Here is a 139,561-nt window from a genome sequence, read left to right as displayed (position 1 = left end):
AGTGGGTTATTACTAAAAGGAGGTCTATTGGCTGTCTCTCTCAGACCAAAGACCCCTAATGGAAGTGGGGTCTTGGTTCACATACCCTTCCAACTGTAGGAGGGATATCATATAGCAATCAAATCTAATTACTTAACAACATTTAAATCTAATTGGTTGACATGATTGGAGGTAGGTTATAGTAAAATGAAGTTCAGGAATACTGACTCAAGTCACTCAACTCAGAGAGAAAGAATGTAAGACCCCTCACCCAAAATACTTTCCATATAGGTGTGGCTGTATAGGTCAAAGTACTTCATATTATCTAGACAAAAGAATCTGTCTCCACCCAAGGCTCCTTGTAAGCTTGGCTTGGTCTTTACCTAGATGAAGAGATTTGATGGAATAGAGATTCCAGGAGAACTTGCCTTTTTGGAGTGGGGAGAAGAAAGGACTAAGAAAGAAGGGGAGATCTCTGGGTCCCCTAAGATATTGATTATTAATAATTATTTCTCACAAAATCAAATAACAGAGACAGAGGAAAAATAGACAAAAAATGAGTAATCCAAGAAAATCAATAACATTATGAAAAGAAAGTTAACCAACTTGAAATAGAGAATCAAAAACTTAGGGAAGAAAATAATTCCTTGAAAACTAGAATTGGGCAAGGGTAGGCTATAGAACAAAATTTTAAAAATAAATAATAGAAGAAAATGCAAAATATCTTAGCAGGAAAACAACTGATTTGGACAACAGATCTAGAAGAAAAAGATGTAAAAGTCAGACTGCTTGAAAATATTATTAAAAAAGAATCTTGATATGATATTACAAGAAATTATCAAGAAAAATTGCCCTGAAATTCTAGAACAAGAAAGCAAAGCAAAAATAGAAAAAAAAATCCACTGATCACCATCTAAAAGAGATCGCAGGACAAAAACTTAAAAGAATATCATAGCCAAGTTTCAAAGTTCTCAGTTTAATGAGAAAATATTGCAAGCAAAAAGAAAAAAAAATTTAAATATGGAGCTACAGTAAGGATTACACAAGTCTTAGGAACTACTATGTTGATGAACCATAGGTCTTGGAATAATATATTTTGTAGAGCAAAAGAGTTGGGGTTACAACCAATGTAAATTACTCAGGAAAGTTAAGTACAATCCTGAATATTCAGATATTTGTGACAAAAACAGCAGAACTTAAGGGAAAACTTGACATATAAGATCCATCTTATAAGACAAACATTAAAGATCCATTTGAAGGGGCTCAACAAAGTCAAATTAACTTCTTATATGCAAAAATGTTATCAGCATTCTTATGACTGTCAGAATCATTAGGATAGGTTGAAGGAAAGGCTTGACCTGGGCTATGTATAATGGGTTGTATAAGGGCCAAATTTAATATGGGAGAATTAATTGGGGTAAGGAAGGAGATTAACAGCCTCTTTCAGAAAAATAAAACAGGCTTTATTGATAGGAACAAATTTAAAACACAAGTAAGGTTAATAAAAATAGGGACAAAGGAAAAAGGAATAAGAGAAGGAAAATTATACGACCTGCAATCACCACCCCCCCCCTCAGCAGTTCCCAAAGAGCAAACAGCTGTGTCCCGTCTCTCTCCCTCACACCAGAATGAATCTCTCTTCCCTTCTCCTTCCCAGAAAACCCCCCTCCCAACAGGAAACCAGGCCATCTGCACTCAACCCCAAGCTAATTGGCTGGCAGCCCTGATTGACAGAATTAACAGATGGCTATAGAACTGCCAGCTTTCCCAACTTCCAGACGTTGAAGGTCACCTGACTGCCCTCACCAGGCTTTCGAGTCACAGTAATTTAGCCAGGCCCATGTAGGTGTCGGCGCATGGGGATGACATGAGCTGCAGCGCCATGGCGACAGCCAGTGAGTGGAGCACCATGCCAGCATGGAGGCGGAGCCTGAAGCCAGCTGGGCCACTCTGGGGCTTCTAATTTTAGCCAAAGATGGGGTCATAGAAACCTCAAATCAATTCTTTACAGTTGATTCTAAAAAATAAAACTTTGTAAGGAGAGATAAAAAGGAGTAATTATCTCATACAAATGGGGCATAAAAGGAAAAATTGATACAGAAGAAAATAGTGTTGGGGAGGACAGGTAGTGCTGGAACTGTCCTCTCATCAGGAATGGGTTAAAGAGGGAAAAACATATATATCTAGAAGGGTATAAAAGTCTTCTAAAGTCAGAAAGAAATTATTGGGCAAGGTGATAGGGTGGGGAGAGAGGATGAGGGAGGGACTTACAGGGCTGGGTAAGTTAAAGAATGAGAGGGCAAGATAGTGGGTAAAAGTAAAGTAGAGGAATGAGGAGGGATAGGAATAGGATGAGAAGGATAGTGAGTAAAAATAGGAAAGAGGAAAGTACACAAGTAATTATAGCTTAGAATGATAATGGAATGAATTTTCCCCTAAAATGGAAAAGGTAGTGGCTTAAAATTTTGAATTCAACAATATGTTGCTTTCAGGAAACACTTTAAAAATGAGTGATACACACAAAGATAAAATAAAGGGCAGAAGTCAAATTTATTATTTAAAAAAACAGATAGTAATCATAATCTCAGACCAAGTTAAAGCTAAAATAGACTTAATCAAAAAAGAAAAATAGGAAAACTACACTATTTGTCAGAAATATTATTCAATATTGTTTTAGACCACTTAAAATAATTAGACAGTATAAAATACCTGAGTGTACCTGCCAAAATAGAAACTATATGAACACAAACATAAAATACTTTTTATACAAATAAAGTCAGAGTTAAATGATTGATGTAATATTATAGCAAATTGAAGTAATAGTGTTCATGGGTAGGTAAAGTCAGTGTAATAAAAAATAATAATTTAACCCGATTAACCTATGTATTCAATGCCATACCAATTAAATTACTAAAAAATTATCTTACTGAGTTAGAAAAAATAATAACAAAGTTAATTTGGAAGAACAAAAGGTCAGGAATTTCAAAGAAACCAGGGGGGAAAAGATGTAAAGGAAGTAGATTCAGTAGTATCAGACCTTAAACTGTTGTGAGAAAATAATGGGATTTGGCAGATGCCCTGGGGCCTCACCTGGAGACTGATTTGGAATTGATTGAATTGGGTGAGACTGACTAAGAGACTGACTGAGAACCTACTTAAGGTTAATTAATAAGGTGAGAGCATTGTTGAAGTGTAAAATGGATAATTTTGATTACTTTAAATTAAAGTTTTCTGGTATAAGTGAAACCAATGTAGCCAAGAATAGAAGGAATGCAGAAAATTGGGAAAAAAACTTTCATAGGTAGTTTCTTAGATAGGATGTGATTGGGTTGGAATATTGCTGTGGTATAGGAAATGATGAGCTGGTTGATTTAGAAAAACATGGAAGACTTGGCTTTATGAAGGAAGATGATATCCACCTATAGAGAAAGAGATGACAATTGAAAATAATCATGGTACATATAAATGTATATGTATATGTGTGTGTGTATGTGTATGTTTATAGATGTCTATGTCTATGTATATCCATGTTTAATTGTAACCTGCTTAAGGTTGGGGGTGGGATGAGGAAAGGGAAAAAAATTAAGTAAAAAGCACATAGCAGAAAAGAAAAAACAAAACCCTACAAAGCAAAGCTGGGTGACTTTGAAAACAATATGCGATATTTATTATATAGGTTTTCTTGAAATGGAAATGTATTTCTTTATATTGAATCCTCTCTTATGTTCTACTGTGTACATGACAATGTTCTTTTTTTCTAAGATATTTAAATCATAGAAATAATTTGATAGGACCCCTTGTTTTCCTATTTTTCTTTTAAAAAGTATTATTTACTAATTTAAAAAACTCTTTTCTTTTTAAATTGAATTCCAAATTCTCTTTCCCTCCCTCCCATCCCACCCCTAGCCACTGAAAAGACAAGAAAAATGATATCAACTATACATATGAGATAATGCAAGACATATTTCCATATTACCCAAATGGCAAAAACAAAAAAGAAAGAGACATAGAGAGCAAGAAAATTATATTTCAATTTGCATTCAGAATGTATCAATTCTCTCTCTTTCACAGTTGCTCATCATTAGCATAATCATCATTACTTTTACATAGACCCAAACACAGATGAAGAATTTACAGAGCTCAGACTAGGGAGGCAACAATAAGACTTGGCCCAAAAGCTTCCAGGTATTCGGCTTCTCTCTGAGATTCTGGAATAACACAACACTCAAAGTCTAAGAAAGTAGCCATAGGACCATCCCAGACCTTCTTTCCAGAAGTGTGACAGAGCCCAAACCTTACATCCAGGAAGTAGGCTGGGAGAATGGGCAAACAAAAAAAGAACCTCATCATAATGAACTATTATGGTGACAGGCATATTCAAGACACAAATACAAAAGAAAAGATTGAATCTGAAACACAAGCAAAGTCTCAGAGATCAATACATCTTGCATATAAACCAACTAAAATTTCTGGAAGAGATGAAGTAAAAGTTTAAAATGTTTTTTAAATGGAATAAGACTACTGGAGGAAAAATTTGGGAAAGAAAGAAGAGCTATGGAATAAAGAATTGGAAAGGGAATTAACATCTTGGCAGAAGAGGTACAAAACATTGCCCAAGCAACATACTTCCTGAAAATTAGAATGGACCACATAGAAACCTCTGAGTCCATGAGGCAACAAGAAAAATGAAAACAAAATTAAAAGGGTGAAAAAAAATAGAAGAAAACATAAGGTATCTCAGAGCAAAAATAACTGATCTGGAAAACAGATTGAGGAGAAAAAAACTTAAGTCATGGGACTATCTGAAAGTAATGACCCAAAATAGAACTCGGGCATAGTATTTCAAAGAAATCTCAAAAGAAAACTACTCAGATCTCTTAAGAAACCAGAGGGCAAAGTGGAAATAGAAAGAATCCACCAGTTACTGCCTGAAAAAAAAAACATTTTAAAATAAAAATTCTCAAAAAGAACATCATAGCCTAAATCCAAATTAAAGGAAAAATATTGCAAGAAACTAGAAAAAGTGCTTCTTTAAATATATGGAAGTCTTTCTGTCTTTGACCTAGTTAGGGTATAGGCTAGTAATGGAAATCTTTGGGTTAAAGGGTATGCATATTTTAGTCACTTTCTTAGCATAATTCCAAATTACTTTCCAGAATTCTTAGACTCCAACTTTTTTGACCCACTTTTCATAATTTTAAGATGAAGGGGGGAAAACTAGATGTTCTCAATCACAGGAACAAAAAACTACTAGTGGGGGCAGTGAGGTGGAGCAGTGGATAAAGCACCAGCCCTGGATTCAGGAGGACCTGAGTTCAAATCCAGCTTTAGACGCTTGACACTTACTAGCTGTGTGACCCTGGGCAAGTCACTTAACCCTCAAAAAAACCCAAACCCTGTCCCTGTCCAAAAAAAAAACAACAAACAAACAAAAACAAAAATCTACTAGTGTATATTAATCCCATAAATATCACCACTCCCCATAAAACACCCAAATTCTAGGGCATTATTCTGGTTAATAAATACCTGCTGAAGAAATTACAGGACTTGATGAATTGGGGCAATTAGACAGGATAGGAATGTGCTGTGGACTTTGTATTCTACAGATTAGGGGTTATCCTTGACTCTTTTGATCAGTTTGTGAACTGGGAAATAGTCACTTTAATTTGTCATTGTTGTTTAGTCATTTTTTTGGTTGTGTATGACTCTTTGTGACTCTTTTTAGGGTTTTCTTGGCAAAGATACTAGAATGGTTTGTCATTTCCCTCTCCAGCTCATTTTATAGATGATGAAACTTAGGCAAACAGAGTTAAGTGACTTGCCCAGGGTCACACAGTTTAGTTAGTATCTGAGACTGACTTTGAATTAGAAAGAGAAATCTTTTTTGCTGCTGTACCTAGGGATCATGGGACCTATCCATCTCACTTTCAGCTGAAACTTCCTATATGTATTGTCTCCCTTATTAGATTGTGAACTTCTTAAGAACAAGGACTGTCTTACTTTTCTATTTGTATCCATAGTGTTTAGCATAGCACTCATTAAATGTTTTAAAATTCATTCATTCATTTATTCTAGGGTAAAATACAAATACCTCTGTCATTTAAATCCCTTTACAATCTGCCATTATTATATCTTTCCAGACTGGTTTCACATTACTCTACCTCACATAGTCTACATTCTAGCCAGTGTAGTGATTTGGACCATTTTTTCATGAGGTTGTTGATACTGTTCTCTATATACAATATTGGATCTTCCCTCTCTGAACCACTACATAAGCTGTTCCCCATGCCAAAATTGCTTCACTTTCTCATCTCTGCTTCTTAGAATCCCTACATCCTTTTAAGACTCAGCAAGAGTGCCATCCCTTAGAAAGGCCTTTTTTTCAGTTGGGCAGAAATTAGGTGTAGACCAACATTTTATATAATATAAGATCTAAGTGAATATAAAACCTAGAGATTAAGATTCATATCATAAACAAAGTAGAGGAGTACAGGGAAGGATATATCTTTTACAACTATGAACAGGGAAAGAGTATTTAACTAAACGAGAAATAGAGGAAAGAGACCATAGGAGATAAAAGATACATTGATTACATAAAATTTAAAAGATTTTGCACAAAAATCAGTGCAACTAAAATTAAAAGGGAAACAGTTTTGAGAAATTTTTTCAGCAAATTTCTCTGATACAGGTCTGATATCCAAAATATATTGGGAATTGATGTAAATATATAAGAACGACAGCCATTCCCCAAGAGACAAATGATCAAAGGGTATGAATGGGCAATTCTCAAAAGACGAAATGTAAGTTATCAACAACCATATTTTTTAAATGGTTGAAAACACTAATAATGAGTGAAATGCAAATTTTAAAAACTCGGAAACTCTACCCAGTACCCATCAGATTGGCAAAATTTTTTTTTAAATGGAAAACGATGATTTCTTTATAGATACTGGACAAGCACACTGCCTTTTTGATAGAACTATGGATTGATTCAACCATTCTGAAAAATGAATTGGAACTATGCCTATCAATAAATTCTGCATACCACCTGACCTAGAAGAAGGTCATGTACCCCAAATAAATAAAATGAAGAGATAAAAGATTTTTATATACAAAAATATTTATAGTTGTACCTTTTGTTTTAGCAAAGAATAAGAAACATTAGATGTCATCTAATTCACCTTTTGTTTTATCGATGAGAAAACTGAGGCTCAGAGAGGTTAAGTGATTTGTCCAAGGTTATGCAAGAAATACCTTATTAGATGATCTCTTTTGTCATTTTCCTACCACTGAAATGTTGTAGACCTATCTACCACAAAACACAAAATCTTTTTTTTTGTAAAAATATTCAAACAGTACAGCAAATTAAAATAATTTTCCTCTTGGCGTAATTCTACATCATTCTAATGGTGACATTTATCAGCTCATCAGCTCTCTGGAAGTGTCATATCTTTTTCTGAGAAGATTACAGAAGTTATTTGAGCACATTACAAAGGTTACATATAGCACAGAGAAAAGGAAGGATTTAAAATTGTTAGGAGGAAGTGTGTAAACAAAGTCATCAGATTATTACACTGAATTCCATGAACTTTGCCATCTTCTTTTTTGCTTTGTTTGGAATTGTTACCGCCAGGTTGGTTCTGAAAATATCCTTCTTTCAAAGAATTACTCACCCACACGATTCAATCAAAATTTAAATAAAAAGTTTTTATTATTCAGCACACAGAGGTATGGCCAGGAGAAGAAGCCTAGACTTCAACTCCCAGGGTGGTACAGGTTTATTGCATGTTCCTTAATCAGTCAGCACTTAGAGGTATGGCTGGTTGAAAACGTTCTAAACTTCAACTCCCCAACAAAGGAGAAGATGACAATTTTATAGAGGAGAGAAAGGGGTGGGGTGAGAGACTTAAGACTGAAAAGTTACAGGAGTTTGAAAATGATGATGTTAGCTATTTGGATATATGAATAATAAAAATTCCACATTTTAACTTGAGATTATTGTCATTACCTGGTCCTAATCACATAGCAAAAACAACTGGCTCCCACCTAAACTCATGCTGTAAATTCAAGGTGCCCAGCTTTCTGGGTGTCCCTGACCTGTCTTTAGTATCTGTTTGAGAAGCCACTACCTGGTTAATCAACTACTTCTCCAAGGAAAGAGTAATCTCTAACTGACCCCAACAAGCTGATAAACTGTATTTCTCCATGGTCATAGATTCCCCCTCAGGGCCAGAGCATCCCCAACTGGACCCAGGCCTGCCAGGCTGCTACTATAGAATGAATTTCAGTTTAATTCAATTTCTGTTTTCTCTTTCAAAAATAAAATCACCTGGAAATTGGAGGCTTAGGCTTATGAAGGCAAGACATTCTATCATTAATTCTCATAAGTTGACAAGTTAACCTACCCATTTCTGTCCTCTGAGACAAGGACCATCTGTTTTTATCTCCCTACATGAAGTCAGAGGTAGATGCCAAAGGTTTGCGAAACACCTGTTTTGTACAGACTCTAATGCAATGAAGTGATGCATTGTGTATTACAATATGGTAGCTTCACTAATTATCATCTCACCTCAGCCCAGTGGGACTAGGATCATATGCTGAAAAGTGAAGGGAAGGTTTTGCAGTTGTCTGTTTTATGTGGAAATCACCAAAAAAAAAAATCATTCTGAAACAAACAAAAAAGACTTTAAAGATTAATTTATTCAAATTAGCAGTTTCCATTAATTAGGCAATTATTGATTATTGAATAATTGGTGTTATGTCCCAACATCAATTATGTGCTAGGCATGGAAGATATAAGATGAAAAAATTTTTTAAATCCCTGTTTGCAAGCTACTTACATTTTACTGAGAGGGACATATCGAAAATAAACAGAAAATAAAGAAAATACACACAAACTAAATACAAAGCAGGGAGCACACTAGCAATTAGGGAGATGATGAAAAGCTTAGTGTAAAAAATGGTAGTAGAGTAGCATCTTGAAGGAAGAGAAGGATTCTGTGAAGGAGAAGAGAAGAAAGAAAAGAAAGAAGAGGAGGAGGAGAAAACACATGGGCCTGGAGGAAAGAGGATGTCCTGGCTATATACAAGGGCATAGAACCTGAAGGAGAAATGTCTTAGGTAAGGAGCCTAGAGAAGGCCAGTCTGACTAGATTGCAGAGTGTGGGAGGGGGAGGAACAACCAGTAAGTCTAGAAAGATAGGTTGGGGCCACATTGCATAGAACTTTAAAAACTAAAGTGAGAATTCATATTTTTTCCAAAAGGCATTAGGGAGTCAGTGCAGTTGATTGAGTGGCAGGGTGACATGGTCAGATCTGTGCTTAAAAAAACCTTTGTGGCAGCAGTATTAGGATGGACTGGATGGAATACAGGTCTTGAGAAAGGGATAGTAATTAGGAGGTTGTTGCAATAATTTCGGCAAGTGGTGGTGAGGGCCTGAACTAGGGTGGTGACTGTGGAAGGAAAGAGAAAGGGTTGCATGTGAGAGATGTTGTCAAGGTAGAAATGACAACATTTGTTAACTAGACACGTGGGGTGAGGAAAAATGAAGTTACAAACCTGGGAGACTGGAGGAGTAGGGACATCCTCAACAGAAATTCACTAAAGGTGTGGTTTTGGGTATGAACTATTAAAATGATTAAAAAAAAACAGGCCCTTTCAGGGCCTGATCACTGTTTACAAAGATTATAAATGTATTTATTTAAAAAAAAAAAGAAAAGAAAGAAAAAAAAATTTTTAAATGCATTTATTACCTGAGAAGGAGCTTACAAGCTGGGATAGTATCAGTGTTATCCTCAGTTCAGAGGGGAGTGGGAAAGGATGAGGTATTTGTACTTTTTAAACAAAGGAAGGCAGGGGAATTGGGGAGAAAGGCAGGAATAGGGCAGGTCCTAGAAGGGAATGAGGCAGGGAACCCCATTCTCAAGGGAAGGGAAGATCCAGCAATTAGGAGTGAGGAATTCCAGGTATCAGAGCTATGGTCCTTTTGATACACAAATCAAAAAGCATTCTTGGTGATAAGCAGTCCTGGTAGTCAAGACTTAAGTGTAAACAATAAGTAAGATAAGGGGATGTCTCCCAAAACCATAAAACAGATGTGTCAGAGAACCCCATAATCAATAGTTAAGGGAATCTCTGAAGATAAATATGTCTCTTAAAGGCCCATAAATCACCAAATGGCTCAGGGTCTGCTTTGAGCTTAATTGACTTTAGAGTTGCTGATTTTCTAGACATGCAGCTGGGTTTACCCTAAGTTACTACAAAGGATTGTTGGTATGTCAAGCCACTCCATCTTAGCTAATATAGTCATTCTGCATACAGCTCTACTTGGTTACCTGGATAACTGGGGGGACTCAAGGAAATCAAGGTAATTAGCATATCCATTTTCACAGGAGAAAAGACAATGAGGTTCTGGTTTGGACATGTTGTGTTTGATATGTCTATGGTGCAATCGGGTTGAAATGCTCACTAAGTAACTTTTGTGGTAGGACTGGAGAGGTTGCTGATGCTGTATATATATGTAACAAGAACCACCTTTCTGCTGGGCCCACAGGGGCTGGGATGTTGAGGGTGTAGAGGGTACCTCCTACAGTGCAATTGGCATCAACTGGAGACTCAGAAGCTCTCAACCTCTTGACCTTCCTTTTCCCTCTCCATTAAGGGATCTCTCTCAGATCCATTCTCTCTCAGGCCATTCATATATGGCCTGGATTTTAACTCATTCTTAGGGAAGTCTCTAGATAGAGAAGTTAAGCTCTTTCCTCTCACTTTCTGGATCTTTATGCCTCCTCCTTGGAGCATCAGGAAAAATTACCAAAAACATTTTGGGTCTTAGGTCTGGGGTCCCTCTCCCCTTCCCCCCAGAAAGTGGGGAGTAGAAAGGTACCCAATATATAATGAAACCAGGTTTAGGACAGCTATTTTTTTTCCACACAGAAGAAAACATGCTCACTGACAAAAAAAAAACCCCTTAAAACATAAAGCTATAACTTGAAACTGCTATTATACTATTGTGGGAGATTGATACTTAAAACATCAAAACAAGAAACATTTTGTGAAACAGCTAGATAAGCATTTCCCCTTCACTTTGTCTCTCCACTGTCTGAATAATCTCCTCAAGGTTAAATAGGTGTCATCTGACAAGCCTAGCCAACAACTGTCCTCATCCTTTAGCCAGTGGTCATTTCCCCTTCATATCACATTATAGTGGGGGTAGAGGATTCCTCCTACATTGCAGCTGGCATCAGCTGGAGACCCAGAAGCTCTCAACCTCCTGACCTGATGAACTTGCTCCCAACACTGAAAATGACCATCTTGGATCACCTCTCAGTCACCTGTAGTCAGGTGAGAGGCGTAAAGTAGGAGAGACTGACAGGTCCCCACAGGCCAAGCTCAGATTTTTTTCTTCTTCTTCTTCTTTTTTTGCGGGGCAATGGGAGTTAAGTGACTTGCCCAGGGTCACACAGCTAGTAAGTGTCAAGTGTCTGAGGCTGGATTTGAACTCAGGTCCTCCTGAATCCAGGGCCGGTGCTTTATCCACTTTGCCACCTAGCTACCCCTCTTATTATTATTATTATTAACTAAAATAACAATAGCTAGCATTATATGGGGCTTTAAAGTTTGCAAAACACTTCACATATATTATCTCAGTTGATCCTAACAGCCCTATGAGAGAGATGGTATTATTGTCCACATTTTACAGAGAAGTAAACTTAGACTGAGGTGCAGCAAGGTGGATAGTGTGCCGGGCCTGGAGTCAGGAAGACTCATTTCCCTGAATTCAAATCTACCTTCAGACATTTATCAGCTTTGTGACCCTGGGAAAATCACTTAACCCTGTTTGCCTCAGTTTCCTCATCTGTACAATGAGCTGGATAAGGAAAAGGAAAACCACTTCAGTATCTCACCAAAAATAAAACCCAAATGGGGTCACAAAGGGTCAGACATGACTGAAATGATTGAATGTCAATAAACTGAAATGTTAAATGACTTGCCCAGGGTTACACATCTAGTAAGGGTCTGAGGAAGGAATAGAATCCAAGTCTTATTGACCTGAAGTCTAGAGCTTTGTCCTCAAGCATAGGCTGCCATATACCCAAAGTTCATGACTTCTGCAAAGATAGGAAAAGGGCAGTCTCTTCCCCATCCCTCATGGGACACTTAGGGAGGGCTACTTGTGATATGGTGACTGACTCAGAACTAAACCACACATGGACCTGCAAGTTGTATCTGAGGAGGGGACTCAGTATGTGCTCTATTGGATGGCTCTTATAGGCCTATCCCCATGACTGGTCCACAGCATGTAATCCCTGAAAATATAAATCTGTGAGTCATCAACACTGAAATCACAATTAAATTATAAGGGCTTATTAGGTCATCAAGAAAAACAGCATAGAAAGCCTAGAAAAGAGTGCCCAGGCACAGAATATGGAGGTGCAGCCACGCTTAAGGAGGATGCTATGGATTCTGAGTCAGCAAATAAGAGGGTGAAGGAGTGGTCAGACACGTAGGAGGAGAACCAAACAGGACAATCATCATAAAAACTCAAGGAAAAGCCAGTTTCTAAATGGTGAGAATGGTCACTAGTGTCAGATACAGCAGAGAGGTCAAGAAAAAGACTATCAGATTTGACAAGATATAGTTATACCATCTACCTCTGGACAAAGAAGTGAGGGCTGTGAGATATACATTTTCAGACACAGCCAATATGTGGATTTGTTCTGCTTGACTATGCTTATTGTCAAAAGGGAAGGGTTTTTTAAATTGGAGGAGAGACTGGAGACAAAGATGGAGGTGAGTGATAATGATGAGAGAAAGAAAAGAGGGTCACTGAAGCATTTCAAAAAGATACAAAAGAAAACACAAAATGGCCCAGACATAGGTACAAACAAGTAGCACAGTTTTAAAATGAAAGCATAGAATTAATTATTTTTTAGCAGCATAAATTGTTTGTAATGGAGATATACAGTTTCATGTACAAGCCTCTTTTTCTGTTCTTCTTTCTACATGGAAACACCCATATTAATGATTATTTCTCAAATATAGAATAACAAAAAATAAAGTGGTTAATTTTTAAAGGTAGAATTAAATGTAACACTTTTGCCTAGTCAGTTGGGGTGGTGATAAAAGGACAGTGCTGTGACCATACATGCTGCACATGTGTAAAGGATGTGACTCCCTGATTCCCTGAGAGAAAGCTGAGCTATGAAGCCATGTATCTGAGTGACCAGTGGATACCAAATGGACAAGGGATCCTAGAGGAATAAGAACTTTAAATTGGCTTTGTTCAAAATTTTGGTTTTTGTACCTGGCCTCCTACAAAAAAAAAAGAAAAGATCAGAGATAGACAGGAAAAACAAAGTGCCAGTTTATTTGTCCCAAGAACAATCAGGCATGAATCATGTGGAGATTCCTTCCAAAGAAGGAGCTTGAAGACACCTTTTTTGTGATGGTATATAAACAGGGTGTTACCAGTTTCATCAGCATGATATAAATCAACTTAAAAGCAAGCACTATGACAAGAGTATAGAAAATACAAATCAATTGAACAATTTCAATTATAACAAGAACATATGACATGCCAATCAATTTGACAGTTTAACTTAAAGGAAACACTATGATAAGATTATATGATTCAAAAAAAAAAAAAAAGAGTTTGGCAAGGACAAGGATGTCCAGATGTTTTTACAAGGGAGGGACTTACTATCATGGGGAAAGAAGTCAGCAGATAATAATCTGTATAACTTCCCTGGCTTCTGTTTGCTGTTTTGTTTGGATAAAGAGGTTCATTCACTATTTGTGATGGACTTTTGCGTAACCAGCATTTACTTGGAGGGAGTTAAAAAGGTGATATTAAGTTCTTACCTTCCTCTTGAGAGCAATCTGGGATAGCATCTTTTATTTTTAACCTATTGATATTTGAGTTATGGGGAATAGATTTCATTGTAGCCTAGTATATATCTGGGAAAAAAGGAGAGGGTAGGAATGAACACATAATTACAACATTCCTTCTGGTCCACACAAAGGGTAGAATTGTAGTCTGCCTTGCAGAAGAGTGAGCCAAATTCCATCTTGGATATCTATCCAAAACACATGTCTTTATATTTATACATATACACCTTTCACATAGACAAATACATGGGTGCATATATAGGTATGTATATACTATATGAATATATGTATGTAATACACACATGCATACATACATGTGCACACAATACACATGTGTATATATGTATATATAGATATAGATATATAGATATCTATATCTATATATATATGCACACACATACATACGTACACACACTATTACCCTTTTGGAAGCCAGAGTAGATAGAGTAGAGGACTTGGATCAATAAAACCTACCTTAGACACTTAAATAGTGGTATGAACCTAGGCAAGTGCCTCAGTTTCCTCATTTGTAAAATGGTATTCATAATAGCACTTGCCTCACAAGGTTGTTATCAGGATCAAATGAGTTAACGTAAGTAAAGCACTTTGCACACTTCAAACAGCATTTAACACCTTTAAGGATTACACCCCCCCCCCCATATGCTCCTTAAGGACAAATATTGTCTGCCTGTATCATTCCTGCTCAAAAACCTTCAGTGGCTCCCTTTGGTTTCTACGTTCGAAGGCCAATGTCTTTAAGACTTTGCACAAGCTGGTTCTATTCTACCTTACCTTTTTAGTCTTATTTCACTCTATTCTTTTTACTCACTATGCTCCTGAGAAATGGGACTATTAGTTATTCCTTCAATTTAGCATATGTGGTGAAGTGGATAAACTGCTGGGCCTGGAGTCAGAAAGACCTAAAGTTCCAATACAGCCTTAGACACATACATACTATCCTGGGCAAGCCACGCAACCCTATTTGCCTCAGTTTCCTCATCTGTAAAATGACCTAGATAAGGAAATGGCAAACTCTTCCAGTATCTTTGCCAAAAAGTGGGGTCAACAACAACAACACAGGCCATGCCCCATAGCTATAACGCATTTCTTCTTCGTTTGACTTTGAGAATCCTCTTCCTTTTAGGCTTATCTCATGGTACTACCTCCACAGTGAAGCCTCCTCTGATATCCCCACTAAAAGAGAAGAAATAAGAATTTATATAGTACCTACTTCGTGCCAGGCATTGTGCTAAGTGCTTTTTACAAATATTATCTCATTTGATTCTTACAACCACTCTTTCAGGTGGTACTGTTATTATCCCCATTTAAGGAAACTGAGGCAGAGGTCACAGGGCTAGTAAGTGGAATACTCCCTCTTCAAATTTTCCTAGAGCATTTTGTTTGGATTTCTCCTTTGTCTCTATTACACTATACCTGGCTTTATACTTATCTAAGTAGATAAGGAATCTTCTTCCATTAAAATGTAAGCTCCTGGGGCAGCTAGGTGGTTCAGTGGATAGAGCACTGGCCCTGGATTCAGGAGGACCTGAGTTCAAATCTGGCCTCAGACACATGAGACTAGCTGTGTGACCCTGGGCAAGTCACTTAACCCTCATTGCCCTACCCTACCCCCCCAAAAAAGTAAGCTCCTTAAGGGCAGGGATTTTGCCAATTGTATCTACATATCCCAGGAATGATCATTGTGCCCAGAATATAATAGGTACTTATTACATGTTTGTTGAATTAAAGGGACTTATTATTATTTTGTTGACTAAAGGTGATCCAAAATGCTAAAATTTTATACATAGCAGTCTATCTTTTTCATCTAACTTATAATCAACCTCATCAAAATGCACCACCAGTTTAATTCCTCTTAGTCTAAACCAGAATTGGCTGGTTATTAACCAAACAATAATAATTTTAAAGAATTCTAGTGACCTTTTTGTACTGTTTGAGCATTTCTTAATGCCATTGTGATATTTGCCTTTGACACTTTTTAGTCTTCAAATAGTTCTAATACAACCACTCCTTTGTGGTTTTAATTAGCTGAGTTTAAAATGTCTGGGCACTTTGACAGGAAAGTACCCTGGACCTGGTTACTTTCTGTATGTTTTCCACTTGTGAAGAAGACATTTTGCCCTTTCAGGCTTCATGCCGATCTCTCCCAAAAGGAATAGGGTCTGCCTGCCGTTTTCTATTAGTCATCCCTTAATTATGACAAATATGGTAGGATAGAGCTTTAAAATCATTTAAAATTGGGGGGCTATAATTTTTAAAGTTTCTAGTTTTCTGAGAAAAAATGATATATGGTATTGCAGTAATAGGCAACAGCCTCTATTATCTCCTTGAATTCTATGATGATATACCTAGCATAGATGACTTTTTCTTCAGCATAAAAAGCCGATCTCTAATTTGCATTTACTAGATCATCTCCTCTAGGGATTTCCCGGAATGTGACCTGGATAGATCTGTTGAGAAAAACCCTGGTTGTTCTGCTCCAGTTTCTTCTTTGCTGTGAATGCTTATTCTGAATCAGACCAGGCCAGAAACACTGAAACGATTTAGTTTTCACAGTCTATTTTAATATAACGACAAAAACATAATTAGCTCCTGCAGCCTTAAAGTAGGTCCTGTCCTATAGAAGATTGGTCTCATTTGAGTAGTTTTATTACTTATTGGGAAGCACATATACTATAAAGAAAATAGAATGTTAAGCAATATTTTACTATCAATGTATTTGACTGGTGAACCAATACAACAAAGTGAGGGTAACTAGTTATCGTTATATCTGATACAAAACTATATAATAATAGCTTTTTTGGGGGGGTTATATTGGATTGGATTTTAGAGGCTTAAAATAAAGAATTTTACATTGGATTGACCATCTTTCCTATAGATATCATTATGTCCTAGGGGCCTTGGATGGTGTCTTTATGTGGAGGAAATTAGGAAGAAGATGGCATCTCCCCATTTGGAGGATGCTATGCAGCTTCTTCCAGGGCACTTGTGATAATGTTTTGGGAAAATGAATGGAAGAAATGAATTCTAGAGCATGTGTGTGTATGTATAAATACATACATATATATATATATATATTTATATAAATTTATAACTGGTTCTGGTCAGCTAAGATTAACATCTTTGAATGATTGTAGAAGCATTCAAAAAGACCAGTTGACTAAAACTACTGTCTCTGCTTCAATGTTCACGAGGAGGCTTGGAGACCAGAAAAGGGAATGCAGCTTACAACCTTGTGAGTTCAAAAGATCAAGAGGCTCTTTGGCATCCTATGGTTCCAGAGTTTCCAGTATTGCATCAATGTCCCCATGGGATGAAGGAAGTGGAAGAGCCTCCCTCAGGATTTCAGTATTCTGGAATTCAGTCCAGGCTTGTAGCCAGCATAGCATTAAAGCTGGAGGGAACAATGAGTGACCTTCAGGAGTCACCTTTGGAAACCGAGTGGTAGTTGAGATAATGATTCATCAGTAGTGATACCACCTCTGGACATGAACTCTGTAGGAAGTGAGCTGAATTGAACCTACTCCCTCCCAGGGACAGACTGAGGTGGTGTACTGTACAGTAGACAGGCAGGTGTCACCCTTAAGGGAAGCCCTTCAGTGTCCCTAACAGGTAAAAGGGCATCTCATTTAGAATCATTTAGAATTGTTTCCATTTAAGGTGGTGCTCCCAGGGGTCATTCATTTTGGAACTATGTGGAATTTGGGAAGATATAGTAATGCATTTGGGAGTTTTCCTTTGTACTACTTTCTCTGAATTCCTATTCTACCCATGTGACATTGAGAAAGTGATTTCACAACTTGGAGCCTCAGTTTTCTGTATTTGTGAAAATGCTCAGCTAGATGACTCCAAGGTCACTTCAAGCTCTAACCTTCCATGAGTCTAAAGCCAGACTTAGAACAGTGGTATGCTGGTAAATGTTTAACAACCAACTCTCAAAAAAAAAAAAAAGATTAGGGGGAGGGAAGAAGCATTTTTATATGGCACTTATGTGTCACTAGATGTGATAAGCACTTTTACAAATGTTATCTCACTTGATCCTCATGACAACTCTGCAAGGTAGGTGCTATTATCCCCATTTTATAGTTGAAGAAACGGAGGCAGGCCTCAGTTAAATTACTTACCCAGGGTGTCACAGTTGGTAAGTGTCTGAAGTCATATTTGAACTCAGATCTTCCTAACTCTAGATCTAACCCTCTATCCCATTACCAGATGCCTCTTAAAAGAAGATGTAGGCTTGACACATTTTTTAACTTCAATTTGTATCATAAATTTTGTCTATCATTTTCTTAAGTCTAAACAATCAACACAACAATAAATCAAGCCTTGATCTGTAGTTTGCTGATTTCAGGGGTGTAAATGATCACACTGAAAATTTAACAATTGTCTCTCACAAGCCAGAGGAGCAGGCTTCCCTGGGCTAAAACATCTATTACTGAACTATTCCCCTAAGATTATGAGAGAGGGCTCTTTACTAGGAAGCAATGTGATTCAGAGGCTATCTTTACCCTCTAAATAAAATTTAGACTACCTTCACTTAAGTAAAATGGAGAGATAACCTTGATCATTCAGGCTAAAAATATGATAGTTATGGTAAAAGATAACCTTGTGCTAGAGATAAAATACCCCGAACTGAAGAATCGAGATAATCTGAATCTGGCTTTGAATTTACTTTTATATGGCTGTTCCCTTTTCTCATCTACCACTCAAATTCAAGCTCTCATCACTTCTTGCCAGAAGGAAGAGCTCCCAACTGGTTTCTCTAAATCTGGTCTCTGCTTTCCATTCCATCCTTCATACATCTATCAATTTGATATTCCCCAGGTAGAGATCTGTCCATGGCATTCTTCTGCTCAAGAACTTTCAGTAGCCACTTCTTACTTCTGGGAGAAAATACAAATTCTTGTTTGACTTTTTTTGTTGTTGTTGTTGGGTTTTTTTTGTTTTTCCTTTTTGGTGAGGCAATTGGGGTTAAGTGACTTGCCCAGGGTCACACAGCTAGTAAGTGTTAAGTGTCTGAGGCCGGATTTGAACTCAGGTACTCCTGACTCCAGGGCCGGTGCTCTATCCACTGTGCCACCTAGCTGCCCCTCTTGTTTGACTTTTAAAGCTACAACCTACTTTTCCAAAATTCTTGTACATTTCCATGTGTCACAGGTTCTATGTTCCAGCCAAACTGACCAATTTTCTATTTGCCCTACATTATATTTTATTTCCTGTCTATAGGGGGATGCTGGTAAATGATTAACAACTAGTTTTAGTTGGGGGTTAGGGGGAGGGTGGGAGGTAAAGTGACACCTTTCAAAGTTTAATCTATAATATTAGCATTGTCTCTAATACTCAAGTCTATGCAATCAACAAAACAATCAATCCAGCCCTGATTTGTACCTTTGCTGATTTCTGATGTGTAAATGCTCAGACTGAAGATTTAACAATTGGCTCCCATAAACACCTTTGAGCTGGCTCCAGCACATTCCCACTTTTCTCCTGTACCTTTGAATAGGTCATCTTCTCATGCCTGGAATGCTTTCTCTCCTCACATCCACTTCACTGACTCCCTGGTTTCCTTCTACATTCAGCACAGATATCATCTCCTGTAGTAGGTGTATCCTTACCCCTTCTGGAATTACTTTGCATTTAAATTCTGTTCATATGAACAGAATGTAAGTTCCTTGAAGGCATGAATGGTTTTTCTTTGCTTTTGTACCCCAGTATTTAACATGGCACCTGGCTCATGTTGTTCAGTAGTGTCTGACTCTTTATGACCCCAGGGACCATAGCATGCCAGGCCCTTCTATCCTGCACTATCTCTTGAAGTATGTCCAAGACCTGGCACATAGTTGGCATTTAATGTTTGCTGCAAACGAGGGCTCCGTTGTTTTGTCGATTGTCTAGATTTAAGAAAGTGGGAGACAAAGTGGTAATAGTACAGATTAAACTTAAAAGTGTGTTGTGCAATTTTTTTTCTGAGAGCCTGTTGTTTAACATTAAGCTCTGAGCACCCAACTTTGTCACTGCTTAGTTGCCTCAGTGCATGTGCTACACTAAGATACATAGTGCAGAAAGAGAGCAATTAAGCGCTAAACCTAAAGAAAGGTGGGCACAACATGGGGTGGAGTAGTTAGGGAAGGTTTAGAAGCCTCTTGTGTACCTAGCAAGGGGGTGAGCTTTATGTCAGACAGAAAAGAAGACATAACCTTATATTATAATCCTCTATGACTTAATCCTCAAGGAATTTAGGATCTATTGAGTGAAACCAAATGCACAGAAAACAAAATTAGTGGAGCCATAACTTAAGAGATTAGCTAGGCTCTTTTTTAGGAGGAGGAAATTGAGGCCCCAAAAAATAAAGTGATTTGACAATAGTTGTTTAGCTAATTAGTGACAAAGCTAGGACCACACAAATCCAGGCCCTCTGATGTTCAGTGCAAAGGTGCTTCATAACACTGAAAACCACCACCACCACCACAATAAAACAAACAATTGGAGAATGATGGTAGCTAGTGTTGAGTCAAGCACTTCAAGTGTGGGTTATAAAATATAAATGTTGGAATCATTTAGAGACAGGAAAGATGATTCTGGCCTTTGAGATTCAGAAAGAAGATTTTATAAAGGTGGAACTAGAGATGAACCTCAAAGCACAGCAGGATTTAGAGTGGAGAGAGAATGTTTCAGAAGAGAAGAGAAAAGGCAAAGGTAAGAAGCAATGCAACATGGGGGGGGCAGGCATTAAACAAATCAACTTGGCTAAAGTAGAAAGTTTATGTTGGGAAGTGGTTTGGGCTTTTTCTACAGTAGATTTTGAAACTGGTTAAAAATGGTTTGTTAATTTCCTCTCTCTCTCTCATGAATTAGATAAATCGGGGTAGTATAATCCCTGTCTTCATTGAGTTTAAAATCAATGTCAAAGTTGGGGGGGGCAGGGAGAGGCATGGGAGGGAAGGGTGGTTGTGGTGTAAAATCCACAAGTAACTAATAAAATATAAAGTACAAAGGCATCAGAAAGCTGAGCAGTTCAATTGGCCCACAATGACTAGGATTCTTACAAAATTCTGGAATTTTTAAAATGTTTAATTCAATCAACAACAACATAAAATTACTATGTGCTCCAAAGGCAAGAGAAAATAATAAGGATCCAGTTGTAGATTTCATTAGGAATTCCTGAATGCCACTTACTTGTTGCTTTAAAGTCACCGAGATGAAGGGACTTCCACATGTTCGCACAATCAGCAAATACTAGAAATGAAGTTTGAACTCAAGTCTTCTGGCTCCAAGCCCAGGCCTCTACCTATTTCATCATTTGGTCTCTTAAGATGCATGCACATAAATAAATGCAAGGTCATTTGAGAAACAATTAAGTACCTATACCTGGGTAGATCAGGTGGAAAAAAGTAAAACATGATATTCAGTTTTGATTTTAAAAGGATTTATGTGGATTATCTCTCCAATGCTTATCCATCCTGTATAGCTCTTGTTCATCAAGAAAACCCATCCTTCCACTCTTACCACACAACCAGCCCACCTTTTTTGATCACACAGTTCTTTGATGACATGCTTTAACTTTATAAAGCAAGACTAGAGAGAATTTAATGGCTCCTGTTTCTATTTGTTTGACACCACTGCATTAGGCAACTGTCTGAGACTACGAGTTGCTGAGAAGGTGGCTACCTGCATTGGTAGAGGAACTTTTTTCTCATCTGGAAGTTCTTTTTATCAGTGGAATCACAGTCTCAGTGATTTCAGCTACAGTCCTCAGTGGTCATCCTTAAATATACAGATTATTGTTGTTGAGTCCTTTTTCTGTCCACCTCTTCATGACTCCTTTGGGGGTCTTCTTGGCAAAGCTACCAGAATGATTTGCCATTTCCTTCTCTAGCTCATTTTACAGATGAGGAAACAGAGGCAAACAGAATGATTAAGTGACTTGCCCAGGGTCACTACAGCTAGTGGCTCAGGCCAAATTTGAACTCAGGAAGATGAATCTTCCTGCCTCCAAGCCCAGCACTCTATCCACCTCATCCCCTAGCTGTCTAGTAGATGTTCTACTTACTAAAATCCACTTCAGTAGCTCTAAATCTTTGTATAGTTGAGGCAGTTAGGTGGTGAGCTGACAGATAGAGAGCTGACCATGAAAGCCTAAGTTCAAATCTTGCCTCTCTCAACAAGTATGCATTTTTTCAGTCTTAATAGTATTTTTTTTCTAGTTACAAGTAAAGATAGTTTTCAATATTTGTTTTTTTAAGGTTTTGAGTTCCACATTTTTCTTTCTCCCTGCCTTCCTTCCCCCCCTCCACAAGATAGCAACCAATCTGATATAAGTTACATATGTACAATCACGTTAAACATATTTTCACCTTAGTCTTCCACAAGTAGGTATTTAAGCATTTAACTATGTGTTGGCCCCTAAAAGTAAAGATACAAAGAAAAGCAAAAACAGGCCCTGACCTCAAGAAGCTTACCTTCTAATGGTGGAATCTACATTAAGATAATTACAAATAACAGGTACACTATCGATGGAAGGTAATCTTGGAGGGAAAGTAATGGGGAAGGGGTGTTGTGTGACCTTGGGCAAGTCACTTGACCTTGCAGCCTCCGTTTCTTCTGTAAAATTAGGGGATTTGGGGCAGCTAGGTGGTGCAGCGAATGAAGCACCGGCCCTCGATTCAGGAAGACCTGAGAGCAAATCCGACCTCAGACACTTGACACTTACTAGCTGTGTGATCCCGGGCAAGTCACTTAACCCTCGTTGTCCCGCAAAAAAAATTTGAAAAAATTTTTTTTAATGAGGGGATTGGCTTCCAACTCTAAATCTATGATCTTAGGTCTTCTCATTTGGAGTTCCTGTCTCTATATCTGTAATTTCCAATTTTAATTGCCTGACACTAGAAAACATCTGGAGAGCTTCCCTTTTTTTAATCATTCCCCTCTTCAAATAGTAGCCACGTCTGCAAGGATGCAGGCGCTAAGCGAGGGCAGCAGCGCCACCTGCAGTTCGCTCGGAAAATGTCAGTCACGCTCCAGGTCTGAGCTCGAGCAGTTCAAATAGCCGTATTGGACAGATGCTTTGGTTCTGCGGTTTCAGAAGCGCTGTGTGTGACGTCTTCTAGTAAAGGGCGCCCCCAGCCGGGAGGCGTAGGAAGGTTTCCATGACTTGTAAAGGACGTGGGGTTGAGCGGGGCGGAGCTGGATGGAGCGGAAGCTCCCCTGGGGGAGGGGCGTCCTGTTTTCCGGGAGGCGGGGCCTGTCCTGTGCGTTCGGCCGAGAGATCCGCGTGCGCCGCGCCGGGGCTGGCGGAGCTGCTGGGTTCTTTCGTCTGGGCCCCGGAATACGACTCTCGGGTCAGTAAGGGGCTGATGGAACAGTCTGGGAACGGGGGCGAGCTGGGGCTGCTTGCGTGAACTTGTGCTCCGGTAGGCTTCCCCCCTCCCCCAGCCCCGCATGGAGCTGTCACGCCCACGCCGCGGCTGCGGTCCTGGGGTTTGAAGCTTGAATGGTCCCTACAGATGCGACATTTTACACAGGAGGAAACTGAGGCTCGTCCAGTCTTCCTACCCCTAGGAAACCCAGGCCAGCATGGCAGACTCCCCAAATCTGTTGCCGCGAACCCTTTTATGTAGCTTTACGCGTAGGTTTTTTGAGTGCAAAAGCACCAAGGGTGTCCGAAACTTATTCCACTCCGACATACCCTCCCTCCGCGCCCCCACCCCCACCCCAACACAGACCGCCAGGACCCATTGTAAACCTAGGCTGAGGACACCTTCACGCCATATTTGTAGATGAGGCAACCTTTAACCCTCATGATGTCATCAGTAGAGTTGCCTAGGCAACTTGCTTTGTTGATATTTATTATCCCTGTTAAATTTAGCCCCATTGAATTCAGAGTAAGGATGGGGTTGCTTTGAGCCTTGTTTCAAGGAAGCACTTCTTAGTATAAATTGATTGATGTAGGATAAACATGTGGGTTCTAGGTTTTTGGATTTCATAGAATTCTAATGTGTGGCAAGGGATCCTTTCTGACCCCCTTAGCCCAGTCCCCTTTTTTACATATGAGGAACTGAGGGGCTGCCGATGTTGTAATTTCTCCAAAGCATAAGCAACCGGAATAGGACAGAACCTCCCGTGATTTTTTATTTCTAATTCAACTTTCCAATACACCACCGCAGAAGCCCAGCGAATTCTAGGACCTGTCAGTTCTCTTCTCTGAGTTCGTAATCTATACAAAAGTATATACTTTAAGATTCTACAACCTGATAGTTTGGGTACAACTCTGGATGAACATGAAGATATTTTTTTTGCATGGATGTTTGCAAGAATGTTTATATGGGCAAGGAAGGAAATGGAGTTTGTCATATTTAAATATTAATTTATTTTTTCAGGAATTGCCACTTTGTTGAACTGACTGGAGTCCAGTGTACATAGAAAGTGGAGCATTAAGATTGTCTTGTTTTTGGATGATCAAAACAAGCACCAGGTAGGTACTCTTTAAACTCTAATTTCTTATAAAAACTAACAAAAAATTTTATTAAGAGCTTACTATGTGCCAAGCACTGTCCTAAGTGTTGAGGATATAAAGAAAACTAAAAGACAGTCCCGGAAAGAGCTCACATCCTGAGGGAGACAAATGGAAACAACTATATACATGTAAGGTGGTATATATAGTGTAAATTGGAGGTCATCTCAAAGGGAATGAAAAGTCAATGTGAAGTCTGAATAGAGCATACAATAAAGAGGTAGTGTGAGACTAAAGAAATTCTATTATAATGCTTTTTGTTTTTACATCACATTTCTGGAAATACTCAACAGCCCTTTCCAAGAATTCAGCCTCCCTTCCTTCAAATCAAACAATTATTAAATGACCTTGTTTGATGAATTTTGGATGCTAACAGCATTCTACCCTAGTGTGGCTGCCCAACCCTCTTTACTGAGGAGTTAGACATATTTGGGGTAAGAGATGGAATGATCGGTCTAGTGTCAGCTAAAGCAGAAAAGGCAAGAATGCAAACGTTTCCTTACTAGTATTAGGTAGTCAATTGCCTTTTTGTAATGTTATACAAAGTGTTACCTTCTAAATACAACTTTAGGAAATGGTCAGAAGTAGATTACTTCTAGAAGTTTGGACTTGGTACTCCAAACACATAAAAGATATTAAATTCGTCTTCAGTTTTAAACTGGGACAGCTTAGAATCCTCTTTTGTGCTTTCTTAGGCAATGGGGAAGAACAAAGGGAAAGGACAGAAGACCAAGAATGTATTTCATATTGCCAGCAAGAATTTGAAGGTTAAAAATAAAGCAAAACCAGTCACCACAAATCTTAAGAAGGTGAGTGTTAAAGAAGTAAATATAATTTTGCTTACTGTCCTCTTTTCATTAAGTACAAGGACATATGAGAGTTTTTTTAAAAACCCGACACATATTTCTTAAACCAATAGGAATTTCTCAATCTTAAGTACAAACTAAACAAAACCAAAAACCCGGGCAGCTAGGTGGCACAGTGGATGGAGCACCAGCCCTGGATTCAGGAGTACCTGAGTTCAAATCCGGCCTCAGACACTTAACACTTACTAGCTGTGTGACCCTGGGCAAGTCACTTAACCCCAATTGCCCTGCAAAAAAAAAGGCAAACAAAAACAAAAACCCAAACTAGATTAAAAAAAATTAGCAGACAAATTGCATCTTAACAGCATATGTGGCATGCCATCTCCATACTCTCCTATCTCTTCAATGAAAGGAGGAAAGTTCATTTTTAAAAATCTGTTCTCCAGACCAAGATTGGTTCTTATAATTTACAGCATTGTTTTGTCTTATTGTTCTCATAACTGTGTTAATTCTTCCTGATTGCTTTCTTAACTGTGTTGGTTCATATAAATTTTTCTGACATCAATTAGCAGCAAAATTTGTTTAGCCATTCCCCAATAGATGGAAATTCACTTTTTACATTTATTTGCTCCAATATTGACATTATGTATTACCTTGAATATTCAGTTATGTAAGAGCTTTCTGTCTTTGACCTTCTTGAAAAATGTCCGATCTTTTAAAGATGGGAGGAACAGGATAATATTCTACAAACTTAAGTGTTCTTGTTAAGCAAATTCTTTTAATGTACAAACCATTATACATATCTGTATGTAGCTACAGGTAGTTTCAGTTTCTAGTGTAACTTTTGCAGATAAATAACACCTTTCTTTTTGCTTAGACTTCTCCTTTTCAAGCTAAACAACCCTAACCAGCCCTATTTACTATTGCATTCTTTACAGTTAACGTCTCCCCCAGTTCCCCCCACCATGAACTTGGCATTATTCAGGAGGCAATTAGTCAATATTTATTAAGTGCCTAGTATTTGCCAGGTACTGTGCTAAGCTTAGGTGAGGATTTAAAAAAAAAAAATTGTTTTAAAAGTCACTGCTTTTGAGGTGTTTACTGTCTTTTCCTAGCAATTGTGCCAGTAAGTTAACTAATCTTAGCAGCTGTAGGGAAGCTTTGAAGTCAGGTAGTTCTTTGAGTATTGTGTGAAACTCATTGCTTTATACATAAGATGAACTCAACCACTTTATGAAGTTTTTTCTTTGAAAAAAGTTATTTTGATGGTTTTTGTTGACTAAAGGATGTGCTTTCACTTCTTTGTAACAGCTAACACTAAAAGGACCAGAATTTAAAGAATTAAGGACCAAGCTGCATTTTTTTATCCCTAAGGCAAAGAAAATAGAGATAGGATGAAAACTTAGTAAAAATTATAATAAAATTTTTGCATCAATTGATAGCCTGTTCCTTCTAATGTATTATAATGTTAATGCAAACCAATACGTTGGCCTTCCTTTTCCTTCTCCCGACCCCTGAACATCCTTTAATGCAGGAAATATGCCAAAATATTACTAAAAATAGTGTTTAGGGTAGGAAGAAATGGAGTTCTTTTTAAAGAGGAAAAACCTATTTGGCCAGCTTTATACTTACAAACCAAAGGGCAGAATAGAATGACTAATTCCTTCACTTACACAGGTTGCTTTTGTTAAAAATATGCAGACGTTTGAGTTCATAGTACCTTTGGTATGAGTTTTTTTTATTGTTTTAGTTCTTTCCTACCTTTGCTTAAGTAAACTTTTAGGTGAAGTGCTAATAATATACTTTAGATTTGGGTTCTGGCATCAAATCTTATTTTCTTTTCTTTAAAAGATTAACATTATGAATGAAGAAAAACGTAGAACTGCAAATAAGACATTGATAGATATCCAAAAAGAGCTTGCACAGTTCTCAAAAAGGCTTTCACTTGAACCGCTGACAGATCACCTGGTAAGTTTGACAATAACATTAATTTCCATTATGCATCAGAAATTTGAGTTAAATTCCAGGTATTTTTTCATTCTAAATCTGTAAAGCTGTAATATAAACAGACTTTGGTACTTAACTATTTATCATGTTTAAAACATATGATTGATCAAAGGATATTTGGTTCTAAACATACTTTCAAAGCAATGTCTAGAGGTTAAAAAAAAAACTAAATTAGATTGAGTGAGAAATACATACAAAAGTAAATTGTCTGACATTAATTTAACATTTTTTTCCTCTTAGATTTCTCAGCGCTCTGAACGTGAAACAATTACTGTGGAGGATGCTACAAGATTAATGGCTCAGTTGTAATATATATTGGAAGTATTTGGATTCTAAAAAATGGACCAACAAAACTCGTGTTTGTACAATTTTATTTTTTAAAAAAATCTTGTTAATGTACAGGTATTGGCACATTTTAATTGAGACTACATAGAGAGAGCTTTCCTAAAATCTAGGAAAGTAGAATGTCAAGAAGTCAACAAAATGTGAAAAACTTAAAGTGCTAAAACAGAAGGCACTTCACAAAATTCGTTCACTGAAACAATTCATGTGTCAGCTTATATCCTTCATTTTGCAAATAAATGGCAGTGAAAAACTGATTGGACTAGAAGGACAGAAAGAAAAAATATGGACACAGCTGGTGGCAGTAATGGTCTAAAATGATATTTTAAGTAATAAGAAACCCAGGTCATTTATTTTGTAATGACCTATAAAGGCTGTTTAGCATTAACTTGTGCCCCACACAGGGTAGAAATAAGAGGTCTTAGGATGATGCTGATGATATAATTACCCACCCTCACCCCTTTTCCCACCAATAATAATTCTGTGACTGTAATTTTGTTCTCAAAAAAAGAACCAAACCAAAAAACTTGCGAAGTCACTTTTTGCCCTGAAGAGATCAAAGCCCTTTTGTTCTTTTGGGTAGTTTTGTGAAGTAAATAATTAAACAAAAGGAAAAATACTCCCAGAGTCAGTGAACTAAAAAAGCTGTTACATTCATTATTTTTAAATACTTAGGTTATGAAGAAGTCTAAAATGTTATAGAGTTAGAGGTAGATAACAGGCCAAATAGTTCTCATGGAATCTAATAATTTAGTATCTGTACATCAAAGAGATCACACACTCCTTCATTCTCATCAAGGTTAAAGTTGTAGTCATCAGCAGGGGTTGGAGAGAGCCGTAATAGGGGAAACACTGCAAGAGAACACATTCAGATTTAAGGGGAACAAGAATTTCAGGATAAGTGAGGGCAAAATGGGAATATATCAGAAACAATATAGATGTAACGAAACCTATTTTTTATTTCATGGGCATGAATTACTTTTAAAGCAATACCCTGCTTCCCATCATCTTCCCCCAATTAACCCCGATGTGTATTTGCACTTGTGTTGTTCTTTTATGACTTTAAGCACATGTTTTTACTAAACCAGATATCTGAGTGATACATTAGTTCATATGGGTATCAGTTACTAACTTGATATTTCACCATCTACTCCTAGCCTAGGTAGATATTAACCAGGTGCTCAAGTGTGTAAGTAGCAGTGTGACTGCTGCTGAAAAGGATAATTGTTGAACTAGTGACCAGAGTCCCAAAGCCTGGACTATGATTTCACTGTTCTCAGCATGGCTAATAGAAGGGCATTAGTGTGAAATGTATACACACATCCATAGAGAGGCAGCATGGTACCATGAAGTGTTCTGCCTCTCGAGTCCAGAACCCAAGGTCAAATTCCACCTCTACCAGCTGCCTGCCCTTGAGCAGGTCAACTCTGGGTCTCGGTTACTTCTTTTGTAACATGAGTTTATACTAGAGGGCCTCTAAAGTCCCTTCTAGCTCTAAATCTCTGATCCTGGGAAGTTTGCCACCTTTTAAGTACAGAAAGAAAATTAGAATGAGCAGAAATGATCTGCAAATACTACTGCAAATCACATAGAATACAACACAAAAATGCCTTTAACTTTTGTCCCAGGCTTTTAATCATTTGGTACTGGGGTTCAGAATAAAGGAAAAATGTAAAATGTTTCACTGAATAATCAGAAATGCTACACTAACAATATCAAAAGGCAAATGTGTTTCACTTTGTTAAAAAGGAAATAAAATTCTAGGAAGTAAAGTGATATAATAGTACTTTGCATTTACAGAGGCAGTGGGACTTAGTGAACAGAGGACTAGTCTTGGGAATCAGGAAAAGGTGGGTTGACTCTTGCCTCTGACATTGGCTATGTGACTCTGGACAAGTCATTTTAACTTTCAGGCCTTTAATAACTAAGAATTTAAGTTGCAGAAAAGGTAATCTGCATCGACAAAGGCAGTTTCCTGATCCAGAAGAAGTTATAGTCAGAGGTTCAGTCCCTATCTTACATTTGCATAGTGATTTATGATTTTGAAGTATTTTATTCTACAGCAAAGGGTTGGTTGAACGTTAGAAGGATTTAAAATTAGGGGGAAGCTAGGTGGTGAAGTGGATAGAGCACCAGCCCTGGATTCAGGAGTTACCTGAGTTCAAATCCGGCCTCAGACACTTGACACTTACTAGCTGTGTGACCCTGGACAAGTCACTTAACCCCCATTGCCCCGCAAAAAAAAAAAAAGTATTTAATCTTGGAAAACTATTTTGATGTTCTCTCCCTTAACTTCTAGTGGGGCATTTTATTTCAACAGGAAAATGAAAGTAGAGAAAACTCAAATCTGGCAATGTGCCTCTAAAGTAAGCTTAGGAAGGAATTACTGACTCATTTGTTTCAGATTACCTGTTGATGTCATTGACTCATGCTACTGCTATTCTTTATACCTCCAACTCTTCAGGATTGAAAATAAGGTTACACACATGGCCAGCAAATTAGAATTTGGTTAACAAATGTGTGAAATATCCCTCACAGAATAACAATCACTCTTCCCTGATAACTGCATCCATTATTCTTGCCATGTCTGAATATATATAAATTAAAGTCCTCACACACTTCTCACTTTAATGCAACATTTACATGATAGGCACAAGTTAAACATTAAGGGTTAATAATTCACAGAATTTTTAGAATAGTTCACTTCTGTAGATCAGTGTGAAGATAGACAATAGTTATAAGTTTAGGCAACTTACCATCTGAAGACATTAATTCATCAATGATATCACCACTAATAGATCCTATCAAACAAAAACATGATGAAGATTTTTTTAAAAAATTATACTTCAGGTCACTTTGTTGTAGTTCACTTAGTATCTAAAGACATCGAGAAATGGCTATTGATAACTAAATAACAGGTAGCCAAATCAACATTCCATTATCATGCAAGGTTCAAATACTTGAACTTTGAGAAGAGAAAATCTCTTGCTAACTCTGGCTTTAATAAAATTTTTTTGAGCTGGGAATGATGGTATATGCCTACAATTCATGCTTCTGGGATGAAGTTAGGTGCATCACTGGAGCTTGGAAGTTACAGTGGGCTAAGCTAATCAGCTTGGGTGAGTACACTAAGTCTTGTACCAATATGATATTACAAGGATTTGGGGGAGGGGGTAGGAGCAAACCAGACCAGCTTGGAAACAGCAGGTCAAAGCTTTTAGGCCCAAAAGTGGTTACTAACTTCTGGCCTAGGTAAGACAGACCCAGAGATTAGGCTCAGAAGAAAAACTTTTAAACAATGCAAGAATGTTTTATTATGTGTGGTGTTATGTTGTAGAGATTCCATTGCCCAAAATTCACTTGAATTTTGTTTCCTAGTTTTATAATACATATTTCAAAGGAAAACCTATGCCATAGATATTCACATTTAAATATCTGTAGGGAGAAATCTTATTTTAGGAAAACAACAGTTTGAAGGATGATTGAAATTAGGGTTCTAGATGAAACAGAATAGGTATACATACTAGTTACTGGCTGGCAAACTAGTAGGTGAATACTTCATTTTCTGTGAACTTAGTTGGTACTTTCAGTTCTTACTAAAATTATATTCAATTCTACTTCACTTAAAATCCAGATGAATCACATAAGTAATACTAACCAAAGCAAAATAAAGGCACTAGAGAGTTAAAACATGCATTAAAACTAGTAAAGGTCAAGTTATATCCATCCCTCACTTCATACATCTTAACACAGTTGACTATAAGGTATATTTCAGTGATGCAAATGCCTCTTCCCCATGACATCCATGACATCTCCATGGAACTCAGAAGACTAAACTGAAAATGAAGTAAAGGATTATAAAGTATTGGCTAGTTCTACTTTTGGAGGTATGTAAATAAACATAATTTCATTTAAAACCCTAGTTTATTGTATTTTCCTGACTTGTTAGGAGGATCTCTCACCTTCAGATAGTAAAGACAAATTTTCTTCCATTCCTGGGAATCTCCCCGAAACACTTCTAGAACTCTGTAAGCCAAGCTAAATGGAGTAGGAGCCACATCTAATAAAGTTAACTTACAATATCATACTAAAGCAAATATCGCTAGTCTGAAAATTTGACTAGGTAACAAGTTTACCTAGAATAAGGCATATTTGCATTGAAATACATAAAGACACCAGAAGAAAAATCAAAATAGAATACTAATTCTCATAGGAATCCAAATTTAGAACTGGAAGAGAGATTAGGTGACTTGTCCATGATTACACAGGTAGTATCAGAGGTTTGGAGCCCTGGTCCTTTAACTCTTAAGTCCACTGTTCTTTCCATTATATCACACTGCTCATATCAGTTAGCTAAACAGCAAAATAGTATTGTATTAGATGGAGGGATGGACATTCCCAGCAGTGCCCTAAATTTGAGACTGCTCTTGAAGTTCATTTTTCATTCCCCTATAGTAACTAGAACAATGGTAACAATGAGTAGAAAGTTAGTGGTCTGGAATTTGTTTCCTGTTCCATCACCATCTCCCTGGGGAAACCTTGAAACAAAGTATGGGTTCTTTTAAGACAAGTTCCTACAGTTCTGCAGGTAGGTTGTCGAGCTGGCACTGCAAATTGTATAAAGGCCTAGGGAATAAGGAAAAAAGTGCTCTAAACCAGAAACTGCAAGGTTATGATCCTTTTTTTAGAGATAAATCAAGAAAGTGCTATTTTCCCCCCTAAGATTTGGGATTTGATTTGAATAGGTAAGAGGGAGAGAGGACATAGCACAATACACTCCTCATCTACTTTATAAAGGGACTCTTGTAACTCATCCAAAGCATCAAATTCATTAATAACAATAACAGACCATAGGGAATTCAATATTTTTTGAGTATTGAATACTATTCAAATAGTGGCATTTTTTTCTATTCTAAAATAATAGCAATGATTCTGCTATTCAGGAACTAATTAGATCTGGTTTATAGATTTCCACCATCTTTCCCCCCTTTTCCTTCATTTCCTTGTCTGCCAACAAGCTTGGTAGTAGTATTCCTTATACAATAGTATCCCCTTTATTGCTTTTAACCATTCCCTCTAGAAGGTAGCCTGGGAAGTAAGAGGAGATTAAATTCAAACAGCAAGCAGCAACACTCTTAGTTCTAGCAAAACTTTTGTTTGGTGGGGATAGAGGCTAAGAAACTAAAATAAACTACATGTTTCAATCATGGATTCTCTTTCCCATATTATAAAATTAAAGAACTGGCTACTCCTTTCTCCAGTTTAAACACAAGGATAAGGGGAAAAAAGATAACAGGGTGGATGTCTTAGCTCCAGGTTCATTTATCTTTGCTATGTCAAATGAGTTTGGTTTAAGAATACAGTTAACATTCAAGAGAGGTAAGGAGGGAGATTCTTTTGAGTTAGTGGATGACTGTTACATCTATTGTAAGACTGACATACAGAACTGAGTCTGGAAGGCTGGAATGGGGTGGTGATAGAGTTGTACTACTTTAGTCTTTACAGAGTAGAAAAAAAAACTGGGTTAGACAATTATTGTTCTTCTCACATCTGGCCAAGGTTTACTACCACTGACTAAACTGTAAAGTACTAGACATCTATAAACCTGTCTCTAAATTAAAATCTCCTAAAAGTTCCTTAAGTTGTTTTGAGGTTACAAAGACTTGTTTTTAGGAGCTGAGATTAAGGAAGATGCTACAAGTTCTCATGGAATTTGCCAATAAACCTTTAGCCTCCTGGAGGTTAAAAGGGAAATGGGAAGGGAGAATTAACCCAACTCATAATTTCATCTATCAGCTTTTATTTGAGCAAGCCCCAACTCTATCTATAGCCATGACTTTCCTCATAAACACTAAACCTGTATTTCTAACTATATTTCTGTTGGATGCCAATGTTACCTCAAATTTAAAATGTCTAAAACTGGGGAAATTACCTTTTCCTGGAAAAACTGTCTCCATTTCCTGAATTCCCTTTCCCTCATTATTCTCTCCCAGTCAACTACTCTTGAAACTTTGGAATCACCTTTGACTTCTCTCTCACCAACCTCTCCCTCTCCAAGGTCACTCAAATAATTCCTTTCCTCTCTAGTCCCATTACTATTGGAGAAAGGTGAAGAACCCCAATTGTAAGAATTGCTTTTCTATTTCTCTATGGAGTTTGAGAATATAAAAAACGTAAACTCAGGAAGGGAAGAATAACTTGGGCAACAATCACCTTTCTTTAATCTCTACAGTAGCTATGTAAAGTCTAAGGTATTGTATGATTGCTTACAGGTAAACTTTATTTGTTCTCTACTTGGATGAAGCATATTTCCTCCCTGAAATGGGGCTTAGGATAAATCAGAAGTTTCTCCAGTGAGAAGCAAAACCAAAGATGCCTAGATTACAGGACTGATAAGTCAAGGAATCAAGGAACTATTTAAGTATTGATTGACAAACTAGATATCAGGATAGACATACCTAAGAAGTAAAGGGAGATAAAATTCTATAGCAGGAAAGCCAATTAGGTGTGGTTACTACCTGAGGGAGCCAGGAGACAGAGATAACCCCAAAGGTCAGGACCATCATTTCAAAAAAATCCCTCTGGGACTCAGGAATATGATAAGCATCCAGGCCTTCCCCCACACCCAAAAGGAACTTTCCACTTTCAAGTGGACACCCCATCTATCCTCTATAAAAGTTTTTGCCTTCTTTCTGTTCTGGCAGAAGAATGTTTCTTAGCTCTCCTCCCATTCAGGTGATGTCTTTGACTTCCCTCCAGTTAACCTACCGTAGTGCCAAATAAAAAAAAAAGCATTTTAATTCTAATTGGACTTTGTGCAAGAGTGTAATTCTTTATTGCAGAATACTTAAGGATCCCTCCCCCCAATCCCCAAATAAACAGTAAACTCCTTGATACAGAGTCTGTTTCTAATATTTATTTTGTACTTTTCACAATGCTTAGTGTAATAACGAGCTTGAGAAAGTATTTAATAAAATGCTTATTGAATAAATAGTATAATGCCTCATATAGTTGTGGTAAAATATGAAAGTTTTTAACAGTCGGTTAGGATAACTGAAAGATGCCAGTTTTTCAAGGACCACCCTTTTGGGGAGGAGATGAACAGTCCGCCTGCTGCGCATGTCAGACTGCCTGCCGGGTACAGTCCGCCTGCTGCGCATGTCAGACTGCCTGCCAGGTACAGTGCGCCTGCTGCGCATGTCAGACTGCCTGCCGGGTTTTTTTTTTGACTTCCGGGGTGGAAAAAAGGAGTAGCCTTTTTTGCCGGCTTGGCGGGACTCCGGGCGGCGCGGCACAGACGGTCTGACTCACTCCAAAGGTGGCCTAAATCGGTTTGGTGAGTTTTTATAAGGAATATAGACTAAGCCTAGATTTAAGACGATTTGTACTGTATTTCTGTTTTCCTATCCTTCTAATCAACAACACCTTATATACAATAAAGGCTCTATCTAGAAAACCAGAAGCTTCTTCCATTTACTAGTCTGGGAGATGAATTAAGGGAAGGGTTAAGTAGGGGAGATTTATGATCTAATATCCAATTTTAAATCTCACAGTTTGGCGACCACGAAGGGACCTTAAGGACCCTCCCACCCTCCCTAGTTTGGCCATAAGCCGGCTAATTCGGTGGATTTTCCAAATACCCCCCCCCCCCCCCCCCGCGGACTTTCCCTTTGTCTAATCTCCCTTAAAGACTTTAAGCCTCTAAAAGTCTTGCTTTAAACAGAAAAGCCAGCCCAGTTTAAAGGGCAAGATGCTCGAATATTCTACCATCCCTTTGATTTTTCTCATCGGAATGTATTGGGACAGCATAACATCCCGACTTAGAGGAATAGTTTACTCAATGGTCCTTCATAACATTATTGGTTTTTTCCTCATTCAGGCAGCAAAAAGTTTTTTGTATAATAGTATACGTGAGAATCTTTGGGAAAATACGTTTAATATAAGTAGAAATTTTATGCCTGCAATTGAAATACCTTTTAATACCACATCCATAGTTCATACGACTAAGGATTTTATTTTTTTTTGTTGTTTTTTTTTTGTTTTTGTTATTATCATTGTTTTTGTTATTATCATTGTTATGATGTGGGGGAAACTCTCACATATGGAGAGAGACCTCAAAATGGCTGTTTCTACTAGAGATGATCCAAGTTCAGAATCAGATCAGCAGAAACTACTCCCTCTGCAGGAAGCTATAGAACATAGTAAGAAGGGAGTGCCAATTCAAGTCAGAAAATATAGCCCCTTTAGACCAAGTGACTTGAGCGCATGGAAATCTTTCATCCCTAGTTTTGAGAAAAATCCAAACACTGTAATTTCACAGTTAAGGACTATATTTAATGCATATCAACCCAGTTGGGCTGATGTTACTTGCCTTTTGGAAACTTTACTGTCCCCAACTGAGATTACAGATATTATCTCAGCAGGAAATGCCCTTGTTGCGAAAGGTAAGGCCGATGTGGAATGGCCTCTAAAGGATCCAGAGTGGAATTATAATGATGATAGGGATTTCCAAAGATTAAAAGATGCTAGAGAAACACTTCTGAAGGGAATGGAATCTTGCTCTAGAAAACCGGAAAACTGGCAGAAATTTTTAAGCCTACCTCAGGAGGCTAATGAAAGACCAAACAGATTTTATGATAGACTTTGTGAGGCCGCTAGACAGTACACCAGATTGGATCCAGTAGATTTAAGAGATTCCTGTATCATTCTCAACACATTTGTTTATAATTCACTGCCAGAAATACGCAGATACTTTCTGAAACAATGTCCAGACTGGAGAAATCTCTCAGTAGATAGAATTAAGGAACTTGCAAATTATGTCTTTGACTCACGTGAGGAAGATCCAGATCACCCTAAACAGAGCATTCTGGCACCAGCGATTCCTAGTCAGCCATGTGGACACCGGAACAAGGACACTAAGGTGTGTTGTTACTGTCGTAAGGAGGGGCATGAATTGAGAGAATGTAGGACTTGGAGAAGAAATTCTAATTCTAATTACAGGCGAAATCAAAATAGAAATAGATCTTTTTGGAGGAATACAGAAAGGCAGTACCAGAATAATGGTAACCAAGACCCCCCTCAGAAGAGGACACAGGAATGATGGTGTCTTGGGGAGGAATGGAACATAGATAATGAAAGCCATATATTCCCAGATCCGGATTTTTTGAATGCACTTGTGCCAGTCCATTCACCTCCCCAGAGTAATGAACCACATGTCACCTTAAAAGTGGGGGAGACTTATTATGATTGTCTGCTAGACACAGGAGCCTCTAAATCAGTATTAGTAAGCAAACCAGATGCTGGGTGTAGACCTGTAGGATTTTTGAATGTAGTGGGAGTCTCAGGAAAGAGCCAGAGAGTGGCAAAATTGAATCCTCGCATGGTATCTATGGGGCCCTTAACAGTGGAACATTCATTTTTACTCATGCCTGATGCCCCTGTAAATTTATTAGGTCGTGATCTCCTTTGCAAGCTTAGAGCAACCATATCTTGTGCTCCAGATGGGGCTGTCTCCTTACAATTGCCAGAGGATACTGTTCATTTATTACCAATTTTACTTACAGAAGCTCAAGGAACAGCAGGGGAGGTATCCAAAATCCCCTCTGACATTCCTGAGTCTTTATGGGCCTCATCCCCTAATGAGGTGGGGCTCCTTAAGTCTGCCATGCCTGTTACCTTTAAAGTTAAGGGGGGACCACCCCCCTCCATTCCACAGTATCCATTGTCTAGGGAAGCAATAGAAGGGATCACCCCTATAATTGAGGCTTTGAAAAGCCAGGGTATTATTATTCCATGTCATCACTCTCCATGCAATACTCCCATTTTGCCAGTTAAAAAACCCAAGCCTGGGCCAGATGGTAAACCTGTTTATCGTTTTGTGCAAGATCTTAGAGCGATTAATAATTATGTTATTCCTAGACATTCCATAGTTCCAAACCCGGCTACGATAATTTCATCGATTCCCTATGAATCTACATGTTTCACAGTGGTAGACCTTTGCTCTGCCTTTTTCTCCATACCAGTACATGAGGACTTCCAATATTTATTTGCTTTTACCTGGAAAAATAGACAGTGGACCTGGACTAGACTCCCACAGGGATTTGTAGACAGTCCCACATTATTTTCCCAAATTTTACAGCAGGATCTGGCCTCTATTACCTTTAAGGGCTCCATACTAGTACAATATGTTGATGACTTACTTTTGGCCTCTCCTAATGCTGAAATTTGTCAGGAAGATAGCCGTCACTTACTGCTGGAGCTGCACAAGAGAGGACACAAGGTTTCCAAGACAAAGGTACAATGGTGTTTGCCCCAGGTAGAATATTTAGGATTTATTTTGGCTGCTGGAACTCGCTCTGTCTCTTCTAAGAGAGTCCAGGCCATTCAACAACTCTCTGCCCCCACTACTAAGAGGCAGTTGAGAGCCATTCTGGGAGCAGCTGGGTACTGTAGACAATGGATACCCTCTTTTGGTGAAATTACTAAACCCCTCATAGCTCTTACAAAAAGTTCTGTTCCAGACAGTTTACAGTTGGATCCCCAGCATCTCTCAGCCATAAAAGAATTAAAACGGGCCTTGTTATCAGCACCTGCCCTAGGACTGCCAGATTATAGTAAGCCTTTCACTCTCTTTGTGCATGAACAAAGGGGGGTGGCTTCTGGAGTCCTGACTCAGTCACTGGGGCCTAACCAACGTCCTATAGCCTACTATTCAATTCAGCTGGACCCTGTAGCGGCTGGAGCGCCACCTTGCCTTAGAGCAGTGGCGGCCACAGCGCTTTTGGTAGAAAAAGCCTCTGATTTGGTCCTAGGTAACCCTCTAACTGTGCAATGCCCTCACGAAGTGGAGGCTCTCTTACTACGTCACAGGACACAAGCCTTTTCAGATCAAAGGCTGGCTAAGTATGAAATAACCCTGTTAGGTAATGAGAATATCACTTTAAAACGCTGCACAGTTCTTAATCCAGCAACACTACTCCCTAACTTACCATTCTCGGGGGAACCATTGCACGACTGTGCTTCTTTAGTTGCTATGGCTGAAAAACCCCGTGACGATCTTTTTGATACACCTTTAGAAAATCCTGATCTTGTCCTCTATACAGATGGTTCCTCATTTATGAGAGAGGGAACCCGTTTTACTGGAGCTGCTGTAGTTTCTGATTATGACACCCTCTGGGCAGCTTCTCTGCCTTCCCATTTTAGTGCACAGGCTGCTGAACTTGTGGCTCTTACACAGGCCTGTAATATAGCTAAAGATAAGAGTGCCACCATTTTTACTGACTCGAAATATGGCTTTGGCATATGCCACTTTATTGGTATGATTTGGCGTCAACGAGGCTTTCTAACATCCTCGGGCAAGGCTATTGCCAATGGGGACCTTATCAAGGACCTCTTAGATGCCCTAAAACTGCCTTCTTCCCTAGCCGTTGTACATTGCCCTGCCCACACAGGGAATAGTGATCCTGTTTCAAAGGGAAATGCACGAGCCGATTCTGCAGCCAAGCTAGCTGCATTAGAAGCTCCTGAACATGTATTTAACCTTTCACCTTCTGAGGATATTCCTTCCAACCTAACCTATGACAATTCTGAAGTAGAAAAGTGGAAAAAGAAATTTAAGGCAAAACAGATCAATGGCATCTGGGTGTCTCCGGAAGGTAAGCCATTTCTTCCCCGGAAATTCTACCACCAGGTATGCCTCTCTGTTCACAGAAAAGGCCATTTTGGTACACAAGGCATTGTAGACTCTATTAAGAGAACCTGGATAGCACCAGGTGTGACTAATACAGCATCTCGAATCTGCTCGGGCTGCTCCACATGTCAGTCTTATAATCAGTATGCTTTTAAGGCCAAAGCTTATGGAGGGCGTCCTCTAGCATATACACCTTTTGAGCACTTACAAATTGATTATATTACTATGCCAAAAGCAGGACATTATAAATTTTGCCTTGTTATAGTTGATCAGCTCACTCGGTGGGTGGAGGCCTTTCCCAGCCCCCGAGCCACAGCTGCCTTTGTTGCCAAAATTCTTCTTAAAGAGATAGTACCTCGTTTTGGCCCACCAGCCCGCATCGATTCTGACAAAGGCACACATTTCACTGATTCGATTTTATCCCAAATCTACTCTTTCTTGGGAGTGACTCCAAAATTCCACACGCCCTACCATCCACAAAGTTCAGGCCAAGTCGAACGTATGAATAAAGAGCTTAAGAGTATGATTGGCAAATTATGTACTGAAACCCATTTGAAATGGCCTGATGTTCTACCATTGGCATTATTCTATCTACGAAGTAGACCAAGAGGAGAACTTCATATATCTCCTTATGAAATGCTTTTTGGTCACCCTCCTATCCAAGCTAAAACTTTTTCCCCAGTTTATACATCACTGGTGGGAGGTGATACTTCTGTTGCTTCCTATATACAGGAATTACAGACCAGGCTACGTGAACTCCATGAGGCAGGAGCTGTGGTCCAGGCAGGACCATTAGACTTTTCATTGCATAACTTCAACCCAGGAGATAAAATATATGTAAAGAATTTTCAGAAAACCAGTGGAACTCAACCTGCCTGGGAAGGACCTTTTCAGGTATTATTGACAACTCCTACTGCCATTAAAATTGGTGAAAAAGACTCATGGATTCATTGCTCTCATATAAAGCCTGCACCATTCATAGGTGAAGAGATTTCAGATAGACCTGAGGTAGACGCTAAAGAGGTAAAAACCCTAAAGATAGCAACTGTTAAAGAGCAAAGGGAGTTCAGAGGAAAAAGGCAGTTCCCATTTAATAATCCCACTGATCAGTTAAATGCTTTGGGACTCAGTCTTCGTAAAGTATCAGGAGACGGAAATTGCCTTTTTAGGGCTTTAGCAGACCAGCTAGAAGGTCACTGTAGAAATCATCTCAGACACAGACAAGAAGCTGCTTCTTATATGATTAACCATAGACAAGAGTTTGAGTCTTTTATAGTAAATGACTCCCCTTTTGAAGAATATGTTGATGAATTAAAGAAATTTGGAAAGTGGGGAGGAAATGATACAATTGTAGCATTTGCTAAGCAGCATCAGCTGAATGTTGTGGTTCATCAATTAAATCAGCCTTTATTGAAAATCAGTGGCACAGACAAAACTGATGCTAGAGAACTCCACATTTTCTACCATAAAGAACATTATGACAGCATTAGAAAGATCAATGACAATTCAGAAACCCCTGCCACTTTGGCATGCAGAGAATTGGGGAACCAGTTAAAACAATGTGGCATACCCCAAACTCTAGCAGCTTAAATACCTTAAAATTTAACAAGCATTTCCTTCTACAGGCAAAAGCACTGAAGTACATGGCCTAGTTTTCTGGCCTACCTCAACTATTTTTTTTTTTTATTAATTTTTGGGTTTTTTTGTTTTTGTTTTGACTTTTGAAAGGCACTGAAAAGACCTGGAATTGACTGCACCTTTAAGTTCTTTAAGAGCACAAAAGGGTGCTTAGCGAATCTTTAGCTTTTTATTTTTTATTTTTGGTTTTGCTTTGGTTTTTTTTTTACTTTTGTTTCTTTTGCTTTTCTTTAAAACTAAATTTTGTAAACTAAGTGATTATTCAAAGACATTTTAAGTATATGCTGTGGGTGAGGCTATCGGGCCTCAGAAGCTACCAGAATTCTTCTTTTTTTTTATTTACTCTTTCTTTTTGAGAGAACCATGAGTTCTAATGAGTTTTGTTTTATTTATTTATTTTTCTCCTCTCTTGTATGTTGTTCTGTTTAACTAAAAAGTACCAGAAATTGCTTGATACCTCACTGAAAACATTGAATATTGAATCTTGCTAATTGAAGTCTTATTTCTTTTTGATGAATTAATCACCACTTTAAGTATCTGCTACTGTTATACCAGAGAATTCATGTATAAGATGATGTGGTCTACTTGCTAAAAGAAGATTATGTAATAATGTCTAAAAGAAGATTATGTAACAATGTCTAATATAATCAGCTATTTACATTCGTTTATTATTTATATGTCATTATACTCTGGGTATGGTTTGGAATTATTGTATATATCACTAATATATTCTCAGTTATGCAGCATAGCACACATTTTTACCATCATATTGTCTTTGGTGAAATTAATGAGATTTCAGAAATATGGAAACTTATCATTTCAGAGACTAACTTGCTGTGAACTCTGACGCAGGCCCTGGAGAGAATATATGTGCAACAAAAGGAGAGACAGGTATACGTAAGTCCATGGTTTGCTTATGATGGTGACTATGTAGAGCACAATTACTAGGCACAGTCCAGTATTCATCCTCTCTCCCTCCTAATTTAACCTAATTTAACTGAACTTATTTATCTTTTTATCTCACTCAGTTGAATTCACCTGTGGCCTAGCACAATCACTGGCTGTCTCAGAACCATGAGATATGGTATGATAACCTTTCCATAACATTTTCAGGTGTCATGAACACATACTAAATTTGGCTTTGATCCAGACACATGGTGGTAAAAAGTGTTACACATTGCATAACTACCTCAACCCTCTATTACAAGTCTAACCATATAAAGGAGGGAATGTAATGGAATTTATTAATTTGATCATTGACAATGCTATGCTAAGGTTTTAAAAATACAGCAATTCAAACAGTTAAAGAAGATAATCCAGTTTTCCAGACCAGAATCCAGTTTCCTCCTGATGACATCTTACCACTTCAAGAAGACAAGAGAACTCAGAGACTTTATATGAACTGTTTTGCTTTATTAGCTTTTACTATCTCCTTTCTGTTATATACTATCTGTAACATGTACTCTCTGCAGAGGCTCTCCCTTTGCAAGACTAATGTCAAAGCGTCGGTTCATGAGGAAAAAAAAAAATCGCCCCTCTGGACAAAACTTTCCTCTCTTCCTTTTCTGTATTGTTGTTCGCATATTATTAGTCAGCAAAAGTTATTATATTCTTTTTACTGTTCCATCAAGGAAACATTCCGTTTCTTGAGGAAGCAAAGGGGGGAAATGTGGTAAAATATGAAAGTTTTTAACAGTCGGTTAGGATAACTGAAAGATGCCAGTTTTTCAAGGACCACCCTTTTGGGGAGGAGATGAACAGTCCGCCTGCTGCGCATGTCAGACTGCCTGCCGGGTACAGTCCGCCTGCTGCGCATGTCAGACTGCCTGCCAGGTACAGTGCGCCTGCTGCGCATGTCAGACTGCCTGCCGGGTTTTTTTTTTGACTTCCGGGGTGGAAAAAAGGAGTAGCCTTTTTTGCCGGCTTGGCGGGACTCCGGGCGGCGCGGCACAGACGGTCTGACTCACTCCAAAGGTGGCCTAAATCGGTTTGGTGAGTTTTTATAAGGAATATAGACTAAGCCTAGATTTAAGACGATTTGTACTGTATTTCTGTTTTCCTATCCTTCTAATCAACAACACCTTATATACAATAAAGGCTCTATCTAGAAAACCAGAAGCTTCTTCCATTTACTAGTCTGGGAGATGAATTAAGGGAAGGGTTAAGTAGGGGAGATTTATGATCTAATATCCAATTTTAAATCTCACATAGTTTAAATAATGAATTAATTTTACTATAACTGACAAATTTAGGTAGTGTTTTCCTGATGCCTCTCTTCCTCTAACATAAAAAAAACAAGAAACCCCCCAAAGGCTCCACACTTACCTGAGGGTGTGTCTGAAACTGGTGTCTGCTGAAGACCTCTGGTAAGGGTGTGTTGTTCAGGCAGATTCTGGGGCTCTGTATTAGGTTTCTGTGGAGTCACTGGAGTAGAGACTTGAGAAGGAGGTTGTGTGAGGTCATCAGGTGGAGGAACAGGAAAGACCACAGGCTTAGAAGAACTGGATTCTTTATTTATCAGCAGCACGTGGATAGGTCCTGAGTGACTTTTTAGATTGATCTGGTATTTCTTTTGTCCATTCTGGCCCTTTGAAGTTGAAGTGATTTTGTTTAAAAATAAAATTTTAAAATTAGCATCTTGGAACTTGCTCTTCTAATAAAAGACAAGGGCACACTAGCAGTCAATGGGAGATTGATATTAACATTGTTTTCACAAAGAGATGAGTTAGGGAATTAGGTGAAATATATTTAGTTACACATGGCAACTTGCCCAGAAGGGATAAATACCCATTTTCACAATACCCTAACACATAAAAAATACAACAAAACTAGACAAGAAAAAAGTGAATTTACGAAGTCAGTTAAAGTTAGGGTTGTGTGCAGAACATAGTAGTAAGTGCTATTAAAATAAAGCCTACAGCTAAAAGGTAGCCACATACAATTATAAAAGATTATAAACTCTAGAATGTGGAATTCTGCCAACTGTTGCATCTCTAGTATGAATAATTCTAACTAGCCTGATGTATTCTAAAACAAGCCACATACAATTTAATCCCCCTTTATAGTTATCTATACACATCATCTTTTTTTTCCCAGAAAAAGCCAAACTTTATTTAGATCTACAATTTAAGCTTAAAGTTAATAAACAAATCACAATGAAATTAATAAACAAATCACAATGAAAAAATATACTTCATCTTCAGTGAGGGCTGTTTTATCACAAGTCAAACATTTTCTCTCATTCTGAGACCAAAAAGACAACTAGCTTTCTGAAAGCTATAAATATGAAACCTTCCAATTTACATGTGTGCTATACACATTTCTATATCTTTGAGAATTAAAAAGCTTGATAGTATGACTTAATGTAGGCTTAATTAAATTTGATGGGGATATGAGATAAGCAATATAATTTACACTGTTACTTTTTACTTAAGTTTAATCCATCTTGGAATAAACCCAAAGGAAAAATCAAATTTGCCATAAGTTAGGCAGCACAGTGGATAGATAGAGCAAGAGGTCTAAAGTTATGAAGACCTGAATTACTTTTCAAAGAAATAGTAAACATAGCTCTATTTCCCAGGAGGCTCCTGGGCTGGTCCCTTGGCAGAGGACCTGCCAGTGGCTCACTGTGTAGGAGTTGCTACTGCCAGACAGAATCAGGAATGGCTTCAGAGGAGAGAACCCCAACTCCTGCCACAACTTTTGCTTTTCAGGGAGCAAAATATCTCTGGGGAGACTGGGAAAAGAAATATCGGGACTCTCAGGAGTGGTTACAGGTAGACGTGCTAATTTTACTATCTTCCACCAAGTAGTCTTTTCCAGGGTCACTGTGGCTTGGACCTGAGCTCACTTGAGGGCTTAGTTTTCTGCAGGAGCTAGCTATGTGCAACCTTTCACAGGGCAGGTGGCTTAGCTCATCAGGGAGGGACATAAGCATATCAAAGAGGAGTATGGCAGACTCTTCAGGTGAAAGCTCAAGTGCCTTGATACTTCCAGATACACTTGGAAGATATTGATACAGATAAGTCACAGATAGGTATTACCTGTGTGACCCTGGGCAAGTCACTTAACTAACCTCTCTCTGATTCGGGTTTCCTCATCTGTAAAATGGGGATAATGATAGCACTTGTTTCCTAAGGTTGTTATAAGGATCAAATAAGATAATACATGTAAAGCCATAGCCCTGTACTTGGTACATAGTAGAAGCTGTATAAATGTTAGGAATCATCATCATTATTGTTATTATTATTGTTACTATTATTTAGAGTAATATGTTACTACATAAATTTGTTATTTCCCCCCCAATGTCCAGGATTTTCATATTTTTCATTGACTAGATCATTTTATGAACTCTTCAGTTAATTCCTCACATCATTACTGATTTCCTAATATTCATTTTTGGAAGAAAGAATCATACTGATTAAGTATCTTTGTAGAGACTTTCACTTCCTCCAAAAATCGGATCGTTAATTTAGTAATCATAGGAACAATGCAGACATGCAAATTTATGGTGTTAACCTGAAAATGAATTTTATAACTGCTGAGTTCATGTTCTTCTAAAAAAAAAGTTGTCCTTTCAGACATATGATGTTACATTCATGCATACCATTTCAGGAATAGGTACCTCCAGCTGTGTACCCGAAGGTGCTTGAATTGCAAGAAGTGTATCTCCTAGGTAAAAAGATAAATAGATTTTTAAAATTTAAGTCCCATTAGTCATATGTATACTTATTTAATTCCATAAAGTTACTACATGCATTGAGACCTTACTCTTTAGAAAAGATGAACAGTCTTACTTTCCAGGAAAGGGTCAATAATAGTGTAGTCACATGTTGTACAAGGGGCAGAGTACCTTAATAGAAAGACTCACCAATAGCTTGCCTCTAGGGTAATACAATGTTTGACTCTTGAAGATCATCTAAGTCGGATGAGGTTAGGATCTGCCTCACTGCCTCACTCATCCACACCCATGAAATCACATAATCTCAGAGTTATTTAAATATTAGTTGCAGACACAGGAATACAACCAAAAAATACTCTCTACAGAAATGAAGGAAGACTTAATAAAAGATAGTAATCACTCATAGTTTCAGTTCAGTCGTTTTTCAATCGTGTTCCATTCTTTGTGAGCCCATTTGTGATTTTTTTGGGCAAAGACATTGCAATGGTTTGCCATTTCCTTTTCCAGCTCAATTTACAGATGAGGAAACCAAGGCAAAGAGGGTTAAATGACTTGCCCAGGGTCACACAGCTAGTAAGTGTCTGAGGCCAAATTTGAACCCAGGAAGATGGGTCTTCCTAACTCTAGGCCCAACATGCTATCTAATGTGTCAACCTAGTTGCCCTCACTCATGGTTGGACTGTGCTAATAGAAAAATTATACCTAAATTAATTTATAAAATTAGGACCATATCAAATTACCAAGGGGTATAAACTTTATAGAATCAGACAGAATAACAAGGAAACTCATTAGGAAGAACAAAACATCAAGAATCTTAAGGGAAATAATAAATAAAAAGTAAAAAATGATGTCAACCCAACAGTAGCTATCAAAACTAACTGAAAGTTGGACAATGGAATAGGTCCAATAATCAAGACCTAGAAGCAACCAAACTTATATCATAGTATTCAGTAAACCCACTGACACCAGCTATCAGGGTATGGACCACCTATCTGACAAAATCTGCTGGAAAAACTGGAAAGAGTCTGGCAGAAAATTAGGCCATTTATCTCACATAAAATACCTCAACAAGCTCCAAAAATACATAAAAGGTCACAATGTAAATAAATTTAAAAGGAGACACCTTTCACAACTCTGGCTAGGGAAAGTTCTCAACTAAGCAAGGATAGGATGATCATAAAATATAAAATGAACAATCCTTATTAGAGTGAGAGACAACATGGCATAAAGAACAGGGTATTTGATATGGAATTTGTGAGAGCTGGGTTCAAATCTCTCCTCAGATGCCAGCTATGTGATCTTGGAAAAGCCACACAGCTAGTGGGTCTCAATTTCCTCACCTGTGAAATGAGGGAAGTTGAACTTGGGGCCCTCTAAGGGCCCTTTCAGCTCTAAATCTATGAATATAAAACAGAAAAGCTTTTATGTAACCAAAATAAATGTAGCTGGAATTTGGCCTTTTGAAAGACTTCAGAACTTTCATCAATGTAATGAACAATCACGACTTCAGAAAACTCAAGAAGCAAGTTTCCTGACCTCTCAACAGAGAAGTGATTAATATTAGAGGTGCAGAATGATACATGCATTTTGTGTTTTCTTTTGCTTAACTATACTTGTTACAATCTATTTAGAGGATGTTTTGGAGTGGGTGGCAGTAATATAGATTCATTAAAAAAAGGCATGCATAAAACATTAAAAATACACAGAAGAGAACATCTCTGAAATAAACACATACAAGCAGGGTAGCTTTGGTATTTTTAGGTACAATTTAATCTGTACTTTAAAAAATACTGACTGTACATTAAGGAGTTCACCATTTTGTATACATTAATTCTCTTTTTTAGCTTCTGTAATGGACACAATTATGCTTGCTGGTGTTTGTGAAGTTTATAATTAGGGAAATTTTAAATTAAAAATAGATGTAGGGGCAGCTAGATGGCACAGTGGATAAAGCACTGGCCCTGGATTCAGTAGGACCTGAGTTCAAATCTGACCTCAGACACTTGACACTTACTGTGTGACCTTGGGCAAGTCACTTAACCTCCATTGCCCCCCCCCCCAAAAAAAAGATGTAGTCAGGACAGCTAATATCTGGATAACATGAAACATTGAGCTTAAGTAAATTTTTAATTGAGTTACCTTGAAGTTTTATTTTAAGCTGCATTATTTCATCAAATAATCTTTGAGCTGCTGATTAATAAGATTTTCTGTGATATTGCTGTCGCTTTCGTCTACACACTCTGAAGCTATGATGGTGGGTAAAGAAGTGCAAGCTAAACATTTTCTTTCTTATACAACCTTAGGGAGTAAGTTGAATCCCATTTCCTGGCAGATTGTTTAGTGAAATGCAACATGCTGAACTTTATATGTAAAAATGATGCTACTGTAGTGTCACAGGATATCTATTTTAAGCCATTTCAACTAGTGATGATGACAACACAACAATACAGCTATATTCCTTCTTACTCCTTTTCTTATAACCAGTGGCATATGCTCGCTGGATACTAGAGTTAGAGATGATTGCATCAAAGCAAAGCTAAGTGGCTCAAGTAAGGACTGAATCCGTGATCATGACTTCATCAGCACTATGTGCTAATAACCAAGACACCAATCCCAGAAAAGTATAGCTGTAAGCTCCTGTGTAAAAATGGATGTCATTAGATACAAAGACTGCCTTAACATCACTAAAGTTAAAGAGGAATCGATTATTATGCTATTGGAAATTAAAAAGTTAGTTGGATTTGAGTTGGATTTTTTTAGGTATTAGAAAAGAGGAGGGATGGAATAAAGAACTTGGAGTGAAAAATCCATCCCAAACTCAGCAGTAGTAATAGTAGGCTTCATGAGTTACAGGATGTTTCGTTGTTATTAATTTTTATAATTTCTTGACTGAAGACAGATTTTAGTTTAATACAAATGAAGACAGCTTAGTTTAATAGAAAAATGATGGGTCATGAGACCTTGTTTCTAGTTTCAAGTTATTCAATGGCAAGTAACCTTGAGTAAACCATCTGATCTTTTTATAGGGCTCCATTCTCTCCTCTGCTCTATGAGAATAAGACTACTTGTCCCTAACTTCTAGTAGATAATACAACTAATAAGAGAATGGAAGTGGAAAAGAAACTAAAATAGTTATGAAAGCAAAATACAAACTATCATATGAATGTGAGGCATTAGGTTGTTTTAAGGAGTACTTGATAAACTAAAGAACTATGTAAATATGAATTATTATTATTCAATGAGCCAATAGCTTAGGGGACTCCTGAATCACTTGTTATTAAAGAAGTCATCCCATGGCAAACTTAGAAATTCAATTCAATAAGCATTTATTAAGTGCCTACAGTGTTCAAAGCATTATGCTCACTGCTGGGGATACACAGAAAAAATGGAAACAAATTTACTAGCAATACTTACCATTAAAACAATTACAGATATCTTCATGAGTTATATAAGAAAATGTACTATCATCACAGGTCAAGGAAAATAGGGTGGTATTCTTCATGTAACTTGTAACAAGATTTTTCCCCCTGAAGAACTCAACTTTTAAAAAGAATTTCCTCCTTCCTACAAATTCAGAAATGCTCTTTGTACAGCATGTTAGTCCCTACTTCAACATCCAACTTGTATGTAGAAGCATATGTCTTTTTTTTTCCTATGATACAAAATGAAAATATTTAGGCAAAATTCTTTTTAATTCAAATTTTTCTAACTGAAGAAGTTTAATTTTTGACTATGAAGGGGTTTTAGGTTTGCCAAGCACTAGGAAAGAGATGATGGGGAACGTTGTGTAGAAGTGTCAAGGGTACGAGTAGATTATAGCTAAAGCTTTGAGGTGACAAGAGGGTCAGAGAATGCCTGCAGAAGCTACCTTGCTGGCTGTGCCATGGGACTGGCCGGGTGGTTGTGGTTATGACCTTGAAGACTGGCTTGATCAAGCTGATCAAACTTATCATGATCAAATTATTGAATATTCAAAATAAGAATTAGGGTGTTTATGGGTTTATAAAACCCAGACCATTAGAACTAATGGGTACTTGTTGAAGCTCTAAAGAGGTAATTTTAGAACAGATTAAAAGCCTACTGAAAATATAATATTCAATAAAGCTTTAGAAAAGTCCTAAGACCTGCAGGTAAGAATTTGGGCTGGAATTGTTTCTCTAATCTTTTAGTTTTTATGACATGAAAGACAATCATGTACTCCACAAAATTATTCTCAAAATGTGGTATAGACTTGGGGAACATGTCAAGCACAGGTCAGGGTCTAGTTGGATCATGAAGTTAACTTGTTACAACATTTCTTATTTTGGGGTTTTGAATTATAATTGTTCAGGAACTTGATAAGCACTGAATTTTTACTATTTTGACTGTTGACTATCTCCAATTTTTCTAGGATGTTTGTTTGTTTGTTTGTACCCAGTTGTTGGCACATTTTCTCCACTTTAGACTATAAGCTCTTTGAGAGTAGGGGCTTTTTCTTTTCTTTTTTGCCTTTCTTTGTAGTCCCAGCACTTGGCAAAGTCTCTGACACATAACAGGTAAATGCTTACTAACTAAATGCCTTATTTTAGGATACTGAACATAATTATTTAAAAACTCCTTTTTATTATAACAACTAGGCCCATTGTTCCTCTTCAGTACACATTTAGGTTATATCTTCCATAGTTATTTTATTTTGCAGGGTAATGAGGGTTAAGTGACTTGCCCAAGGTCACACAACTAGTGTCAAGTGTCTGAGGCTGGATTTGAACTCAGGTCCTCCTGAATCCAGGGCCAGTACTCTATCCACTATGCCACCTAGCTCCCCACTAGGTTTTATCTTAGGAAGCAACTTTCGTGTAATGGAAAGAACAATGGCCTTGGGCTCAGAAGGCTTGGATTTCAGTTCTGGACCTGACAATTATTAGCTGTGTGACTGTGAACAAGACATTAAGCCTTTCTAAGCCTTGGTTTCTTCACCTATAAAAGAATACTTGCCCTACTTCATAAGGTTATTGTCTACGAAGAACTCTGTAAACTCTAAAGTACTATAAATTTGATAGGAAGGAAATTCTCTCTTATGGTTGCAGTAATAGCATGCATAACTTCCAAGTACTGGTGATCCATTCTGGTTGGATGATAGAGGTGAGGGAGAAGGGAAATAGAAGAGGGTGCAAGGAAAGACACAATTAAAAGATTCTCTTTTGAAGAAAGGGTCTTTCCTTGCCTCATATTCTATTTCCAACCTTTTTAAAATTGAAGTTTTGACTTGCCAAATTATAAGATAATGTCATTCAAAAGCTAATTTATTCAGCCACACATTTTCACAAGTTGGCAAGTCAACTTCAGTTTTAAAAAGGTATCTGAAGGGGCAGCTAGGTGGTGCAGTGAATAGAGTACCAGCCCTGGATTCAGGAGGACCTGAGTTCAAATCTGGCCTCAGACACTTGACACTTACTAGCTGTGTGACCCTGGGCAAGTCACTTAACCCCAATTGCCTTGCCCCGCCCCCCCAAAAAAGGTATCTGAACAAATTACTAAAACAGTATTGTTAATCTTAGCTTTCACCTAAAAGACTTAACCTTCTTTGAAAATACCCTGCACTTGAATGACGTTCTGATACACACACACACACACACACACACACACACAAAGCTGTAGTTTAGTTATAAGGCTATTTGGATAAAAGGATATCTGTTGTTAATGGAGTCATCCATAACATTTTTGATGCTTTGCTGTAGCCATAATTTCTGTTGATCAAGTTCTCTCTCTTTTAGCTCCAGATCCTCAATTTCTGCTTTGAGATATCGCAGTCTATCAATAACTTCCTTTGTATTACATCCAGCACCTACACCTCTGAAAAATACAGAATATCCATTAAGTTAAATTAATTCCATGAACAAAATGATTAACTGAGTCACAAGCTAATGATAATAGTATTTATACCACAGTATAATAAAAATCAAGTCATTCACATAAGCATTAGAATGTGTAAGAAAAAATTATGGATCTGAATACATTTGCTTAGAAAATCTCTCAATGTAGGGCTGATGTGCTCTAAGCTCTCACTTTGCTTTGCAATGGCATGTTAGAATTGGCTCCCATTCTAAGGAGTTTAGTTACTGAGGTACTAAAAGGATCTTATAACAAAGCCTTGCACAAAGTAGACACACAGTAAATATTTGCTGAATTAAACACACTCTGACAGCAAGAAACCCATAGATACTTTTATAGAAAGGTTCTAGTGCACTAGAAAAATCCATGGACCCCTGCTTGTCTTTTATTGGAATCCTGACTAAAAAGTAGGGGAGGCAAAGGGATAATTGTGATAGCTATCATTTTTAATACATGCAAATACTTTAATACATACAAATTTTTAATACATTCAAACATCACCATACTTCATGAGCCTCAATATACACTCATTAGCAGATTTCCATACTGGCTGATATCCACTGTAAGAGATTTCCATATTTCCCAATAATTCTTAGGAGTGTTACAGTTTCTGAAATAATTTTACTTTGGATAATTATTCTCATTTGAGATACCAGAACTCTTCCTAAGAATAGTAACCATTGTGTCGATTAGGTAGAGGGGAAAGGCCTATCACTTGGAAATAGGCAGTGATTAGAATCTCATTACATGTTAAATATTTCAGCTTCAATATTTGGACCTGTGATTTCATTGCTGAGGTAGTGCTCTTCTCTCCAAAGTGGATCCCAACCACTCCATGCCAAAATGGTATACTTTTACATTGTAGTTAGCTTGGTAATAAACCAATCCATGCCCAGAAAGACTGGCAGTCAGAGATATAAAATCCATCACCAAGCTCATTCTTAAACCCTTCTCAGCATAATAGGACCTGGTAGAACTTGCATTCCACTGGCATAGTACTTTGAGAGACCAGGGTCAGCTACATGCTATGATGAGGGAATGAAGGGGGACTTTGGTCCTACTTTTTTAGGGGGTCTGGATCTGGGATTTTATTAACTGGGTAGAGAACTTCTATAATTGAAATTCTCTGGAGTGACAACTGACCAGCAACTGATCTGATAATTTATTGACCTAAGAAATTGCCTGGGCATACTAAGAAAGGTTGTGACTTGTCCAGGGTCACATATGTAGCTAAGCATATGTTGATGTAGGATTCCAATCCAAGTCTTCCCAATTCGAAGGCTAGCTGTTTGTCTACTATGCCATCATGGCTCTGTAAGTTAAATGTACTAAATAAATGAGCCTATCAAATCATAGGCTCCATCAATTATGTATTTATTGAGTACTTACTACATTTAAGGTGGCTTATAAAGATATTTAAAAGCCTCTTCTAATGAGTTTATAATGTACTTTTTTTTTTTCAGGGCAATGAGGGTTAAGTGACTGGCCCAGGGTCACACAGCTAGTAAGTGTCAAGTGTCTGAGGTCAGATTTGAACTCAGGTCCTCCTGAATCCAGGGCTGGTGCTTTACCACTGTACCATCTAGCTGCTCCCGAGAATGTACTTTTTAAGACTTCTGATTTCTTTGATGCAGATAGTTCCCTGGTGAGGAACCTCCCTCTACCAATGCTGTTCAGCATCTGCTTTATAATTTATAATCTTAATTGCTTTGCCCCAAGTGTCACATAGCCAACGTATCAAAGGCAGAGTCTGTACCCAGTTAATCTTCAATCTAAATGTCAAATTAATGGGACAAAATATATATGTGCTGGAAAGAAGTTCAGAAGAGGAAAAGATTACCATAAGCTATGACAGTCAAGAAAGTCTTCCCAGGGCAGAATTTGAGTTTGGTCTTGAAAGATGATAAGGAGTGAGAGACAGAGAAGGGAAGAGGGCATTCTGAGTGAGGTGAATGGTATTTACCTGGACAGAGGCAGAATTATGAAACATATTTGAAGGTGAGAGAGTAGACTGGTTTGGCCAGAGTGGAAGGTGCATGTTAAGTAGCACATACCAGAGAGGTACACAGTAAGTTCATGAATGTAGGCTGGGACCAGATTTTGGAGATAGGTGGGAAGAAGAATCAAAATTTCAGACTATAACAATAATCTATAACTTACTTCCACTGGATACTATTTTTGGACTTTTTTTCAATTAAATCAATTCCTTCCAAAACATTGGTAATATCATAAATTCTTCTTTTTTGCCTGACGGCCAAAGTATCTGCAGCCTGTTTTTTAAAATAGGGGGAAAAAGATAAAAAACTTGTATTTCAAGGAAAAAAGAGTTAATTATTAAAATCATAGTATGAATACAATCTCAAACTTAATCCAATGGCTCAATATGCTCAAGTCATCTCCTATTCACAAAAGAAACTAAAGAAATATTCACTTCATGGCCAACAACTATTGAGAAGAAAAAGAGGTGCACTTAAAGCATACAAAGCACATAAAGACAAAATTTAAAAAAAATTCAGAATGCTCCATACTACTTTAGGAAAATATTTCTTTACATAATGAATACAAAAATATTTCTTCACATAATGAACAGAATTCCTATCTACCTTTGCTTCTCCAATGAATGTGACAAGAAAATCTAATTTTAGAAGTGAGCTGTAGTTACTAAAGACAATTAAAATTCAAGATGGCAAAGTTAGAACTTTCCATCTAAATTTTTTTTTTTAGGTTAAAAACACTCTGGGGAAAAATTCTGGGCGCCAGACATTATTTGTATTGTCTTGATGTATATAATGTTCCTATTTGATGTTTTAAAACAAAGCAAAAAACAATAATGAAATGCCAATGCAAAACACACAAAATTTTAGTGGAGACTCTTGAGTCAGAAAGACCTGAGTTCAAATCAAGCTTTAGACAGCTCTGTGACCCTGAGCAAGTCACTTAACCTCCATCTGCTTTGGTTTCCTCATCTATAAAATGGGAATAATAGAAGAACCTACTTCTCAGGGTTGTTGTGAATATAAAATGAGATATTTGTAAAGTGCTTTGCAAAACTTTAAAATGCTGTAAAATGCTAGTTATTATTATAAAGAAATCAAGATTTGACCAAGCACAGGATTACTGTACTTATATTAGAGTTCAGTAATTTCAAATTTTTTATTCAGTCATTTCAGTTGTGTCCAACTCTTTGTGTACCCTTTTGGGGTTTTCTTGGCAAAGATACTGAAGTGGTTTGCCATTTTCTTCTCCTGCTCATTTTATAGGTGAGGAAACTAAAGCAAACAGGGTTAAGTGACTTTCCCAGAGTCACATAGCTAGTTTGAAGCCAATTTTGAACTTAGGACAATAAGTCTTCCTGACTCCAGGTCCAGCACTCTGTGCCACCTAGCTGCCAATTTCATAGCAGAAATGATAAAAAATTTAAACTCTAAATTTCAAACTTTAAATTTATCTTTTGGATTTTATGATCAACTTCAAACTTATATGCAGTGACACTTCAAATCTATCTGATCAATTCCCAATAGTAGAACTTAACAAGTTTGCTTTGGGTCCAAGTCAAATGAAAAATAAACAGAATTTTTCAATTAAAAATAACTTAGTATTTTTTCCTGAATTACATATAAAAACAATTTCCAACATTCATTTTATTTATTTTATTTTATTATTTTCCAGTTACATATTGCATATAAGGATAGTTTTCAACATTTGTTTTCACTGGATTTTTAGTTCCAAATTTTTCTTCCCCCCACCCTCTTTCCCTCCTCCCCAAGATGAAAAGCAGTCTGATATAGGATGTATATGTACAATCACATCAAACATATTTCTACATTAGTCATCTTGTGAAAGAAGAATCAGAGCACAAAAGAAAAACCTCAAACAAGAAGGAAAAAAAAACAGTCCAAAAGTAGAAACAGTATGATTCAATCTGCATTCATAATTCACAGTTCTTTTTTCTGGATAATGAGAACATTTTCTATCACAAGTTCCTTGAAACTGTTTTGGATTGTTGCACTGCTGAGAAGAGCCAAGTCTATCCCCACTGTTCATCACACAATATTGCTGTTACTGTGTACAATGTTCTCCTGGTTCTGCTCCTCTCAGTCAGCATCAGTTCATATAAGTCTTTCCAGGTTTCTCTGAATTCCTCCTCCTCACTGTTTCTTACAGCACAATAGTGTTCCATTACATTCATTTACCACAACTTGTTTAGCCTTTCCCCTATTGATTGGCATTCCCTCAATTTCCAATTCTTTGCCACCACAAAGAGAGCTGCTATAAATATTTTTGTACATGTGGGTCCTTTTCCCTTTTCTATGGTCTCTTTGGGATACAGACCTAGCAGTGGTACCATTGGGTCAAAGGGTATGAACAGTCCTCCCACAGCATTTTGAGCATAGTTCCAAATTGCTCTCCAGAATGGTTGGATCAGTCTAACATTCATTTTAAAAATGAGTTCCAAATTCATTCCTTCTTGCATCTCCCCCATTATTAAGAAGACAAGAAATTTGATATAGGTTATACATGTGCAATCATACAAAACATTTCCATATTAGTCATGCTGTGAAAGAAAACACTACAATCTTTAGACAGTTCCATATAGCTCTACAGAATTGTTGGATCAGTTCACAACTCCGCTAACAGTTTATTAATTAGTGTCTCAGTTTTCCCATATTCCCTCCAATATTTGTTATTTTCCTTTTCTGTCATATTAGCCAATCTGATAGGTGTGAGGTAGTACCTCAGAATTGCTTTAGTTTGTATTTTTCTGGTCAATAGTGATTTAGAGGGGCAGCTAGGTGGTGCAGTGGATAGAGCACTGGCCCTGGATTCAGGAGGACCTGAGTTCAAATCCAGCCTCAGACACAACACTTACTAGCTGTGTGACCCTGGGCAAGTCACTTAACCCCAACTGCCTCACCAAAAAAAAAAAGAAAAAGAAAGAAAGAAAAAAAATAGTGATTTAGAGCATTTTTTCATATGGCTATAGGTAGATTTGATTACCTTGTCTGAAAACTGCATGTTCATATCCTTTGACCATGTAGCAATTGGGGAATGACTCTTACTTTTATAAATTTGACTCATTTCTCTACATGCTTAAATGAGGCCTTTATTAGAGAAAGTTGCTGAAATTTTTTTTCCACTTATACTTACTGTTATTTCCCTTCATTTTACTCTCTCCTTTTACCCTGTCTATCCTCATATTTTGCTTTAGACTACCTCCTCCTCCCCCTCCCCCTTCCTCCATAATTCCTTTCCTCTCCTACTTTCCTATAGGGTAAGACAGATTTCTATATACAACTAAGCACGTATGTTATTTCCTTTTTGAGTCAATTCCAATGAGAATAAGTAGAGTTCCCCACATTTCACTTCTTCCCCTTCACTATAATAGCTCTTTCACGCCTCTTTTATTTGAGATAATTTACCCTATTCTACCTCTCCCTTTTACCTTCTCCCAGTGTACTCCTTTCTCACCCTTTACCTTTTTTTAAGATACCATCCAATCATATTCAACTCACACCTGTGCCCTCTATCTATATAATACTCCTTCTAACTAACCTAATAATGAATTCTTAGGAGTTACAAATCATCAAGTCCCTTAATGATTTTTCTTTCCTATTTACCTTTTTATGCTTCTCTTGAGTCTTGTATTGGAAAGTCAAATTTTCTACTCAGCTCTGGTCTTATCAGGAATGATTGAAAGTCCTCTATTTTGTTGAATATCCACCACCTCCCACCCATCCTAAGGACATGGTCATTTTTGCTGGGTTGCCTTCCAGAATATTGTATTCCAAGCCATCTAATACTTTAATATAGAAGCTGCTAATTCTTGTGTTATCCTGACTTTGGGTCCATGATATTTGGATTGTTTCTTTGGGCTGATTACAGTAATTTCTCCTTAACCCAGGAGCTCTGGCTATAATATTCCTGGGAGTTTTCATTTTGGGATCTCTTTCAGGAAGTGGTCAATGGATTCTTTCAATTTCTTTTACCCTCTGGTTCTAGAATATCAGGGCAAGCTTTCCTTGGTAATTTCTTGAAAGATGATGTCTTGCTTTTTTTTTTTTAAATCATGGTTTCTGGTCCAACAATTCTTCAATTATCTCTCCTTGATCTATTTTCCAGGTCAGTTGTTTTTCTAATGAATTATTTTGCATTTTCTTCTATTTTTTCATTCTTTTTGCTTTTATTGTTTTTTGAGGTCTCATGAAGTCATTCCACTTGCCAATTCTAATTTTTAAGGAATTATTATTTTCAGTGAGCTTTTGTGCTTCCTTTTCCATTTGGCCATTTATAGTTTTAGGGAAGTTATTTTCTTCAGTGAATTTTTGTAGATCTTTTTTTCCCCATTTGGCCAACTTTGTTTTTTAAAGAAGTCTTCTCTTCACTGGATTTTTGTGCCTCTTTTTACCATTTGGCTTATTCTGTTTTTTAAAGTGTTATTTTCTTCAGTATGGGCGGGGGGGGGGGGGCTTCTTTACCAAGCTTTTAAAAAATGTTCTTTACCTTCTTTTTTTTTCCCCTTCCTTATCAAGTGTCATTATCAAGCGTTTCTCGTGATTTTCCTGCATCACTCTCATTCCCCCCCCAATTTTTCCTCTACTTATGTTATTTTACTTTTTAAATCTGTTTTGAGCTCTTTCAGGAATTCTTTTTGGGTCTGAGACTAATTCACATTTTTCTTTGAGATTTTTGGATACAACAGTTTTGACTTTGTTGTATTCTTCTGAGTTTGAGTTTTTATCTTCCCTGTCAACATGGTAACTTTTTATGGTCAGGATCTTTTTTTCTTGTTTGCTCATTTTTCTAGTCTATTTCTTGACTTTTAATTTTATATTAAAGTTGGGTTCTGCTCTGGGTTGGAGGGGGCACTATCCTGAGCTTCAAGCATCTCCAATCTCAATCATGTACTACAGTGGTCATACTTTAGACCTTTTCTTCCTTATCTCCCCTGACCTCCAACTCAAAGGAATTGCCCCAAGTGCTAGAATTCATAGTGGCAGCTCTGAATAAGTCATTGTTTCCAAATTATGTATCTTGATTCAAATTAGTATCAATAAGAGGACACATATAGGTCCTTACCCAATTGAAAGGGTAAAGGAGGGAGCAGAGTACATCTGATTATGGTACTTCTCTAGGTATAAATGAGGCAAACACAACAGATCTGGTGAGCAGATGTTTCTTTTCTTTCTACTTCCTCACAACTGGGTCCAAGGAGGGGATCCTAAGTCCAAATTGGAAAAGATGACTGAGGTGCCTGTAGGTATGTTGCTACTATTGCCTATGCTGTAGAGAACTGTACCTTTCTTTTCAAACTATTATGATAAAATGCAAAAGTGAATGAGAAGGAAAACTGAAGAACATTTCTGTAGTTTCAGGTAAGATTGTTCCAAACATACTAGGTGCCATAGTAAAATTACTAGGCACCATTGTAAAATAACTCCTGTGATTTGTCCAGTCTGACCTGTATGGTTTTTAGCTTTTCAGGGCACTGTAATTATTTTTTCTTGCTATGGACCTATGTTTCCTAATTAAACCCACAGCTTATTCAGAGCTAGTTAATGTGTTAACAAGGTCTATTGAAAGCATTTTTCAGGAGTTCGAAAATGTTACTTTTTACTCTCTTACTATATATGTTGGCAGGAGAAAGACGACAGAAGGCAATAAGAAACAAAGATGATAGGCTCTATAACTCTAATATTGGTCCAGCTTTTCTGCAAATGGGTATTTTTGCTTCATCAGAGAGTCTTTTCACTGGAGAGAGTAAATTACCTTTATTGGTCTTTATCTCTAAAATGGGTACAGAGAAATAGAAAGCAGACAGTGCAGAACAGAGCAAAGAACATTAGATTTGGTGTCAAAATAATTTTGTACTTTCTGTGTGACCAAAGACAAATCACTTCACTACTTGGGAGATGGATTAGGTTATCTCTAGTTTACTTCCATCTGTATTACTTCCAATCACCACTTCCATTCAATCATCTGCCAAGTGTTATTGATCCCACCTTCTCAATACCACTTTGATCCACCCCCTTTTGTCAACTCACACTGGAACCACCCTAATCCAGCCCTTTATACCTCCCATTTGGCCTACTATAATAGCCTCCTAACTGATCTCTCTACATTTTTCTCCTCTTTCATCTCTCTCTATTCACAATTGCAAAATTAATCTGACCATGTTATATTCCCCCAAACAAAGAAACCTTAGTGGTTCCCCACATTAGTGCCTGAAGGATAAGATGAACATGTCTGTTTCACATTAAAGCTCTTCACAAAAACTATTTTTTCCAGTGATTACACATTATTTCCCCTCCCAACGCACTCTACACCCCAACCAAATTGACCTCCTTGCTGTTTTCTATAAATGACATTCACCTGTCTTTGTGTCTTTGAATAGGCTGTCCAGTCTTCCTTCTCTAGAAGTTTTTAACTCCTCACCTCTATTTTCAGCTCTTAACTCCTTTCAAGACTTAACTCAAGTGTTACCTCCTTCAAAAGGCCCTTTCTAATTTCTCCAGTTGTTAAGCACCTTTATAAAGGGCTTTTGTAAAGCTCATCACTAGATATTTTTTTTTCATCTATGCAGTGTAAAGAATTGTTATTTGAGGTTTTTATGTCTCAGTGTGCACTGGCCTGGGGCTCCACAAACCGCTCACGGTGCTCCACCCACTGGTTGTAGCCATTGCCATGGCGCTGGCACCTCATGTCATTACCACTGGCGACACCTACATGGGCCTGGCAAAATTATAATGATTGGAAGCCTAGTGAGGGCAGTCATGTGAATGTCAGAGCGGCCATCCTATAGGCTGGGGCTGTGTGGGGTTTCTCTGGGATTGGGGGAGGAGAATTGGGCATTCTAGCTGGATGCTGGAAGGCACCCAGCAGTATTTATTTCTCTTCAAATGTTTTATCTCCCAGTAGAACATAAGCTCCTGAGAAGTAGGACTGTCTTACTATATCTTTGTATACCTAGCAAAATACCTGAAACACAGTAGACACTTAAGAGATGTTTTTGACTGACTGATAAGACTGTTTTTTTTTAAATTAATTGCCATAGCTATAAGATACCAGTTTTGGGCAAGCATATTTTAATTTGTTAACATTATATACCAGTAAAGGATTGACCACAAGTCTCCCTACTTCTGATGGTGTCAGGCCACATGGTAGAGAAAGCAAGGAGGGAGCTTCAGCATGGCAAGTTAGCCTAGCAGGAGAAAAGCACTCAAAGACCCAGAAGACCTAGAAGACAGAGAGCCAAGAGTCTCTAAACCCCAAAAGGCTTTAATAGCATCTCCTATTGATAGAAGTGGGTCATTACACATTGATCAAAGCTAAATGGTTAGCATCATTCAATTCCATTAGTTGACAAGATTTGGAGGTGCTCTACATTAAAATTAACTCTAGAGATGACAAGGGGGTGGGAGGGGAAGAATGCAAAAGATCCCCACAGAAGTTGCTAAAGGCAGTCCATTATCTAGGTGTGGTTTGATCCCATCAGTCCTTCACTGAGCTAGATAAAAGTCTATCTCCATTTCTTTTGTTCCCTTTGTTTTGTCCCAAATAAGATTTGCCGAATTTTCTCAAGGTGGGGGGAAGAACAAAACACAAAGAAACTGAGCCCTGGGTCCCCCAAGAAACCCATTATTAATAATTATTTTCTCACAAGCCTATGATCCTATGAGCAGAGGGTAAAAAACAAGATAAAAAAGATGTTTACAGTCTTTGTACCCCATTCAGCAACTTCATCTTTTAATATAATGGGGGAAGGGGGATTATAATTGCTTTTTTAGGGCCAAAGGTTAATTTCTTGATGCTTCTCTCAATCTCAGGTATTTTCAATGCATAATTTTGGCTACATAGCTCATTCCCTACTCTGTGTTTGATACAGTTTTCAGAGGCAAGACTGCTTATTAAAAAGTGATCTGTATAAAAACTCCCTCCTCTAGTTACTTCCCTCTAAACAGGCACTCTTAAAAAGCTCTCTGAGCAGTTATTCTCATGTACATAATACAAAGGCTGTAAACACCATAGCAACAGTTTGCTGGATTGGATATAATAACATGCACTTTAATGAATCACTGCAAATTCTATTTATCCTTAGCTTACTTAGCAAAAGCTTATGGGTTCTTTTATTTTGACCTTAAAAAGTCAGAAGAGTATATCAATTTTATATTTCTTACTGTTCAGTAATATCAGTGGTATAACAGCATTATCTGTTCAACAGTAGTCACACCAGAGCCCCAAAGCCCTATTGGATCATGTGTTTTCACAATTAAACTTCTCAACTGCACAGTAAAATTCAAATAACCACCAGGCCAAATCCTTTTAGATTTGGAACCCTGGAGTCTTGTCCAATTTCTTTTATACTAGAATTTTGTTGAGCTCACTAGCATGCCTTCATATAGAGGCGAAGTGGATAAAGCACTGGGCTTGGGTTAGGTTTCAAAGAATTTTAAATGCTAAAAAAAGGAATCCATATTTGATCTTAGAGGTAATAGGGAGCCACCAATCAAAACTGAACTATGACTTAACAGATAAATCCTAGGAAATTGTTTTCTATTTGCCACAGACATGATTGAACCCAAGTTTTCCTGACTCCAAGCCCAACACTCTAGTCTTTTTACTATTTCACAGGATCATAGATTCAGAGTTGAAGGGGACTTTAAGGGGCCATATAGCTCAGTTACTTCACTTTATAGAAGAAAAGTGAAACCATCTTGCCTATGAAGCATTATCTATTTTTTTAAAAAAGTATAATTCACTGAAACGACAAAATAAGTAACAACCTTTCATTAATATAGCAAGATACTTTGAGAAATATCCTCTAATAATTTCTCTATCGCAAAACAGGGATTTGTAACCAGAATTATTGTAGGGACTTGGAGGCTTAAAAAAGTTACAAAGTTTCTGTTTGTCCTAGGAGAACATACAGTATACTACAGAAATAGGATACAAATAAATGAGAACATACAGCATCACAACAGAGACGTTAATGTTAATACAACCATACAGAGATAAACACAAAAATACTTAGAAATTACAGTATAAGAGTAACTGGGTGATGAGATATATTCACTTTAGGTTAATGAAAAGACATTAAAAATGTTCAATAACTAGACATGAGATTAGCAATCAGGAAAGAGCAAAGGGTCATATATAGAGATATAGATATAGATTTGGCAGTCAACATTGAAGTGATAAATGATGTGAGAATGGATGAGCTCTTTGAGGGAAAGGGTGTTACAAAGAAGAGTAGTTTGAATATAGGGGTAAGAGTGGATTGGAGAAAATGAAGGCAGTGTGTATGGATAGCTCATTTGTAACATGTGGCAGTGAAAAAGAGAAAAAGAATGGCCACTAAAGGGGACATAAAACACTCCCCCTTTCCTTGCTATTTTAGCATAAGACAGCTAGCTGAGTATCAGTTGTATCATTTCCAAATTCAATCTAGGAATTTGAATTCTTAGTGCCATATACACATTTACTTGTATGAAACAATCTATATATTGTGTGGATTTCATTTTTGTGAAATATAAATATGCTATCCCCAAATATAATTATTTATTCACACACATGCTATTTATTTTTTAAAGTCCATAACCCGATGAAATGCTCTTCATTTTGACAATGTCTCTCATTTGAACTTCACAGTAACTGTGGAAGTAGGTGTTATTATCCCCATTTTAAAGATGAGAAAACTGAGTCATACAGGTTAAGTGACTTGCCCAGTCATATAACTAGTACATGTCTAAGGCAGGATTCAAACCAATGTCTTCCTCATTCTAAGATGAACACTCTACTGTGCCAACTAGCTGTCCTTCTAGCCATCTTCTTCTAGCTATCTAGATCAGGTTGGGAGGAAGGGGTTCTTAAAACTTACTATAACAATAAAATTCCTACTTGCCACCCCTTACCCCTGTACAATTTTTATAGCATTCCTAATATTCCAAACATTCCTCTAATACTCTAATATTATTTGAAAGTTTTTTTTTTCCATTGGTGGAGGTAGAAACCCATTCATGCATGCCCATATTATGCAACACTCATCCATGTTCTTCCAAAACTTTTCCAGTGTATCCTCCACCCAACATGCTAGTGGCCTTCCTCAATTTCTCCCAGCACTGCGAAGATCATCAGTGGAGCACTCTGGCTATCCACCTTTCATCTCTCACTTTGGCCACTTGACAATCCATCTTCTCTTCCTTTTATTCAATTCCTAGATGACATCCTTGTTTTGAAGTTCCTCTTAGGTTATTTGTTGCAGCCCACTCATACCCACAACCACTATTTGATTAACACAATAAACAAAAAAACAGGACAGAATGTAACACAGTTACATTCCCATTTAATACAAATTCTTCTTTCCACAATTGAGAGGAATATTATTCCTTGTTTTCTAAAAGTTAAGGATTTTGTATTTAATTGTAATTTATTACAATTATGTTGCATAAAATATGGATTTAAACCAAGTGTTCTTAATCTTTTATTTTTTTTGTCATGGATTCCGTTAACAGTCTGATTGAATTCTAGGGACCCCTTCTCAGAATGTATTTAAATAATTAAAAGGAAAAACTATATTTTAGTTACAGGTTAATGAAAATAAAGGATATAATTTTTTCCCATCAAAGTTCAAATGGGAATTGAAGTGGATCTGACTCCAGGTTAAAAACCCCTGATCTAAGCTCATTAAAAACAAAACAAAACCTACTATTTTCCAAAGGCTTCTTATTTTATTATTTATAAAGCTAAGCTCACAAAGTGTTACAACAAGAAAAGAACACTTAAGATGATATAGTCCAACACCACTAAAATAACAGGTAAGAAAACTGAGACCTAAAAGGTTAAATTATTTACCAGGGGCAGCTAGGTGGCGCAGTGGATAGAGCACCGGCCCTGGAGTCGGGAGTACCCGAGTTCAAATCCGGCCTCAGACGCTTAACACTAGATAGCTGTGTGACCCTGGGCAAGTCACTTAACCCCAATTGCCTCACTTAAAAAAAAAAATTATTTACCAACAGCAGTGGTTCAACAACATAGTTCCTTATGGCAAAAAATAATACATAAGCAAAAAACCAAAAAAACAAAACCAAGTTTGAGAATCAAGAGCCTACAGTCACAAGGATATTAAGTGGCAAAGCTGGAATTTGAATGCTGTTCTACTAAATTCTTTTTTTTCCCCCTACTGAATTCTTAATCCAATACTCTTTCCAATGTGCCACCATCACTCCTCCATTTTAAAAAATCATGGCTTGATTAATCATTGAATAAACTCTTGTACATACCTGATTCTACCCTTAAATTCTCCTTTCTTTCACCCAAAGACATTTTTTTTCTATTTACTAAAGTAATTTTATTTTTAAAACTCTGACAGGGTGAATTCATTCATTTTTCTTATAGTACACCGTTATATTTAGTTGTGTTTCTGTATGATTTTTATTCATTCTAATTCTGTAAAGTAGCTCACTGGTATCTTGATTGGCATTCTTTTAAATTGATCATTTAATCTGAAAAGGATAGACACTTTTACTAACTGGTTTTGTAACCATGATGAAGGCTATTCCTCTTCTGAGTTCTTCCTTAATTTCTGCCAAAACTGTTCTAAATTGTCTTAAAACACAGGGCTTTTATGTTAATATACAAGCCTCTTTTCTGTTTCAGTAAATTAACACACAAGTATGTGATACATTTTTCATCATAAATGGTAATTATTAGTTTTTCCTGATTTTTATTGGTGGCATACAAATGCTATATTGGGGGGGAGGTATTTTATAACACTGCCACCTTGATATGTGATTTATTAAGCATTTTATATTCTCTAGGCATGAAATCATATCCACTGCCACTAGAGATAGTTTTGCTTCATTGCCAATGCTTATTCTTTTAATTTCTTTTTCATGCTTTGTAACCACTAACATTTCTGAGACTGGTTTGATATCAACTAAATGGAAGAAATTCATTGAAGACAAAATTGGCAGAACGATTACACAAAAAAAATTCCCATGACAAAAGCAATGTTGCCTAAATGGGAAAACTAAAGATTGTAATTACATATGTGTCTATGTGTATGTGAATAATCTCTTGGGCAGCTAGGTGGTGCAGTGGAAGAATGTTGGGTCTGAAGTCAGGAAAACTCATCTTCCTGAGTTCAGATTTGGTCTTAGACACTTACTAGTTGTGTGACCCTGGGCAAGTCATTTAACCCTATTTGCCTTAGTTTCCTCATCTATAAAATGAGCTGGAGAAATAAATGGCAAACCACACCAGTACCTTTGCCAAGAAAACCCCAGATGGGGTCACAGAGTCAGACAGGACTAATCTAATAAACAATAAGAATATAGTCTCTTCATGGATCTTTCAAACTGGTACTGATGTGGCCTGGCAAAATGGAAAGAGGACTGAATTTAGAGTAATAAGACCAATGTTCCAGTCTAGGTTAGCATCCTCCTCCATTCCTCTTAAAGAGCAAATGGCTAAGCCTCAATAGTAGACTGTCATAGTTTGGCTCTAATCTAACTCTTAAGCCTTATCTCATATCACTTCCACTTGAGATCTACCTACATGGTTGGTAAACTAAATTCTCTTTTTCCCAAATATATCCCCAGTTTTCACACTTTTGTTGATGCTGCTTCCAATGCTTGGAGTACCCTCTCCCTAACAATCTCCTAATTGCTGACTTCCTATTTTCCAAAACCCAGTTTGTGGAACTTTTCCTTATCTCCCTCCCTAAAGTATAAGTGATCACTTTCTTATCTCACTTTGTACTATTCTGTGTTCCTTGCATGCTTTCACTATACCGTATTTTGTTTTATATTCATTTGTATACAAGTATTATCTCTCTTTACTATACTGGAATCAGGGCAGGGACCACATATTATAGCAAATTCTCAACATTCAAATGTTTGAACTTTTGCAACTTGAAGCATTCATGTGATTTTATTAGTAACCTCATTTTCACTTTCATGTCGGCAAACATGCACATTTGTATCTATGCACAATAAATGGAAAAAAATGAGGTATGATTCCTGCAAGTTTGTGGAACAGTTAGTATCCTCCTAGGTGTGTCACTGGTCTTTTTCACCCTATCACTGTAGAGTAAAAAAAGCTCCTGGCACATTCATTGCATATTTTCATTGCTTGCCTTTAAAACTCAAGTTTTGTGTTGCAATTATGCCCCCTAAAGCATGGTACCAGTCCTTTGGGCTCTAAGGTGACATTGAGACCTTGTCAGTCTCAGGGAATTCTGACAGCAGCCACTAAAGTCGAAGCAATCTCTCTCCCTTGATTTTCAGAGGATAGCCAAGGTAGTAGAAGTGTACAGCAGTACAGTATACAGTACAACACCCTCACACCACCATCTGACACATTGGAAGGTAAGATTCAGGTTAAAACATGTTTTAGTTTTAGGAATTTTATTTTCTGTATAGTATTTATGCTACTGTAGATTTCGTGTTTTATAAAAAGTAAATATTGTCTGAAATTTTTAAAAATTTAAATTGCAATGTTAGCACAAAAGTTCACAGAATTCTAGGAAATTACTAGTGAGCAAAAATGTTTTGCATGTTACTCATTTTATCATGTGTATTTCATTTTATGGGTTATTTCATGGTTACTGTGTTAAGAAAAGTACATATTATCAGAAATAATGTTTTGTTAAAAGAAGTGTGTGCAGAAAAGTGTTTTTGATGATCACTAGCAAAAGATTAGTTTTTGGTGGTCATGGGAACCTAATGACCTATTTCTGATAGGTTTCATATATCAATATTTGTTTTTTACTATCACATATTTTTCTGTGAAAGTTGAGAGTTGATTGTATTTATCTTTGTGTCTCTTCCAGGATCTAGCACACTGCATTAAATTATAGCAAGCACTAAATGTTTATAAAATGAATGAATAAATCTGAGCATTTTGTCAGGAGCTTAATTGCATTAAAGTATTATAGTAACGGCATGTATGAGATTAAGCCTGATTAAGTTGCTTGAAACAAAAACTCAATGAATACTTTTGTGAAATCTGCATGAAAGGTCTCGATTAAAGACTAAATGCCAAATATCATACCACTCTGAAGGTATGAAAACAAAAGAGAACAATTATAACGGACTGATATAAGAGAAGTCAATACCTACAGAATTCTTTTTGTCTGAAGATAAATGGAAAAAACCTCTTGAGAAAAGATATTGAGCCCCAACTCTCCAGATCTTCCAAAGTGGTACTTCCAAAGTACCTACTTTGAGGTAGCATCTACTATGTATAGAATACAAATATTGTTTGTTTGTCTTTAAGCCCTTAAATCCATAGGTGATTGGGATGAAGATAACCTGTCAGACAAAACTTAAACAGTCCCAGTCCTCAAGGAGCTCACAATTTAGATAAAAGAGACATGTATACATATAAATATAACAGAGAGAATTGGCCTACACGGGCCATCTCATGCACCAGGAACTCCTCTAGAAACTTCTGGGGATGCCATAAACATTAATAGTGGTCTCTTGGTGTTCCTCCTGCTTCAGTGACAGGGAGACCAGAATGCTACATCAGTTAGAACAAAGGTTCTGGCTGGCTCTCAATTTTACCCTCAAGGATCATGTAACTCTAGAGACTTAAGGAGAGGTCCTGACAGCATGGTCATTTCACCCATGAGGCAGCTAGGGCAAGAAGAAAGGCTGCCTTTGAGTTTATTCTTTCCTGGTCATAAGTGGTGCATTTGTCCCAAGACAGACATGCCAAGGGCTGGCGATGACCTTGTAAATTCAAGAAGTCCAGAGTCCAGATGAGTGGAGCTGGCTAGCAGCAGGGCAAGCTTCTGTATCAGAGGTGACAGCCACTGACAAGAGGATTGGCCTAAGGCTAGCCATTTTACCAACAGACATGTTCCAGGACTCGGTTGGATAGTGCAGAGGTGAGGTCAAATGTGAAATGCTTGATTAGCAGTTCTGTACACTGCTCTATGTTTGAAGTTTAAGTATCAAGTCTCCCAACAGTATTGACAAGATACTAACCTCTGTTTAAATCATTTTATTAATGCATTTTGTGAGCCTTTTATGTTTAGCATTTCTTTTTTTGTGTAGGAACAAAATACTTGCCCAATATCTGATTCATACGGAACAATGTATGCATTTCTACCCTCTTCTTTTGAGCTTATCCTAGATGTGAACCTAAGCCTAAACTATAAATATCATCAGGGCCACAGGGTGTGGCTAAAATATGAGAATAGGGAACCCAGCCATTCTCTCATGAGAGACCAGGTTCTCCAAGAGCTATACCCAGCTTGGACCACATGCCTGGATCAAGAGTAGAGAAGCCAGTGTTTGATAAAGATCCAAAGATCCAAAGATCCAAAATACTGGGGCAAGAACTCACTATTTAACAAAAACTACTGGGAAAAGTGGAAAGAAAGCAGTATGGCAGGAACTAGGCATAGACGGATAATTCACAAGATAAACTCAAAATGGGTACATTATTTAGATACTAACGGTGATGCCATAAGCAAATTAGGGAAGTATGGAGAAAATTCCCCATCTGGATAAGGGAAGAAGAGTTTATGACCAAAAAAGAGATAGAAGGGATCGTGGGAGGTAAAATAGATCATTTTGATTACATTGAAGAGTTTTTACACAAACAAAATCAATGCAGCCCAAAATTAGAAGGAAAACAGGAAACTGAGGGAAAAATTTTTACAGCAAGCTTCTCTGATAAAGGTCTCATTTCTCAGATATATAGGGAAGTGAGCCAAATTTCTAAAAATAAGATCCATTCTCCAATTGATAAATGATCAAACAGGCCGTTCAGAAGTTTCAGGAGAAATCAAAGCTATCAAAAGTTAGGAAAAATACTCTTAATCATTAATAATTAGAGAAATGCAAATCAAAACAACTCTGAGGTACCATCTCACAGTCATCAAAATGGCTGAGATCACAGAAAAGGAAAATGACAAATGTTAGAGGGTATGTGAAAAATAGGTACACTAATGCAATGCTGGTAAGTTCATTCTATGTACTCCATGAGTAGCAAAATGGTGCAAAAGGCATAGAGAGGAGATGAATGCAACACTTTCCTCCTTTGTTCTGTAACAAAGGGAATAACTGTAAATACCTGTTGTGAAGGTGGTTGGGGTTTTGTGTGTGTAATTTATTTATCTTTCCCCTTAAAAGGGGGAGCTATCAAGAAAGTTAGCCACTGTGTGGAAGCATGTTAAGGCTTCCTTTTTAGTGCAACCGAGAATATTAAGAAATAAATATTTTCCCAACATAAAGACCTTTTTTGGGCAGCGAGGTGGCAGAGTGGCTAGAACACCAGGCCTGGAGTGAGAAAGACCTGAGTTCAAATCCAGCCTCAGATCACACACTACGTTGTGTGGCCCTGGGCAAATCACTTAACCCTATTGGCCTTCATTTCCTCATCTGTAAAATGAGCTGGAAAAGGAAATGGTAAACTACTCCATTATCTTTGCCAAGATATCTCAAAAGGGGGTCAGGAAAGTCAGAAAGGCCTGAACAAACAAACAAAAAACCTTCGGAGATCTACCTAAATGAAGGCAGTCATAACACCACTTAAACTTCTTTCAGATAAGAAACTTAAAGTGCTAATTCACTGTTTTGAAACTTATATGAAACATATTTTACATGATTTAAAACATTTGTCTGAGTTTCCCTACATTGGCTTTCTAGTCTTACCTTCTTGTGTCTAGAAAACATCAAAGAAATTGCTGACCTTTTTGTAATTAAAAAAAAATATTAACTAAATGAAACTTCAGTTTTTAAGGATCTGTAATTTCATCACTATTGGTACACCATCCTTTTAGATCAAAATCCCCTTACACGAATGATGTTGAGTTTGTGGCCAAAAAAAAAAAATCACTTTGTGACCATTCTATTTAATATAAAGGATGTTTCTATTTGGTGAGAGTGGTGGGTCTAGAAAACATTTCTTAAAAGTAAACAAAAGAAAAAACAATGTAGTACAAGTATCATAGCACCTCTCCCTCCCCCCAAAACTCTAAAAGGTTAAGTGACTTGCCTAGGATCTCAAAGCTAAAGAATGTGGAATTAAAACTCCAGTTTCCTAAGTTCCTGTTATGCCAAGTTGTTTCTCTGCGATCAAAACTGTAGGTAACTGAAAGGGCAACCAGGACACAAGTGGGTAAAGGCAGGCTGTAACATATTAACAATGACAGTTTGCCAAAAAAAGTAGCATAAGACATCCATAACATGTATGAACAGAAAGGAAGACTAGGTCAGTCTTGTAGAAAGTAAGGAACTAAATAAATAGACAGTAGCATTACACTAGTAACCTCCAAGCCTTTCAACAGATTGTCTAATGGAGACATTATGAAGTACATGGACAATAATGCATAGGACAACAGGTATGGATGGGTTGTGATCTACTCTAGGGGGACAGAGCCAAATGATAATAGGTTAATCTATTTAAGGCTTTAAATTTCACAGAACACCACCCTCACTTTCCAAACCATGCTGTCTCCACTCTGGCCAACCTTGGACCCTGAGCTTGCCTGTTACATGGTCCAGGTGTTTCACCTTACTCTCTCATGCCACAGCAGTACCTTTCCCCTGTTCTCCTTTTACAAGTTATTCCCACCATGAGACTATAAACTCCTTGTGGACAGGGATTATATTGTTTGTATTTATAATTTCAGAATTTAGAACAGTGCTTGAAAAATAGTAAGCACTTAATACATGCATCATCTATTATTTCAGTAATGCCTCACAACACCACCAAGGTGGGAAGAAATTATTCTCATGTTACTGATGAAGACGCTGAAGCTGAGAGAAGTTAAACGATTTGCTCAAGACATATAAACTGGTGAGCATCTCACACAGGGTTGGAACCCAGGGCTTCTCGATACCATCTAAAAATTACACACACCATATAACCACCACTTGGGTCACTACCTTATCTGGACATAAGAGTATACCAACAGGGACAGAGTAGTTTTCTGTTAGTGAAAAGTAGCAAATAGAGACTAACTTTTCTGCAACTACTTTCCATCCCAATTTTAAAATTTAGAACTATGTTATAGAATAGTTTTATCAGTTAATAAATGCCTTCAATTATATTATTTAATTTTACTGATGAGAGAAATTTGATCACTCCAAGACAGAAGACTTTTTATTCTTTCACAATGTAACATGCATTATGATTATGAATGTAAAATCTGTATGCTATGTCTTACATCAGTCATCACAATTTACAGTTAAGGTTAGAGCTGGCATTTAACAATAATCCTTCTTTGTAGCTCAATGCTGTCTTTTTGATACCTATTTGCCAAGTAGTTCAATGAACAGCATCTGTTACTTTATGTTTCTGTAACTGATACTGAAATTCTTGGGTCATAGCTGTTGCTATTTAAATAAATGGGCTACAAAGATGATCAGCAAGGTAAAAATTATAATTCCACTAAATGTATTTTTTAAAATGACAAGTGGTATGACAGAATGGATCTAATTTATACTAGCACCAGAATCATATACAATATGTCTTTCAGTTTGAAATAACATGGAAGAAGAATGAGAGGAATGTCTAAAAACTTAATTATATGTAGGGGGAAAAAGAATAAACCCCACCTGATTAAAAAAGTGATTAATAAAAATATCTAATAGAAGTAGAAGGAGCTCTCAGTTAGTTAATTGACTCAGATATTTCTTGATAAAACTTTAAGCCCAAACCCCTGGGCTTTCAGGGGAATTCCTGCTACTACTGAAACAATGTTGATGTGAAACATCAAACACTAGACACAGTTTTGTAACTTTTGAATTAGTAAGGAAAAGGCCTCTTTGAATCTCCAAAGCTTATCACAGTCCCAGGCATATAGGAGATGCTTAACAGTCCATTGATTGAAATGGTAAACTAAAATTCCCAAGGCAAACAGAAGAATGGAATAACATTTTACTTTACTGAATGAATGTATGCTGGAAGATATTTAAAACAGGTTTGCTATTCCCATATGAGTTTCTATAATTTTATTTATTTTATTTTACTTTTTTGTGGGGCAGTGAGGGTTAAGTGACTTGCCCAGGGTCACACAGGTCATAAGTGTCAAGTGTCTGAGGCTGCATTTGAACTCAGGTCCTCCCGAATCCAGGGTTGGTACTTTATCTACGGCGCCACCTAGCTGCCCCCAGTTTCTATAATTTTAATGGCAAGTCTTAACCTGGTATCTCAAGGTGTAGTGCAAGCCAAGGCAAAAATCAAATTAAGTTCACTTTCAGTTAAAAGCAAAATTTATGCTATAGAACAATACTTTGGGGGGAGAAAGCAAGGTGTACTTAAATGAAAGATACAATTCGTTTCCAAAAAGGTTAGGAAACAGAAAATTAAAAGTACAAGGCAACTTCAGCAGCTGCTTTTACACAGACAAGTATATGCACATTTGTTGTTACAAAACTAATGCAGTTATTGTTGATAATGCAACTTCCTGAAGACGCTATTAGAAAGACTGGATCTCAAACTTCTACTGTCTCTATTACTGCAAAACAAGTGGGCTCGGGGCAGCTAGATGGCACAGTGGTTAAAGCACCGGCCCTGGATTCAGGAGGACCTGATTTCAAATCTGGCCTCAGACACTTGACACTTACTAGCTGTGTGACCCTGGGCAAGTCACTTAACCCCAATTGCCTCACCAAAACAAAAACAAAAACAAAAACAAAAACAAAAAACAAGTGGGCTCTCCCGACCAACTGTTGCTTTACTTCCATCCTGTTTGCACTTTCCAGGGATTGCCAGGCAACATTTTCAATTCTGATAAGCTTATGGTTGGCAGGTCCCAAGGTGTTGCAACAAGTGGACTCTAAAAAGCCAGCAACAGGGTGTCTCACTTCTTCCAGTTACCACTACTTTAGGTGAACTTTAAAGCTGGAGTTTCGGGCACTTGGAATCAAAGTCACCAAGAACAATCTCCTTCCCCGCCCCCCACTAGGTCTTATTCTCAGTGCCCAGACTGGCTGAATTTCAATTCAAGCAAATAACTTGTCTTCCTAAAGTTCCAACGGGCAGTGGCATTCTTCCAAGTCATGGCTGGAGAGTTTCGGTAATTGGGATTTTGTTTTTACTGCGAGCAGTAAGGGAAGGCAAGAGAATCCTTCTCATGCACTGCCTATTTACGTGCGTGCGGGCTGCTTTCATTTCAAGTATAAAAGTTTCCAACTAAAAGGTGAAGAAACGCTAAATTTCGGTGTTCCATTTCTCTCTTACTGACCAAGCTCACATCCTCAAAGCGATTTCTCCATACTAGCTTCCTAAGGATGAAAAAACCCAAACAAACGCGCAAAGCTTGGGAAGGCTTCGCTGCCCGGTTCCTCGAGTTTGGGGGGCAGAGCCGAGAAAGGCGCGCACCCCCCCTCCCCTCCCCATCCAGTAGAAAAGCCGGGCTCACTCGGAATCATAACGGGAACAAGTGCCCGAAGAGACGGACTGGAGGAACCTGCCGCTCGGTAGGACCCTCAATCCATTTCTAAATCCCGAGGGTGCCCGGGAGGTTTCCCCCCGCCCCCTCCCCCCCCGGCCTCGCGCCTCGGCAGGAGGGAACCCCGGCGGGGCGGAGACGGCAGGTTCGAGCCCCGGACTCGACTCCAGCTCCTGTATTACAATGGACCGGCTCCGGGATGCAGGCTGGGGCCAGGGAAGGAGAGTTGCAGCGCCCGGGGAAACATCGTGCCCGCGGCGGCGGCAGGAAGCGCCCCCTCCGGGGCCGCTGGTTTCCCCCTCTCTTCCGCAGAACAGAGGCGACCCCCGAGGTCGGGGAGGCGAGGCCTAAGCCGCGCGCCTGGGCGAGTCCTCGGCCCACCTCCCGTCAGGAGGATGCCCGGGCTCCCGGCCCCCGCGCAACTCTTACCGCCTTGAGATCCAGGACCCCGTCCTTGGCCTCCTGTAGCAGCGACACGAACTTGGTGGTGAGCAGCCCCAGGCTCTTCTCGTGGCGGCTGCTACCCCCGCTCCCGCCGCCGCTGCTCCCGCCGCCTGGGGGCGCTGCCGGCGGCGGTTGTGGCTGCGGCGGCTGCCCCTGGCCCGGTGGCGGCTGCTGGCCGGAGCTCCCGGGCTCCGCCGCCGCCGCCATGCCGCCCGCCGCCGCCTTGGGGCTCGGACCCCAAGCCCTCAGCCCCACGCCCGGCCCCGCGCACCCAGAGAGCGCAGGTGCCCGGAGCGGCTCCCCCACAGAGCGATCGCCCTCGCCCCGACCCCGCCGCCTTCCGCGAACGAAAACGCTTAGCGCCGGGGCTGGGAGCGAGCGAGGGAACAAGAGGGGAGCCGCAGGGTGGAGAAAGAAGTTTAAATGGCAGGAAGTGACGCCAAAGCCCGCCGTTGCCCGGAGACGCTTTTTTTTCTTCCTTCGGGATTGGGTGAGTGAGGAGATGAAGAGGAGATGCTGAAGGTGATGCTGCTGATGGTGTGAATGTCTTCCTAGAAGAGCGCGATTAATTATTTCACATCCACCGTTTCTTTCTGTTGACCTGTGGCTCTGAGACGGAGCTGCTCTTGTCACCTCCTTTGAAAATGGTCACTGGGGATAAAAAGAAATTAGAAAGGACAAGGGAGGGGGGAGAAGTAAGGTTTGTGTCCAGCGTGAACCTCAACACTAAAGTTGTCGAGCTCGATCTTAACTCAAAAAAAAAAAAAAGCCTTAGACTCTCGTCTCTATTGTTCTTACCCAGTATTTTGTATTTTAGAAAAGCCTTCATAAAGCCCATCTATAGGAATTAGGACACTATAAAGAACTGGAATGCACATATGACAATTTTAGTGCTGGAAGAAATCCTATGAATGATCTAATTCAGCTCCCCTATAAATTATTCAACCAAAAAGCATTTATTAAATTACTACTATGGGCCAGGCACTGTGCTAGAGACACCGGGGAGAAAAATACAAAGAATAAAACAAACCCTACTCTGAACTCCACCCCCACCCCCACGTGTCCTGATAGGCAATGTTCTTTCTAGGACACTGGAAACCCTTTGTATTTTAATACTTGGAAAGCTCTGGGATTTAATCGGTGTGGGTCCCTAGCCACCTTAGTACTAGGTTACAAAAATGTTTATGTCTTCCAACTTTTAAAAGAAAGCTTTCCCTTGATCCTTTCACCAGATCCAGCTATATCCTATCACTACTCCTTCACTGCAACTTAAAAAAAAAATTAAGGCTATCTTGTTTTTACATTAAAATCATTTCCAATTATGTCCCTATCTCCTCATCTATACAGTGAAACTTCTCTTATAACAATGAAGAAAAAACAGTAAAACAAAACCAAATAATGGGAAGCATCTTATTAGAAGAAAGATTCCATAATCATCTTTCCAACAAAAGAAGGGATATTTTTATTTCTTCATTTCTTCTCTGGGGCTGAACTTGGACATTATTACAATTACACATCGTTCTGCTTTATTGTTTTTCATGCACATTGCTGTAGTGGCTCAGTATATTGTTCTCCTGGATCTGCTTACCTCATTTGCATCAATTCATCCAAGTCTCAGATTTCTCTGAATTCTGCATGTTCATTGTTTCTTAAGGCACAATAATATTACGTTACTTTCATGTGCCACAGTTTGTTTAATCATTCCCTAATTGAAGGGCAGCCAGTCACTGGTTTGAAATTTGAAAACTCATTACTAAACTCCTTGAAAAACTTATTTCCAAATGCTTCTCTGTTTCCATATCATTTATTCCTTTTTCTTCAACCTTTGCAATCTGGCTTCTGCCTGCACCACTGAACTGAGCCAGTTCTCTCAGAAGTCACCAATAATTACTCATCAAGGCTGTTTTGTGTTTTGTATTGTTTTTAGTTTTCATTCTCTTTCTCTGCAGTTTTTGATAGTTGCATCTTCTTCTACTAGATGTTTTCCTCCCTTGGCATCAGAGACACCAGATTTTCCTGGTAGTTCTCTTGCACAATCACTTCGTTTTCTTTTGTTGATTCCTTCTCAGTCTTCTCTATGTCTTTAACTAGTTGTTCCCTAAGGTTCTGTAAGCTCCCTCCTCCTTCCTTTCTCCCTCTTCCTTTCCCTGCCTCCCTCTCTCTTTCATGTACGTATGCATGTATGTATGTATGTATGTATGTATGCACAGGCTTTCTCCCTTGTCAATCTCCTTCACACCCTTGTCCATTTTGCAGATACTCTCAAATACTCTATCTCTGCCCTTCAGAGTTCAAGATCTATATTCTAACTATCAACTAAGCTCAATACCTAAAACTGCTCTTCCTTTTGATTTCACTATTTCTGCCAGCAACATCACCTCATCCATTTTTCCATGTTTGATATTATAGGTTCAACATCATCTTTCATATTTAATCAATTACCAAGTGCCTTTGAGGCAGTATGGTATTGGAGAAAGAACAGTGTCTCTAGGGTCAGAAGACCTGGGTTCTAATCATACCTTTGAGGTTTAATACCTGTGTGACCCTTAGCAAAGTAAGTTTTTTTTAACCTCCTTGGCCTCAGTTTCTTCTCTTTTCTTCTCTTTTTTTTTTGTGGGGCAATGAGGGTTAAGTAACTTGACCAGGGTCACACAGCTAGTGCCAAGTGTCTGAGGCCGAATTTGAACTCAGGTCCTCCGGAATCCAGGGCCAGTGCTTTATGCACTGTACCACCTAACTGCCCCATGCCTCAGTTTCTTAATCTATAAAATGAGAGAGTTGGACTACATGTCTTCCGAAGTCCCTTCCAGTACTAGATCTATGATTCCATAATATATGTAGCATTAGTAGGCCTCCACCAGTTGAGGATGACCATGGATCAGTGCCTTGAAGAGCCACAGGCCACAATGTGGCTGTGCAGTCCAATACAGGAGCTGCAGCTCCTGAGTTCACTTATAACCGGTAAGTGTTGCATCCTGTGTTGTATCTACCCCATGAGGAGTAGCTGGAGTGTCCTCTCCAGGGCGCTAGCCTGGGCGGATCAATATGGAAAACAAGCTGTTGCCCATGCAGCAGGTTTTCCCTCTCTTCGCCATTGGTGGATCCAAAGGAGAGGCAGAGCCAATACAGTTTGGCACCAGTGCCGCAGGAGGAGTTGCCAGAGGGATGTGATGTCCAACATCCAACTGCCTAAGGGACTCCGACTCCTGATTTTTCCTCGGGGTTAACTCCTGAAGCCTTTCCCATATATGGGTATAGCCACAAGGCAGCAGAGGTTTAAAATCAGGGTTTTCTTCCCCTAGGCGGGTTGCCTGCCAAGGCTAATGAGCCCCACCTGCCCGAAGCTACTGGTTTTAAGGTGCCAGTGACTCGCCTTCACCCCTTCTCCTGTTAGTGGAAACAGTTCGGCCATGAGAAGGCCAGGAGTTGGGCTTCGGTTGTCAGAGGCTATTTGAGATGCACACTATTGGAGCATTTTATAGAGAGTGGGAGCTTATCCCCACTCCCACCCCAGCATGACAAACCTTTGGAACCTCAGGTACTTCTGAATCCAGGACAGGCACTTTATCCACTGCGCCACCTAGCTGCCCCCTAGGACCTGAGTTCAAATCCAGCCTCAGACACTCAACACTTACTAGCTGTGTGACCCTGGGCAAGTCATTTAATCCTCATTGTCTCGCCAAAAAAAAAAGGAAAAAAAAGAGAAATATTTTCAGACCCAGTTTTGAGGTGACACAATGGACTACTCTTTGTTCTAACAGACTCTTTTCCATACCCTTGCTTCTAAAGTTGATGTCCCAATACTGTCTTCTACACTCCTTTTTGCCTATTGAATTCCCAGGTTGTTGTTTGTCCTTCATTCTCAAAGAGGACCACGACATCAGAAACATGTTATGATTTGCAAGTAAATTGGACTTTTTAAGTGAGGGAGGGCTGTGCAAAGTCACCAGCCTCACTCTCCTCCAGAGCCAACTGGGTTCAGTGGGAAGATCTACATCAGGATGACTGGAGATGGCTCCAGATATAGTGGGAAGCCTTGACCTTTTTAAGCGAAGGTCTTTCCCAGTTAGTAGTTTGTCTGAGGCAACTCCCATTCAGTGATTAAAGCTAGGTAAAAATGAGGCAAAGAATGGCCTCTTTTACCAAGTCAAAAATAAATATAAAGTCAGTCTTAGAGGGGAAGACCCTCCGCGTTTCTGGCCAAAACAGAAACAACTGCTATTAACACTCACTCTAAGCCTTCAGAGTCCAAGATACTCATCCTATAAACTCCAAATGGAGTCCAAATACCTCCTCACTGGAGCCTTTTCTGGTTCACCTTCTCAGTAACAACTTTTCCCTTTTGATGTAACCATCATTATTGTGGCAAAGACCTCTTTGAGGGGGAACCTACCACATGCTTAGGCAGCCTATTCCATTTTTGGAGACTCTAATTGTTAGAAAGTTTGCCCTTAAAGTAAGCCTAAATTTGCCTCTCTATTGCTTTGGGTTCTACCCTCTGGGGCCAATGCTAATACCTGTTCTAGGGGCCAATCCTTCAAGAATGTAAAGACAGCTGCTATTTCCCTCCTAAATATTATCTGCTGTGGGCTAAACATCCCGTGTGTGTTAGAGTCTGATAAGAAAGCTCTTCACTCCCCTCACCATATGGTCATCCTTTCCTAAATCCTTTTTGTTTTCAGGTAGAAGCAGATGATTCATAAATTAATACAGTACTCCAGATGTGGGCTGAGCACAGTGGAACTATCATATCCTATATATTAGACAGCATTCTTCTTCGTGCAGCCTAAGATCACGTTAGATCTTAATACTTGCCTTGTATTAAGCTTGCAGTTCACAGAAATTTTAAGATCTTAGGTAAATTGCAAAGATTTCCTCCTCAAGAAGCTTTGCTTCTAAAAGTGTAAGAGGAAAAAAAAAAGTATAAATTATAATGACACTAGTTGTAGAGATATATACAAAAGTACCAAGAGGAATGTTGGTGTGACTGGAGTCAGGTAGGATTATGATGAAAAGGCTTCATGGACAAAGCCATTTTTCAATAGCACCTTGAAGGAAGGAATGTGGTTTGGCAGAGTAAAGAGGAAGTGTGGGAAGTGGCATTTGTGATATATGATTTCGAGTAGGAGCAGGTGATTTAAAATCTGGGGAGTAAATAGATTTGCTTTCTTGGAGTTAAGACCTAAGTCTGGCAAAAGATGATGGCAATTAGGTAAAGAGAAACAAGGTTAGGACCTGAAACTAATAATTCTGTTTTAATATTATCATTGGAGTAACAGAGAGCTATTAGGGTACTATGAGAAGGAGAGTAATATAAACCAAACAATACTTAAAGGATGTTGTTCTTACTTTGGTGTTTGGTATACCAGATGGGCAAGTCCAGTAAGAACTGGTATCATCCTTTTTGATATATAGTGATTAGAGGATGAAGCAAGAATTAAAGCTGACAAAAAACTCAGCTATTATTCTTTTCCTCAAGTCAGATAGTGAGTAAATATTTATTAAGGGCCTTCTATGTGCCAGGCACTGTGCTAAACCCTGGGGATACAGAAAGAGGCAAAAGATAGTCCCTGCCTTCAAGAAGCTCAGTCTAATGAGGAAGACAACAACAAGTCCATATATATATATATATATATATATATATATATATATATATATATATATATATATATATATGTCAGGGTATATGTGGGTTAGATAGGAAAGAAAAGAGAGAAAGCACTAGAATTAAGAGGAATTGGGAAAGACTTCCTAAAGATGGGATTTTAGTTGAGACTTAAAGGAAGCTAGGGAAGTCAGGTAAAAATGAGGAGGGAATGCATTCTTCCAGGGATAGAGGCATGAATTTCTAGAGAAAATGCCTGGAGTTATCTGCAGAAAAATAAGGAGGCCACTATGACTGGAAAGAAGAGTATGTGTTGGAGAGTAGGTGTGAGAAGGCTAGAAAGGTTGGAGGGAGCTAGGCTATGAAGAGCTTTGAACACAAAACAGTATTACAAGGGTTTGTGGAAGATGGATGTTTAATTTTGGCAGCAGAACATCTAAATAAAAATTCTTGCCTACAGCTGTCAATAAAGAACTGAGGGTGGACCACAGATGAGTGGCTAACTACATATGATCTTGGAAAGAATAGAAGTCACAGAAAGGAGCAAGGGGTACAAATGTAAGTAATGGAGAGGGGGAAGAAAATTAGTAATCAACCAAGTAATTATTAAATGACTACTATGTGCTGGAGATACAAAGTTAAAAACATTCTACTGGGCGGGGGGTATAGACATATTTATAGGTAAGTATAGTTCTTAAGTCATTTTTCAGTCATGTCTGACTCTCTGTGACCCCATTGGAAGTTTTCAGGGCAGAGATACTGGAGTGATTTGTCATTTCCTTCTCCAGAAATTTTTTCAGATGAGGAACTGAGGCAAACAGGGATAAGTGACTTGCTCAGAATCACAGTGCTAGTATGGCTAGATTTGAACTTAGGAAGATAAGTCTTCCTGGCTCCAGGCCTGGCATTCTATCCACTGCACCACCTAGCTGCTCCAAGTTAGTATGGGATATACGGAAAATGATTTTGAAAAGGGGCATTTATAACAGAGGAATCAGAAAAAGATTCTTGAAAGAGGTGCTGCTACCTGAGCTGAGAATCAAAGGGAGTGAGAGGGAGATAATTACAGGCATAGGGGACAACTCATACAAAGTTAGGGAATAAAATGGTGTTTATGTGTACACGGCAAATAGGTCAGTTTAGCTGGAACATCTAGTGATGTTTGAGGGTAAAAAGATGTAACTTAAGAAACTAAGAAGTCCCTATGAGACAAAAAATGGTAAGGAAAAGTATATTAAGGGAATTAATAATGTTTAGAAAATAAGGAAAGTAGTAAATGATACAGGAATTCTTTGATGTCTTGAATATGAACAGTTTTAGTGAAATGTCAAAGATAAGGAAGTGCAGGGTAGTCTGGAAGTAGATATCACAGGGTTAGCTTTATTATATTCACAAAAACATCAGCGAAAATAGATGTAACCATTAGATATGTTCTATGATAGTCTTTAATAAGGCAGAGAATAATGACTCTAAAGTTACTGATGCCAATACTAGATCTTAAGAGATCAACTAGTCTCCTAGTTCTTTAAGTTCTATGAAGTAACTAAACTTCACACAGTGCCTTGATCACAATAAGTACATTTACTGAATCCCCTTATCTTACAGGTGAGTAAACTGAGCCCTCAAAAGGTTAGGAAGGTACCCAGGGTGACATAGTCAAATAACTTTGAAATCTCTTGTCCCTGTTGGTTGCCTCCTGCTCTGGTATAGTCTCATCTCTGACCTTTAACAGTGCTTTCCTGGTTTGTTCTCCTATTTCTTTGCGTAATGATTAGAATGATGCCACCTGCTGGAGACTTACTGTAGCAAAGCGCCACCATGAGCCATGAGGTGAAGGCCCCTGAGGGCAAGCCATGTGGTCAAAGTCCTGACATTTGCTCGTGGGTATTGTCTATCAAGGGTACCAGCCAATCAACTTGAGGAGCCTCCCATTTCTGGGAGGGACACACAAAGTAGGAAGCAGATGTTGGGGAAGGAGTTGTCTCTCTTTTGGTTCCTGACCTCACCATGGTGGGTCGGATGATAGGGTCTCTTAGAAATAGTTAGATTTTTACCTTTCTCTCTGATCCTAATGCTCTGTAATAAATACTTAAACATTTAAATACTCTTGCTAAACCTTATAATTTATTGGCAACCACTCATTAGATTTTAGATAGTATAGCTAGAATTTTAGTCCCCTTACACTTGACTTGGATCATGATCCACATCCTGCCTTCCAGTCCTGTGTTCCAGGCTCCCCACTCTCTATGCTCTTTTTTTTTTTTAAGTGAGGCAATTGGGGTTAAGTGACTTGCCCAGGGTCACACAGCTAGTAAGTGTTAAGTGTCCACTGCGCCACCTAGCTGCCCCCACTCTCTATACTCTTTCTCTTGATACCACAGATTTCATTGTCATCTCTATATTGTCTCTAGCCTGAATTCCATTCTTGGACATTTCAAATGAGGTACTTTGGCATCTCCAACTCAAACTGTCCAAAACAGAACTTATCTTTTGTCCCCAATCCCACCAGTCTTGGAGACTTCCCTATTCCTTCTGTGAAGACATCACCATCCTAATCACTCAAATTCAGATCATTCTCAATTCTTCATTCTCAGTCATCCAGCATATCCAGTCATTTGTCAGAAATGACAGATCGCATCATTTCTTCCTGAAGCACTTAGGTAGTGTAGCGGATTGAGTATTGGACCTATAGTCAGGAAGACCTGAGTTCAAATCCAGCCTCAGATAATTACAAGCTATGACCCTGGGCAAGCCACTTTACCTACCTGCCTCTGTTTCGTTATCTGTAAAATGGGGATTATTTTGATGTTATTGTGAGGATATCTCATAGCCCTAGCACCTAGCACAGTGCCTGGCACATAGTATAGGAGCTAAATACTGATTGATTGACATTTGTCAACAAAATGTTTTCCATGAGGGCAGCAAGGTGACACAGTGGATAAAGCATCGGCCCTGGATTCAGGAGGACCTGAGTTCAAATCCAGCCTCAGACACTTAACACTTACCAGCTGTGTGATCCTGGGCAAGTCACTTAACCCTCATTGCCTCGCAAAAAAAAAAAAAAGGAAAAAAAAGCTTTCCAGTCACTTTAGGTGTTTTGCTAAAAATGTCAACCTAGCAATCTCTTTGTAAAGTCTTAGCAGTCACCATGGGGTGGTGATAAAATTGTTGGGTTTACTTATATTTTTTCTCTCAGAGAAAAGCAACAAAATCCTGTTTTAAAAATAGTGTGTATATTTGGAAACAACTGCTACTACAGAAACAAGACAAAATGCCTTTAGTTTATTTTGACAGCACATTCCCAGACATAAATATAAATAATTTAAGAAAAACTGTACATATATTTAGTAAATGCTTGATCAAAAAAAGCTTTAAAATATACTCATATTGGAATGTGTAGAAAGAGATTTTAAAAGCACAGAAGTTACAATATTTGGTTGCTGTTAGTATGATTTATAATAGAATTTGTAAGACCATTTCAACTTGATGAAGTCTCAGTACCATCAAAATTCTTGCTGAATATCACTTAAAGCAAAAGTTAGTCGCTTTATTTTTTCCTCCATGGCTTTTTTGTTTTGTGCTGTTTCATGTAGAAGGTGACGCATCTCGTCTTCAACCTGGGAAACCTAAATTGACAACCAAGATTTAAAACATTTTAATTTCTCTTAATATTACTATGTGTTTAAAAAATGAATACTGGAAGAAAAATCTATAAGGATTAATCTATCTAGCACATGGAATCTGTCCCCTTAGAAGTTTTACACTGTGACATTTTAAAATTACTATGACTAAAATAAAGTGAAAATTAAAATTAACAAAGTAGATCTACTTAAAAATTAAGATGAGTGTTGTATAGATAGATAATATCCTAAAGATGCTTTCCAACTTGTCCATTATAATGAAAATGTTTGCTTGAGGGTCAGTTTCCTTAAAAACACAGTGCCCCCCCCCCATTTTCATTCTTTGGTAGAATAATCCTCTCTTAATTTCTTTCATAACACACCTGCTTTTCTTCCTACTTCATTGCCCAATAAATGTCTTTCTTGGTTGTTGTTACTCCTCTGAAGTAGCTAGACTTTTGCTTTTTTCCTCAGAAAGCTATTCTACTCTAATAGCTAAAACAATCACTTCTATGTGGATGACTACCAGGGCTGCCCTTCTGATCCTTATTTTCACCAAAGCTCCAGTTCCACATTTGCAACTTTTAAAAAAAATTCAATTTGATTTTATTTTCAATTCCAAATTCTCTCCTCCTCACTTCCCTATTCTCCAACCCATTGAGAAGCAAGAAAAATAAAACCTATTGCAAATGTGTATACTTGAGCAAAACAAATTCCCACATTAGCCATGTCTGATAAAATACACTTTGAGCTACATTCTGAATTTGTCACCTCTATCTGGAGGAAGATAGCATGTTTCATCATGGTTCTTCTAGAATGGTGGTTGGTTTTATTGTCTTGATCAGAGCTCCTAAGTCTTTCAAAGTTGTCTGACTTTATAACCTCGTGATTGTATACATTGTTCTCCTGGTTCACCCTACTCCACTTTGTATGAGTTCAAATAAGTCTTCCCAGGTTTTTCAAAAACCATTCCCATCATCATTTTTTTTTTTACAGCACAATGCATTCCATCACATTACAAATGCCATAATTTGTCCAGCTATTCCCCAATGGGTGGGCATCCTCTCAATTTCCAATTCTTTACCACCACAAGAAGAGCTGCTATAAACATTTTTGTAAAATTGTCCTTTTCCTCTTTCTTTAGTCTCTTTGAGGTAGACACCTGCTGGGTCAAAGGGTATGCACAATACCCTTTGATCCAGCAACAGATCTGTATCCCAAAGGGATTTTTAAAAAAGGGAAAAGAACCTACTTGTACAAAAATATTTATAGCAGCTCTTTTAGCAGTGGCTAATAATTGGAAATCAAGGGCATGCCCATAAATTGGGGAATGGCTAAACAAGCTGTGGTATAACGAAGTGATGAACAGGCAGATTTCAGAAAAGCCTGGAAAGATTTACATGAACTGATACAAAGTGAAGTGAGGAAAATCAGGAGAACATTGTATACAGTAACAGTAATATTACACAATGAAGAATCTTGAATAACATCTATTCTCATCAATACAATGATCCAAGCCAATCCCAAATGACTCATGATGAAAAATGCTATCCATCTCCAGAGAAAGAACTGATGTCGTCTGGATACAGACCAAAGCATACCATTTTTCACTTTCTTTCTTTCTTTTTGAATTTTCTTGTACAAAATAGTAAAGGGCTTTAAATGACTGCACATATATGACCTGTATCAGATTACTTACCATCTTAGGCAGGTGAGAGGGGAGGGAAGGAGAGACTTTGGAATGCAAAACTTAAAAAACAATGTTAAAAACAGTTTTTACATGCAATTAGGGAAAAATAAAATATTACTTAAAAACAAAACAAAAAAAACCCACAAAGGGTATGCACAACTTAGTAGCATTTTGGGCACACTTTGAAATTGCTTTCTAGAATGACTAGATAAGTTCACAGCTCCACCAATAGTGCATTAATGTACCTGTTTTCCCATGGCTACTTGAGCACCAACTACAAATCTGCAACTTTCTAATGAGCATTTCTACCTGGATGTTTTAATAACCCAAGTTCAGAATGTATAAAACCAAAGTTAGCATCTTATGTTTAAATTGGCTCCTTTTTTCTTAGCATTTCTTAGTATTTCTTTCAATGACACTAACATTCTTTTAATCACTCAGGCCCGTAATCAGAGTCAGTCTTTAGCTTCTGAAGTCCGTTCTTTTGATTTGCTCCTACAGCAAATCCTATCAATTCTTCTTTCAAAATATTTTTAATATCTATCCATTCCATTCCCACTATTACTAGCAAGGTTTTAGATCTTCATTAATTAGGCAACTCAACTCCAAAACCCAGTCTTAAGACTGATTCTTCACCTTCCCTGGCTCCTGCTTTCACATGTATTATTATATTACTTTTCCCTAATAGGATATTAAGTCCTTGAGGGTAAGGACTATCTTTCTCTTGTATTTATCTCCTCAGAGCTCAGCAAAGAATGTGATACATAATAAGTGATTAAGAAATGATTTTTCATTAATGGAAAGATAGCACTGCCGTAGCACCCTTGAAATTAAGAAGAAATGGGTTTGAATTCTGCCTCTAATACTTAAGAGCTACCTGGGATAAGTAGCTTAAAATCAACAAGTCATAGTTTCTTCTTTTTTTTTCCCCAGGGCAATGAGGGTTAAGTGACTTGCCCAGGGCCACACAGCTAGTAAGTGTCAAGTGTCTGAGGCCAGATTTGAATTCAGGTCCTCCAGAATTGAGGGCGGGTGCTATATCCACTGCACCACCTAGCTGCCCCAAGCCATAGTTTCTTAATCTATAAAATGGGAATAATAATAGCAATTGCCTCACAGGATTGTTGTGAGCACCAAATGCAGTGATGAATTTAAAGTGCTTTGTGAACTTTTAAGCACTATATAAATGAGTTATTATTATGAATAATGCTTAAATTATTCCAATGGTTTTCCCAACTCTAATGTAAGAATAATGATGATGATAACAGCAACATTTATATACTTTAAGGTTTGCAAAGTGATTTACATTTATTATCTCCTGAGAAAACAGAGACAAAGTGCCTTGAGCATGGTTATAGAGGTATGTGTCAGAGGCTGCATTTGAACTCGGGTCTTCTTAACTCCAGGTCCAATGCTTTTTCCTCTGGGCCGCCTAGCTATTTCATGTATACTGTACATTGCTATTAGATTGGTTTGTTTAGAAACAAAACCATTTTCATCAATGTCCTGTTCAAAAACATTTGGTAACCTTCCCTGTCCTCTGAATATCAAGTTCTCTTGTTTGGTTTCCAAAGTCTTCCAAATCTGGCCCCACTCTTTCCTAAAAAGAAAATAAATATGGTTCTGTGAAGAGTTCTGTACTTGGAATCAGAGATCTGGGCTCCTGTCCTAGTTCTACCACTGTGAACTCATGGGAAAGTCACTTTACCTCATTCAACCTCAATTTCCTTATGTATAAAATGAGAAGGTTGGACTAGATCAGAGGTGTGAACTCCAGAGTGCCAAGAGAACTGCATTAAAATGTAATTGGGAAATGTTTAACAAAATGAACAAAAAATATAATACAACATAATGTTAATTTGTGGTTTTCCAAGTCAATAAGACACTAGGTTCCCTTTCTATTTGAGTTTGATTCACCTGGGCTAGATGATTTCTAAGATCGATAATTTTATGAGAAGCACAATTCTTACCCAACCTTACCTCCCGTCATTCCCTATGGACATTCCTCAATTCCAGTCAGTTCAGTCTACTCAGTGTCCCATAAATAAGCTCTCTATAACATCTGTCCTTGCATCTTGACTCACTCTGTTTCTCCTATCTTGACTCTCAACTGCTGGTATACATAACCTTCCTCTTCTTCAAAGAACAGATATAGGGGGAAAAGCATTGGCTTTGGAGTATAAAACAATCTGTGGGGCAGCTAGGTGACACAGAAGATAGAGCACTGGCTCTGAATTCAGGAGGACCTGAGTTCAAATACAGCCTCAGACACTTGACACTTACTAGCTGTGTGACCCTAGGCAAGTCACTTAACCCCAATTGCCTCACCAAAAAAACCCCAAAAAACCCAATCTGTGTTCATGTTTTGGTTTTGCTGCTTACTAGCTGTGTGACCTGGGGCAATTCACTTAACCTCTCTGGGCCTTAGTTTCCTCCTTTATAAAATGAAGAGGTTCTCTCTAATTCTAAATCTGTGATCTAAAACCTAGATTTCTTCTCTTACTGTCTTTACTACTCATCTTAGCACTATCTATTTATTTGTATTATTTTATTTTCATGACTGAATGCTTTACCTGCCTCCTAACTAGAGCAACTAACTGCTCCTTGCTGGTGTGGGGACCAATTTTTAATTGGGGAGTGTTAGCTAAGCGGCTCGCCGCAATATTGGGGCAAGGAAGGAGACCAGCAGCCTCCTTCAAAACAGAACAAGATTTATTTTAACAAGAATGAACTTAAAAAACAAAAACAAAACACAAACAGGATCAGTAGGATCAAGGGAAAAGAAATAAAATGGGGAAAGGGAAATTATAAAACCTGAAAAATACCACCGTGCAGGAATCAGCTGAGAATACACAGCAGAGCTCCTGTCACCTTCCAGCTTCCAGCCAGAATGCCGAGGGAAAAAAAAAAAATTCCTTCCTCCCCACAGCCCCCAACCAATTGGATGGCCGCTCTGACAGTCACATGACTACCCTCACTAGGCTTCCAATCATTATAATTTTGCCAGGCCCATGTAGGCGGCAGTGAGTGGTGATGACGTGAGGTGCCAGCACCATGGCAATGGCTACAACCAGTGGGTGGAGCACCGTGAGGTTTGTGGAGCCCCAGGCCAGTGCGCACCAAGGCATAAAAACCTCAAATAACAATTAATTATTTACACTGGATAGGGTTATTTTGTTTTTGTTTTGTTTACAATTTCCCCAAAGAACCTAAGAGAGTGTTAAGCATATTATATATATTTAATAAATATTTGCTGAATTCAATTTAAGAACCGCATTCTGAAATAAAGTAACAGTACATTATACCACCTGCCTTACTCAATTTAGGCTCTACATGAAGCTCTCTTCCTTTTTCTTTTTTCTGTACATTTCCCAGGTGATAATACCTAGTCCTACAACTTTTAAGTATCACCTTTACTCTGGATACTGATTTGCATTTCTATTTCTGAAACCTTTCCCAGTTTTCAATTCTGAATCTCCAACTGTCATACTGATACAAACACTTAATTTCTCATTACCATTTCAAAATTAACAAGGAAAATCAGATTTTATTGTTGGCTTCTCCCAAACTTCCTCTTTTCCAAACTGTCACTATAACTAAGCAGATTAAGAAGATGCCCATGATACTCCATCAGAAAAGCATTTCCTTTGAGCAGTTTTTTCCGAGAGGCAATGATGGGCTGTGTTATTCTATCCACAAGCTCTTACCAAACACATTCTTATGAAATAGCTGGCTATGCAAAAGGATACAATGCTCAGGTGTAGAACATAGTACACTTGTGGGTCCATATTGAGATCAAATTTAGTAAATGGTTTCCTGAGCAGCAACTCCGACCTAAGTATTAACATCATCTTGTTTTGGAACCATCTATTCGTAGTAGACATCATTCTTTACATTCACACATTTTTCAAATCTGCTTTTTTTTCTTCTCTACCATAACTGTACCAGTCATTCCACTTAACTATAAAATGATATCTTAGATATGGAAGTTAAAAGATGTCTTTATCAACATTACCTTTTCATTTGCTGCATCAATTTGCTTTTGTTTTTCATTTGCCATCTGCAGGAGTTCTGCCTGATGGGCTGCAACCATTGATTCAAGTTGTTTTCTAAAACTATCATCCATAGAATGAAGTCTTTCCATTGTAACCCTAGAGGAAGTACATATAAATCAGTGAGGTGTTTTTGGTGGCTTTACTTATAAAGAATATTTTTTTCTACAAACATAAATGTCTGCTTCTGAACACAGAAAATCCCCAGGGTTATTTAAAACTAAATTTTACTTTTGATTTTGAAGACTTTTGTCTCGTTCTTCAATGAGTTTCTTTTCTTTGGTTTCAAATTTTTCTTTCATTTGTTTAACTTGTGTCTCAAGACCACTTAGTAGTTCTCCTTTATCTTGCCACTTCTTATTAATTGCACTGAAATGAAAGTAAAAGGGTTTAGAAAGAAATGTTCAAATCAATTTAATGTACTACAATAGCATTTCATTCATTCAGACGGCAGCAAAGTAGTGTTGTGGACAAAATGCTGGGCCTGGAGTCAGATAAGCCTGAGTTCAAATCCAGCCACAGGTATATATCAGCTGTGTGACCTTAGGCAAACGTTATTTAGCTTCTGTTTGCCCCACTTTCCTCATCTGTAGAATGGGAATAAAAATAAAACCTACTTCCCAGGATTATTGTGAGGATTAAATTTGAGAAGCTAATATTTGTAAAGTGCTTATTATTAACCCAATTCCTGGCTAATAGGAGGTGCTTAATAAATGCTAGCTATGATGATGATATTGTTTCATACCTGTAGGCTCTCCCAATTTCTTCAAGTTCTGCTTCCTTTTCTTTCAACTGCTGTTTTAGGTCCTCTTTCCTCTCACAGTGCCGCTCCAATTTCTCCATTAGCTCTTCCAGTTGTGCAGATTTTTCATCAAGTTGTTCTTGAGTATTTTTTTGCATTTCATTGATTTCTTCTCGTAACTTTCTAATACGTTCATCTCTTTCCTGTAAGCTCTTTGCAGAAAAACGAATACTTTGTTTATTTTTTACTGCCCCTAAAATGTCTTTGTTTTGCTGCCTTACAAGGTAATATAAGCAAAAGATTATCTAAAAGTTGAGAAAGTAATTTAAAAGTTCACTGTGTAAGGCATTTAAGAAAACATTTACTGTGAAATTTGTAAAAAAAATGCAAATAACAAATTGTTTATGTTAAATGTGAACAAAAATTATCAAGAATTTGTATCTTTTTTATTATTATTTCACTGTGATCAGTTGTGAACAAGATGCATTTGTTTTTTAAAACAAACTCTAGAATCCTTTTTAGTCCCAATTTTAATGGTCTAGTGTGAGGAAAATAATAAAATGTAATCCCTTGTACATAAGAATGATTTGCAAAATTAACTCATATTAAGTAAAAAATTAAGAAATATACATTATGTAGAAGGTAGAAGAGTTAAAAAAACTGAAACAAAATATATGATGGTTCATTCTAAAAATGTTATGAATACATGTGAGCTTTGAATAAAGATGAAAACAAAATTCATTTGTTGCAAATTTCTGCTGAAAAAAGCTTGGGTATATATGTGTGTGTTACAGTTGCTTTATAAAAAGGAAGAGGGGACTTCACTGTCCAAGATGCTGGATACTTGTTAATCTGACAAATTGACAGACATATATATGGTGAACAATGATGCTCCCGACCTCATATCATCAAACAGAGGAAAAAATAGGAAATACTGCTAGTATCCTACCATTTGAAGTGAACACAGGTCAGGTAAGGACTTCATCTGATTCTGCTAATGCTAACCTTTTTCTCACCTAACACTAGAACTGATGTGTTGAAAACAGTAACTACAAAGATTGTTATAAAAATTCTACTAGGGGCAGCTAGGTGGCACAGTGGATAGAGCACCGGCCCCGGAGTCAGGAGTACCTGAGTTCAAATCCGGCCTCAGACACTTGACACTTACTAGCTGTGTGACCCTGGGCAAGTCACTTAACCCCCATTGCCTCACTAAAGAAAAAAAAAATTCTACTAGATACTACTTTTCTATCCCTATCTTTTCCCTTAGCTCCCCATGAGTACATATAATCATGATTAAAATGTCAGTTTTGGTGTCAACAGAACATAGAGGTCTGTCATATTTTGCTGAGGCATGAGACCCACTGTAATATAGAGTGTAATTATCTTCTAAATCTATTAAGAATATCAGCTTGAGGGGTAGAACTAAGATGTCAGAGTAGAGGAAGAACTCTACCAAGTTCTTCCAACATTCCCCTTCAAACAACTTTGAAATAATGCCTCAAATAGAATTCTGGAGTAGCAGAGCCATCAAAAGATCTGGGAGAGACATTTTTCCAACCCAAGACAACTTAGAGGTTGGAAGAATAGATCTGTGATGTGGGGAAGGCTGGTCCACAGACCACGTGGATACAGAACGAGTAGTGGGACTAGGTAGGGATGACAGAATCAGTTTCAGAAGCTCTCAAGCCAGAGATGATAAGATACCTACGAAGTGGTCAAAAAGAGATTATAGGGGACTACTGTGTTAGTACCAGATGCAGGACATGTAGCTATTTGGCAGCTCCATTGCCTACACAGTTCAAGAGCAGAAAGGAGCATTTAAAAATGATTCTTTTTTATTAAGTGGGAACAAGGGCCCTGAGGAGAAGTATCATTTCCAATCCCAAGAGATCAAAGGCCCTTCCTAGATAGGGGTCACAATGTAGACCAAGAGAGCAGTGAACACACAGACTGGGGCTAACATGACAGAAAAGGAAAATAACAAATGCTGGAGGAGTTGTAGAAAAGCTGGGACACTAATACACTGTTGGTGGAATTGTGAACCACTTCAACCATTCTGGAGAGCAACTAGGAACTATGCCCAGAGAGCTATAAAACCATTCATATCATTTGACTCAGCAATATCACTACTAGGTCTGCATCTCAAAATGATCAAAGAAAAGGGAAAAGGACCTACTGTATTTGTATAAAAATATTTATGGCTCTTTTAGTGGTGGCAAAGAATTAGAAAAAGAGGGGATGCCTATGAATTGGGGAATGGCTTAATAAGTTGTGCAATATGATTGTGATGGAAAACTACTGTGCTATATGAAATGATGAGAAGGATGGTTTCAGAAAAACCTGGGAAGACTTATAGAACTGATACAAAGTGAAGTGAGCAGAACCAGGAGATCATTTTACATAGTAACAGCAATAATTTTATGATGATCAATTGTGAAAGATTTAGCAACTCTGACCAATACAACAATCTAAGATGATTTTAAAAGATCCATATGAAAATTGCTATCTATGTCCAAAGAGATAACTGATCAAATCTGAGTGCATATTGAAGCAATTTTTTCTACCTTACTTTTCCTGGTTGGTTTGTTGTTGTTGTTTTTGGGGTGTGTGTGTGTGTGTGTGTGTGTGTGTATGTTTTGCAACATGGCTAATATGGAAATGTTCTGCGTAACTTCACATGTATAGTCTACATCATATTGCTTGCTTTCTCAAGGGGTGGGGAAGGGGCAGGCAGGAGATAGAGAATTTGTAACTCAAAAATTTTAAAAATGAATGTTAAATTTTTTTTATATTTGATTTGGAAATATTGAATGAAATAAACAAAATATATTTTTAAAAAAGATCAACTGAACACCAAAGTCCCTGAGGTCCCACTGAGGGAGAATCCATATTAGAAAAAGCAAGAAAAATTGATAAATAATGTAGAGAATTTATTGTGAATCTACCCCAGCACCTAGTTTATGGTTAGGTTGGTTTAAAAATCTGAATTGTTATTTACTCTGGAAAAAAACTAGTATTGAAATGAACTGGAGGAACAGAAGGGGTAAAAATGGGAGGGAAACAGAATATTTGAAGCTTAGGGCCAAGGACAGGCTATATTTAATAATTTTCTATAAGGAAGATTTTATTTGAATTTCAACAAATTGTTTGAATTAATTCAATATATTTAAAATTGAGGGCGAGGGGATCAAGTTGGAACACTGTATTACAAAATGATACACAAAAAAGCCATATCAAAAAAGTCTGCTTAAAAAGGAAGAGAGCTCACTCTTTACAAAGGGCTGCTTCACAAATGGTAGGAAAAAGGAACTAGCTAGTTCTCCTGTCAATCCATGAAAGTTCACTTTAGAAAGATAAAAATAGGGGCAGCTAGGTGGCATAGTGGATAAAGCACCGGCCCAGGATTCAGGAGTACCTGAGTTCAAATCCGGCCTCAGACACTTACTAGCTGTGTGACCCTGGGCAAGTCACTTAACCCCCATTGCCGCGCAAAAAAAAAAAAAAAAAGATAAAAATAAGAAAATACAGAATTGGTAGCTAAACAAAGAATAAATAAAATGTGATGTTGATGTAACCTATCATAAATATGTAACATCCCCCCTCAAAAAATCTAAAATTACTTCTAGATACTAAACTTTTGTGTTTAGCTATCAGCAGCTATTATAAATGTTTGCCAAATCTACCATACCAATGAGAGAAAGAGAAAAAAATTCATACCAGAAGAAGGCTGCTATCTCAGAAAAATGAGCCAGGGAAGGAGTAAGAAATGAGAATTGCAGAAACAGGTCTTAAGGCTAAAGGAGAGTCTTGCAGGTAACTAAAAGTAGATATATTAGAAAGCTTCAAAGCCAGTAGTCTAGCTAGTCCAAATATGCCAAAGGTTAAAACTAGTTTGTACTGTGCTTGCTTAATCAGCTTATGCATATTAACTGCCAACATGGAAAAGGCAGATACTGCTGCCATTTTCAAACACGTGATGTATGTAATGGGAGGGGGGACATGTTATGGGGAAATACGTAGAGGCCTTCAGGGAAGATTGTACACCTCTTAGTCTTCAACCAATGAGACAAAGAGGGACTTTGCGTTAGATTTAAGGATAAAAAGGGAAGTTTTCTGTGGCAAAGCACACCACTTTTTATAGTGCATGCCCATTCTTCCAAGAATGTAATAAAGCCTTCATATATTCACTAAAAGGGAAAGTCCAGTATTTTTATTTCTGACACCAATCTCTTCTTTAACAAAAAGGCATGGGGCAGCTAGGTGGTGCAGTGGATAGAGCACCGGCCCTGGAGTCAGGAAGGCCTGAGTTCAAATCTGGCCTCAGAGACTTAACACTTACTAGCTGTGTGACCCTAGGCAAGTCACTTAACCCCAAATGCCTCACCAAAAAAAAAAAAAGGCAGTCTTTATATCAAATATCATGTCAAACTTACTTCTTTCAATTTTCTAATGGTTTCAGTTTGGTCTTCTATAATTTTGACTTTAATTTTTAATGAATTACTGTCATGTTCACTTAACTTCCGAAGAGATTCATTCTCTGTAGTTAAAACTTCAATTTTTGCCTCCAGTTTTCCACGATCTTGGGCTAGAGATGCTCCTAAATAAAAAATGTAAACATTATTAAAATATAATAAATGCATCAATATATTTCAAACAAACTTGTTAATCTATAGGAAATTGTTTTTAATAAGAAATAGCTCCGAATCTGCTATTTTAAAAAAACAACAAACCAAATGTCTTTTCTTTAATTGCTTATAATGCTGTTTTTAAAACCTCTGAATTTTAGTGAATGTATAGTGTTATGAACTCCAGATATTTAAAAATTGCTATACTGAAATATGTAGTACAATCAAAATGACTTAAAAATTTATATAGTAAATTCAGTTGGCAATTGAATGGCATTATACTATACATTTAATTATTAATCAATCAAGAAGCATTTATTAAGCACTGACTAAATGTCAGACGTGCTAGGTACTGGGAATACAGTATCAAAAAAAAATTTTTGTCCTTACGAGTTTAGATTGTGTTAAGTGAGAAATATAAGAAAATGGAAAAAAATAATAATTTGAGGAATGCATCCTAGCAACTGGAGGAACCAGGAGTACCCTCAAGTGGAAAGTGGCATTTGAGCTGGAATTTGTTTATTTTTTTTCTATAGTCTTTCTTTAAAATGGATTTAAATAATAATTTTTCAATGAATAGGTATTTATTTTCTCTCCCTCCCCATCATTAAAAGAAAAACCAAAATTAATCCCCTATAAACAAATATGCATAATTAAGCAAAATAAATCCCCACATTGGCCACATCTAAAAACATAGGACTTATTCTGCAATCTTAAGTTTCCTCAAATGATCCATTTTATTATTTCTTTGACACAACAGTATGCCATTATAATCATAGGCGTAATTGTTCATCTATTCCCCAAATGAAGAGAATTCCCTTAGCTTACAGTTTGTTTCCACTATAAAAGAGAGTTGCTATAAATATTTTTTGTACATATGCAGTCCTTTTTCTCTTCCTTTCATCGTTTTGGAATATTGGCCTAATAATGGTATTGAGCTGAGCCCTGAAGGAAGCTAGTGGTTCTAACGGGTTAAGGTCTCGATATGATGTGTAAAATATTAATAGTACTGGCTGACAGTATCATAATTAACACTCCTATTATTATTAACATGGTTTAGTGGATAGAAAAGTGGCCTTGTAGTCAGGAAGGGCTGGGTCAGATTAGTCACTTAACTTTTCAGTGCCCCAAGCAATATTCTAATACTAAAAATTATTGCCTACCACCACTGGTAAAGGGAATGTCTTCATTGGGAGTTTCCTATACCAATAAATCATACGTCCAGTGTCCCCCCACCCCACAAAAATAGCACTCATTATCAGATATTCTGTGAATACCTAAACTTCTAACCATCTATACATGGAAGGCAACCTGTTACAGTGGAGAGTACTGTATCTGGAATTCAAGCTCTGCCAATTACTACTTCTGACCTTGGACAAGTCATTTGGCCTCTCAGGGTCTCAGGTTCACATCTGCCAACTGAGAACATTGGACTAAATCACCTCTAAAGTTCATTCCTGCTATAAATCTATTATCATGATAAGGTGATGCCACTTCTCATTTTCCTACTTTTGGTAACAGGAAATAGAATGAAAATGGGGTAATCTTTTAATAAAAGGGAGTCTCTTCATTCCTTGTTACTACTACTACAATATGTTTCTGTATGTGATATGTGATAAAGGTTGCAGGATTCTTATCATTTACACAAAAATACCATATAATAATGGATTCCTCCAAACTTCTTGATTAATTTCAATATTAAACATTTCTTGAAACAGTGATTATTCTAGAGGGGTAATTAATCTGACAAGGAAATACGAGAGATATGACAGGCACTGGGAAAACAAAGATAAAAACCGTCATAGTTCCTGAATTATGACATGTAGACAAATTAATATAATACAAGGTAGAACACTACAGATACAAATGATAGTTCTAGACAAAATTCTCTTGGAAAATTTGAGGAAGGAACAATTACTTTCAGCTGGGATAAACCAAAGGACATGACAATTAAGTTGGGACTTGATAGAAGAAAAGGATTTCAACACATAGGGACAAAGAAGTGCGTTTCAGGTGTGGTACACACAAAAGTAAAAATGGCCTCTGCAAAAGCAGAAAGGCCAGAGAAGGTGAAATATGGGGACAGCTAATAGTCCAACTCTGCTGGAGTGAAGGCTGAACACAAAGGAGTACTATGAAATAAACCTGGAAAGGCAAGTATGGAGTGCCTTAAACATCAAGAAAGGGAGTTTGTATTTATCATTCATACAGTAGGGAACCAATGCTGGTTGTTGAGCTGTGAAGGATGGATTGCAGAGGTAAAAGCCTGTAAGCAAGGAAACTAATTGAAAGGGTATTATAATTATTAAAGTAAGAGGAAAGGAGGGTCTGAACTATAATGGCAACAATAATTTGCATTTAATATATTGTCTTACAAATTATAGAGTGCTATCTTTCCAATAAAGTTACAAAGTAGGTAGTACACATATTATTTAAGGATTAGGACACTGGGCTTAATAGGAAGACCTGTATGAAGTGATAGAAAATAAGGAATACATAAGCAAAACAATGCACACAAGGACTACAACAGTGTATATAATAAAGCTGGTATGGCAAGGTAACAAAACTGATTCAATACAATGGTCAATGTCACTACGATACTGTTTTGAGTTAAAAGGCACTTCTCCCTTACTCATAATAAACTGTTTATTGGGATTTGTTTGGTGTTGTGCAGGGGAGTATCATTTATGTAAATATATATATATATATATATATATATATATCAGTGCATTAAAAAGAAACTAGATTCAGAAGTGTAGTACCTTGCTATGTGGATACACAATGTAGGCACCGGGAGTGCTGTGTATTCTAAGTTCAGTGTATTAGCAGAAATGAAAGAAAAGATAAGAGATATTGAGAAAAGAAACTCAAAAAGTCTTGGCAACTAATGTGGTGAGAGGAGAATTAAAGATGACTCAGATTTTGAGCCCTTACAGTTTTCTAGAGCCTGGGAGGAGGATGGACCATTAACAGAAACTGAAAGTTAGGAAGAGGAATTGTGGGGGAGATTAGTGGAGTTTTGGCCGTGTTGGGTTGAAAGATCTCTGAAAACAATTAGAAATGTAGGATTGGAGCTCAGGAAAGACATGATAGATATGGAGATTTGAAAGTTATCCATATAATGGGAATAATTAAAGGCATGGAAATAGATAAGTTTAACATGTAGAAGGAGATTAAAAGAAGGCTGAAGATAGAGTTTTGGAACATATACATTTAACAGAGCTAGAGGGCAAATGGTATCTATCAATAGAGTGGACAAAGAATAACAGATACTTTCCACTGTATTTGGGGAAAAAAATCTCTCTTCTTAGACATTATTTTATTTATTCTATTTTAAGACAGTGTCTCCCTATCTCACCCAAGCTGAAAGTTCAGTATTACCTTACAGGACCAATCCTACTAACATGTATAGGAGTGAAGACCTGCAGCTCTGTTTCCAACCTGGACTATTTCAGCCTTCCGTCAGCAACCCTTGCCCAAGAAATAACCAAGAAATAACCTGCTTGGTCCTGCTGCTGCTCATAACTCCCAAACTCAAGCAATCTACCAGCCTCTTCCTCAACCTCCCTTGAGACTGGGATTACAGGCCCCCCTGGCTATTCCTCTTTTTGTCATGTTTTTATCACGAATGAATGAATGCTGTTAAAGGCTTTTCTTTGCACTTACTGAAGTTTTTGTTGTTTACATGTTATATTGAAGGGACAGCTTTCCTAATGTTGAACCAGTCTTCTGTGCCTACTATAAAGCTTGCTTGGTCAGGATGATTCATTTGTTAAGGTATGACTAGATTCTCTTAGACTCTCTGAGTTCTACTCCTTAGTCTTTAGATTCTTCTTTCCCATGCTATGACAACCCCTTTAACCTGGAAATTCATTCTGCCCCTCTAGCCCCTTACACTGAGTGGCTGGTTCCTCCCAGAACCTCAATTTTAAGAACACTCAGGCCAGCCATATCTTCATTCTGCCCTCAGCTCTACCATGGCCTTCAAGGGTACCTTCCCTTGAAAGCCTGACCATTTGGTTTATTTTTATGTTATGTTCCCCCATTAAAATCTAAGCTCCTTGAGGGCAGGGACTATATTCCTTTCTGCTTGTATTTGTATTCTCAGGGTTTAGCACAGAAGCACTTGATAAATGCTTCTTGACTCTACAAACATTCATTATTTTTGTATCTATATTCATTAGGGAAACAGGGCAATAACTTTTTTAGTATCATATTTGCCATGTTTTAAAATCAATACTGTATTTGCCTCATAAAAGGCATTTTGCTATATTTCCTTTTTCATCTATGTGTAAGAATATAAGGAATTATTTGTTCTTAAAAGGTTTTAAATAATACACCTATGAATCCATTTGAGCAGGGCTATTTTTTGCCTCGTAATTCTTTGTTGACAAGTTTTATTTCTTTTTCTGAGATTGTTCTATTATATATGTATGTGTGTGTGTGTGTGTGTGTATACACATATATATATATATATATCCTATTTTTTCAGTTTTGATCATTTATTTTTGTAGAAAACATCAGTCTCCTTTAAGTCCTCCAAACTGTTATGACTATGATTGGGTGTAGTATTTCCTAATACTATTCACCATTTATTATGTATTTTCTTTTATCTTTATAATTTTGCTAATGCATGTTTTTTCTCCCCCTTTTGTGACTGTTTGCTAATGGCTTGCCAATGTGACTGTTCTTTTTCAAAGAACCAGTTCATGAATTTATCAATTCAATTTTTAAAAAATTTTACTTGCATCTATTTCTATTCAACCTTAAAACATCTTTAAAAAAAAAAAAACTGGGGCAGCTAGGTGGTGCAGTGGATAGAGCACTGGCCCTGGATTCAGGAGGGCCTGAGTTCAAATCCCAGCCTCAGACATGTAACATTTACTAGCTGTGTAGCTGTGTGACCCTAGGCAAGTCACTTAACCCCAATTGCCTGACCAAAAAACCAGAAGAAACAAAAAACCCCTTCCTTCTAGATGATTGTTTTTTTTTCATTTATAAACAGGAACTGAACTATAAAGTGGTCTCTAAAAATTGCTCTGGCTACATATTACATACTTTAATATGTGTGATACAACTGCTCTCAGCTAAGCTTTTACTATTTTTCTGATATTTTAAAGTTAATCATTCTTTAATAAATTAACTTTTCAGTTTCAATATCACTTTATAATTTGTTATAAAACTAGTTTAAGTTTCTGTCAGTTTTACTCATTTTATATATTACATAAGTCTAATTGTATTGCATTGTCTGAAAATACATTATGTATACTTTTTCTTTTTGTTTTGAAGACATCACATGTTGAAATGGTTAACTTAGAGGCTCAAAGCTGAGAAGCATAATGTAATAAGCTCTAAAGGCAGTAAAACTGTCTCATTTTCATTGCTCGTAGCCCCTCTGCTGAGCTGAGTGCCTGACACACAATAGTTTTAATAAATGCTTGTTAACTGAATGACTGAAGTGAAGCCATGACAAGAGTAATGAACTGAGAGAACAGGGAGACATCTAAGACTGGAAGGATGCAATCAGAATAAAAAATGTAGATTATGTTCTACAAATAATATAAATTTAGGAGGGCTGATACAACAGCAAAGGTGAAAGATAGGAGATTATGAATAGAGAAGGAAATTTTGTAAGTCTGATAAATCAATCAAGGTTCCTACTTTTTACATCCTGTAATACATAAATAATTTATTCCAATAAAACCAAAAATTCCAGTTTCCTGGGTTAATTATTCAATTATTGCAATAAATAATTTGAGCAACATTTTTTTTGTTTGTTTTTGTTTTGTTTTTTGTTTTTTGGGTTTTTTTATGGGGCAATGGGGTTAAGTGACTTGCCCAGGGTCACACAGCCAGTAAGTGTCAAGTGTCTGAGGCCGGATTTGAACTCAGGAACTCCTGAATCCAGGGCCGGTGCTTTATCCACTGCACCAACTAGCTGCCCCTAATTTGAGCAACATTAAAGGATATTACTTGACTAAATTTTTTTATTGGCAACAAAATGAATTTTTCACCTTTGATTTAGAAGTAAAAAACATAATCTTGCTATTTTATCTCTCAAAAAATGAATTTTTTACCCTGTTGTGCCAGCTCCTGTCCCCATATTTTTCTTTCTGCTCTTAAACCATCAATTACTGATTCTTGAGCTGTTAGTTGAGAAATAAGCTGTGATTTTTCCTGTTTAAGAAGTTCTATTTGAACACTCTTCTGCTTGTCCTCCTCAACCATGGTTTCAAGAGTACGGATTTGGTTCTGGGTACATAAAACATATTTTAATTATTTTTTTTTCAATTAATAGATATTCACTTTCCTCCTTCCCAGCACCCACCTCCCTTCCCCCCAGGAAAGAAAAGCAAAAATCCTTATAACATTCATAATCAAGAAAGATAGATTTCCACATTGGTAATGTCTAAAATGTAGGTCTCATTCTGCATTCTAAGTTCATCTCTTCTCTGTCAGGAAGTGGGTAACATCATTTGTCATCATCATTGATTCACTGATACTCTGAAATCATGGTTTTTATTGTGTTACTTAGAGACCTTAAGTTTTTCAAAGTCATTTTGTCTTTATAAAGTTGTTAAAAATGTATGTGTTGTTCTCCCGGTTCTACTTACTTCAGTCTGCATCAGCTGATACAGGTCTTGCAAGGTTTATAATTTATTATGACATAATATTCTAGTACATTCATATAATGATTGTTCAGTCAATCACCAAATGATGGGCATCCCTTAGTTTGCAGTTCTTTGCTACCACAAAAAGAGATATTCTAATATCTTTTACATATGGATCCTTTTCCTCTTTAATCTTTTTTGGGGTAAATGCCACATTAATGGTATCACTGGGTCAGAGGGTATGCAAAGTGTTTCAAACTTCTTTCCAGAATGGTTAGACCAATTTGCAGCTCTACCAGCAGCATATTAATATTCCTATTTTCCCACAGATCCTCCAATATTTATCCTATTCCTTTTTTTGTCAACTCTGATAATTTGATGAGTATGAGGTAGAACCTCAGAGTTGCTTTAAATCTGTATCTCTCTGTGAGTTGAAACATTTTTTTCATATGGTCATTAACAGAATTAATAGCATTGATTTTTTTCATATAGTCATTAATAGCATTGATTTCTTCCCTTGAGAAGCATCTGTGCATATCCTTTGGCCATTTATCAATTGATAAATGGCTCTTATAAACAGTTTGTGTATCTCAAATATTAGATTTATCAGAGAAACATGATGCAATTATTTTCTCCTCAGTTAATCATTTCCCTTCTACTCTTAGCTGCACTTATTTTGTTTATGTATAAGTTATTAAAAATAACACAAAGCAAAGATTTTAAAAAGTTCAATTTTTAAATTAAGTATAATCTTTGAAGGCTGTCATAAATGTTGGCTAAATGGCTGTTTTCTTTAGGCTACCTTTTACTATAGTACCCTGAAAGAACAAATTCACCTATAAAAATTAGGAAGTAATTTTTCACCAAGCAGGCATATGAATGAATCTTTACTTCACGTTCACTTGAGGGGAACCCCCTCACTCACATCAAACTCCTAGTATATGTTATTTTGAAATGTACACAAAAGCAATAAAAGAAACTTTTAAATGTAAAGTATTAAGTTGAGGGGAGGGAAAAATCAGAATTTTTTAAAAAACATATTAAAATTAATTTTTAAAATGTTGTTTCCCCAAACCTGTGTAGAAGCAGAAAGAAAATGTTACAGTTTTAATTTTCAATTTAATGTTGTTTCCAAAATTTTCCCCAAATCTGTATGAGAAAAGAAAGAAAATGTCACAATCTTGCCTTTAAATTGGTTGCTGTTTCCAATTTTGACTTGGAAACTTCTGCAATTCTTGTTTTTTGTTCTTTTACCATTGAAGTCAGATCTTGAATTAAAGCAGATGATTCATCTTCTTTTTGCTGAGCCCGGGCCAGTGCATGATTTTTCTTTGCTAATTCTGCTGAAATATTTTCAAAGCCATCCTTAACCTATATTTCAAAATCAAAGCAAAAATGAATTACAAATAAGTTTTTACCAAGTAATTTTAAAGTGACTAAGCAGGGCATGATTGACATATTAATATAAATAATAAACCAATATTTGTTGTATTAGTAAACTATTATTGTTACTGCACTAGTGATTAAAGTACTCTGTAAAAATGGCATAATGGGGCAGCTAGGTGGCACAGTGGATAAAGTACCGGCCCTGGATTCAGGAGGACCTAATTTCAAATCCGGCCTCAGACACTTGACATGTACTAGCTGTGTGACCCTGGGCAAGTCACTTAATCCCAATTGCCTCACCACCCCCCCTAAAAAAAAAAAGTGCAAAAAATAAAGGCATAATAATGAACTAGACCATGCCACCCAGACAGCTGACAGTTAAAACCAGCTGAGAACTACTGGGACTAGAAAGCAATTGAGAAACTAGTCTACCTAAAAAAGTATAAAAACAGTAAAACCATAGCACTCAGAAATATGTGAAAACAACAGAGGTATGATTAGAGGCAGTGTGCCTAGCGGAGACAACATAGGACTTAGAATAAAGAGAGATTTGTGTTCAAATTCAATTTTAAAATTTGTAACAGTAACCATAATCAAGTCACGGAGCCTTAGTTTCTTCATCTGAGAAATGAGGATAATCACACCTCTCAACAATTGTATGGCTCATGAGACCATGTATATTAAGTGTTTTAAAAATCTCAAGCAGTGATATAAATGCAATTACTGATAGTCTTGTGGTAAGATTATTCGAATTTGGCAGACTGATTAGGATGGGCCACACTTGGCCTGCCCTAAGTGATGTGTGCTGCTGATGTCAGCAGGAGAAACCACTCTCCACAGGCAGTTTTGAAGGACCTCCCCTTTTGGGGGAGGGGGAGTAAACGCTTGCTGAGGGGAGCTCAGTCTCTTCCGGAGTGATTTGCTTTCTGGTGGTGCGAGCTGCAGCAGGAGACAAGAAAGAGGTTCTTTCTTAGCAGTTTCTGTCCTGTGGGCCCTGGCCATTTTCCATTGAAGCTACAGACCCCAGGTGGTGAGTTAACATACGAGCCCTGCTCTTTTGAATTAGCTGAACTGGAAGCAAGTTTGGGGATTGCATAGACTCAGGTTAGAGTTAGGAGGATTATCAGTATTTCTTTTTCCCTATTCCCTTGTCTTTGATTTTATTAATTTCACCTTTGCTGGGTTTTTTGTTCCCCAAACCATTAATAAAACCTGATTTGTTTGTGGAAAAGAGGCTGTTAGGCTCCTTTCTTATTGGCCTGGGAGAAATATCTAAAAAGGCAGTTCAGAGGGGAGGGAGCTTTGGACCCAGAGGTCCCTCATTATTTCTGGGATCCCAATATTAAGGTGAGCGACTCAATTAACTCTCCCTATATTAAATTTGGCCCTCACAGTCTAATTCTCATCTGGACAGCTTAAGTGATAGGGATAGGGTAATGTAAGACAAAGTACTTGTCCTCAAGTCAATTGGAAAAAGTGTCAGCATGACATAAAAGACTTTTTGAAAAATATTGGAACTTTTTAGAATAAAAGATTCCAGTAGAGGATTTCATCAGCAGTTACTTAACATTCAAGTCTTTTGCTTCTATTAATATCATCAGAGTTGGCCCTGATTCTAACTCTAAGTATAGGTATGTCATTTGAGTTCAAATATTTAGCAGGATTGTCATAATTTGGGACATTCTTGATTTATTCTAAGTGGCATTAGATGAACCCCAAGTTTGAAAACATATTCTTATAGAACAATAGAATTTTATAGTTGGAAGGGACCTCAGGAACCATGGAGCCCAATAAAAATCCAAAAAGGACTCCCCACTTGAAATCTTTGCTTATTCATTCCACATTTGGACTAATTCTTAGAAAGTTGTTGTTGTTTCCCTGAGACATCAAGACTAAATTTACTTCCCTGTAGTCTCTACCATTGCTGCTGGGTCTGTGCTTCAGGGCAAATAGAAGTAGTCTAATCCCTCTTCTAGTTCAGATGCTTGCAAACAGCTATCACTCATTCCCTGAGTTTTCTCTTCTCCAGGCTAAATAACCCCAATTGCTTCAAACAGTCCTCATGAGACATGGACTCAAGGCCTATCACCATCATGGTTGTCTTTATTCAGACACCCTCTGGTGTATAATATCCCTTCTAAACTGTCATATCCAGGAAGCAGAGGCAAGATGGCAGAGAAAAGACAGGAAACTTCCTGAGCTCACCCTAGTTTCCTTGGAAAAAACTTTAAATCATGCCTCAAAATGAATTCTAGAGCAACAGAAGTCCTCATGGAAGGGCTCAAAAAGTCCTCATGGAAGTTGAGGAGACTGAGTCAAACAGGGTAAAGTGACCTGCCCAGGGTCACAAGATATTAAGTGTCTGAGGCCAGATCTGAAGTCAAGAAGATGAATCTTCCTGACTCCAGGCACCCATGCTATCTATCTACTGTTCCACCTACCTTCCCTTCAACTGAAGGACATATAGAGTTGAATTTCTCTTTATTGATATTGATTTTAATGATATTGATTTTCTTTTTTTAAAGGAGATTCAAAGTATTACATGTCTTACTTTTGGTCAACAGAATGCCTCAGAAGACATCTGGATGACTGACATAACCCATTACTATTATATCATGCATTTGTGCAAAACTCGTGATCTGTTTCCTAAATGCCCTCATTTGTAGGATGAAGAACATCTTGAACTTTAAAGCAGACACATGTCACATCATTCATCCTAGATGCCCTTGATACACATAGAGATTATCTTCATAAAAAGATTTTACATTGATGGGTAAGTAGGCATATGGACCGATAATTTCTATCACACTATCGCATTTTTAGGGTAATTAAATCAGTAAATTTTGACATCTTCACCTCTTTAAGATATCTTGAGGGTCAATCCATTAATGTCAAGAAGCATTTACTAAGTACCCACTATGTGCCAGGCATGTGCCAACACTAAGTACTGCAGATACAAATAACAATAAATATAATCCCTATCCTCAAGGAGCTCACAATTTAATGGGAGTTAAGGGAAAAGGAGACTCAAAATGAAGACAACTATGTCAAACAAGATAAATAGGATAAAGAACTAACCATTTAAGTGAGCTATTGATGCTAATGGAAATGGGTAACAGCAAACAATGGCATAGACTCTCACCATATCTTAAGGAAGTTTAACCAATCTAAATCAGTACTCATAACAAGGAAGCCAAAAGATCCTAGAAACCACTCCAGGCAGAAAATACTTGATCTCCTTGCTAAAGGAAGTGATAATGGCAGCCAGGGACAATGGTAGTTTTGAATGTAAACTCATTTGTAAAATCGTGCTGATGAGGGCTGTTGAAGATTATAATCAATGTCACATCATAAAATAGCAAGAAGTAGTACTCAAAAAGATAAATTTACAGGATGTTTGGGGAAAGACAGCAGACATACCAGATCACTCCAATAGGTTAAAGATGAACCTAGAATTAACACTAAGTAGTTGAAAAATGAAAAAACTATCAAAATTTCTTTAAGACACTTTTTTCCATTGTCATAGGAGCTACCACATTTTTGCTGTAACATCACAGTCCCTGGTATGCTACAGGAAGAAACTGAAATAGAAAAGAAGAAAACAAGGATAGGAAAAACAACTAGTATAGAATAAATACACAGAGGTTATTGTGTGCCTTCTTGTATATCTAAGGTTTTATTTATCTTTTTTTTTTTTTTTTGGTGAGGCAATTGGGGTTAAGTGACTTGCCCAGGGTCACACAGCTAGTAAGTTTTAAATGTCTGAGGCTGGATTTGAACTCAGGTCCTTCTGAATCCAGGGCTGGTGCTTTATCCACTGCGCCACCTAGCTGCCCCCTGGAGTTGTTCTTAACATGCCATTTCATTCTTCTAATTTAGTGATTTTAATTTTTATCTCAAAAAGTAAATGTTCTGACTATACACAGACAGCTGATATGGAAATGATTCCCACATTCATAATCTGACTGAAGAATCTCCCAGCTCTTCTTCTGACATATTCATGACATTTAAATAGAAGTTTCTGTAAAGTCTCTAGGTTTTTGGCTTATTTTATTTCAAATATATCTTTTGTCGCTCTTTCTTATGGCCACCTTTGCACAGAGCACCAAAGTACATGTTGATTTTAATTTAACGAGGTCTTACTGAATCATTTAAAAATTTCTATACTTCTTCATCCTCTGCCAACAGATGCCAGTACATAAGCTGTAACTATCTTCATGATGATCTGCTTATTCTAAGCACTAAAATACAAGATGACCAGCTGTCTCATGGAATGATGTTTCTTCTTGCCTTTGGATGTATTGAAACCAACCTGGACAACTGTTATTTGTTTCTTCAAAGACAGTCTGTCAGCCATACTTCTAACATTTAGCCATAACTTCCCTCTGGTTCTGGTTTCATTTATAGCAATAATGTGAATATTGATATAATTTAGTTCCTCTAATAACCTTATGTCTATTCCAGTGTCCTAGTCACTGGACAATTATATCAGTTTCAGAATAATAACAAGTTCATATTTATATATGATCTAAAAACTGTGTTACTTTAGCACTTTCAGCCCCCTTTTCTGCCACTATGCCACTATGATTATTGATACAAGACCAAGGACTATTTTTTATTTTTCTGTGTTTTGTTAGTTGCTGTAGACAAAAAATTCCAATTGGTGCCAGCCCTCTCCTTAATTTTGGTGGCCTTTGCAAGTAAGTCTTAATCTGTTACCAGGATGATACTGCCTTTCTGATATGGTAGAGCTTTCCAGACCTTGTTCTCTGTTGACACAGGCCTGAAGAACCCAGTGTCATTTCCATATCAAAATGAAACATCAGAATAAGACTTTGTGAAAGATGTTCCCCATTAATAAATAAGAAATCAATCATGAAGACAAATGATACCTTATTACACATTACATATGCAATATATACATATTGAGAGATACCTGGTGAAAAACAGAGTATACTTAACATGGTGCTATAAGAAATAACAAGAAATTATTTCGGAGAAACCTGGGAAGACTTGTATGAACTAACATAGAAAGTAAAAAGAACTAGGAGTAAAATTCTACAGTAACAACGTAAAACTGAACAAAAAATGAGCTCACAAACAGTGGGTATCCCACAACGCTCTTTACTAGGATCTCCCCTCTTCTTCTATATACTTTTTACTTGCTGATCTCATCAACTCTGATAGATTCAAATCTTTACATTAATGATTCTCAAATCTACTTGTCCAACCCTACCCTCTCTGCTGACCTCCAATCTTACATCTCCAAATATCTATTAGACATCTCAAACTGGATGTCCAGTATATATCTCAAACTCTACATATCCCAAACTGAACTCATTATCTTTCCCCCAAAGCCCTTCCCCATTCCTAATTTCCCTATTACTGTCAAGAGTACCAACATCCTCCCAGTCACCCAGACTCATAACCTAGGTATCATTAGCTCCTCACTATTTCTCACCTCCCTATAGTCAATCTATTGCCAAGGCCTGTCAATTTAACCTTTGTAATATTTCTTTTTATGCTCTTTTCTTTTCTCTGACACTGCTACCACTACAGGCTCTAATCAGCTCATGCCTGGACTACTGCAATAGTTTGCTGCTTAGTCTGCCAGCCTCAAGACTCTTCCCACTCCCATCCATCCTCTACTCAGTTTCCAAAATGATCTTCCCAAAGTTCAGGTCTGAAAATATACCCCACCCCCCATTCAATAAATTCCAGTGACAATTCATTACCTCCAAAATCAAATATAAAATCCTATTTGGCATTCAAAGCCCTTTATAACCTGGTGCTCCTCCCCAATACCTTTCTAGTCTAGCACTCTTTTCCTTTATACTCCTCACATAAGACATTCTATCTTCCTACTGCAGACATTTTCACTGGATATCTCCATGCTTAGAATTCTCTTCCTCTTCATCTTTACCTCCTGCCTTCCTCAAGTCCCAGATATAATTCCACCTTTTACAGGAAGGCTTTCTCAATCTCCTTCCTTCTATTGATAACCTCCAATTTATCATGTACTTAGCTTGCTTATACATAATTTTCATGTCGTCTCTCCCGTTAAATAGTGAGTTCCTTGAAAGCAAGGGCTGTCTTTTGCCTTTCTATCTAACCCCAGCACTTAACACAGTGCCTGGAATATAACAACTGCTTAATAAATGTTTTCTGACCAACAATTTTGAAAGATTTAACTCTGATCAATGCAATTACCAACCATGATGCCAGAGTACCAATGAAAAATAATTCTGTCCACCTCCTTAGAGGTATATTCAGTATACCAAATGAGACATATATTTCTGGACATAGCTAATTTGGGAATTTGTTTTCTTGACTATATATATTTATTACAAGTACTTTGTTTTTCTTCCTTTTTTTGTTAAGGGTAGGAAATATAAGGAAGAGAAAATAAATAATTGGACTTTTATAAATAAAAATATAATCAAAGGAAAAAAAATCAGATTGCTGAGGATGCAAATTTAATAAAATAGTACCTTGATAAGGCCAAACAATGTGTGAATCTCAAGGACCTTATCTGTAAAATGAGGATAACTGTTGAATTGCCATTTTCGCAGAGTTGTTTAAAGAAAGTAAGTGCTTTGTAAAGTGTAAGTACTACATTAACATAAGTTAATATTACTACTGAGCAGACTGGCATTCTTACTTCTTTAAATCTTTTGGCTTCAATAGTTAAGGCCATTCGAAATTCATTCTCAAGTTCTAAATACTGCTGGTTTAATATATTAATTCTCTCCTGAAATTCTTTCACTCGTTCCTCATGCCTCTTCTCTTCTTTGCCTATTTCTTTTGCCAAAGCATCCTGGAAATCAGAGCCATTTAGAGTCACTCTTGTTTCAAGTTCCTTCCTGGAATAAATAACAAATTTAAATAGCAGGTGTCTTTCATTTAAAAACAAACCAGAAAAGGCTTATACAGTTTTCTTTGCAATCTCTCCTAGTTTCATCTAGTTTTCATGGCTCATGCCTTTTATAAAAAATAGCCTCTCTTTCCTTTTCTGCTAATCATCCTTTCATTATGCCCATTTTATGAAAGGTCATGTGGAGGACAATATATCTGGATTGAAAAATTGTCAAAAGAGAAACTTAAGATTCTATGGTGGTTTTTTCTGTTGTTTTTGGTGGGGCAATGAGGGTTAAGTGACTTGCCCAGGGTAACACAGCTAGTAAGTGTCAAGTGTCTGAGGCTGGATTTGAACTCAGGTACTCCTGAATTCAGGGTCAGTGTTCTATCCACTACGCCACCTAGCTGTCCCCAAGACTCTATGTTAAAAAAGAAAACAAACCATAACATTCTACCAGAAAAGCCAAGAACTATGTTTTATGATATCCAACATTTTAAAATTGGAAATACAAATATGTCCATGCCTAAGTAAAAATTCAGTGGCCTATAATACTTCAAAAAATTAACCTTGATATTTTTGCAATATTTAAGCTTGTCAGAATTCAGTAAAATGAATATTTAAGATCTGTTCCCATTCTCCCCATCTAAAGACAGAAATCAGGCAAAGAAAAAGTTGTACCTGGGTATGTATTTGAAGAAAAGGTTGGCCATGGTAAGCAGATCCAACACTGTTGAGAAAGACATACCCTGTACACCCCCATTCTTTAATAGTGCTTGAAAGACTGAGAAGTATTTCTCCTCTGGAGCTATTTCTCCAAGGCCTGCTCCACTATAGCTTCAGATTTGGCCCTGTTTTTGAAGTAATGAGAATACATCTCATCTAATTTTTGGTTGGACTTAAAAGAACGGCAAAAGTTTCATGGGAACAGAAAAGGGAATGTCTGCGAGACATTCATTCCTGTCAGCTGGGAGTACTGTATGCTCAGTGACAAAGTGTTAGACGTTTAATCTAATGTCAGGCACTTTAGAACTTTACCAGAGCCAGCTCAGAGCCCAATTTTAGACATGATACTTGTAAGTTCTATGACTGGTTTGAAACAGTTATCTTTTCCATTTAGTGATCACTTACCTGTGTTCCTGTTCTTTCACTGCCAGAAGTTCATGAAGTTGTTGTACCTTTTCTTTCTGTTGACGAAGGAATGCCCTAAGCAGCTGTATTTCTCTCTCAGCAGCTGAAGCTTTGAGTTCTACCTCTTGAACTCGTTTCGCCTATATGAGAAAGACAATTGTGGTGGTAATTTTGATAATGATTAGTTAGCCCTCCTCCAAGTTTACTCTCAGAAGCCTGCTCAAGATATCAAGAACAATGTCAACCAGGAATAGTGGTTTTTATTAGGCTTACTTAAATTAAGTAATGATATTATACTCACAGATGATGTAGATATATAACTATCAAATGTATTATAGAAACTTTGGTAGTAACTATTTGTTCACATGTAATGATAATTCCCACTCAAGGAGTATGAAGAGAGAATTTGTTCCCCTAAAGAGATTCTTTAAAACTTCCTCTGTTTCTGAATTTGGGTCAATCTGCAGAATGTCTTATGACCTGAGAGCTTTTATTGGTCCCTCTCACAACATGTACCAGTGTCACAACAATGTTGTAGTTTCAGAAAGCAATGATAGATTTAACGTGGAACTAATTTTGTAGGTCATATTTTCAAGGCATATTTAAATTCTTTCTCGTGGACATTAAACATTTTAGGCTTAGTGTAATGTACTTTACAATACAGCTAGATGGTTCAGTGGATAGAGTGCTGGGCCAGGAGTCAGGAAGACCTGAGTTCACATCTAGCCTAAGATACTAGCTGTGTAATACTGGCAAAGTCACTTAAACCTTGTTTGCCTTAATCTACAGAAAGAAATGTCAAATTACTCCAGTATTTTTGCCAAGAAAACCCCATGGAAAGTACTGGCATGCTATGGTCCATGGGGTCATGAAGAGGACACAACTGAACATTTGAACAATGTATTTCAGGCTTTAGACCTAGGAACTTATGCTTATTCACATAACTTAAACAGTATTGAAGGAAACAAATGCCTACCTCTGCAACCTGCTGCTGAGCTTTTTGTTTCTCCATTTTTGACAGTGTTTGTTCCAGAGTTCTTAGAACTCTATTTTGCTCCTCTTCTTTATTTCTTGATTGACTTAGTTCATTACTGAGTTTCTCAGTTTCACTCTTCAATTTTTGGACAGTGGTTTGGAGCTTTGCTTTGGCATTTCTCTCCTTCAAAATCAGTTCCTTTAGCCTAAAGTTAAAAATGAAATAAAACAAAACACTAATGCATATTAGGTTCTCCAAGTATATAAAAATTTATAACTTCACTTAAGACAAAACCTTGCTCCAGAGACTATGCTATTTATCTGAGGATCACCAGCAGTCTCTGAAAGATATAAAGTCATTTCATAAGTTTGTGCCTACTCTGAGGGCATCGCTGATCACCTGCCCACAGAGGGAGCAGTGGATCATCCACATGGCTACAACTGTTGGTGCTAGGCACCATGGAAACTAGGATGATGGTTGGGTAGTTCTGCTTGTAAGTGGAACTAGGCACCCATGTATTTCTCTAGTTCAGCCAGGATGACACTGAGTCTATACTGCCCTCAAATTCCATTGAGGTATATATACTACAGTAGCTAAAGAATATCATTTTCTGATTTGAAATATGGAATAAGATGGGCTATTCAATCATCACAATCTTTTGGTGGTTTCCCAAAGGCATTGCATGGAAGGAGATTTAGTAAGGAGGGGTCATTTTATGTTATTTAGGAGAAAAAATGAATTTTACAGGTATAAAATTCGAACAATTCATTATACAAAGAACTGAAGGAGAAAAATCTCCTAAAAATTGTATATGAAACTGTAAATTTCTATTATGCACAGTCGGGTTAAATTTAACGCAATAGTAACAAAACAGCCCAGTTTGTCTGTATCTCCCCCTGTGAATTTCCTTCTGTATATTTTTTTTTAAATTTCAGTGATACCTTTTTAATTTTATTTTATTTTATTTTTTGCAAGGCAATGAGGGTTAAGTGACTAGCCCAGGGTCACGCAGCTAGTAAGTGTCAAGTGTCTGAGACTGAATTTGAACTCAGGTCCTCCTGAATCCAGCACCGGTGCTTTATCCACTGTGCCACCTAGCTACCCCTTTATTTTCTTTTTTTTTCCTGCATAACAGTTACTACCCACCAATTCCCTTTCCCACAACAATTTTTTCATCCATTCTCTTCTGTCTACTTACAGTCACTGCCCTTGTTCGAGCCCTAATAACCACCTGTCTGGGCTACTATACAATAGCCTCCTAATAGATTTACCTGTATCCAATCTCTCTCCTGTCCAATCCATCCTCACCACAACTGCCAAATTGTATGGGCAAAATGTGACGTGTGCTGTCAGATATTGTCTCTGTGTTCACTGGTTTTCCTTAAACTATTTTTATTTCTTACAAGAGATGAATCATTGGGTGGGGTTACATGTAACTGGAAATCATTCTAGCAATATATTTAAAAAGCAAACCAAAAAACTTACCTTGACATTCCTAAAGCACAGAAATCATTATGTTACTCTATTGGCTCAAGAAGTTTCAGAGACTTCCTACTGTCTTTAGGTCAAATTTTAAGTTCTCTTTGGGGCATTTTAATTCCTTTACAATCTAGTTTCAGCCTACCTTTCAGGATTGATTTCACAGTATTCTCCCCTGTGTGATCTCAGTTCTAGCTAGATCGTACTACGTGTTCTTCTCTGAATATACTACATAGCCCAGTTTCTGCCTCCGTGTCTTTGTATTGGCTATCTCCCATGCATGGAAGGCTTTTCTTCCTTACCTCTTGGAATCCCTTGTTCACCTTTAAGACTCACCAAACTCAAGGACTGCCTCTCATGAGAGTGCACTGCCAGTCACCTCAATTGTTACTATTCTTCCCATATCCTGAAATCACTTTCATATTCTGTGTTGACCTATGTGTGTGCATGTTATTTCTTCAAAGGAATGTAAGTTTCTTGAGGGCAGGGTTAATCATGGTTTTGTCTTTGTATCCCTCATAGCTTGCATTGTGGTACCTAGGCACTTAATAAATGCTTGCTGAAGTGTATAAAATAATTAATGAGTGATTATTATTACTTAATAAGATAGCTTATTCTTAAATAAATGCTTGCTAAAAGATGATTTCAGAAAATCCTGGAAAGACTTACATGAACTGATGCAAAGTGAAGTGAACAGAACTAGGAGAACATTGTAGATAGTAACAGCAATATTGCACAGTGAAGAGTTGTGAATGGCTTAGCTACTCTCAGCAATACAATGATCCAAGACAATCCCAAAGGACTAAAGATGAAGCATACTATCTGCCTCCAGAGAAAAAAACTGATATTGTTTGAATACAGACTGAAGCATGATATTTTCCACTTTCTTTCAGTCTTTCTTTTATTCAAGTCTTCTCATACAAAATGCCTAAATGTTGTACATGACTGTACATGTATAACCTATACCTGATTGCTTACTATCTCAGGGAGAAGAGAAGGGAGGAATGGAAAGATGGAATTTAGAACTAAAAAAAAATTTTTTTAATTGTTTTAACATGTAATTAGGGAAGAAATAAAATAAATTTAAAATGTTTGCTGATTTTTTTTTTTACGGTTTTAAAAGTACTTCTTTCTTAGAAATTATTTTATTTAAACTTGAAATAACCCTGTGGGGAATGCAAGGATTTTTGTATGTATTTTACAGATGATGGAATAGATTCAGAGAGGCTATAACTTTGCTTCTCTTCAGTTAATAACAGTAAGTCCTGATTATGTGCAAAGCATTGTTCTAAAGTTATGCTAGTGGCAGGCAAGCTAATCTTAACCCAGTTCCCAAGCTGGAAGCTTCTTCCATTCAGCCTTGCAGCCTCTTTTGACCAAGATACCCTCCTTACCTATCTGTGGTAAACAGGGCCATACTATGGATATCCTTTTCTTCCTTTACTTGTTTCTGTAAGTCTTTGATATGATCTGCAAGTTTCTTCTCAGCTTGTTCAGCTTTCCATCTCTTCTCCCTCTCTTCATCCAGTTCCTGCACAAGCATCTGAAATAAAGCTAAGTTTATATAATATTGCAGTATTCTAATGAGATATTAATTCTATATAGTAAACCTTTAAAAATGTATTAAATAGTGCTAAAAAATTTTGAAACCTGTGAATTATAGCATGTTTTTTCAAAGTACATTGCATATAAAACTTTTTCAACAGAACATTTCAAAGTATAAAGATAAGAATGCTTAAAAATGTGTCTATTTTATACGTACATTATAAATATATATCTTTTTAGTAAAGGTAGGGTTTCATCCTCACCCCAAATGATGTAATTTGAGAAGGTTTAGACATTTCAATTCAATTGATCAATCATAAATACAAGTGCAAATAAGTTCTTAATCAATTTGAGATGCTTACAGGGTTTTGGTCACATGATTGATGGAAAAGATAAAGTCAGATCTCTTGGGGCTATGTATAAAAATATCAAGCCAGTTCAGAACAATCCAGTTTAGTGGTAGAAGAATACCAGTAGGGATTATTCCAGTTTGAGAGTTAGAGCCAAGTCCCTAAGAGAGAAAGAAGCTTTTTGGGTTGGGGAAGAATCTATCTCTGTCTCTCCCTTCCCCTCCCCTCTGACCACCAATGACCAGTCATCAGTGAGACTGGGTTGTAACAGAAAGTGCATCTAGCTAGGAACAGAGACACTGGACCAGTAAGAGATGGCAACACATCCAATCCAGCACAATAGTCACCCAAAGAAAGGCAGCTTCAGGGAGCAGGAAACTATTGTGGCAGAAAGACCTTCCTACTATGGGCTCTACAAAGGCACCAACTCTCAGAGTCCAGCAGAAAACTATATCTAAAATGAACTTTTTAAGGATTCTTTGCTAGGAGAAAAGGACTTCCAGTGACCAGAAGTTATGAGTTACTCCTATACTACATGTATTCTTTATATGTGTTGCCTCACTGATTTTGTACTTCAAGTTTGTGCCCATTCTCCTAATAGGACCTATATGTATTTGTGGGAGAATATGCTTTGGAGGAAACTATTTTTGTACCTATTGTTCTTATTATACCACCTTAGTAATAAATACCTTTGCTAAAAAGCAAATTAAGTTTGATCACCAATGGCAAACAAACCAATAGGTGCTTGTGAATGACAGTACTAGACATCAAGCCTCTCTGAACTACTCTTAGAACTATGAAAGTAGTAATCAGCTCCCCTCCAGCTGGTCTGCCAGTGTGAAGTTAGGGATGTAGTGATGGAAAGGGTGCTATATTTTAATATTTTACAAATTGCTGGACTCAAAAATTAAAAGTATATGGAAAGAATATTTAATTTTCAGAAAATTTACCTTGAAAAAGTTCATTTAAAAAATAAGATTCGAGATAACATAACATTCTTACTGAGGGAACCAATAGATAATTTACTCCACCCTGCCTTAATTGTAAAGGTGGGGGAAGTCTGGCCCAAAGAGACTTAAGTGACTTACCCAGGTAATACAGTGAAGCAGTCCACACTAAGAAGTAGGTCTCCTTACCCCTCCTAGTGCTCTTTCCACTCTTATCACCCTTCCTTTTATTTGCAGAAGCAGTTTCAAGTTTTTGTTCCATAACCACCATGAGTATACTGTGTCTCAATTATTAAAATAAATGAGTGAGGTCTGAATTAGCAAGGTTTTGTTGGGATTTCAGCTGCATTTATAGTTATTAAAAGTAAGATTATTTCCAAAATATAATCAATGCATTATTCAAAAAAAATTTTAAACCTAGTTTATTTATATGCATAAAAAATTATTCTAACTAAACAAATCTGTATAATATTCTGGGATAAACTAGAAAATAAGTGGAAGCTATTTAAAAAACATTTACCTTTAGTTATCCCACCCCAGCCCTTCCCAATTTAGGTTTTAAAACCATACCCTGTAGGTGGATTCTTCTGTGGGCCTTAAACTTTTCTTTTCTATTTTATTAATTTGAGTATTTTGTGATCCTAGATTTCCAATTGATTTTTCCATCTTTGAATCTGAGTTTCTTGAAGACAATCTTAAAGATAAGTTCTTAGTGGAGGGATCTTTTGATTTCTTAGTGCAACTATGCTCTGTGCCACTGAAAAGAAAGAAAATTCAGAAATAATTTAACATGTAAAATGTCTGCAGTACTTTCTCCCCAATGTTCATGGTTGAAATAAAAGATCCAAATACTTTCATTAAAAGGAATTTACTTTTAGAGGCTCTAGTTGAATTCCTGACAAACTCATTTGGCAATAAGAGTAACAATTTTCTTGCTATAGTATTTTGAGTTCTCAACATTTTCAAGTAAAATTTTTGCTGCTTGGTTTGAATCATCCACAGACCAAAACCAAAAATGTGCAATAACTTTAATACTGGATTACATGCTGCAGATTGAAGAATTGGAAAGAAAAAGTTCTAAGATGTACCTGTCAGAAAGTTTGCTTTTATTATGGTGCTTGGAAGTCTGTACAGCTTTGCTATAATGAGGGATTTTTGTTCTTCTAGGTATTTTTCTATGGTTTTCTTTTCCACTTTCATAATCACTTTCAGAAGTTATAGTTGTTTCTCTTTTTGGTTTGACTATTTTCAAAGAAGTATGAGAATTAGATGCCTATAATAATAAAAAAATAACAGGGTTTATTTTGAAAATCTGTAAAATAAAATTTGAAATGTAAAAATATTCCCATTTTTACAGCGATAAAGGTTGGTCAAACTAGATGTTGATTAAAATTCCAAAACAATTCCTGAGAAAGACAAAAATAAATTCTTTAGTCCAATCTGAAGTACAACAGGTAAAGTATATTTCCTTATTTATTATATATTTTTATTGGTCAATTATAAAAATGGCTATATAAATTATACTTGTTTGAACAAAATGTAGATGTCAGAGTCTAACGTGAATTTGTTATTTAACCACAAAGCATCATATAAAATTAACTTTAAAACCATAGTTAACTATATAGGGGGTGTGTGTGTGGGGGGGGGGTGCATGTAGATACATATGTACACAGAAAATAAGGAGTATCGTTGCTGGGTTTTTAATAAAAGCAACAGGGCAGAGCAAGGCACTGAGGAAATGAGAATGAAGATTCTGAAGCAGTGTTGAGGTTCAAAAGCTCAAGAATGGGATATAAAAGCTTCTTTACCAATGTGAAGAAGTAAGGAATCCCTAGCTGCTGACTACCTACATTAGCTAGGATAGGTCATTCCTCCTCTCTGGTTTTTATCATTATGACAATGGAGGGGGTAAGAGGGGTTGATCTCAGAGAGATAAGATAACACTTGATAAGACTCCAAGGAATTTCACCACACAGGATTCCATTATTTGGACTCCACTTATTTTACCCACCTAAAATAATTATTTCTTTGTGTAGTACTGCAAATATTTGAACAGAAAAAAAATGTGTTACTGACAAAAATCCTTTAAATAGATCCACTTCTCAATAATTCCCAGTTTTCATAGCTCCCTAATTTCCTTTTCCTTAAAGGAAAAATATAAGGTAGAAATGAATTACATTATTGAGGAGCTGTGAAATCTGATCTTCTAATTTTTTTATTCTCATCTCACTGTTCAAATTATTTTCACCAAGCTTATATTTTTCTGGCTCCAAAGATGAAGTAACTTCTAAAGAAGGACGGAATGTATTATCTGTTGCTGTACTTGCAGGCTGTTGATCCTGGGACATTTCCTGATTTATGTCAAGTGTGATTCCTTGTAAGTTACCAGAGTTCTATAGAAAAAAAAAAATAGATGAGATTTTTTTTTTAATTTTGGCAATGAAAAAAGTTGGGAATATGAAGCTTTATATAAAGAGGGAAAAAATAGACCTCTTCTTCAATTAGCTGAGCATCAGAATAAATTAGATTATCCAAAAGACCTTCTAAACACTGTAGATCTGATGGATTTCCTTCTACCATATTTACTGGTTCACCAAATATATTCATCCCATCTAAGACTGTTAGCTGGGGCAATGTCTGAAGAATGATCCCTCTGTAACCTAAAGTTTAAAAAAATATCATATTAAAATTTAACATTTTAAAATATTTAACATTTCTAAAATAATCTAAAAACATCATACTGCATATCTTCTAGTTGATAAAACTAATTTTCTGAATTACAATTAAAATATTCCTACAAAAAGCCATTTAAGCCTTTTCTAACACAAAATAATTTTTTTTAAAAAAAGCTTAGTTTATTCAGAAAATATTCATTAAACTTTATGTGTAAGACACTAATAAAGTTTAAAGAATGGCAGAGTCAAACCCCTTTGCCCCTCGTGTTCATAAAGCTCTAAATATGCATGTACAGGGAGCTATTAGCTATTTAAGGTGGACAATCATAAAGAATATTACTTATTTGTTATTTGTATAGACAAGAAAAAGTCTGACATGGCATCAATCATGGCTAGCCCGCTAGCATGTTCCCTATGCTATAACATAAAACATCGGGAAAAATTAAGGTTGATAATAATTATTATATTAGAATAAATGATACATACTACTTATATAATTAATGACACAGGTAAGTATATGTAATTTTATGCTGGATTAATGTTAAAATCATTTAGGATCTTAATACTTCATAGAATCTGTGATTTCACTAGTTGGTATTTCCCCAACAAGGATACCAAAAAACAGTTTTTTACATTTTTCTGGCTTTATAAGTCTAGTATTTGTCTTTTAAATGCAGTAATGTGATGCCATAAAAATTCGTTTCTGTTACTTTTGTTGATACCATATGAACACAAGTCACATAATACCACAGTCTAAAAAAAAAAAATCTAATTTTAAATGATTCAAAGGGCAATGGAGAGACATACTAAGAAATGTCAGAATGCTATTGTGTGTTAACAATGATGTCCTGGGGTTAAAAGAAACACAAAAATTATTTCCTGGGCATAAATGAGATCACTAAAGACATTTATGATCAAAAAAGGAATATGTAGTAAGAATGAGAGATGGATGACCAATATGTTACACAGGTACCAGTGAGATACTAAGAGGACCCCAAGAAAGACTTCAGTATACCGGATGGACACTTTTTAGAAGATTTATAGACAGACCAAGAATTTCATAGATTAACAAGGCAAAGGGGATTTACAATCTGTACCACTAAAGAGGTTACAATAATAACTCACATTTATATAGTGTTTAACAGTTTACAGATGACTCTTCTCAAAACTACCCTCTGCCATAGGGAAAATATGCATTTATTGATCTCCATTTTGCAGATGAGGAAACTAAGCAACAATTTAAATGTCTTAACCAAGGTCACGTAGCTAAAGAATGTCACAGCTGTATTTTGATTCAAACCTCCTAAATGCAAGATCAGTACTCTTTCCTCTAGACCACATTGATGAGATCACAAGTTTAAGTAATAAGTTTCCAATTACCAGATGCAAAGCTATTTAAGTACTTAAATTTAGTGATCCTTAGCCCAACATTCCACTTTTTGGGCACTCAAATTATTTGTTTTATTAATAAAATGAGTAAACTGTTATCTGTTTTGTGGGTTTAAGACTAGAAGGAATGGCAGCTATAAAAATCCCCACATTTTAGTCAACAAATAATAAACCCTAAGGGTATTCACTGTAGTGCTAAAATAAACTGTTCATACCTGGTTGATCACAGATTGGATTATTTTTTCCATTTTTCTCCAAAGTAAGATTAGTCAAGAAATGTAATCCCACCATACATTGCAGTAAGTGATGAATGCTACTTATATAATTGCTATGTAGGTCAATGTGACTAATTTTATGCCTGGTTCCTCGAAGGCATAAAAAACCTGTAATACATATATACAAACAAGTTATAATTGAACTTTTTGCTATATTTAATTCAAAATAAGCATTAAATAGGTTTTGGTGTTTTTTTTGTTTTGTTTTTTGTTTGTTTGTTTTTTGCAGGGCAATGAGGGTTAAGTGACTTGCCCAGGGTCATACAGCTAGTAAGTGTTGTGTCTGAAACTGTATTTGAACTCAGGTCCTCCTGAATCCAGAGCTGGTGCTCCATCCACTGTGCCACCTAGCTGCCCCTCCATAAAATAGGTTTTAGACATCTCGACAGAGGAGTTGGTATTAAGTTCTTGTTCTTGTAGCATGCTAATAAATAAGTAGGATAACATAGAGTTCAAATTCAATACCAATTTGTGAGGTACCCTTGCTTAGGAAATGTGTCCTGGCTCTACTTACAAATAGTCACTTGGTACCTTTCTAGAGCTTAAATATGAATACGCATTAAACATATTCCAACATATCAATTTGCAATATGTTCTGCCAGCTCTCTCTCTCTCACATGATGTCGTTCAAGACATTATTTATCAACTAAGAGACATCCACTCAGGGTACTTTTCAGTTCACTTTTGTTTGGCAGACATAAAGAAAAGTATGCCCTGGTTTCAGATATGACTTGAGTAAAGGTAAAGAACACACTCTCAGTCCAAATTTGCGGGGTAAAAATCCATAGTAGTCTTAGAAACATAGTTAATAACCATAAAATTTGAACACCAGTAAAAAGCATCATTCCTTCATGTATAAACTATTTATATTAAGAGATACAAAAAACCGTGGAGTCCCTGCCTACATGAAGCTTACAGGGTTAGTGTATGTGTGTGGTCCTTTTTGATCTGCCTAGTGGTTTATGCTAACCCCCTTCCCCTGAATATACTGTTTTGTACATGTTTTGTTTTGTGTATAGTGTGGTTCTGCTTATTTGTGTGTGTGTTATTTCCACCAACAGAATGTAAGTTCCTTGATGGTGGGGGACTGTATAATTTTTGTTTTGGCATCCCCACTGCATAGCATAGTGTCTAGCAAAGAGTAGGAGCTTAATAGAGACTTGTGGACTGATTGTACTATTTCAAAGTATTTTCCTTTATGTCCAAAAGCTTTTAGTTCTTTCTTCTAAAGGGATTTATCTTGAGTGATAATTCTTAATTGATAATATAATAATCCTTATTAAGGATGTTTATGTTGGCTAATATGTTTGTTTAGCATCCTTTAGGGATTTTTTTACACTACAGAATGGGGTATTCAGTGTCATTAAAAATTTCACTGTAATCTTTTATTAATTCCACATATTTAATCAGATGTACAGTAATTTTCCTTCTGCTTGGATGGAGTAATATTAAAAGTTCACTGTGATGATTTATTAATTCAGCCAATTTAGGTTGCTGTACAGTAGATTTCCTACAAGAATCCAAACTCTGATTGCCAACTGAAGGAGCCTTAAAAAAAAAAAAAAGGAATGCTACTTCTACCTTTAAAAATGAATGATTAGAGGGGCAGCTAGGTGGCGCGGTGGATAGAGCACCGGCCCTGGAGTCAGGAGTACCTGAGTTCAAATCCGGCCTCAGACACTTAACACTTACTAGCTGTGTGACCCTGGGCAAGTCACTTAACCCCAATTGCCTCACTGAAAAAACAAAAACAAAAACAAAAAGAATGATTAGGACTTCTGGGGCAAAGCCAAGATGTCGGAGGAAAGGCAGTAAGCTCCCGAACTCATGACACGATTGCTCCAAAAAACATCCAAATAACGCCAACAGGAAAATGCCCAGAGCAGCAAAACTCACAGAAGAATGTGCTAAAATCATCTTCTAACCAAGAATAGCTTGGAAGGTCAGAATGAGGGAGTTGCTGTGCTAATACAGGAGTGAAGCCCGACCCCACAGTCACCTGACACAGATCCAGTCCCAGGAAGGCCTCACCAAAGAAGCAGACCCCCCAGAGCCTCTGAATCAGCTGAAGCGCCAGTGTTGTCTGGTGAAAGGGCTGAGCCCTGGGCAAGGGGGAGACTCCAGGGGCCTATGCTGGTGCTAAGGCAGAACTTGGATTTCATACCCTTGCTGAGAACCAGGAGGTAGGCTCGAGTAGAAGTGGCCCAGGTGGGGGAGGGGCACAGGCTCGTCAGAGCTAACAACCACAACACACAAAGCTGGTTGATTGGCAAGTTGGTCTGGGGTCATCTCCAGACCAGGGAACAGACCAGGTGAGTGAAGAACCTGATTCTCCTTAAATCATACCACCTGGGACTTCTTAAGCTTGGGATACGGCAACCTGGAAACAGTGCCCCACGTTAAGGAGCTAAAAGCCAAGTAAAAGAAAGGCAAGATGAGCTGACAGAGAAAGGTGAGGACCATAGAAAGTTTCTTCAGTAACAAGGAAGACCAAGGGGCACCCTCAGAGGAAGATGTCAACATCAGGGCCCCTATATCTAAAGCTTCCAAGAAAAATATGAATTGGTCTCAGGCTATAGAGGTGCTCAAAAAGGACTTTAAAGATAAAGTTAGAGAGGTAGAGGAAAAAATGGAAAGAGAAATGAGGGTGTGATGCAGGAAAGACATAAGAAAAAAGTCAACAGCTTGAAAAGTCAAATTGACCAAATGGAAAAGGAGGCACAAAAGCTCTCTAATGAAAATAATTGCCTAAGAATGAGGATTGAACAAATGGAAGCCAGTGACTTTATGAGAAACCAAGACACAATAAAGCAAATCCAAATGAATAAAAAAATAGAGGGCAATGTGAAATATCTTCTGGGAAAAACTGCTGACCTGGAAAATAGGTCCAGGAGAGATAATTTGAAAATTATTGGTCTACCTGAAAACCATGATCAAAGAAAGAGCTTAGACACCATCTTCCAAGATATTCTCAGGGAAAATTGCCCTGAAATTCTAGAAGAAGCTAAAATATAAATTGAAAGAATCCATCAATCACCTCCAGAAAGAGATCCCAAAAGGAAAACTCCTAGGAATATTATAGCCAAATTCCAGAGCTCTCAGGTCAAGGAGAAAATATTGTAAGCTGCCAAAAAGAAAGTATTCAAGGACTGTGGAGCCCCAGTCAGGATAGCACAAGATCTAGCAGCTTCTACATTAAAGGACCAGAGGGCATGGAATATGAAATTCCAAAGGGCAAAGGAAATGGGATTACAACCAAGAATCACCTACCCAGCCAAACTCAGCATTATCTTTCAGTGGAAAAAATGGGACTTTAATGAAAAAGAAGACTTTCAGATATTTGTGATGAAAAGACCTGAAGTGAATGGCAAATCTGACTTTCAAATACAAGACCCTAGAGAACCATAAAAAATTGGAGCTGGGGGACATACCTGGGCTTGTACAGTGGGCGACTGTCTTGTGTCTGAGGCCGGGTTTTGGCTGGGATCCCCCTGGGTCCAGAGGTGATGCTTTGTCCACTGTGTAACTTAGCTAGGTGATGACATCTTTAGGGTTAAATTGAGGGGTGAAGGGAATTCACTGGGGGAGGGGGAAGGGCAGAAGTGAAATCCTACATGAAAGTAACAGGAAAAGGCTTATGGAGTTGGGGAAGAGATGGGAGAGGATCAGGGCAGTAAATGAATTTTACACTCATCAGAAAAGGATCAAGGACTTTAAACTCATCAGAGCTGCCTCAAGGAAGGACTAACAGACATACCCAACTAAGTGTAGTAATCTGTTTAATCTGGGTAGTAAATAAACCTAACACTCATCAGAACTGGCTCAAAGACCTCAATCTCATTAGAATTGGCTCAAAGAGGGAATCATGTACACACTCAATTGGGTGGTAAGTGTCAAGTGTCTGGGGCTGAATTTGAGCTCAGGTCCTCTTAAATCCAGGGCCAGTGCTTTGTCCACTGTGCCACCTAGCTGTCCCTTCACATGTATAATTGATATCAATTGATATTGCTTGCTTTCTCAAGTAGGGGTGGGAGAGAGAGAATTTGGAGCTCAAATTTTTTTTAAATGAATGTTAAACAATTTCAAAGAACTCATGATAGAAAATGTTCTCCACATCCAGAAAAAAAGAACTGGATTCTGAATGCAGATTGAACCATACTGCTTCTACTTTTAGGCTGTTTTTTTTTCTTTTTTGAGGTTTTACCCTGTGTTCTGCTTCTTCTTTCACAATATGACCAATGCAGAAATATGTAGGATTTTACATACATAACCTATATCAGATTTGTTTCTGTCTTGAGGAGAAGGGAGGGTGGGAGAAAAATTTGGAACTAAAAATCCTATGAAAACAAATGTTGAAAATTACTTTTACATGTAACTGGAAAAGAATACAATAATTCTATTATTAAAAAATAAGACATTTTTTAAAAATTGAATGATTTACCCTGGGCAAGTCACTTAACCCTCACTGCCCCACAAAAACGAAAAGAAAAACAAACAAAATTTAGGGGCAGATAGGTGGCTCTGGATTCAGGAGGACTTGAGTTCAAATCTAGCCTCAGATGCTTGATACTTACTAGCTGTGTAACCCTGGGCAAGTCACTTAACCCTCACTGCCCCACAACAAAAACAAAAACAAAAACAAAAAAAAATGAATGATTCATTTTAAAGAAAATATGCCTTCAAAAGAGCCACAGATTAACGACATTCTAATTAGAAGCAGATATTAAAATGTCTATTTTGTTGAAATAGCTCTAATTTTCTATGATTTTACAAACCCAGCTCATGTGTTACATTCTACAATATGTTTTTTCTGACTGTTCAAGTCCACAAATCTCTAAATTCCCTAAAGCATTTTATTTTAGCTCCTCTTAACATATTTCATATTTTACTTGGTGTTAATAGTTATTTGAATATATGTTTTATCACCCTATCGAGAGCTGTTTGAGTATTTAGCAGGGATCATGTCTTATTTTTCTCTTGTATCCTGCATGGCACTTAGCATAGTGTCTCTCATACATAGTAGGAACTCAATAAATATTTGAGAAAAAGCAAAAAGTGAAAGATGAAATATGACTGCAGGGGTCATGTGTTATATATAACTACCAGAAGCTGAATAATAATTATATTCGATATCTTGAGGATTTAGGAATGGAGTAAAAAACTTGTTTGGAACTCATTCCCATTCTCAAGGAAGCAAGAAACTCAATCAACCTATGATAAATTAGAACAATACAGTAAAATTGTTTTATTCCCTTGGCATTCTAAAAAACCTTTCTAGAGTAGTGAATACCAGGGGCACAGAGTTGATTGGGTCCTGTGAGAAGTGGATTCAATATTCTTCTTATTTAGGTTTCACAATTTTATTATCTTTATATGTCCACTTCTATGCATAGAAGTCTATGAATTGATCTTTTAAAGTTTTTTTTAATCTTTTTTTCAAATTGAAATTGATTTTTTTTTCGTGGGGCAATGGGGGTTAAGTGACTTGCCAGCGTCACATAGCTAGTAAGTGTCAAGTGTCTGAGGCCAGATTTGAACTTGGGTCCTCCTGAATCCAGGGCCGGTGCTTTATCCACTGTGCCACCTAGCTGCCCCTGAAATTGATTTATATACCTAATTTATTGGAATTGAACCATTCCCACCAAGTTACCCTCTGCAGTTGAAGTTAAGTAACAGAAATCATCCCCATTTGCTATACCTACAATATTCTATTCTTCTTGGCTTCCAGCTTGCCCATTTTTGAGTAACAGCAAGAAGGAACATAGACTTTGTCCATGAGCTGCAAAAGCAGTATGCTCTGTTAAAAGCATTGGTATATACTTAAATATAATTATACAGAAAGAGTAACATTGACCTACCCTGCCCTGAAATGCTTCATCACATTTAAATTGTTTTAGTATCATAGCATTCATTTCCAAATTCACTTACCTTGAAGATCATGTATATAATTATAAGATAAATTCAGTCTAGTTAGGTTCAATAACTTTTCAAGTCCTAAAAAAAAATTTAAATGAAAATTCAAGATAAGAATCACTTTTCATACACTTAAATGGTTAATATCACTCCAAAAAAACAAGCAAAAATATTTTTAGTAGTCATTATTCCTTATGAAGCCAGAAAAACTAACAAAATCCATTATTATTGAGAACATTTAAAAAACATTTAATAAATTTAAAATTTGATATGGTGACAATAGGCTTGATATTTTCCTTGCAAAAGAATTCTGTTTAGTAAGAAACCCTATGGTTAATTTTCAATTAATCATAGTAAGAAAATGCACATTCTTCTCTCACAAGACAACAAACCAATGTAAACAGTAAGACTTATTTGAAGTACTACATAAAATTGAGTACCAATCGCTTACCTTCTACTTTTGTGATGAAATTGCAGGCCAAGTTTAAAGTACATAAATTTGTCAGTGTATCAAGTCCTTCAATCTGACTTATTTGATTAGATGAGAGGTCTAAATGCCGTAAATTCAAGACATGACAAAGGCCTTCAATCTTGGAGATATTATTGCAGTGAAGGTTGATTGTATGAAGTTTTGAACTTAAAGATACTTCCAGCAGGCTATGAAAAATAGGTTTGATGAAAAATAAAACATAAAATAAATTTTAATAGGATTATCATGTTATTTAATAGAAACAAGCCCTATTACTTTACTAAGTCATGTACAGTACACAGTGGATTTTAGAAACTAAACCAGCATTTCAGAATAATGAAAATATGACATACACAACAGAGACAAATGTGCCTGGATATTAATTTTTCTCAAGGTGCATCAAAACCACAATAATGAAAACTTCTATTTATGTTGTGCTTTGTGGTATGCAAGGGTTTTATGCATGTTATTTTATGTTAGTATCATGTTATAAAAAGTTGATGAAGAGCCTTGGTAGGCAGAAGACAGTATCTCAAGAACCAGATTCTACTCCCAAATCTCTCCCACTACCATGGAAAAGTCTCTGAAATTCTCACTATTAATATCACTCATGGAATAAGTAAAATCTAGAGCTGGCAGGAAACTAAGAAATTACAGACTAATGTTTGAAAGGAAGTATGGTGTAGTGGATACAGCACTAGACTTACAAGTCATGAAGGCCTGTCTCAGACATTTAGTAGCTGTGTAACTTCTCAGCCTCAGTTTCCTTATTTGTAAAATGAAGATCTGGCCTCAATGACCTTCTAAGGCCCCCTGGGCATCTAAGTCTATGACTCTACAGGTACCTTTCAGCTCTAAATCAATGATCTGTGAACTCATTTTGTAGTTGAGAAAGTTGCTGCCCAGAGAGGTTAAACAGCAACGGAGTCTGTGGCAATGTCAGAACTAGAACTCTGTCTCCTGCTTCTCACTCCAAAGTGTTTTCTTATCCTTTCTCTAGCTTGGACAAGGGAGTGTGAGAATATAATTTGATTGCTTGATAACATTCAAAAAGAACCTTGATTTTTCCTGGGTCACTTTCCCTTCCAGGGCAACTGGACCTTATGTCTTTTGAGGAGATCAACAACCTTTCCACAGGTCCTCTGGAGTTCATACTTCTGTGTAGGAGGGAAGGGCCTACCGCCCTTGCAATGGAAAGGTAATTTGTTTATATGTTCCAAGTATGAAATTCAGGAAAACATTTCTACCAAACTAAGTATCAAGGACTCCCTAGCCCAGTATAGGCAGTGAGAACAGGGACTTGAGAGGAGTTCAAAGCTTTGAGAGGAGTTAATTAATGTTCCACCTTGGTGGATGCTGCGGCAGTGGTCAGAATGCAAGAGCAACAGCAGCAGTCACAGATGTCGGCCAGGACACAGATAATAGTGGAGCTTCATGGAATTACCTTTTCATTACCAAATATGTGACAAAAATCTTAAATTTAAAATGGAATAATATGTAAGGAATAGAACATAAATGGTCATTCAGTCCCTCCTTCTATCTTCAGGCTGAACCACACAACAATAATTCCTGCCAGAAAAACAATCAATTTTGGTTTTTGAAGACTTACATTACTGGAAAGGACATTCTGGAGGTTTTCAACAACTTTTAAAGTGTCTTCTTTTGGGGGGGGGGGGCCAGGTCAATGAGGGTTAAGTGACTTGCCCAAGGTCACACAGCTAGTCAGTGTCAAGTGTCTGAGGCCAGGTTTGAACTCAGGTCCTCCTGAATCCAGGGCTGGTGCTTTATCCACTGCACCACCTCGCTGCCCCTTAAAGTGTCTTCTAACTCATTATGGATGCCATGAAGTAAATGTGAGGCTAGATAATAAAAGAAGCATAAATTCTTCTTCTTTTTTTTGTGTGTGAGACAATTGGGGTTAAGTGACTTGCCCAGGGTCACACAGCTAGTAAGTGTCAAGTGTCTGAGACTGGATTTGAACTCAGGTCCTCCTGAGTCCAGGGCCAGTGCTCTATTCACTGCGCCACCTAGCTGCCCCTGAAGCATAAATTCTTAAGACAACCCCTCACAGCTCATTACTTTTCTCTAGCACTAGAGAGGTAAAACATTAGTTCCTGATGAAGGACAAAATGTATAATAAAATCTAATGGGTAAAAATCAGTAGGAGGGAATAATATAGAAGGTTCACTCTTTACCAATGGATACCTGTAGCAATATGGAGGGAGAAAGAAAGGTCAGAATAGCAGAGAACAGAAAGAATAGCATTCAACATAGTACCTTACAGAAGAAACTAGGCAAAACATGCACTGTTCCCAGCACATCCAAGATTTTTTTTTTTTAAGTGAATTGCTAATGATTTCATCTGTGTCTTCTTCACTGTTGCTCAACAAGCTTTCCTTCTCCTACTTACTGGGTACCAATTTCATTCTCCAGAGCTGTTCCAAAACTTTTCCACACCTTTTCAACTTTCCTCAACTGCTTTCCTACTTCACTTACATCAATGACCTTAACCACCTACTTCACTGAGATGAAGAAAATGACAAAAACTCTCTCAACTTGTTTCTTCTCCTACAATTCATTTAAAAAGTAATTCCTGGGGCAGCTAGGTGGCACAGTAGATAGAGAACCAGCCCTGGATTCAGGAGACCGATTCAAATCTGGCCTCAGGACCCTTGTACAGGGTTACAAGCTGTGTGACCCTGGCAAGTCACTTAACCCTAATTGGCTCACCGATTAATTAATTAATTAATTAATTTAAATAAGTAATCCTACTTTTTACATTGCTGATACTTTTCTCTAACATCACCAAAACTTTCCACTGATTTACATTCCCATTCTTCCACTCACGACAGAATTCTTCTGTCACAAAAAAATTCAATGAAGTAAAAAAAAAAACAACAAATTGACCATGTATGAAAGTATATTTCTGATTCTGTACTTCTAGTCTATCTCCATTGTGCTGAGTCAGATGACATAGTTCATCATCAGTCCTCTAAATTAATGATTGATAATGACATTTATCAGGGTTCTGAAATCTTTCAGTATTATACCTCAAAACTCCTGAGTATTATCATGCATTTTCTTTTCCTTCACTCTTGTCCCAGTAGAAGAATTCATCTTTCTTCCTTGCTTAGGCTGTCTATGCCCTTGATCCCATCAGCATACCCTTCCCATGAGTATCATCTAGGACCCTGTTCTAGTAATTATTTCTTCCTCATTGATCTCATAACTCTTCTTCCTTCACCCTCCAATCCTACTGCTATCCAACTACACCTTATTTCTTTTGCTCCTTCACAGCTAACTTCTTTTAAAAAATGATCTATGGAGGCAGCTGGGTGGCGCAGTTCACTGGCCCTGGAGTCAGGAGGTACCTGGGAGTTCTAATCTGGGCCTCAGACCTTAACACTTACTAGCTGTGTGACCCTGGGCAAGTCACTTAACCCCAATTGCCTCACTAAATAAAAATGATCTAGCCTAACTTAGCTATTTTCTAATCACTTGCTCTTCCTTAGGCCTTACAATGTAGATTATCATCAGTTATCATCATGAAATCCAGTGGTCATCACTTGACCTCTTTGGAGTATTTGACATTGTTGATGACCCTCTCCCTAAATATACTATTTCAAGATCACACATACATTTGGCCAAGACATAAAACATCACATTGTTCTGATTCTCTTCTTACCCCTATTACTGTCTCACTGTCTTTTTTCTCTTACCAATCCACTTAAGGCAAGTGTTCCCTCAAGGCATTTGGTGGTATTGTCCCCAAAAAACACTGGTCTCAAGAGTCAGGAAATTTATATATAAGTTCTGACTCTCATTAGCTGAATGCATTTAAGCAGATCTAAGATTCAATTTTCTTTCTGTAAAGTAGGGAGACTAATTTTTTACCTATTTCACAGGATTGTTGTGATGAAAACACTCTGTAAATCTCAAGGCACTATAAAAATGAATTAAAATTTTCTTCTTGTTGTATACTTCCTTTGATAATCTCATCTTTCTTCAACTATTTCCTATATGGTACTCCCAAATAGTTATCTCAGCTCTAACTTTTCTCCAGAGCTCCAGGAGTATACCTCCAACTACCTATTTGTACATTTCCACCCAGTGTCACTAGGACCTCAAATTCAACATGCTCTCATTAAGCCCACGTTGTCCCCCAAAATATGAGCAGGGCCTTGAAGGGGGAAACTAGGAATTCTAAAGAGTGGAAGTGAAATAGGGGTGCAATACTGCATAAAGAGGAGCCTTTGCTAAAGCTAGAAAGTGGGGAATTAGAATATCATGTACAGAGAACAGCAGATAAGTCATTCAACTAGAGTATGTGAAGGGAATGACAAGAAATTACTCCAGAAAGATAGGTCCAGAGTAAATTTCTTTGATGGGCTTAAATAAATGCTAGAGTACACAAGGAGTCACTGAAGGTTCCTGAGCAAAGGAATGATATGGTTAGAAGTGTGCTTTAGGAATCTCAATTTGACAGCTGCAGAGATGACAGAATGGATCTTGGATGGGGGGAGGAAGAAAAAACTGAGTCAAGGGATACTGAAATAGTTCAGGAGAGAGGATAAAATAAAATAGTAATCTTTGATTTTCTGTTTTGATTCCATGCTGTAATTAATCCTATCTGTAACTGCCATATTCTTTCTGTTTCTGAGTTAAGTTTGGAAGTTCATGAGTCCAGAAGTTCAGTTTTCCTCTCTGAATTAAGTTTAAAAGTGGTTTTCCTAAAAATCCCTTTAATTGAAAGAAACCTGTTATCTCTATACAGCCTTGAACACCCATGTACAATTAAGAGAGGCCTGTTATCCACTAAGGAGCCTTACAGAATGCTGCCAAGAGGTCTAATCTCTGTTCCAAATCAATCTTTCGGGACAGCAGGATGGAAGCTGTTACTAGCCCCAAATGTCCAGCTAATCATATTGTTATTACCACCTATGATACTTCAGTCTTTGTAACCAATCATTTTGTTTTCCATATGTGATTCTTTCTTTTCTCTGTTCTCTCATGCTTCACAAAACTTATAAAGGCCAGTTAACCCCACCTTGTTGTATTGGCTTTTTGAACAGTCCATCAGGCAAAGAAAACAAAACAAAAAACAAACAAACACACAATCCCTGCCCCAAAGGAACTCACATTTTAATGGGGGAGACAACATATAAACAACAAATATCTGTATCTGTATTTATCTGCCCGCATATAGACATAGATAAGTTATCAATTGGAGATGCTGGACTGGAGGTCAGGAGAGATGTTAGGGCTGGATTAGTAGATCTGAGAATCATATGCATAGAGATGATCATTGAGAGGGCAGCTAGGTAGTGCCTCAGACGCTTGACACTTACTAGCTGTGTGACCCTGGGCAAGTCATTTAACCTTCACTGCCCCACGTGAAAAACAACAACAACAAGCAACAACAACTAAGAGATGATCATTGAATCCTTGGAAGCTGATGAGATCACAAAGCAAAATAGTACGAGAGTGAGAAGAGAGAGAGACCAGGACAGAGCCTTGAGAGACAACCTATGGTTACTGAGAGATGGTCTAGATAAAGAAGCCAGTTAAGGAGAATGAGGAGGGAGTGGTCACACAAGTTGGAGGAAGCCAGTCAACATGAAAACCTGAGAAAAGAGAGCATCAAGGAGGTGAAGGTGACTGATAGTGCTAAGGATGTAAAAAGTTCAAGAAGGATGAGAAACTGAGAAAAGGCCATTACATTAAAACCACTAAGATCATTGGTAACTTTGGAGAAAGCAATTTAAGTGAATTATGGGTTTGGAAGCCAACAGTAATCAGAGTTAAGAAGATACTAAGAGGAAAAGAAGTGGGAGCTACGATTGTACATGGCTTTCTTTCGTTTCTTTTTTTTTTTTTGGTAAGGTAATTGTGGTTAAGTGACTTGCCCAGGGTCACACAGCTAGTAAGTAAGTGTCAAGTGTCACTTGACTCCAGGGCCAGTGATCTATCCACTGTGCCACCTAGCTGCCCCTGACATGGCTTTCTTAAGGAGGTTAGCCATGAAAGGGAGAGAGATATTGATGGAGTGGACAGATCAAGTGAGGTTTATAAGGATAATGGGGTAAGTTTGTAGGAAGCAGGAAACAGCCAGTAGTCAGGGAAGAAACTAAAAGTGTAATGGGGGGTGGGGTAAACAGAGCAGGTAATCTGCTGAAGGTGAGATGAAATGGGATCACTTGTGCCTGTAGAGGGGTTTGACTTGCTAAGAAGGGGTTACCTTTACAAATGAGACAGGAGTGAAGGAGTAAATAACTGGGTATGGCATACGAGTGACAGGAGATGGGAAGGGGAGATAAGGTCTCAGCAAATGGCTTCAGTTTTTTCAGTGAAAAATGAGGCCAGGGTTTTTAGCTGGACATAGGGAAGAGGTGAGGCAGCCATAGGAGGTTTGGGAGGAATGAAAAAGGTTGGAAAAGCCATTGTGGTAAGTGGGGATAATGACTCCCACTTGGGAAAATGTAAAAAGACTGCTTTACATCTGTAGTGGCCCAGTCAGCATGGTTTTGTGATTTCTACAACTGTAGGTCAAATGTGATTTGAAGGTGGAAAAGGCAGATAGTGAGAATAGTTTGAGGCTGCATCTTGGCAGGGTAAGATAAGCAAAAGCATAAAGGAGCAAGGAATTTCAGTGGTGTAAAGTGGAAGCAGCTAGGTGGCACAGTGGGTAAAGTGAGGTCTTAGAGTCAGGAAGACCTGAGTTCAAATCTGGCCTCAGATGCTTACTAGATGTGTGACCCTGGGAAAGTGATTTAACCCTGTTTGTCTCAATTTCCTCATCTAGAAAATGATATGGCAAACCACTCCAGTATTTTTGCCCAGAAAACACCAAACAGGGTCACAGAGTCTGACATATACTTGGAAAAAAAGAAAAAGACTGGGGGCAGCTAGGTGGCACAGTGGATAAAGCACCAGCCCTGGACCCATGAGGACCTGAGTTCAAATCCAGATTCAGACACTTGACACTAGCTGTGTGACCCTGAGCAAGTCACTTAACCATCATTGCCCTGCAAAAAAAAAAAAAAAAGACTGAATATATATAGCATTAACTGGGTCATCAAAGGTTAAGATGGGGAAGGGAAGAGAGAGTAGTCAGCACAGGGGTGATGGCCTGGAAAAAAAACTGAAGAATGAAGGGATTAAAGGTCATGTTGAAGCTGAAGAATTAGGGCTATGACTTTTGGGGCATAGGGAAAGACAGAATGACAAAAGATAATGACCAGACAGACAAAGGAATATAAGTATTCATGAACATAAAGGCAGAATACTCTGGGCAATGGCAAGATCAAAGATATGACCATAAGGTGGGGTGGAGGAGTAATTATTACAAATAAGTAATCTGTTGAACTGAGGAGTTAGGATATTTGATGGAGTATCAACATTTATGTTGAACCCCCTTAGTATAGAACGCAAGAGCAGACCAAGCTGAATATATGCTGACTTCAGAATAAACCCTTGCTAGGTTAGCTTGTTGCATAAAATTTCTATATGGTCTCTGTTTTTGTCATAACAGTATAAGAGAAATACGTTTCCATTAAATTTTCCTGTATCACTCTAGCACTAATTACTCAGTACTCCATCTCAACTTTTTCCAATGATCCTTCTCCTCCTCCTCCTCCTCCTCCTCCTCCTTCTTCTTCTCATGGCAATGAGGGTTAAGTGACTTGCCCAGGGTCACACAGCTAATAAGTGTCAAGTGTCTGAGGCTGGATTTGAACTCAGGTCCTCCTGAATCCAGGGCCAGTGCTTAATCCACTGTACCACCTAGCTGCCACCCCTCCTATGTACTTCTACATATCTGGACTTCTAAATCATCTGTACATATGTCTTATCTCTCTTTTGGTCTGTAAACTTCCTGAAGGGCAAGGAACATTTTTTGTTTCATCCTCCTATCCCCAGCATGGAGAGTTAACCTGAAGTTGTATAGAGAGCTGGCTGTCAAACCCCCTCTGACACCAACTGGCTGTGGACTCTGGCCAAGTCACTTAACCTCTGTAGAGTTAGACAGCTAATACTGTAAGTTGTAGAGAAGGTGCCAGCCGAAGTAGTAGAGGGAGTCTGTTCATCTGGGGAGATCCCTATATTAATGATATCACAAGGCCAGGTTATATGCCTAAGCTTAGCATCATGCCACTGTGAGAATAAGCAATGAGGGGGGGCGAGCTAGATGGTGCAGTGGAATAGAGCACCGGCCCTGGAGTCAGGAGTACCTGAGTTCAAATCCGGCCTCAGACACTTAACACTTACTAGCTGTGTGACCCTGGGCAAGTCACTTAACACCAATTGCCACACTAAAAAAAAAAAAAAAAAGCAATGAGGAATAGAAATCAGGAGACATGGATTCAGCTCCTCTCTCTAATTATTATCTGTGTGAATCTGGATAATAACTGAGTCGAGAAGATTCAATCCCTGCACCCCACTCCACAATACTGGATGTTCATCCCTGGACAAGTCACTTAGCATTTATGTGGTATTTTAAGGTTTTACAAAGGGCTTTAAAACTATTATTATCTTATTTGATTCTTAAAGCAATTCTGGAAATAGATACTATTATTACCATCTCTAGTATGGAACTGAGGCAAATAGAAGTTCAGTAACTTGCCCAGGATGACACAACTAATAAGTGTCTGAGAAGAAATGAGAAAGGTCCTTCCTTACTCCACTCCACCACTGAGCTGCCTCTAATTGCAGTGAAGATACCTGCCGTGCACTGGCAAAGAGAATTTCCCCATGATGATTTCCCTACACCAATGAAATCATAGATCTAGATAGAAAATATAACAGACACTTACATGGCAATTTAAAGCCCTGCCAAGCCCTTTTACATACATTATCGTATTTGAGCCTCACAACACCTCTGAAATAGGTACTAAAAAGTATTATGAGCCTCCCATTTTATTTTTTTTAATACTAATTTTTTTATTTTTTATTTTTAGTTAGGCAATTGGGGTTTAAGTGACTTGCCCAGGGCCACACAGCTAGTAAGTGTTAAGTGTCAGAGACCGGATTTGAACTCAGGTTACTCCTGAATCCAGGGCTGGTGCTCTATCCCACTGCGCCATCTAGCTGCCCCAAGCATCCCCATTTTATAGATGAAGAATTGGGCTGCCGGAGAGGTAAAGGATTTTCTGATGGTAACTAAGTGCTGCTAGTCTGTACCAAAGGAGGGGACTTGAACCCAAGGCTTTTGGATTCCAAAGCCAAACAACCTGTTCACTAGGAGCAAGCCACTTAACCTCGATGGTTTTGATGGTTGAACCTCGGGTCTATCAGCTATGAATTGGATTAGTATATTGAAGTCTTTCAGCGGCACGTATAGCACTTCAATGTTTACAGCGGAGTGGCTTGAATAGAACGCTGACTTGGGGCGTCATTAAGTTCTGAGTTCCGAGGTCTTGCTTCCTAGCTAGGTGACCCTGGGCAAAATCTCTTCACTCCCCCTCAGCCTCAGTTTCTTCGTCTATACAAATGGGAATCACAGTAGCAGCTACCTGGGGAAGGGCTTTTTGTGCGATGATAACAATAGCTTAATAAAGGAGCTTCAAGGTTTGCATAGTGTAATAACAGATGAGAAAACTGAGACTGAGGTTAAATATCTTACCCAGAGTCACACTGTTAGTACCTAAGGAATCTGAGACTTGGTCTTAAGCCCACCTAGCAGCCAGAAGCATGTTTTATGATTATAAGGACACTTATCTTAGGTAAATTATCTGATATCTTATAATTGTATAATGCCTTTTTAGCGCGCTCCATGAATACAGGCTATTATTATTACCCAGCGCTTGGCACACAGTAAGCGGTTAATAAGTGATTCTTGATTGACAGATTGATGCTGATGGTGGGAATCCAGCTCCGCACACCCGCAATTTGGATCCAGCAAAGAGTCCAGCGGGTGCTGCTCCGGGGCAGCCCCACGAGGCCGGACCAGGCCTGGGGCGGGCGCGTCCCTTACCTGCAGATGGCCTGGTCTATGCGGCAGAGCTCCTCGGAGCCTCCGAAGTCTCCCGCTCCCGCCGCCGCAGCCGCTTCCCTGTCCTCCTGTTCCATGGCTGCGCTGGTCAACTGGTGCCGGGGCGGGAGCGCGCGCGGGCCCGACGCGAGGCTGGGGACGCGCCTACCCAGCTCCGGGTGAGAGAAGAGCCCGCCGGTGGTTGGGAGACTTCCCGGGAGTTTAGGTCGTTGCTGGGTAACCTGGCGGCGGAATCCCGAGCTCCGCCTGCTTTACGGCCGTGCCAGTGCGACATCTGAGGTCTGTCGTAAAGTGCGGCGGGGGGGGAGCTGACTCTAGAGCCTCCAAACTCGCGGGATTGAGATGTGGTTGTTTGGAGGGGTGGAAGTTTTATAAAAGAAGCGTCCGTCAGGATATGTGGAAGTCCAGCTTCCCTAAATGAGCCAAGTATGTGTGTATGCATGCATGCACACATTCATAAAAGCCATGTACGTGCACCTACGGGTAACATAAACTGTAATCAAATCAAATTCGAAAAACAAGGGAATCATGACAAGGATTAAGAGAAGAAAGTGAAATTGAGGGTTTGTCAGTAAAAAGTGTTGTTGGGAGGGAAGGGAATAAGGGTTTATTAAGTGCCTCCTATATTCCAGGCAGGTTTTTACAGATATCTCATCAACACTCACGAGGTAGATGCCCTATTTTACAGTTTAGGAAACTGAGGCACACAAGTAAGTGAGTATCCAGGACCAACACAGTGACTGAGAAGCTTTTTTAACCCCGGGCTTCTTTACTCAACCTGCATTCTCTATCCATCAGGTCACTTGGCTTCCTCTTAATTGTGTATGAGTATGTGTGTATGTAGGAGACATGTATGCATTATATAAATGTTAGCTATTTATAGTAAGTCCCACCACTGGCACATAGTGGCCTTAGTGACCCTGGGCAAGTCATAACCTCTCAGTGCTCAAGGCTGGCTGTTATCGAAGGGTAGTTCCAAAATCCCACAGATCCTTAAAATGGTCAAAGGCCAAGTTCATAACAATTATACATATTTATCTGTGTTTATATTGTACACACATTGTTGCTGTATAGTCATGTCCAACTCTTCCTGATCCCATTTGGGGTTTCCTTGGCAAAGATACTGCAGTGATTTGCCATTTCCTTCTCCAGTTCATCTTACAGATGAAGAAACTGAGACAAACAGGGATTAAGTGACTTACATGCACAGATGTAGTATCTGAAGGTCATATTTGAACTCAGGAATATGAGTTTTTCAGACTTCAGGCCAAGTACTCTATGTGGTGCACCACCTAGCTGCCCTGGGATGTATGTATATGTGTGTGTGTGTGTTGTATGTATGTATGTGTGCATGCACGCATGCATGTGTGTATTTATTGGTGGGGGTGTGTTGTATCTATATCTGTATATGTGTACATGTGCATATACACAAATCTATGTATAATCATACTCATGCAGACAAAATCAATAACAGACAAAAACTGTTATTTCTCAATAATTTTTAAGAGTATAAAGGGATATTGAGACCAAGAAGTTTGGGAACCACTGCTCTAGGCCAGGGCTTCTTAAACTTTTTCCACTCATGAGCCCTTTTTGCCTGAAAAATTTTTATTTGACCCAAGGTATATAGGTATATAAAATAGGTATACATAACCTTTTTTTGGGGGGGAGGGGACAGGCAATGAGGGTTAAGTAACTTGCCCAGGGTCACACAGCTAGTAAGTGTCAAGTATCTGAGGCTGGATTTGAACTCAGGTCCTCCTGAATCCAGGGCTGGTGCTTTAACCACTGCACCACCTAGCTGCCCAGTATACATAACCTTTTAATGTTGCTGAATTTTTCTCAAGCTCTACTTGACCCTGTATGGGGTCTCCACCCACAGTTTAAGAGAGGTGTGTTGAGGGAGGAAAGGTGTGAAGTTAATGTAATATATACTCAGCTTGAGTAAAACTTTCTTGGTGAAAAGAAGTCGAGTAGAAAAAATTTGAGAAGCCCTGCTCTGGACAACTCTAAGACTGGAAGTTACGGAGCCGGTACTGTCAAACAGGCAATCACAATGTCCTGAGACTTAGGTGAAAATCAGGTTTATTACAAGAGAAATGAACGTGCATGTAGAGCCCAAAGAGTTCACAATTCATATAGAAGTTTGCATATTTGTGATTGCAGGACAAAGTAAGGCGAAGATACCAAGAAGGGGAGTGGCATGGGAGGGGGAAAGGTGCAGTAAAGGTGGGAAAAGGATAAAACCCCTCCTGAAGGGGTGGAGCAAGGTGATGGCAAAAGCAGCATTCTTTTCCCTTGGAACCTCCTAGACCAAAGCTTCTTAAACTATGGGTCTTAACCCCATACTGAATGTCAGGGTCACAAAAATTTTGGCAACAGTAAAAGGTTGTGTATACCTATTTGTATACCTATTTACCCAGAGTCACATAAAAATTTCTTGGGTGAAAAGGGGTCAAGAGTGGAAAAAGTTTAAGAAGCCATGAATATAGGAAGGTCTGCTTATCTACAAAGGACCCCAGCTACACAAACATTTTCCCAGTTTGGCACAGACTTGTTGGTGCCTGTCTTGTCTCCCAAGGACACACAAGGGAATCTGTATTCACCTACATTGGTAAAGGGAATTTTCACACCTAGGAATAGGAGACACACAACTATTCCTGTATTTGTAAGTGTTGTTTTCCCAGATGGACTGTAAGCTCCCTTTAGGAGCAGTGACTATTTTATGTTTATCTTAATGCCTACAGGACTCAACACAGTGTCTGGATAGAGAAGGCAATTAGTAGATGTTAGTTTGTTGAATTTGATGGACTTGACAAACAAGGCAATTGAGACCCAGAAAGATGAAGCTATTGTCCCAAGGGGGATAGTGTGATAAGGTGGAAGGTGTCCAGATTTTGGAATCAGATTATATATGTTCAAATATCATCTCCTACATTTCCAACCT

At 37.7% G+C, this 139,561-nt stretch overlaps 3 protein-coding genes across 5 annotated transcripts; 1 reads left to right on the top strand and 2 right to left on the bottom strand.

Moving 5' to 3' along the window:
* The first annotated feature begins 23,085 nt into the window (after window positions 1–23,085).
* RBIS (ribosomal biogenesis factor) lies at window positions 23,086–27,564 on the top strand. 2 transcript variants are annotated; one of them, XM_043967681.1, is made up of 5 exons: window positions 23,086–23,226; window positions 24,265–24,359; window positions 25,094–25,207; window positions 27,056–27,172; window positions 27,452–27,564. In XM_043967681.1, the coding sequence occupies exons 3-5, from the start codon at window positions 25,097–25,099 to the stop codon at window positions 27,518–27,520; spliced, it is 297 nt and encodes a 98-aa protein (XP_043823616.1). In that variant the 5' UTR covers window positions 23,086–23,226; window positions 24,265–24,359; window positions 25,094–25,096; the 3' UTR covers window positions 27,521–27,564. The 2 variants fall into 2 exon arrangements, with proteins under 2 accessions (XP_043823616.1, XP_043823623.1); XM_043967688.1 differs by having other exon boundaries at window positions 23,153–23,298.
* A 97-nt stretch (window positions 27,565–27,661) lies between these two features.
* E2F5 (E2F transcription factor 5) lies at window positions 27,662–74,705 on the bottom strand. Of its 2 annotated transcripts, none has more exons than XM_043967666.1 (8): window positions 74,273–74,705; window positions 53,593–53,702; window positions 51,232–51,393; window positions 48,976–49,019; window positions 45,487–45,551; window positions 43,206–43,467; window positions 30,310–30,354; window positions 27,662–28,405 (listed from the first exon to the last, which is right to left on the bottom strand). In XM_043967666.1, exons 1-8 carry the CDS (start codon window positions 74,492–74,494, stop codon window positions 28,296–28,298), a joined length of 1,020 nt encoding a protein of 339 aa, XP_043823601.1. In that variant the 5' UTR covers window positions 74,495–74,705; the 3' UTR covers window positions 27,662–28,295. The 2 variants fall into 2 exon arrangements, with proteins under 2 accessions (XP_043823601.1, XP_043823607.1); XM_043967672.1 differs by having other exon boundaries at window positions 45,505–45,551.
* An 8,315-nt stretch (window positions 74,706–83,020) lies between these two features.
* On the bottom strand, window positions 83,021–136,814 carry LRRCC1 (leucine rich repeat and coiled-coil centrosomal protein 1). Its single transcript, XM_043978436.1, has 19 exons — window positions 136,597–136,814; window positions 126,609–126,814; window positions 126,173–126,238; window positions 120,185–120,352; window positions 118,396–118,565; window positions 118,083–118,298; window positions 116,994–117,178; window positions 116,476–116,662; window positions 114,458–114,606; window positions 111,585–111,789; window positions 110,609–110,748; window positions 109,283–109,484; window positions 102,421–102,606; window positions 100,702–100,876; window positions 94,433–94,596; window positions 90,000–90,208; window positions 89,486–89,623; window positions 89,218–89,353; window positions 83,021–83,518 (listed from the first exon to the last, which is right to left on the bottom strand). The coding sequence occupies exons 1-19, from the start codon at window positions 136,689–136,691 to the stop codon at window positions 83,396–83,398; spliced, it is 3,120 nt and encodes a 1,039-aa protein (XP_043834371.1). The 5' UTR covers window positions 136,692–136,814; the 3' UTR covers window positions 83,021–83,395.
* Between the last annotated feature and the right edge of the window lie 2,747 nt (window positions 136,815–139,561).

Source organism: Dromiciops gliroides, chromosome 1 (assembly GCF_019393635.1).
Source record: "Dromiciops gliroides isolate mDroGli1 chromosome 1, mDroGli1.pri, whole genome shotgun sequence".
Lineage (NCBI taxonomy): Eukaryota > Metazoa > Chordata > Mammalia > Microbiotheria > Microbiotheriidae > Dromiciops > Dromiciops gliroides.
Note: the sequence above shows the minus strand (reverse complement) of the source record. Positions and strands in the feature narration are given on the sequence as shown.

Excerpts from the sequence above, each read along its gene's own strand:
- LRRCC1 (XM_043978436.1), bottom strand. The coding sequence starts at position 136,691 with ATGGAACAGGAGGACAGGGAAGCGGCTGCGGCGGCGGGAGCGGGAGAC. Across the intron at positions 118,566-120,184 it reads TCCAATCTGTGATCAACCAG|GTTACAGAGGGATCATTCTT; the intron begins GTATGAACAGTT and ends TTTAAACTTTAG. Across the intron at positions 89,354-89,485 it reads AAAAGTCTTCAAAATCAAAA|GGTTACAATGGAAAGACTTC; the intron begins GTAAAATTTAGT and ends TACTTCCTCTAG.
- RBIS (XM_043967681.1), top strand. The coding sequence starts at position 25,097 with ATGGGGAAGAACAAAGGGAAAGGACAGAAGACCAAGAATGTATTTCAT. Across the intron at positions 25,208-27,055 it reads TCACCACAAATCTTAAGAAG|ATTAACATTATGAATGAAGA; the intron begins GTGAGTGTTAAA and ends TTTCTTTAAAAG. Across the intron at positions 27,173-27,451 it reads AACCGCTGACAGATCACCTG|ATTTCTCAGCGCTCTGAACG; the intron begins GTAAGTTTGACA and ends TTTTCCTCTTAG.
- E2F5 (XM_043967666.1), bottom strand. The coding sequence starts at position 74,494 with ATGGCGGCGGCGGCGGAGCCCGGGAGCTCCGGCCAGCAGCCGCCACCG. Across the intron at positions 49,020-51,231 it reads GATGACTCCATTAACAACAG|ATTTTCTTATATAACTCATG; the intron begins ATATCCTTTTAT and ends TGATGATAGTAC. Across the intron at positions 43,468-45,486 it reads AGGTACCTATTCCTGAAATG|GGCCAGAATGGACAAAAGAA; the intron begins GTATGCATGAAT and ends TCAACTTCAAAG.